Here is a 141,824-nt window from a genome sequence, read left to right as displayed (position 1 = left end):
ATCTTTCTTTCTCCCCCTTTGTACCTGGCCATGGGGGCAACAGGTCTCATCTGACATGCACTCTTACGTGATGGTCTGTGCTATCATAGGCTTAAAGCAAGGGAGTCAGTTGGTGATGGATTGAAATCTCCAAAACTATGAGCTAAAATAAACCTCTCTCTTCACCATAACTTTTTAAACCAGACAACTCTCTGTTGAGAAGGTGTGATTACGGCAGGACAAAGGCTATGCAGCCTTAGTGGATTTTCCTTCTGTATGACATTTTACTTTAAAATGTCATCTCCCCCCACCCCCAGGATTATGATAACTTACCACCAGAATGAACCAATGGACAAATCACTAGAGAGGGGTCTTTGGCTAGGTATGAAGGCTCCAAGAGGGCTGGGCGTGGTGGCACACGCCTTTAATTCCAGCACTTGGGAGGCAGAGGCAGGTGGATCGCTGTGAGTTCGAAGCCAGCCTGGTCTACAAAATGAGTCCAGGACAGCCAAGGCTACACAAAGAAAGCCTGTCTCAAAAAACAAAACAAAACAAAAAAAGAAGAAAGAAAGAAAAGAAAGAAAGAAAGAAAGAAAAAGAAAAGAAATGAAAATGAAAAAATAAATCATTTCTCACGAGGTCCCTAAAACACCCACTATGTTCTGGCTTTGTTCTGTTCAGTACTCAGTTGAGACTGCACAAACCTAGAAAGCATTTGTGTTTTCATGATGGTGAGAATCCAGCCCATCTCTGAAAGCATCCAAGAATGGCAAAGCACTGTGTTCTTCCTGGGTCCCCTTATCTGTCCCTGCAGACTAGTAGGGTCTTTGTTGGAGATTCCCCCACCAAGAAGCAGTCCAGGTACATGACATAACTGTATGGGGTCCTTGTCAACATCTTTCTCCGTGATCATCTGTCATTGCCACTAGCCTGGTCCCTACTCTTGGAGGCGTCCAGCATGGAGTTGAGGAGCTAAAAGGCTGAGTCCTCCAGCCTGTCTGAGTTTGCAGAAGGGCCCGGCACAGGGTTCTTGTCTTGGCATGGAGAGGTTTCGTGGGGTAGTTTCAAACCTCCAAAGAGTACATACAGCCAGAGGCCCAGACATCTCTTCAAGTTGAAAATAGGATCATTGAGAAAAGCCTGGGGGACAAAAATAAAACTGTGTAGGAGGGACAGAACTGCTGTCAGGGATAAATCTAGCATACCAAAGGCCAAGATTTCATAACCTCCTCCACTGGGAGGGGGCTGTAGCCAGTTGTCCTGGCTAAGGTGGCATTCCATACTGCACATTATAGCCCCGTGAGGCCCCCTTCTGCTACTCACAAACACTTCCATTTAGCTTTGTAAATAGCAGTCACATGAGATGAACTCAAAGCATCCAGAAAGTCGCCGATACCCAAAGGGCACCTGACTCCTCACAAATCCTCCTTGAAAGATCCGCTTGGGTCAAAACAGGATGTGTAAAGCTGGCAGTTTTGCCACGTGCCTGTCGTCGGCTAAGACAGGCGTGCTTAGGCCAGCGTGCGCAATATAAGGAAACGATGTCTCAGGAAAAAACAGGCAAGAAGATTGGAAAGAAATGTGGTAGGTGAATCTACGCCAGGCGTGGTGCTGCACATCTTTAATCCCAGCACTTGGAAGGCAGAGGCAGCCAGATCTCTGTGAGTTCGAGGCTAGCCTGCTCTACATGGCAAGGTCCTGGACATCCAGGGCTAAACAGAGACCCTGTCTCAAAAAAGGAACAAACAAAACAAGAAATTAAACAGCAACAAAACAAACAAACAAAAGATGCGGTGATTCCAACGTTGTAGACTGGATGTCCACAGTCCTCCCCTTTAGAACAGGGACATTTCCATTTGAAATAGAAGAAAATGAGAACAGTGTGGGCACTGTGATGCTGTAGGAGCCACCGAGGCAGTTAAAGGAGACCCTAACCTTGGACCATGGGCTCCAACTTCCTGTATCACCTTCTAAGGCAGGCATTCTGCCTGTCTTCTGATTTGCGCCCAGCACACGGAGCAGAAGTGCACACTTTGAGAAAACCCACACCGGGAAGAAGAGTCCAAGCTCTAATGTCTTCTTCACTGTTGCTAAACATCAGCCTCTTGCAAAGGCTGGAAAGATTTTAGAAGGTGCAGACGTTGGCATGAGCTCTCCTGGGCTGTTTGTGTGAATGCTGCTTCTTTGGCCCTTGGATTGGGTTGGGAGGGGAAGTGCGGGTGAAGTGTCAAGAAGGAAAGCCGCCCAGCCAGGGAGCAGCCGGTGAGTAAAGAGCTTGCTTGGCAGGCATGAGCACTTTGGGCTCTAGAACCCACATAAAGAGGCTCTGGCATGGTGATGCATCTCCTCAGTCTCAGGACCAGAGGCAGAATAATAATATTCTTGAGGTTAGCTGGCCCAGCCAGACTAGCCCAACCAGGGAGTTCCAGGGCAATGCAAGCCCCTATCAGAGGAAGTGGGCAGCATTCCTGAGGAATAACACCTGAGGCTGTCCTCTGGCCTGCATACACCTGGGCACACATGTGCACGTGTGCCTGTGTATACACACGTGGGGGCAGGTAACGGGGAGTCGGGCAAGCCACTCACTGAGCTGGCCACTGAGTAAGTCTAGGGTCCTCTCAGTGTAGGCCCCGCCTCTTTTCTAAGGCTCCATGTAGACACTGGTTGTTTGTCTCTTTCTACAAAATCTTACTTTGAAAGAACCACCTTATAGTTTTGTCTATACTAACATGCAAATGACTGCTAGGGTGCTTTAATTTATAGCTCAGTTTTATAAGGAGACAAGTTCTCAAAAGGCATGTGAATGACTATGTGGGTATAGTAGGAGCAAAGGGACTTTCAAGTGGCTTCAAAACGCACTGCCGTGTTCTGTAGCCTGGCTATGTCACAGGGACCAGGCCATTTGGGTACAGCAGGTCAGACTGAACAACTTGGCTCTTTTTGAAACCGGGATCTATGTAGCCCTGGCTGTTCTGGAACTCACGCTATAGACCATGCCTGAGCAACTTCTAAACCCTCCCTCTTTTTCCTGGAAGCAGGGAAGTAGTCAGGAGTATGGTGAATGGCAGGGGTAGGGCAGAGGAGCTAGGCAGAGCCTTTTAGCTTTCTTGGACTACCTCCAAGCCTTCTGTAATCATGGGGCCTACCAGTTTATGGCCAGTACATCTGAGAACTGCTCATCTCAGACAGGGGTAGGCAGCCTGTATACTGTTGGGACTCCAAACCTACCTTTGGCCTGGGACTAAGCTAGGGAGCATTGGAATGGATTCTGGTTATTAGCGAGGGTCAAGGCTGACATCAGGGCCACACGGCCCTCCCTACCCAGCCATCTTGGCTCAGGAGGATGTGATGCAGATACTGTCGAACATGAAGGGTCCCAATGTCCAGTAGCCCTGGGAAAGGGGCCCCACAGTGGAACAGATGAGTCAAAGCCAGTCCAGGAACACAAACACCAGTATATTTTTATGTGCACAGTTATGAAAAGGAGGAGACGGACGAACGGAGACACAGCAGGCAATGGGCTCACAGATCAAGTCCACGTGCCTTTCTCAGGAGCTATCCAGTTGGAAGACAGCCCTAACCAATTCAAAGGCCCAGTGACGACACTGGGGCCAACAGGTAGCCTCCAAGTGGGAGGCACTCCCCGTGCCTTACTCATAGCCCAGGGCTGGGCCTCTCACCTGCCTCCTGCAGTGACACTTTGCGCAGCCCAGAGCTCCATAAATAGATTCTCACATGAACCGTCCCACTCCGCCGCCCCCTGGGAGAACCATGGAGAGTGAGGGACTGGGACGAAAGGAACTCACAGATGTTCCCTATATATATTATTGCTGTAAATAAGCACAGGTCACTGTGACTCTCTGGCATGAGGAGGGGGACAGGGCAGTGGAAGCCTAGCAGACACTCAAAGCAACTCAACCATGCAGGGCAGCGTACTTACTATCTGTGACTCAGAGATAGCTGCCTTGGGCTCAGAGCATCGGAGGCTCCATGAACAGCTAGCAGACTCCCCAGGAAGGGTTTGATTGCCCCCCCAACCTTCATGCCCACGGTCCTAAGGAATTGGAGGCCTGAAGATAGCCGATAAAGCAAGAGCCAGTCGAAGTCTGGGCTATATTTGGTGGGATCTGAGCCTGCAGGTCTGTGGGCTGGCCTTCCGTTGTGGCCTCCTCTGGCTGGGAGTTTTGTGCCAATGAGGGGGTCCTAGGAGCAATAGGGGACCTAGGTAAGCAGACCGCAATGCCAAGTATCGCCAGGCATGCAGATTCACTCTGGGAACCCCTCCTGACATGGGATTAGTAGGGCATTGAGGGGGGAAAAACGGACCCAGGGAATGCCTATGAGACAACATCTGGAGAACTGAGACTGGAAGCTTTCTCTGGTGGAGAACTGGAGTCCTAAAGCTGGGCCAGCTCAGCCAGCCACAGGAGTCTGTTGTGGAGATAGGTGTGAGGTGGCCTGGAGAGGCATGAGATAACATGGGCTTGGAGGAAAGGGGAAATCCTCTCCACTTGTACAAGGAAAGCAACCACTCCCATTGGAAGCCTGAATACCTGTGACACCACCCCCCCAAGCCCTGGAATTAGGGCTACAGCAAGTCCTCCTCTCAACAGAATGGTGTTTCCTGATTTCAGAAGCCTTCCTAGGGAAACACTTTGCATCCTAACCTGGACAGAGACAACTCTGGGGGAAAGATGCCAGATGTCTCCACGTCTTTCTCTCAGCCCAGGACAGCCCTGTTGCTGGCTTCGTGGGCTAGAGACTCTCCACAGTTGGCACTGCCACTTTTTAACTGATCTAAAGAAACGAAAGGCTGATTTCTACCTCCGAGTCCCAGGGTGACCTCATGGGATGGTACACTCTTTGATGCTCCCATCCTCTCAAAAAGTGGAGGACCAAATCAGAAGGGGCCAGGAGTACGGATTTCACCCGTCCACTGCCAGCAATGGACCCACCATGGGAGAAAGTTCAGACAACCAAGATGACAATGCCTTTGAAGGTGACAGGGTTAATACTGTTTGAGGAACAAGCTCAAAGGGTCAGGCTGGCCAGGAAAAGTGGTAGGGGGGAGCAGCCCTGAGGGTTGGCTACAGAGCCGAGGCTACAGTAGAATTCATCTTTTCCAAAGAGCCTTCTACAGTCTTCTGCATCTGTCTTGTTCTCCATGGACCTCCAACAGGATACCCTGGAGTTCTTCTATCTCACAAGGAGCCATATTGACTAATTGGCTTATAAACGAATCAATATAGGCAAGTAGGATCTAGAATTCCGTCCTCCCCCCACCCACCTACCCCACTGAGGATCCACCACACACACACACACACACACACACACACACACACACACACACACATACACACACACACACATACACCTCTGGGCCTAGATGTATATTGGGGGGAATATTATGCTTTTTCAGTAGGACCTCTGCAGGGATGGGACACCAGACCACCATGCCTGGGCCAGGGAGACAGGCCACCCCCAGTCACCAGATGAAGATGGAGGGAATGCTGCAGGAAGGCAGGCAGGGCCCCTTTTCAGAGCTGTGCCTCTGGCCACTGCTGTGTTCTGTAGGGAGCTGGGAGAAGGGGACGGTACAGTGACTGACACAGAGGAGAGGGCTGCCCGCCAGTGGCAAATGTCTCGAACATAAGAGAAAGGGGAAACGCCACCCAACACACGGGGATTGAGACCTCCAAAAGCCCAAGGTTGGTGGGAATCCAGCACCACAGGGGCCCCCAGCAGGCCAAGGGAGCAGCAGTGGGGCCCTGGGGAAAGGAGAGGAGCCAAAGGAAGTTTTCTCAGCCTTTGCACAACAGCAGTGCCACCCAACAGCCAACAGGCTGCTGGGTCTCTCTCAGGCTGCAGCTCAGAGGCCCCTGGGGAGGTATTGGTTGCAAGCAAGCACCTGAATATTGCCTAATGGAACCAGCCAAAGCCCAGCTGAAGCCAGGGGGCAGGTGGGGCAAGTGGCCCCAACAGCAGCCAAGGCCTCCTCAGACCTTGCCTCCCACCTGTAGCCCCAGAGTTCATGTCCCTTAGCCAAGACAGGCCTGCTGTTTCCAAAGTCATCCGTGACGTCAAACTGTTCAATGTCCAGCCTCCCAACCCCCAGCATGGGTTGAGAGCCACGGATGAGTCCCATTGTCCTTCTGTTGTCTAGACACTCAACTCCCCAACATCATCCTGCTGCCCCCCCCCCATGTGGTTGTGTTTGCCCTACTGGGCTAAGACCCAGTTGGGAGCAGGGCTTGTGCTGAACCAAGAGGTAACCCCACCAGCTTGGTCTCTCTGTCCATGGGTTCCTAGGAGAGGCCTCACGTTCTTACATGTGATCTTCTGACTCAGTCGGTCTTGACGTGGCCATTGGCCAGGGCTGGCAGACTGGCCGGCTCCCCGGGCTCTGCGTCTTTGTCAAAGCGCAGGCGGAGGGTGTTGCGGATGATAAACTGCTCCATGATGAGAGCCCCGCAGAACCAGGGTACCGCGTACTCCAGGGTGATGAGGCCCATGAAATCAAAGTCGAACTGGGAGTAGTCCCAGGGACAGGCGTTGAACTGGCGTAGGATGAAGCCGGTGGTGAACTCCCACAGGTAGGTCCAGAGCGTGTAGATGAGGCAGCGCACCAGAAGAGGACAGCGGCCTCGCAAGCGCAGGTACATGCGCTCCACGATCAGGATGGAGGTGCCATAGATGAAGAGGGCCCACACGCTCGTGACCCCCGGGAACTTCCAGTTAAAATTCACCACAAACTCCCAGGCCGCCGTGAACATCACCTCGCAGAAGTAGCCGTGGATGGCATATAAGTACCAGCGGGACAGCGCTGTCAGGGGCTCGGCAGAAGCCATGGCACCAACTGGGGCCTCCTGCTGGGGATACAGGGAAACAGATGAGGGCGCCTCCCTGAGCCTTTCCCTGCCTCCTGCTCCCCACCTCTGTGGTCACCAGGCTGGAGAGGAATTCAAACCTGCTTCTACCTTTTCTCCATCCTCATTGGTACTAACCATAGTCTGAACTTTCCACCCTGTTGCATCACCTCAGTTCTGTAATCTCTTAGCCAGGAGGGCCTGGGAAAAGACAGAAAGAAAGTCTAACCCATTGGCTTCCTCTAAGAAACTCTTGTCACATACTATGTGAAAATGTCCACTGAACGCCATAACATTTATGGTTATCTGAGATCAGTTGAAGAGGCAGCTGCCATGACCCATAGGTCTTTCTTTCTTTCTTACCAGGCCCACTGGGGCCCTTGTCTGTCTTCCAACTTCTTCCCTAACCATTTCAAGTCACTCGTATTTCTGAGATCTACACTCTCCCCGCCCCTCTCACGCATACATAATACAATTTTTGAGTCTCCTCATGTATATCGTATCATATCAATATATCGCCATTTTTATAGTTTTAAGTCTACAATTCAGTAGCATTGAGGACATTCACAATGTTGCCCAATCATTGCTACCTTGGTCCCCAGAACTTTCCCATTATCCCAAATAGAATCTCTGCAGGAGAGAGAGAGCTGGGATGTTGCTCAGTTGGCAGATCTTGCCTAAACCCATGCAAACTGGCTGTGGTGGTATGCACTTGTGACCCCACAGTGGTAGAAGTAGAAGGAGTAGGTCATCTTCAGCTACATTGGGAATTCAAGGGCCAGCCTGGGCTACCCTGGGCCTTTGTCTCAAAAAAGAAAACTAGGGGGCTGGAGAGATGACTCAGAGGTTGAGAGCACTGACTGCTCTTCCAGAGGTCCCGAGTTCAATTCCCAGCAATCACATGGTGGCTCATAACCATCTATAATGTGGTATGATGCCCTCTTTTGGTCTGCAGGTATACATGCAGGCAGAGCACTGTATAAATAAATAAATAAATGTTTTAAAAAAGCAAATAAGATTATTTTATTAAGTGCCACTCTCCCCCTCTTGCCCCAGCTCCTGACAGCCATAGTTTCAGTCTCTGTAAATTTTTCTCTTACGGCTGATTTATTAGACTTGGTGTAACATCCTCAAGGTTTATTCAGGCTGGTCTGTATCTAAACAGATCCCCTTCCTTTGAAAGATCAAAGGAATTCCACTGGATAGAACATTCTGTTTCTTTGCTGTCCATAGGCACGGGGCTGGCCTTCACTTTTGAACAGTGCTGTCACACATGGGTGAACACATGTCTAGTCAAGGCCCGCTTCCAGCTCTTTCAGGCCTATACCTGGAAGCGGAATCATTAAACTACAAGGTAATTTTGTGGCTGCCTTTCTGAAGAACTGCAGTACTGGGTTGGAGAGATGTCTTCCAGAGGACCCAGGTTCAATTCCCAGCACCCACATGGCAGCTGTGAATTATCTGTAGCTCCAGGTCTAGAGGATCTGACACTCTTCCAACCACCAGGGACACCAGGTACACATGAGGTGCACATACGTACTTGCATGCAAAAAACACCAATACACATAGAAAAGCAAAAAACAAAAACTCTCAAGAACTGTACTGTTTCACACATTTTTATATCCTCAGCAGAACATGCACAAATCCCAGCTTCTTTGGGTCCTTGTCAACGTTTGTTCTTTGTTTTCTCCATAACAGCCATCCTAAGCGAGATACCTAAACATGGTGTCATTGCGGTTACACTTTATTTTCAACTGCTACAGCAGATGGGGTTTGGCTCGCCTTCCCCCTCTCCTCCTCTCTCACACCCCACAACCAGTGTTTAAGGCCTGGCTCACCTACCAGGATGCTTCCCTAAAGCCTTGTCTGGCTCTCAGGCCTCTGCCTTTCTTCTAGCCCTTTGTCACAGGGAGTCTGGACCACTCATGTGGCCCATTATCAGAAGCCAGTGTATTTACTTTTTTTGATGCTGGGGCCCTTGTGATTCAGCCAGCTCCCTAGCTTGCTGAGTGAACTTTTTGAGAGTGTGACTGCTTTATGGTCCTGTCATCATGTGATTGCCCCAAGCCTCTCCTCTGTACGAGTCTAAACAATCTTGTTTATGCAGAGGGCAGTGTGGGAGAGCTCGCAGTTTATCAAGAATGAGAAGTTTTGTCAGGTACCAGGAGGCATCTGGCTTGACATCTACCAATCCTCTCTCTCAGGTAGGACAAGGGACAGAGGTTACCAAGGTGGCATCTGTAGTTTGCCCACCTGACTGAAAATCTTAATACCATCTTTTAGCCACACAGGCTTCATTGCAACAATACTCATCCACCTTTGTGCCTTAATCACATCTTTAATTTTTTTTTTAAATTAATTTATTTTATGTACATAAGTGTTCTATCTGCATGTACACTTACATGCCAGAAGAGGGCAGCAGATCACATTATAGATAGATGGTTATGAGCCACCATGTGGTTGCTAGAAATTGAACTCAGGACCTCTGGAAGAGCAGCTAGCACTCTTAACCACTGAGCCATCTCTCCAATCCCCCTTAATCACATTTTTAAAAACTGATGCTTAATTAAAACTCATACAAAGCCAGGTGTGGTGGTGTGTGCCTGTAGTCTTAGCACTTGGAAGGCCGAGACAGGGAGACTACAAGTTCCAGACATGGCAGACCCTGTGTCAAATCAATAAAAAGGTGGTAGGGGTGGGGTGTTCAGTTTGCCTCCCATGCAGAGGCCCTGCCGTTAATCCCCAGCCCTGTGCAAACCAGGCAGGGCAGTACATGGCCATAATCCCAACACTTGGGAGTTGAAGGTTAGAGGCAGGGGGATCAGAAGAAGTTCAAGGTTATCCTTAGCTATGTAGTGAGTTCCTGTCCAGCCTGAGCTACAAGAGATATAAAAGAGGGTGTGTAGAGGGCATGGGAGAGGAGGAAAGGGAGAAAGGGAAGAGGGTAAGGGAGGAAGGGAAGGAGGAAGGAGGAAGGAGGGGGTGGAGGGGAGAGGGAAGGAGAGAAGAAAGGAGGGAGTTTTGCTTCTATTTTATATGAGTCTGGGAGGGAACATCATCTGCCCCACGTTCCAGGGTCTGTAAACAGAGGCGCTCAGACCAGAACCTGCTCTTGATTCCTGCTCCAGACTCAGACTCCAGACTCAGACTCACAGACCAGCGCGTGCCTCCTCTCACTTCCTCACTCAGAAACACACAAGGGCTCCCCCCTTGGCCTGCTATTCAAGGCCCCAAATATACCTCTCCTACCTTATTCCACCGTCCACGTCCCCCTGTCGGGATCGTGTTTACTCTGTAGGGTAAGCCTTCTGACTCTCCCTCCAGCACGACCCCAGCGTCCAGGTGAGCACCAGAGCAAGTGCCTCCCCTTCTCCTGGGGGGGGGGGGATGGGGAATCTCCACAGCACCCCACTGCTCTGGTGCCAATTATTTTGTCAAGTTCCATTTTCAGCCCCAAGCCAGACCTTATCCACTTGGTCGTCACAGCCTAGACCTCTTCCTTCCGTAATAAAGCTAGATTCCTTCTCCTCCTTGGACGCCTCCTGCTCCTGACAGCCTGTGGGCACTTTGAGCTCTTTCCTAAATCAAACTCGGTATCTTTCCCCAAAACCAGTTTCTCCCCTTTGCCCCCTCCTGTTAGACGGCACAACCAAGTAACCAGTTACATCGAGAGGCCCAAGTTTCTGAGCGTCAGGTTCCTTGTCACACCCCAGTGAGTATGCATTTGGCACAGGGATGATGGTGGTTCTCAATCATTAGCAAATGCCACCAAGTATACCATCCCCAAACCATATCCTAAGGCATCCGTCATTTCCCACTGTCGCCAGGCATCTGTGGGTCAGAGGTCTCAGCTGGCCTAAATCATGAGGCTGTGAGTTATCTGAGGCTCTGTGCTCTGTGCTCAGCTGGGGAGGTTAAACTGGGGTGACTGTGCCCATCGGCTTCTCATCTCCCTCTTGGGCCCAGGAGACCATGGTAAATTGATAAGTCATCAGCCCACGAGCGAGCCGGCCCAACCACATCAGTGGTTTTCACCCTGGCAGAGAGAGAGAGAGAGAGAGAGAGAGAGAGAAGGGAGGGAGGTCCAAGGGTGCAGTTGAAGAAAAAGAACAACTTCTAATATTTTGGGGGTACACTTGGTTAGCTATGGTTGACTGCAATTCATTGTGTATCTCAAAATAGAGAGTTGGGAGGACTTTTTGTGTTCTTAAAAAAAAAGTTCATTGTCAGCCAGGCACGGTGGTGCACGCCTTTAGTCCCAGCACTGGGGAGGCAGGTGGGTGGATCTCTGTGAGTTCAAGGCCAGCCTGGTCTACAAACTGAGTCCAGGACAGCCAAGGGTACACAGAGAAAACCTGTCTCAAAAAAAAAAAAAAAAGATTCAGATCTCAGGTGATAGCGTAAATCATTCTGATGTGATTATACATTGTGCACATGCACGGAAATGTCACACTATACCGCATAAATATGAACAATTACTGGAGGTCCATTAAAGAGTTTGTGTGCCGCAGGGTCTGAGGTACCCCAGTCTAGTTCTTGAATTCACTTTGTAGCCAAAGATTACCTTCTGATCCTCTTGCCTCTACCTACCAAGTGCTGGGATCACAGACATGCATCCCTGCCCAGTGCACACTTATGCAATGGGACTCGAATCCATGGCTTCCCGTGTGCTGGGTAAGCGCTCAGTCAGCTGCATCTCTAGCCCCCTTTTCAAGATATTTTTACTATTAAAATAATTTAACTTCTTTTCAAAAAAGAAAAAGGCAGTCCATATTTTTTTTAAAAAAAGCCCTGTTTAAGGCATGTCTGTGAACATCTCATTGGTCACTGTAAGTCACACGGCAAAGCTACCAACCCCTGGACGGTGCCCCTTTTAAATCCCTTGGGAATCCATCTCCTAACTGCTGCTGTTCAGATTCACTCGCATCTCACCAGGCAGCTCTAAAAATCTCTCAGCCTCGCCTTGCCTACTTACAGTTCAAACCCATAACACAAGTGTAGCGAGAGGGTGATCTTTCTAAAATGCCAGTCTGCTGCTTCTCCCCATTAAAAGCCCATTAGTGGATCTTCAACATCCGCATCCCTCAGAGATAGCTGGCAACGTCCTCCTGGGCCCAGCTCCGCCTCTGGGCTCCAGCCAGCTCTGTGCTTTTGGATCCCAGCTTCGCTGTCTCTGCTGGGATGCCCTTCCTACTCGCTGCCTTTGTAACCCCCCCCCCCTTACCCCTATGCCTATCTGCCATAGTCCACGGCTCTGCCATCCTATAATATTCACGAGCTGTCTGCTGCCCTGTGTGCCACCTCCACACACCTTGTCCATCAGTACAACAGGCAACCCTCACTTTGCTCTGATTCGTCCGCAAGGTCAAATACCAGAAACCATCTGAGAAACATTTCACACAGTGTGCAGAGAAAATGTCAGGACTAGAAGCCGGGTAATTAACATTAGATCTTGCAGAGCTGCATACCCATGCAAATATGCAAAACACTGGGCCACAACTTGTCTCTGGTTGAGATTGTGATTCTTCGTTATATTTTCCTTTACATTCCAAAGCTGACAAATAAATGGACCGCAGGAAAGCCGAAATCATGTAAAACTGAGTTCTTCCTTCCTGCGCCACCCTCAGTACAGCTCACAACTCAGATGTAAAGAGTGCGTAGTGCCTGACCTCAGGGACCCTAGGTCCCGTTTGGGCCAGAGTCCTGCCTGTAAGATCCTTAGCAAGCTACCTAATTGCACCCGGCCTCAGTTTCCCTTCAAGTAACGTGGGGGTAATATGAGTGACTCTCGCAGTTGTGGCAAGGAATTACCTAGCTACTGCTAAATACTGCAAATAAGGGCTGGAGAACTGACTCAGGTTCAGCTCGTTTGTTGTTCTTGCAGAGGACTAGGGCTCAGTACCCAGCACCGATGATGGCTCATAACTGATTGTGATTCAGATCCCAGGGGGTCAAATCGTCCTCTTCCGGCCCCTGCAGTAGTACCTTCATGCACATGGTAGACTTACATGCATCCAGGCAAACACTTATATAAGTAAAATAAAAGTAAAATATTTTTTTAGAAGCACACAAATATTTCTGCAAAGATCCTGTCCTCTCTGGCATGGCTTCTGCTGCTATACTAGGGACACCTCCCACTTCAGGCAAGGTCACTGTGTCCTTGCCCTAGCCAGCCTGCTGGCAGCTTTCCCTGCTAAGCTGGCTTACAAGACGTCATGCCACTGAACCAGGAAGCCCTGTGAAACAATAGTTCCACACATATAGCCTGGGAAAGCAAATGGGAGCTCCCTGCTTCTCTGTGGCTGCCCACAGATGAATTAAGAGGAAAGACCAGCCCTGAGGGTCAGGCTTGAAAACGGGAGAGTATAAAAACAGTAAGCATTTCCAAACACAGCCTTGTAAAGCTCCACTGTTGTGTAAATTTTCTTCACAGACCAAGAGAGTACAGACTTGGGCCACATGATATGCAGGAGGGGAGGGGCTCATAGGTTTAAGGCAGGTGGCCCAGGCACTGAGTTCTAAGACTACTGGGCCTCCCTCTGAACTCAGGTCTGCCCACTTGTCCTGCATGCAAGCCCTTCACTCCTCCCTAGGCAGGGCATCGGGGAAAGGGACTTTCCCGCTCAGAGGTCTCCCTTGCAGCAGCTTGACAGAACTATCCAGTTCTCCTCATAAGCCAACCTCCGTGTGCACACACATATGCACGCTTGGGAGAGTGTGTGCACATTTGGACATGTGCATGCATGTGTGTATGCACGAGAGCCTGCTCATGTGAGAGCTGAGCTAGGGCTGGAACCCAGGACCTTGTACATGCTAAGCGATTCCCTTCTACTGAGTTTCCTCCCTACTCGCTCCTCCCCTTCTTCACAGTGACTTTAAATCCCGCTCTACTTGTCTCTGATCTCATCTTCCTGGAAATCACTCCAGTTTCCCCAGGCGACTGAGAAGAGTTGGACCACAAAACTTTATCAGCAGAAGCAAGATGGAAGGGGTACCTGTCCAAGGGAGAGAGGAACCTGGGACAAAAGGGGGGCCAGCTCAGAAAAAATAAAAATAAAAAGATGGAGGGGGGAGGACAGAACGGGGAACAGAGGGAGCTCCAGGCACGGTGCCAGTTCTAGTCAGCAGGAATCACTTGGGCAGATGGAAGGGAAGCGTACCTAGACAAGGTCAGACCTTGATCAAGGGGTCGTGGCAGGAGAACACAGCTGGTCCACGCAGGATGCGTGTGGGTAACTGAAAGGCCTGCCTCAGGGTGGAAGGCAGGGGTGAAGGCAGGGGTGAGTCTCGTTGGCTGGGAGGCCCTCAGATGTAGGTAGAATGCTGACCTGAGAACATTTCAGCACGTTACCCTCAACTCCCATTTCTAGTAACGGTGGGTGCTGTGCCTACATTTATATGTAGGATGGGCTCATCCCTCCCCCTCCCTGCCCCCACCATTGGGTCCAACAGGCCCACTCCTTGTTCTGCCCATCCCCTCCCCTCCACCTGGTCTCCTTACCCTTATGCCCCTTTCAATAACTCCTTGCTCAGCTCTGGAATCAGCCCTGGGGAAGGCTACAGCAGAAGCCAGCGGCTCTGTGGATGGTGGCCTCATTCTGGTGATAAGCCCAATCACCCTAAGGACCGTGACATAAAGATGGGACAGCCCAAGCAAAGGTACTTGGGGTGGCACAGAGGAGAGTGTGGATGGTTTGACCCTGTCCACATGTGTTGGTGAAAGACCACAGCGTCCCCGAGAAGGATCAAAACTCAAGTGATTTGTCAGTGTGAGGTAACAGGTGGGGGGGGGGGAGACAAAGGGAGCTGGCTTCTTGCATCTGGTCCCTAGGGATATCTCACCTGCAGCTCTCAGAGTGCGCTGAGCTCTATCACAGGGTAGCATCACACAGAACGGGCAGTGGAGACAGGTGAAGTCAGCCTTAAGAGACCAGGATAAGCCTGGAGGTAGTAGCACATGCCTTAAATCCCAGCACTCAGGAGGCAAGGGAAGATGAATCTCTGTGAGTTTGAGGCTATCCTGGTCTATAGACTGAGTTGAAGGATAGCCAAGGCTACACAATGAAACCTGGGCTGAATTAACCCTGGGCTTCCCTTGTCATCAAGGTAGAAAAAGGAAAACAGACATGCTTCAGGGCCAGACCAGACCAAGGGCGGGATAGTTCCTGTGGCCAGTGGCTGGCTCAGGGGCCGCCAGGTTCCGCCCTTCCTTCTCTTCACAGGTCCCTGGTATCATGCAGAAGGCGCTGATGAGGTAGTCCCCTTACCTCTCAAAGGGCAACTGAGAACCAGGTGTTCTTCTCAGCACTCCCCATGTTTTAACTTCAGAAAATTCTGAAGCCCATTTTACAGAGGGAAACATGAGGCAGAAAGAGGCTGCATAATTAGCTTCTGTTCTTATAGCTCCAGATGGCTGGGAGCTATAAGTTATAGTTATCAAACCCTCCTCGTAAGTCTGACTCCAGAGTCTTCACCCCCACAGTCAGCACCCTGTGCTGCTCCAGAGACTGCTACAAGCCCCTCTGAGGTACTACAACTTGCGAGGTGCTGTCTCCAGACACTGACAGGGCATCTGGAGTAACAAGAAGACCCATGGAAATAGATGTGTGCTTCGTCCCTGGACCATCTACGGAGCTCAGAACTAAGTGTTAGACATAACACAGACTCCTAAATTATTTCTCAGACCACACAGTCTGGCAGGAGGCACGCATAAGTACTCCAAGGTCAAAGCTGAGCCGCGAAGGACTACGGCAGCAGCCACGCTTCAGGGCCTCAAGTCATGAGCCATTTAAAGATCCTTTGCCAGGGCACACAATACCTACTACCTTCCTAGCTGCCAATCCACCCGGGTATGGAAATCTGAGATAGCTCAGCCCTGATCTGGAAATGCCAGCCAAGAGCAGTGGCCTGTGTACAGGATGTCCAGAGGGGCCATCTGCCCAGAGCAGCAACAGCCAGGGTGTCAGAAACAACCATTCTCCATAGACACTGAGCGCATCCCAGATAGGAAGGGATGAAGGAGGTGGCACTGGGGAACATGAGAGGGTCTGGGGAACAGTCTGTCCTGGCCCAGAGAATCACTGGGGTTGGGAGGCAATTGGCAACTTGCACGTGAGGGCCACAGGCTGAGCACTCTGTCCGCTGACCAGAATGTTCTTCTAGGACCTCCGTGTGGCTGTCTCTCTGTTGTCACTCAGGTCTCCACTCAGCTGTCACCCCTCTGAGACCTGATCCTCAATCAAACACGGACTTCTTGTTACTCAAGTCATCCCATCTTATTTTCTTTGTAACACTGTCTAATAGTTTGCTACTGTCTGTGGCCTTTCTCCAAAGGCAATGAAAACTCAATAAGGGGCGGGGCTTCACTGATGCCTGGAAATAATGCCTAATAATATCTCCAGAAGAAGAGTGAGTCCGTGGGTGGGTAGGCAGATAGACAGGTAGATGGGCCCAAACAGACCCGAGGCCTTAAACAAGACGAAAATGGTTCAAAAGAGCCGGATGACTCAGCCTTCCTCCTCTCCCCTCTGGGAAATACAGCCTTTTAAGAGGCCTTAATGCTAATATTTAAAAATATCCTCCCTCCCCCCCCCCCAATGACTAAAGTAACAGGTGCTCACAGCTAAAAGTTAAATGTTGGAGGAAGGAATGACTTAGCAGACAAAAGGGCCCCTCCCATCTCTTAGAGAAAGTCGCTATTAATGGTGCCTTCTGCAGCCACCCCGATGAAACCACTCTAGGAGGAGCCAAGCCTGGCACCATAGAGGGGAAGAACATTCATAACGAAACTTAGGTCACAGAGCCAGCACCTCTTCCTCTTTGCACTGTAAGTCACCGTCACGTACCCTCTATTACTCACCGTTTCCCCTTAGTTCATGACTGTCTTTTCCAAGTTCTACAGCCTATGTGCTCATCCTTACAATAGCTATATAATAGCCCACCAACCAGGAAACTATAATTTACTTGACTAAGATGTTCAACAAAGGTAATAATTGTTTTCCATTTCTCCTATTACAGAGAACAGCACAGAAATATCTTCCGTGCCTATAACAAAAGACATTTTAGCCATTTTCTTCTTTGAGACTATTTCATTATTTCATAATAAAAGATCCATCTATCCCTCCCGTCCCCCTCCTCCCTTCCCCTCCACTTCCCTCCCCTCTCTTCCCTCCTGCCCTCCCTCCCTTTCTTCCTTCCTTCCACCATTTTTATTTGTTTGAGACCGAGTCCCACTGATCCTAAGGCTGGCCTCAAACTACTGATCCTCCTGCCTCGAAATCAAAGACAAGTACCTCCACATTCAGCTAGCATGCTTGTTTTCTTTCTTTTCTTTCTTCCTGTCTTCTCTTCCCGTCCCCATCCCAAATTGGGAAAGCCCAGATTTACCTCCATCCACATATCTGCCTGTCTCTGCCCTCCAAGTGGTGTGTGTGTGTGTGTGTGTGTGTGTGTGTGTGTGTGTGTGTGTGTGTGTGTTACAGGCATGTATTCCCAGGCCCAGCTCGAAAGATCTCTTCACAGATAATTCCTACTGGACCAAAGGTGTGACAGTCTCAGACTAATGCTGTATTACTATGGGACCCTCCGTCATGTGGTGAGTAGGTCTCACATCTGGGTCACTACATCCTCACAGTGACCTCCATGAACATCTTCCTCCTCGCAGTCCCCCTCAAATTCAGGCTCACTTATCCAACTGTGGCTGAAATCAACCCAAGACCACCGCCTAAAGACACCTGTTAGTAACACGTGGGTTTGCAAGGTCTATCCACAGCTGAGAAGTTACCCAGTTCCCGCTCTCTGCATACAGCCTGTGGAATCAACTCTGGGCTCCAAGGCACCAGCCAGGCAGATCCTTAGAAGCTATCCAATCAAGATGGTCATCTTGGTGTCAAGACAGCCTACCCTGACTCACTGGCGCTTCCTTCTTTCTGGTCCCTGATCCCACCATTGTATTGTCTGCTCTGCACTGATCTAATGGTTGCTGGGCCTCAGGGACTAGGGAAAGCATCTAATTGTTATTCTTTAAAGGATCAAGGAAAAAGCCAGAGACACAGACTGGGATAGAGGCCAGATTGAGAACAGGCACGCTCTGCAGTGAAGGCCTTTCACCCTGTGCAGTTTGTTTGGATTTGGGAGCTGAGCTGTTGCTGAAAGTGAGAGGACTTGTCCTGCTGAGTCCCTGTCACTTTTACGGTATCTAAGCATGGATGTTCTACCCAGCTCCTCTGGGGCTAGTACAATGACTGCCCATAGTGTGCGGGCCGAATTCAGATTCCGGGTAAGGCACAGCCCCCACAGCGTGGATGGGAAGTACCCAGGAGCCTCTTGAAGAAAAAGAACATAGAAAGACATCATCTCCCAGTGTCTGGTTTTATCCTGTTCAGCCAATCTGGGTCTGGCCCAGTTTTAGAGTCCATAAGATGACTCCAACACTGACATAGCCTGAAACTGCTTAGCACAGCCCTCCCATTCCAGAACTGTGGCCTTGTGACAAGCCCTTGGACAGGGAGCAGGCTGGGAACTTGAACCCCTTAGACCTGTACCCATGCTGCTGAGGAGCCAACAGGAGGGCAGATGGGGCCAGTGATTCCCCCCGCGCCCATGTGTGGGGCATACTCACTTGTCACAACCTTGACTGTGTCACTGGGAACAGACATCAGGATCGCTGTGCAGCTGTGTCTCAGTTTAACCTTGTCTTGGTACCGGACTGGGCCTTGACGCCATTCTCAGCAATGTGGACAAGCATTCACTCTGGGGCTCAGCTAATTCTTGGCTGACTAGAGGGTGGCTTTCATGTGTCTCTGGGGGAAAAAAAAAAAAAAGAGGAGGCCATCATTAGCTTAACCCAAGGCTAGTTCTGAGCCACCAGGCCAACCAAACGATAGATCTCAGGCCAAGTATGATAGAGCAATAGGCCACCAAGGTCCCTTCCCTAGAACCTGTCACCCTCATCTCTACCACCCTCTCTGCTCGGGCCAGGTCAATCTAAACATCAGAGGCTCGGATGGTTCCCAGGTGATCATCGTGAAGGGTTAGTTAAGACTTGGGGGGGCTTTTGCACCATGCATGAATAAATACATACTCTGAACCCTAAAAGGAGATATATTGTTAGACTCCAGCTCCATTCTCAGCTGCAAAGTGTACTTCGCTAAGTGGTGGAGGTCTCTGTTTGCAAGGCTGGACAAGAGCCTCATGGAACGCAGTCAACACAGGGTATTCAGAGCAGTGGTTCTCAACCTTCCTAACGCAGCTTAATATGGTTCCTCATGTTGTGGTGACCCCTGAACAAAAAATGATTTCACAGCCATTCCATAACTGTAATTCTGCTACTGTTAGGAATCAAAGCAAAAATATCTGTAGCTTCTGATGATCTTTTGGGGGTTTGCAACCCACAGTTTGAGAACCGCTGATTTAGAAAATTAAATATGCCACACAGGTAAACACAAGAAAGCAGAGGGCTGGGCTGTGGTGATGCACGCCTTTAATCCCAGTACTTGGGAGGCAGAGGCAGAGGCAGAGGCAGGTGGATCTCTGTGAGTTCGAGGCCAGCCTGGTCTACAAAGTGAGTCCAGGACAGCCAAGGCTATTGTAGAGAAAACCAAAAAAAAAAAAAAAAAAAAAAAAAAAAAGAAAGAAAGAAAGAAAGAAAAGCAGAAAGTATGCTAAGCCCTCTGAACTTGAACTGAGCGTAGTGGTGTAGACCTTTAATGCCAGCACTCAGGAGATTTAGGCAGAAGAAATTCCCCCCAATTCTACGCAGCCAGCGCTACATAGAAAAACAATGTCCAACAGATAAACAAACAGACAAAAACACAACAACAACAAAACCCCAAACCAGGCCCGGTGTGGGGGTACACGCCTTTAATCCCAGCAAACAAACAAAAAAAAACCCCAAACCTTACCTGCAACCCACTATTGTAAAACTTATCCTATTAATACCAAGACTACTGGTGAGGTCCTTTAATGGCAAAGTTGACAAATCTTACATTTTAAGGCCTTTTGCTGCATACATTCTCTCAATAATATCCCCCAAGATATTTTTTTTCTTTTTACAATACTTGGGATTGTACCTAGGACTTGGCATACACTAGGCAAGGGCTTAACCACTGAGCTATAGCCCAGATCTTTAAAAATTGCTTAAAAATGGTGGATCTCGCTTAAGATCCACACAACTGTCCTGCCTCACTGTGAATAGAACTACAGGTCTGGCTATCAAAACGAGCAAGACTTGAGCACTTACTCCATGAAAAATGAAATAAGATAAAGGTCCCAGACCTTCCTTTATAGTCCCCTTGACATAGTGCCATCTGCACAGAGCCCCAGTACTGTCCCCCCTCCCCCTCCACCCCCCCCCCTGCCAGACTGATACCCAGGCACCATCGCTCACCTCTGCCTGCCCCCACCCCCAGGCTCTGAGTGTGGGCAAACCCTCACCCACTGTCTCCTAAACTGACAACATGAAAGGCAGCCGAGAGCTGACAAGAGAAAGTTTGAGGGTAGGGGCCTGAAACATACCCTGCCAAGATTGCTTTAGGGGCACACCTGTCCCCATGTCCTCCAGGTCATGGTCCCCTGGGGCACCCTGGTCCCTGGTCCCTCAGGCCTCTGCACAGAGAAAAGTGAAGATCTGTGCTGTGCCTGTACGGGCTGCTGAGCTCAGCTTTGCCCATCTCTCCCCAGTTCCTCCATAAACAGGAGCCTCAGCCCTCTCTCACCAGCTCATCTTCCTGTCTCCTAGTATGCCAGTAGTGGGGCAGAGGTCACCTTGGCACCTACCTATTCCCTCCAGGAAAGAGTCTTAATGAGACTTGTTCCATATTCTCCACCATTACCACTACCCTGACATGTGGCCTGGAGAGTTCAATCCCACCCATGGGCACTTCCTTTTTTCTGGGGCCTAGGCAAGCCACAGCAACAGCACAAGTCAAAACAGAAACAGAAACTAAAAAACCACATCCTGCTGCTTGTTTAGCCTGCTTGCTGCAGCACTCAGCGGCATGCCGGCCAGCTGCTGTGGGCTAAGGTCCTGTCCTAGGCGATGACACTACAGTGGGGTGGTCAGAACAGCGCTCTCTGCGGACCAACCTCTGGCTGGCTGGATGCCTCTCACTTCTTGGTCGGCTGGCTCTTTCTCAGGATGGATGAGCTGCTACGGTCACAGAGTCCCACCTTTTCCTACAAGTGCACCAGCTCTCCCCAAGATCCCTCTTACACTCTAGCAGGATCCAAGACCTGCAGTGGTAGTGCAGGCCTTTAATCACTGCACTTGGGAGGCAGAGGCAGGCAGATCTCCGAGCTCGAGGCCAGCCTGGTCTACAGAGTCAGTTCCGGGACAGCCAGGGCTACACAGAGAAACCCCTGTCTCAAAAAAACCCAACAAACAAAAAGAGCAGGATCCTGGGGACAGAAACTATGAGGCTCCTTTGTGGCTCACACACCTGAGTCAGAAGCCTGGGTGACCTGTGAATGTGTCAGTGAATGCCTCAAGGCAGCTAACACACGGGCAGAGATGGGCCTACTCCAGCGGATCAACTCTCATGATTCTCTTTGGACACTGTGGGGCAGGGAGGGCTGAGGTGACCATCTATTCTGAGGAGGTGGCAATGGTGACAGCAACTAAGGCTTAGGAGATTAAGAGATCTGGTCAAATCTATGCACCCGATTCAAGCCCCAGGCCCTGGATACCTCGCTCCTTTGAAAGCCTGTACATAGTGCCTTTAAGCTGCCTCCCTTCTGCACCTCATCCTCGAGGCCCGTGTCTGCCCGCTGGAGTCTACTCAGTCGGCCCTATGGCTGGCCAGTTACTATGTGCACATACAGCCGCGTTTCCGTACAGTTCCTCCATCAGCACTCCCGAGGCGTTCCTCGGTGATGGAAGGACTAGGGACTGCTACTCAGTCTCAGCTCTTGTCTCCTGCAGCCTACCTACCCCGGCTCTTCCTCCTGCACTGCTTTGGGAGGCCGCCACAGCCTCTGGGTCATCCTGTCACTCCCACTCCCACGAGACTCTAACCATGTTTCCACAAAACATGTCATCCCACCTGTAAATGACCCCACTTGTATTTAGTCCCCACAAGATGAGCTCCTGGAGACTAAAGGTCTTCTACTGGACAGCTGGACAAGCAGAGTGGAGAAGGATCCAGATAAATTCCTGGGTGATGGGCCATCAAGCTTGGCATTACCCAAAGCTAGCAATGCCCAGAGTTTGCCTCGAATAGCTAGGATACCTTCACGGAAAGGGAGCTCTCCCAGCAAGCACCATCAAGAGTGGTCTACAAGGCTGTCTCTGCAGATGAGGGAAACAAGGCGCTGTTCTTCTCCTTTCTTCCATTTCTAAAGCATCCTCCCAGACGGGGAGTGGATGGTATGGGCCTGGACAATACAGAAGACATGTCTGGAAGCACACCGGGAGAGTGAGGCTGGGAACAAAGTGCCCCCAGGCAGGCATGCCTAGGGACACTGCAGGCTCCTGCACAGGCAGAGGTCCGGGGGGTTCAGGTCAGAGAACAACAAAACTCATTTTGCTATTTCTCCAGTGTGCACGGGCAGCCAGTTCTCATGAGGAGGATTCATTTCCTAAAGAGGTTTAACGAGCAGCTGCTGGCAGGAAAGTCCCCCTTGCATTACACACACACTCTCTCTCTCTCTCTCTCTCTCTCTCTCTCTCTCTCTCTCTCTCTCTCTCTCTCTCTCCTCTACAACTATTTAGGGTAAGCTGGGCTTGCAGGAGTTAGTCTGCTTCTCTGACTGGAATCCAAATCCTCTCACCCTACCCCATCTCCATGGCCCCGGACCTAAGAAGGGAGCAGGAAAGGGTATGTAGCACCATCCATTTGTTCCCAGGGCCTCTTTTCCCTCAGAAGTTTCCAATTCTCTCAGCAAATGGTAAAGATGAAATAACCAAACTGGGCTTGGCATTTGCCTGGGACACCTAGCACTCAAGAGGCAGAGGCAGGAAGATTAGGAGTTCAAGACCAGCTTCAGCTACTTAGCAGCTATATAAGACCTAGTCTAAAACCAACAATAATAACCAGTGAGAACAAGCCCACTAACAAAACAAAAACCAAACCAAACAAATCACACTCTCAAAGATCAGCTCAAACACCAGTCGTGTAGCCCAACAGTTTACTTTAACTCTGACATTTTACTCCAAGACAGTGCCAGCGGATGCCACAAATTGGAGGGCTCCCTCTCACATGACTGCCCTACTCAGATGCCAATCACAGTCAGGTTTTGACCCACCGACTGCAGGCCATTATTTCCAGTCCCCCTGCTTCTTCTGCCTGACTCATTTGCTAGGATGTCTCATAGAACTCACAGAAACGCCCAGCTTGACTGGGGCAGCTGGACGAAAAGATAAATAGAGCAAGGTAGAGGTCATGGGGTTTGCACCCCAGCACCTGCTCAGCAACATGGGGCACAAGCACGTGTTCACGGGACTGTCACGAGTTTTATACTCTGAGAGGTCAATGGCTAGGCCTAGACGGTCCACCCCTCTCATCTCTTTATCATGAGGTGTGTGGGTGATTGTCTCCATCCTGAGTCCGGCTTAGGCTCCGCCCTAAGTGCTTCATTAGCGAAAACTCAAGTGTAACCAAAAAAAGCTCATTCAACTGTGTTAGCTTATTCTATAGTGAGACCAGCCCAAAACACTGTGGATTTGGCAGGTTCCCAAACCACGGAGTGACCACCCAAAGCTACGAACACAATTGGTGTCCAAGTACCCCAAGGGGCAGACAGTATCCGATCACCCTCTGAAAAGTGAATAGGAGGCACGGGCACATGCATGGAGAGGGCAGCCGGCCCCCCACTGCACTTGCCCAAGGGGCCTTCCACTTCCCTTGCTCTGAGCTTGGAGTCTAGATGTCCCTGCCTGCTCCTCATCTCGCCCCCACCCCACCCCCCCACTCACCCCACCCCACCCCACCCCACTCACCCCACCCCCCCACCCACTCACCCCACCCCCCACCCACTCACCCCACCCCACCCCCACCCACTCACCCCACCCCCCACCCACTCACCCCACCCCCACCCACTCACCCCACCCCCCCACCCACTCACCCCACCCCACGTCTTCTCTTTCACTTAGGACTCCGTGTCCTGTCACCCTCCTGTCCGATCTTATACCTCTTCACCTAGTTCAATCTACCTTAGCAAGCCCCTTCTAATCTCCCCTACTCAGGAAAACACTGATTGCCCAAACCAGTACACCTGGGAATGTGGTCCCTGACGAGCTCTCCCCACCCCCACCCCCATGCACCACAACAGCTTTCCTCCCCCCACCCCCACCCCCTCACTGGCACCTGGTAGCTCCTCCTTGCTGCCTGAAAAGCTGGACAGCTGCTGAGCTCTCTAATTAGGCTCCTGGCTGCTGTCCCTGAGCCTGTGTTACAGTGAAACATCTCCTTACCTCTCCTTTATCCACAATGCCATCCGGTCACAGCCAGGGACTCTAGAAGCCCCATCCTATGACACTAGCAAGCCTCCTCCTGTCAAAGACAAAATAGTGACCTCAAAGCCCCACCCGAGTGACCCAGGAATTTGTCTGGGGCCCTTCCCATCACTATGTCTTAGAGTGTGCCTCAGGTCTTCGGGAGCAACAGAGACCCCCTCAGAAAGAAGACTGGAGGTCAGTTTGTTTGTTCTTAATGCAGCTATACTGGCCCAGCAGTGTGGCGCCCAGTGCTTCTCGTCCATAACTAAGCCACCCCAGAGACTGCCAAACAACCAGCAACCAAGCTGAGTTCCCTCCAGGCCAGGCACTGTGTGAGTGTGACTACAACAATGCTCTTGTCCCACTCCCCCACGGACAATTCCCACCCCTTTGTTGCAAGGTACCCAGTGTGCCCTTCAGTGCTGGCTCAGCCAAGCAAAACCCCTGCCTGTTGAGCAGAGATCCACCAGCTGGAAACGGCCCTTGCAGGCAGGCACTGGCTCCTGGTCTGCCACAGTTTAACAACAGGTTTAAGAAATGAAGACAAATTGAAACTCTTTGACTAATGCTCTAACCTTTCTTCCATTGGCCTGTGATCAAAAAAATTAATGTAGTTTTATCAAGCTCCATAATGCTATATTTAACCTAATATTTTATTTTAACAACAATAACAAAAAAAATGGCCAGGCTGTGGCACACCTTTAATTCCAGCACTCGAGAAGCAGAGACAGGCAGATCTTTGCTGAGTTCAAGGCCAGCCTGGTCTACAGAACAAGTTCCAGGAAAGCTAGGGCTACACAAAGAAACTTTGTCTTGGAAAAACAACAACAACAACAAATAGAAATAACAAAAAAGAGGCCGGGCACGGTGGCACACACCTTTAATTCCAGGACTTGGGAGGCAGAGACAGCCAGATTGCTGTGAGTTCAAGGCCAGCCTAATCTACAAAGTGAGTCCAGGACAACCAAGGCTACAAGGCTACACAGAGAAACCCTGTCTAGAGAAACACCAGAAGAAGAGGAGGAGGAGGGGGGGGGAGGAAGAAGAAGAAGAAGAAGAAGAAGAAGAAGAAGAAGAAGAAGAAGAAGAAGAAGAAGAAGAAGAAGAAGAAACAACAAAAAGGTGAGTATTCTTTTGTTGTTTTGGTTTGGTTTTTTGGTTTTTTGAGACAGGGTCTTTCTGTGTAGCCCTGGCTGTCCTGGAACACACGCTGTAGACACAAACTCAGAGATCCACTTGCCTTTGCTTCCTGAGTGCTGGGATTAAAGGTGTGTGCCACTGTGCACAGCTATTAAATACTCCTTTTTAAAATCCAGTTTTTATCACTGTCAATCAAAAAATAAATCCTAAAACAGGCATGAGGATCACACATCCACAGGTCCACCTATCCTGCCCTGACAGTGATGGCTCTGATCCTTGAAGACAAAAAGAGAAATATGGCAAACGGGAGAGAGGTCAGACCTCAAACATGCTGAGTCAGGTTGAGAAGGAAGGCTATTCCAAATCTCTCTTCTGGTCATTATCTGGACCTTGTTGGTATAGAGGAAGATTTACCTTCCCTTTGCAGCATCATGAGGACCAAAGACAAAACACAAGCAAAAACATGTAGTGCACAAATTCATTTTTTTTCTAAAAATTCCAAAAATACACCATTCAATTGGATAGCCACTACACACATGAGATTATTTAAGGGTTAATAAGTAAACGTGAATGAAACTGGACACTTAAACTCTCAGATGAACTAATCACATTGCAAGTACTCAAAGCTAAGTATGGCCCTTGTCTGCCATATTGGACAGCAGCTATGAGATATTCGTCAGACAATTCAAGGGAACACCATTGGACAGCCCTGTTCTACATTTGCTAAGACTGACTTCCATTCCCTTGCTCCCAGGGATCTTGGCATTCTGAACAGGTATCTGAGTTCTCTCACCAAATCAGAAATTGTGTATGTGTGTGTGTGTGTGTGTGTGTGTGTGTGTGTGTGTGTGTGTGTGTGACCAGGGCTACCATTTGGAATGAAGGGAAGGCTGCCCTTTCATGGAAGTCACTATCTACTGTCTACAGAACGGCCAGAGGACAGTCACGGCTGCTGCTGAATAAGGTCAGCAGCCCTTGGGTCTCTGGCTATAGCTCAGACTACAGGTACCGCTTCGAGTGTTGAGAATCACTTACTGATTTCTTCTGTGCCAGACAGCGTCCAATAGACCAACCCACCTGGCTGTACGCAAGTCTATGAGACGCACATAGACCCCCAACTGACTTAAGAGGATGAAGCTCAGTGATGTTAAGAGACTTACTTAAGTGCACAGCTAAAATTGGAGGGCTGAGGTCTCCACTAGCACGCACGCGCGCGCGCGCGCACACACACACCACCACCACCACCACCACCACCACCACCACCACCACCAATGAAAGATAGAGATATAAGGGGGAGGACAGGCAGAACAACAACAACAAAAATAATAATAAGGTGGAGGGCCTAGGAGGAATTGATTTGCCTATAGCAATGGACCACTGACAGTTGACAATTTCTCATTGAAGATAATCTCATATGAGCTACTGGAGATCACCTAGTGGCCCAGGAGAGCCACCTCCCAAGGGTCTGCCAAGCAAGGCTTGAAAGACACCGTACCATAACCACTGGAAGATACATCTGTGACGGTGGTGGAGGCCAGAAGGCAAGCACGCGGCATTTCTCCTGTGTAAAGAGGGAAGGGATGCAATGCAAATTTATTTGAGGAAGCTTCCTGGAGCACGGCTCCTTATCTTTGCACGCCCATGCTCTAGTCAGCCTGGAGGACAGGCAGGGTGCGTGTCCTCCGAGAACGAGGAGCCTGAAGGGCAGGTAGACTGGGGTGAGGGGTAGAGCCCAAAGAATGATGGCTCCTCTGAGGAACTGTGCAGGCTGCTGTCCTCTCTCTACCTGATTCCATCTGGCCACTTTCCTTTAAGTGCCGGCGCACAGGCAAGGTTGCCAGGCACTTGGCAAAGCCGGCTGCAGCCACCTCAGGCACCTCCATCAGGAGCCATGAGCTCAGCAATCCCGGCCCCTCCCTCAGCCTCTTGGCGGACAGCTCCATCTACTGAGCAAGCACCCAGCCTTGCAACACGCTCAAATGATGGCTCCAAACAGCAGTTAGGCAAGAGTAATTAAAGGCAATGTTATCTCAGTCAGTCTCTCATTAGCCACATAATTAGACTGCTGAAAATAATTAACATTCCTTTTGACAAAGGAAACAGAGGACCTATTACATTCATTAAGGCAGCCTCAAGCCGGCTGAGGAAGCTGAGTGCTCAACACCTCCGAGTCCTGCCCATGGGACAGCAGCATTGGTGACTCAAGACCAGTGGCAAGTCCTGCCCTGGGCCAGGCTGCTGGGAGAGCTGATGTATACCTCCGTGTGACTATTACAGATAATAACACACATGCGCACAGGGAGAAAACAACCAGGAGCGGGCTGGTTGTGTCAGGGCGTGTCAGGTACTGGAGACCAAGGGGATGCGTCTACCTCCTCCCGGCCCCGAGAACGACAGAAAAGGCATTTTCTAGGAATAGTTACGCTGAGACAGCACCAGAAAACAAGAAGGAATCACAAGGACTTCCTGAAGACAGAAGGTGGCTGGGAATACGTTGAGGAGACCAGCGCCCCCCACCCCCCAAGTAAAACAATGAAACATCAATACTGACAGCTGTCTCCCATAGCACATGTGATGGGACACCATTCCAAGGATTTGCCATAAATTATCTCACTTGCAAAAATCGTGTGAGTTAGAGATTATCCTCTATATACATGAGCCCCAAGGTAGTTATAGGAAACTTCTCCAGATCACGGTGCCAAGGCTAGCTCTGCAACACAAGTAGAACGGCCGCAAACTCTCTGCTCCTCCACTAGAGGGGGCATTTTTCAGGGCCCATAGTTAGAGCAGATCTGGGACACTCGGGTCGGGGAGCAGAGATGGTGCTTATGCCCTGGACATTGGGATCGAGAGGCCAGGAGACACCTAGACCCCATCGCTGCCCAGCAGGCATATGCCATCCTGCTGCCAGTAACACTGTACAAATGGTGCCTGGAGCCAGTGCTCAGAACAGACGTTCCCAGAGGGGTGACCAGAAAAAACGTGAAGATGGAAGGAAAGGAGCATACAGTGTTCGTGCAAAACTGGACCAACAAAGACAACAGGGTGAGATGATTTAAAATATGATAAATGTTTTCTCTGTTCTCTCCCCCGCCCCGGGTGGCTCACTGGTATTAAACTCAGGTCACCAGGCTTGGTAACAAGTGCCTTTACCTACTGAGCCACTCCACTGGCTCCAGAAGGTACTTTTAAAGATGCCTAGCGTGATACAAGTACTCAATTAAGATTTTGTTGAACAAAGCAAAAGGAAGTAGGCCTTGTCTCTTACATCAACCCAGGCCTTACCAGGCTGCCTGTGTGTGTGTGTGTGTGTGTGTGTGTGTGTGTGTGTGTGTGTGTGTCTGCTCAGAATCCCCAACTCCCACTCCATCTGGAATGCCACTGTCTCCCAACTTTGTTTACCTACCTGCCCTTCAGTGTTCTTTTAAAGAAAAAGATATAAAATCACTCTCCCTGGAAAGAGTCCACCACAATCCTTCTGCCCACCCCCCACCCCCACCCCCCAATTCTTAAAAGGCATCTAATTCTCCAAGGTCCCAGACAGCACTGGTTGAACTGTCCTGTGAGGTCACAATATTGACAGTTCATAGGCCTCTTACCTTTTAGCAGGTTCAAGTCTCATCTTGGCAGGCTAAACAGAGGGCCCAGGCCTCCTTTAATCCCCACCATGTGCAATAAAGCTGAGTAATATCAGCAGTCACCTTCTACGTCATCTGCATGAACAGCAAATCAGAGGCTCCTAATGGGAGAAGGATGAGGAAGACAGGTGTGGAGAAGCCATGACTCAGTGGGTCCAGCGCAGACTGGTTCTTCCACGTGGGCTATGCCCTTGCAACGGCCCACCTGGCCCTAGAGACATTTGAACGCCTATCCATTGGGCTAATCAGAATCAGCTAATCAGCAAACCCTGAGTGGATGGCTGGGGATCTGAGCAGAACAGACATGAGCACAAACCAGGAAGAAGGAAGAGGAAGAGATGGCCTTTCCAGGCGCAAGAACTCCACCCTGGGATTTCTATCAGCTGCCAAAGTGTCCCCGATAGCACAGTCTCTCTCTCCCTCGCCTTGCTTCTCAGTCATTTTATTCCTTTCACTTCTCAGGATCATGCGGTCTGTATTCTAAGGGCAGAAGACGAAGTTAAACTTTCAGGAGCATTAGCCCCTAAAAGAGAAGCCAGGCTACTGGCTAAAACCAGAGCTTTTGAGGTTTCAAAACCTTGCTGGTCTCACTCACACTTCAGCCTCCACGCCATGTTTCTCCCTCTTGAGATCTCACTTGGGCTTTCTAGAGCACATGCTCCATTTCCAACATGCTCTGCCGTTCCCCCTGCAGGCAAATTCTAAAATAAGCCCCAAGAAACATACCCTAGGCACTGTCCCCTCCCCAGGCCTAGCTCCGTGAGGTCACTTTTTAAAGAAATGTTATTTTTACTTAATTAATTTATTCAGATTACAACTCAATTGTTATCCCATCACTTGTATCCTCCTGTTCCTCCCTCCCTCCCACTTTCACCCTGTTCCCCTCCCCTAGGTCTAAGACCGAGGGGGACCTCCTCCCCCACTATATGGTCATAGGCTATGAAGTCTCATCTTGGTAGCCTGTTTATTCTTTCTTTGAGTGCCACCAGGCCTCCCCACCTAGGGGAGGTGGTCAAATCAAGGTCACTTTAAATAACACACAGCCAGATAGCAGAGTCTTTAAAGAGGCTCACTGAGGGCAACAGGGCATGGGGCACACTACCCATGGCACAGACGCAAACATTCTTATATGCATCTTGCATGTGCAGATCACTGAAAGCTAAACAGGTTGTCTCTGAGTGCCAAGGCACAACAGGGAGCTGGATGCTTCTAAAAGGTTACTTCTTGGAGGGCTGAGGATGCAATTTCAAACCGCGGAAAACCAGTAACGTTTTCCCTTATTACAGTGCTTTTCATTGTAAAAATGGGATCTTCTAAGTTCATCTTACTCAGGCATTCGCTGGCATGTCCACTAAACAATCACTCAGTGCCTATTTATTCTACCAGGGATTGTACACGCAAAGATCATGGAATTAGAGGCCCTGGCCCAGGCCAAGCATCTTGACACTTCATCGGGCACACACACACACATGTATAGGACACCAGTGAAAAATATTTCAAGAGTGGGATTGAGGTGGGCTCAGGGGCAGAAAACTGTCCAGCATATTTGAAGGCCAGGTTTTCACCCCCAGCATAAGAGGTGATCAAGAGAGAGACCCCGATATCCATCCATCCTGAAGTTCTCCAAAAATCTTAATCCAGCCTAATAGTAAACTAGAAAACGTGATCCTAAATACTAATGAGGATTGAGCAACCGACATAATTAGCTAAGACTATTAAGAAACCCCACCCATGTTGGTGCAGAGCCATCATGAAAGGATGACTGGTGGGACTCATGACAGATTGACTCAGGGGAGGAGTTGAAGATGGCACCCAGAGTTCTGCCCCTGCCCCCTTTCCAGAAAGAAGAGGATCCAGGAAGAGGTGTGGGTCTGGGGAGCCACAGTAGCTCTATTTCAGCTGTTCTTTGTGGCCAATAGCATAGCCAGCTCAAGGCTGGACATGGCCTTGGGACCAGTACAGGATGGGACACAGAAGAGGAGGAGCAAACCGGGGAGGGGGTGACATCTGAGGCTCGCAGAGGATGAGGCCCTTTGAAGGAGCACACTCAGGAAAAGACACTGGGACCCCTGAGAGGTGGGAGGGAGGAGAACGCCCAGAGCTCAGGGCCAACTGAAGAGGAAAGAGGATGAAGAAACTTGGCCACAGAAAGGACTGGTGACTATTTAGAAAGGTGTGGCTAGGAGCTGGAGAGATGGTTCTTCCAGAGGTCCTGAGCGGCTCACAACCATCTACAATGAGATCTGGTGCACTCGTCTGGCATGCAGGCACACATGTGTGCAGAATACTGTATAAGTAAGAAATCAACTAATTAAACAACAACAACAACAACAAACCTTTAAAAGCCAGGTGGTGGCGGCGAATGCCTTGAATCCTAGCACTTGGGAGGCAGAGGTAGGAGGATCTCTGTGAGCTTGAGGCCAGCCTGTTCAAAGCGAGTCCAGGACAGCCAAGGCTATCGCAGAGAAACCCTGTCTGGAAAAAAGAAAACAAACAAACAAACACCTTTTAAAAAGGGGGGTGGGTGGAGAGATGGCTCAGTGGCTAAGAGCTCTGCCTGCTCTTCCAAAGGTCCTGAGTTCAATTCCCAGTAACCACATGGTGGCTCACAGCCATCTATAATGTGATCTGATGTCCTCTTCTGGCCTGTAGGTGTACATGCAGGCAGAACACTATGTACATAATAATAAATAAATAAATCTTAAGGAAGAAAGAAAGAAAGAAAGAAAGAAAGAAAGAAAGAAAGAAAGAAAAGAAAAGAGAGCCGGGCTTGTTGGCGCAAGCCTTTAATCCCAGTACTTGGGAGGCAGAGGCTTGTGGATCACTGTGAGTTCGAGGCCAGCCTGGTCTATAAAGCAAGTCCAGGACAGCCAAGGCTACACAGAGAAGCCCTGTCTTGAAAAACAAAACAAAACAAAAAAGAATGAAAGAAAAGAAAGAAAAACCTTGTCTCAAAAAACAAAACAAAAAAAAAAAAACAACAAAAAAAAAAAAAGAAAAACAAAACAAAACAAAAGGAATAGAAAAGAAAGGTGTGGCTGCAAAAATGGACGCTGAGCTGGGCCAGGGGTGGGCTGAGGAGTTGAGAAATCAGCTTGTGAAGGGGAAAGAAAAGCTGCTGAAGTAGACAAGACAAAGGTGTTGTCTTCCTTCTATCCCTCCCCTTTATCCTTCTCCTTCCTTTTCTTCACCTTTCTCTTTCTCCCTTTGAAGATAAAAGAAATCCAAGAGGGTCTGAGTATTAGCTCACCGCGAGGGAGAGTCTGTGAATGGGGTATACCTTGTGGAACCCACACAGATGTCCTGGACTGGCCTGATGGTCTAGAAAGGAACATAGGTAAGCTCCACTTCCACAGTAGGCCGGACACGTGTGCCACTTTGGTTTTTAATCTTAATTTATTATTATATTATTAGTGGTGGTGGTGGATGGTAATAGTGATGTAGGACTGGAGGTAAAACCCAGGCCTTCTAAGCAAGTCCTTACCACTGTATCCTCAGCATGTGCATATTGCTTGACTCTTCTTGACAGAGAAGACACCCAGACATACAGAGTTAAGTGTAACCTATGTAAGGTCATACAAATACTGTGATACTGTAAGCCAGACCTAGAGACCAAGCAGCCAGTACCTGGTCCTTGGCTCTTCCTTACCACGAGGGAGGCTTGGAAGGCAGCTATCAACAGCATAGTAGGTGCTGCAGATTCTCCCTGGTTCCCATTTGCCCAAACTCTGCAATTTCTACATGACTTTAGAGTGTTCTAAGGAAAAGAACATTCTAAATTATAATTATAATTATGAATGTGTGTGTGTGTGTGTGTGTGTGTGTGTGTGTGTGTGTGTGTGTGTGTGTGTAGTGGTTTTTCAAGACAGGGTTTCTCTGTGTACACCTGACTATCCTGGAACTTGCTCTGTAGACTAGGATGGCCTCAAACTTGGAAATCCCCCTGCCTCTGCCTCCCAAGTGCTGGGATTAAAGGTGTGTGCCATCACCACCATTGAAGGCTTTGGTTTTGTTTTGAGGTGCTGGGAATTGAACCCAGGCCTTATCATGCTAGGCAAACACATGGGCACTGAGATAGACCCCAGTCCCTTTCATGCGGGTTTTCAGTATTGTTGCTGTTTTGGTTCGGTTTGGTTGAGACTGAGTCTTGCTATGTATCCCAGGCTGGCCTCCACAGCCTATTAAGTGCTGGGGCCTCCACAGCCTATTAAGTCCTGGGATCCCAGGTGTTGGCCACCACACCCAGCATTAGCATGGCTTTACTGGATGCTATATGAGCCAGGAATGCCATTAACATGTAAATCGAAATGTGCATCATTTTGGAGAGTGACAACACTCCTCAGTAGCACCTTCCTGGTATTGTTGAGTCACCTACCATATACACCTGTATCTCATTTCCGGTCATCCCATTCTCAGAGGTTACTGTGCAAAGGAAGCAGCCTCTGACTTCCAGGTGGGTTATGACAAACCAATTACATATGGAATATATGACACTGAGTGATAATTAATGTCTTCCTTTATTTCTATTTTAGATTAGAGTTAACCCTTTAAACTGACTTTAAAAATTAATGTAATGTATGTCTGCATCTGCCTGCAGTCTCAGCATTTAGGAGGGAGGCAAAGGCTGGAGAAGTGAGAGGGTCTGAGGTCGGCCAGGGGAATGGAGTAAGTTCAAGGCTAGCCAGAGCTAACCAAAACCCAGACAAAACAAACCTCCAAAAGGCTTGGTGTGGTGGCCCACACCTGTAAGCCCAGCTACTTGGGAGGCTGTGGAAGGAAAAATGAGACTTTGCTGGGCTACAAAGTGAGTGTTAGGCAAGCCTGGGCAATGTAGTGAGACCCTGCTTTAAAATAAAAATACAAAGGGCCTGGCCAGTGGTGGTGCACGCCTTTAATCCCAACACTCGGGAGGCAGAGGCAGGCAGATCTCTGAGTTCAAGGCCAGCCTGGTCCTCAGAGCAAGCTCCAGGACAGCCAGGGCTAGACACACACACACACACACACACACACACACACACACACACACACTGTCTCAAAACACAAACAAAAATACCATCAAACATATAATTCAGTGGTAAAGTATGGGGACCAAGTTCCATTACTACACACACACACACACACATACACACACACAGATCAAGAGAGCAAGAAAATGGGAAAGAGGTAAGGGGAAAAAACAAACACAAGTAAATAGCACCAACAATAACAAACAAGGGCTGGGAACACTAGCTTTTCATGTACAGCCCTGAGTCTGATCTCCAGCACTGAGAAAATGGACAAAAGTTTATATATTATATAAATTATATATTTATATACTATATTTAATACATACTAATATAAATAGGATATTATATATTATATTATAATTAATATATGATATTTATAGATTATATAAACATATATATGTAGGTCCCAGTGTCTGAATTTTATTCAGAGTAATTAGACCCTACAAATATGCTGACTAGAATAAGGCATCATTGTAGGCTGTGCCTTTAAAAGCAAAGGGAACTGCATTGCAAGAGGAACAAAAATTAGGGTAGATTCTAGTGATCTGTCCCACAGACTAAAGACAGCGTCTTTCCCTGACATTGACAGGAGCTCCCAATTGATTATTATATAGATGATATGGCCAATCTCCAATTGAGAACCTTTGGGAAATGCCATTTGCCTAACTAATTTAAGTGATACTCTATCTCAGCACTTTTCCCCCAGCACAATATAACAACAGAAAGATCAGAAGTCATCTGCAGGGGACGAGGAGATGATAAAAGACCCAGTGTCTGGAGGCAGAGATGTGCTTAAAGGAAGTCAAAGAAACAGGTGCCAGGCTAGGTCTGTGGAGTATCTTCCTTAATGGATATAAGATGAGTAAACAGTAAGGAAGAGGACGCTTAGGGATATTTATGGAAAATGCCATGTCGTGAGGAATCATGGACAGAAACAGGGACACAGAAGGGAGTGGCAGAGCTAGAGGTGTTTACAGCTCAGCCTCCTGAGAGGGGCTGACTAATTACTAGTCAGGGACGTGCCTAACCTTCCACAGGCCTGGCCGTTATTTCTCAGTACAAAGTAGAAGGGTGTGTGCCTGTGAATGAGAGAGGGTAGATAGTTGGTCTGTCACAAATAAATGGGGGATATGTAGGGGCCAAGTGGAAAGGAAAGGGAAGAACCTGCTTTATGAAAGGTCCAAATCCGGCTGGGGTGCTGGTACACGCCTTTAATCCCAGCACTCGGGAGGCAGAGGCAGGCGGATAGGCGTGAGTTCAAGGCCAGCCTGGTCTACAAAGTGAGCCCGGGACAACCAGGGCTACACAGAGAAACCCTGTCTCAAAAAAACAAAAAAAAAAACAAAACAAAAAAAACAAAACAAAACAAAAGAAAGAAAGAAAGGTCCAAAACCAGGGTAAACATGCAAACAGGAGGAAGAAGAGAGCACAGTAATAAAGTCTATTCTATCACTTTGCATTTCTGTGTAGTTTTTTGTTTGTTTGTTTGTCTGTATGGTTTTTGCATGTCCCATAAGAACTTTAAAAAGGCCGGGTGTGGTGGTACACACTTTTAATCCCAGCACTTGGGAGGCAGAGGCAGGTGGACTGCTGTGAGTTCAAGGCCAGCCTGGCCTACACAGCGAGTCCTGGACAGCCAAGGCTAAACAGAGAAACCTTGTCTTGAGGGGGAAAAAAAAAAAAACTTAATAAAATTTCCAGATATGTGAGCAAGCAGTTGTGGCTTATGCTTGTAGTTCCTAGTACTTGGGAAGATGAGGCAGGAAGGCTGTCACAGGACCCTGGGCTTTAGGCCAGCCTAGACTACCCACTAAGGCCTCATCGCAAATAGCCAATCTAAATAAATGAATAAATAAATGCCCAGTCAACACAGTTTTAGGGATTAAAAAAACAAACTGATGAGCAACAAATAAGTTGCATCACTTCCCAGACGAACTAGAAGAAACGAGGTCTTGGGACTCCAAAGGAACACCCGAGTACAGGAAACGCCCCCAGGAACCATCAAGCTTACTCGTGTGAGCTGAGTACACCAAGGAGGAAGCAGGGTATATAGCCTCTAGCAGCTGTGCCCCAGTTCATCTCAGAGCCACAGCCTTAGTGGTGCAAGAGTCTCTCTGGGGATGAACTGTAGGCTGGGACCAGGTGAGGCAACTGAACACTGTCGTACTGGACGGTAACCACAGCACTGAGCTCGAGGCAGGAAGGTTTCAAGTTCACGGCTAGCTGGGGCTACATAGCAAAAACCTCAGGTCAAAAACTAACAAAGACCATTTGCTTGAAGTTCAAAATGTAAAGCAACTTAGGAATGTGTGTTTGTGTGTGTGTGTGTCTGTCTGTCTGTCTGTCTATGTATAATAAGACACATAAGTTATGTGTACATGTATGTGTTCTGGAAGCTGGAAGAGAACATGGGATCCTCTAAAGCTGGAGGGACAGGTCAAGGTGAGCCGCCTGACATGTGTGCTAGGATCTGAATTCTGGTCTTCCATAAGAGCAGCAAGTAAGCTTAGCCATTGCGCCATCTCTCTAGCCACCGTAAATGATATTTTAAAGCAACATTTTCAAAACTCAGTAAACCACGGCCAACGGCAGCAGCTGTTCGTGGGAAACAACGGTTGGGATTCAGGAGAAGTCAGTGAAATAGAGATCCTTCTGAAGTTCTGTGACATTCAGAAAGTTCAAAAGACCTAGCCAGGTGCAGTGGCGCATGCCCGTAATCCCAACACTCAGAGAAGCAGAGGCAGGTGGATCGCTGTGAGTTCAAGGCCAGCCTGGTTTACAAAGTGAATCCAGGACAGCCAAGGCTACAACAGAGAAACTTTGTCTCAAAAAAATAGAAGAAAATAAATGAAAATTAATTAATTAATTAATTAAAATAAAACGTTCAAAGGACCATCAGATCCAACAGCGGCTCTGCTGAGAAACGTAATATAGAGCCTCAAACACTTATCCCAACACCCTTGGAATTAAAAATGTTTTAGATTTCTGAAAAAGTAATTCTGAGCACATATAGTAAATGACACAATTTCCACAGCAGAGGTTCGGGAGGGAATCATCCCTTAGATAAACATACTAATGCCACTGCAGTGACATCGTTGAGCACTCACAGCCTGCCGTCAACGACTTCCTTAGTCCAGGTTAGGTCCTAGTATCATTAGTGGCATCTCAGTTTAAGAATGTTATATTTTATTGTCACTGAAGAGATCTGTGGCGTAATGAGGATTAATTAGTCTCTGAAAGGGGACAGGCAGCAGACTAGAACCTGGAGTGTTTGGGTTTTTTTAATGTATTTTATTAATTTATTCATATTGCATCACAATTGTTATCCCATCCCTTGTATCCTCCCATTTCTCCCTCCCTCCTATTTTCCCCTTACTCCTCTCCCCTGAGGAGGAGTGACTGAGGGGGACCTTCTCCCCCTGTATATGCTCATAGGGTATCAAGTCTCTTCTTGGTAGCCTGGTATCCTTCCTCTGAGTGCCACCAAACCTCCCCATCCAGGGGACATGGTCAAATATGGGGCACCAGAGTTCATGTGAAAGTCAGACCCCACTCTCCACTCAACTGTGGAGAATGTCCTGTCCATTGGCTAGATCTGGGTAGGGGTTCGAAGTGGACAAATGGATTGAACTAGAAATGATCATAATGAATGAGTTAACCCAGAAGCAGAAAGAGTCAAATGGTATATACTCACTTATATCTGCATACTAGCCCAAGGGATATGTCCCATGAAAGTCTTCACTTACCAGGAAAGTGGGACAGAAGGGAGGACATCCTATTGGGACTCTAGATGAGAGAAGCATGGGAGAATGGGGAAATAGAAGGATCCAGAGGATCCTAGAAACCTACAAGAAGAACATTATGATGGGCAGATCTGGGCCCAGGGTTCCTGCTCAAACTATGGCACCAGCCAAGGACAATACGTGGAGTGTTTGTTTCAAACTCACTCCAAAAAGAGTAAAACTGCGGAGCCTCAGTGGCCATCGCCCAGAGTGTGATTCCTAAGAGTTGGTCAAGTCTAGAATAGGCACGTCATGAAATATGTCCCCAACTAGTATTACACACATCTTCTGTACGTTAACCTTGACAAATGCTGGCAAAAGACCCAGGTGGAAGGCCGGGCATGGTGGCGCATGCTTTTAATCCCAGCACTCGGGAGTCAGAGGCAGGTGGATTGCTGTGAGTTCGAGGCCAGCCTGGTCTACAAAGTGAGTCCAAGACAGCCAAGAGTCCAAGACAGCCAAAGCTACACAGAGAAACCCTGTCTCAAAAGAAAGCAGAAGAAGAAAGAAGAAAGAAGGAAGGAGGAGGATGAAGAGGAAGAGGAAGGAGAAGAAGAAGAAGAAGAAGAAGAAGAAGAAGAAGAAGAAGAAGAAGAAGAAGAAGAAGAAGAAGAAGAAGAAGAAGATGGAGTTGTTGGAGTGGGGATGTGGGGAGAGCAAAAGACAATGCCGGGAGCGCTCCAACCCCAGAGCGAGGAACCAAAAGTGTATCTGAAGTCCTGAGCCCACGGGATCCTAAGAGTTAGTAGAAAACAAAATGGTAAACAAGATGTAATGGCCCCCAACGACCTGTAATGTAACTCCGCCTCCAGAGGCTCCAGCACTCCTTCTGACCGCTTCGGTCTCCTGCATCTATGCACTGCACATACATACAGTCAGGCAGACACAAACACACATAATTATTTTAAGGTAAGTGCAATCATAGACTATTGCAAGCTGAAGGGACCTAATCCACACCCACATCTTAACGATGATGAAACAAAGATTTAGAGAAGCCAGTAAGTTAGCAATAGGCAATTACGGGCTACGATTGCCAACTTCAGGTTCACAGCCCTTGGCATAAAAGCATGCAATAATAGCAAATTAGTGATGAAATGACAAGAGGAGTTGAAAGATACCAGCAGAAGTGGCTTGGGCCAAATATACCTCTGTGGCTAAGATGAGCTCTAATGCCCACGGACAGGCAGCTGAGGACCCGACAGCTAGCGCGTCCAAGGGAAGCAGTGAGGGCACACGCATACAGGTCACCTAGGCAGGTGGGTTAGACTCCAGTAAAAGACTCCGATGGAGATGTTGGAGTGGGGGTGTAGGGAGAGGAAAAGACAATGCCCCAATGCCAGAGTGAGGAACCAAAAGTACACCCCAAACCAGCATTTGTCTAGCATGTTCCTGTAGTCTTCATGACCCCTCCCTTGTGGGAATCAGCCTGGCACTGTGGTTTAAAAGTGCACTCTCTGGAGTCAGATTTCCTCTATTCAGATCCCAACACTAATGCAGACCTTAGACAAATCGCTTTAACCTCCCTTTGCCTCAGTTTATTCACTGGTACAATTGAGACAGCGGAAGCACCTCCCTCGTGGGGATTGAGAGTGTGTTCACTGGGCTAAAAATAGCACTTTGCTCTACCGTCACCTCTTAAGTGTCCCAAGTGGACCGTTCTAGGAAGCCCCCACAGATACCCAAGTCTGCAGAAATGCAAGTCCCCTACACAAAGCGCACATGATCCGGGCACATCCTCCACATGTTTTTAATCATCTCTGGATTGCTTGTCATACATAATAAATACTATATGAACAGTAGCTATGTGGTATTGTGTAGAAAATAATGGCAAGAAAGGTCTATACATGTTCAGTACAAACACTAATTTTTTTTTCTGAACTGTTTTCTCAGGAATTGGTTGACTCCACAGAGGCATAACCTTTGGATACAGAGGATGGCTATGTAAGACCTCAGTGTTAATTGTTCTCTTTAACTTGTTCAGATCAAGTGTGTGTGTGTGTGTGTGTGTGTGTGTGTGTGTGTGTGTGTGTGTGTTCATATTCTTGTGTATGGGTAAAGAAGCATCTGTGTAGAGGCCACAGGTTGGCATGGAGTCTTCCTTAACCACACTCCACCTTATTTTTGACACAGAATCTCTTACTGAGCTTGGCACTCATTGATTCAGCGAGGCTGGCTGGCCAGCAAGCTTCAGGGATCCACGCTCTCTGCCTTCCTAGTGCTAGGATTATAATGTGTGCCCTGGTGCCTCCACAGGTTCTGGGGATCCAAGCCGACACCTTCATGGTTGCATGGCAGGCACTCTACCACTGGACTCATCGCCCCAGCCTCAAGTTCAGGACCCTTTTCTCTGGCTTCAGCTCCCCCGAGTGTTGAGCAGGTACCACTACAGCTAACTCGACAGTTGCGTTTGTATGTATATATGTGCCTGTGGGTGGGTATATGGAAACAACAGTGCTGGTGGAGGCCAGAGGCTTTGGATCCCTGGAGCTGGAGTTGTATAGTTATTGGGAACAGAACTAGGGTTCTCTGCCTCTCTAGGTCTGGGATTAAGGGCATCTGCCACCACCGCACAGGAGCAGTATGCTTTCTTAACTGCTGAGCCATCTCCCCAGCCCTGATATTTATGGTTTTAATGAAATGTGTATAAAAAGATGTTAAGTCCGAAATCTTAGCTAAGACACCAAGATACAAAAGGCATAGTGTTTGCCAGTGTGACACACACACACACACACACACACACACACACACACACACACACACACACTGGTGTGCAAGCTCCTTCCCCACACTGAGGGGACAAATGCTCAGGACAGGCAGACACTACAGAGCACCTCCGCAGAGGAATCTGGAGAACGCTGTTCCTGGGCTACGGCCTCACCCTACGGCCACAGAGAATTTGCTCTGAGGGCTGGGTGGTGAGCAGAGCTGCCCCAGGACCCCCTCAGGAAACCTGATGTCTGTTTCCTGCAAGAGAGAAAATGTCATAGGGATAAACACATGCTGAACCACAGACTGGCCATCAGCTACTGGAAGAGCAAGGGAGACCCAATGAGCTGGCTGTAAGCTGGTACCCCAGGTTCACCGCTCCAAAGGATACAGGACTGGTTTGTAAAACTAACATGAGAGACGATCTCATCCAATGAGCCTATGTGGACACACTAAAGGGACTTAGTGGGGAAAGCCTGGGAGTAAATAACTGGCACTGAGAACTCTAAGGCTGGAACAGTAATGTGCAACGAATGGTAATTTGCTCTTTCTTATGTGTTTGTGTGTGTGTGTGTGTGTGTGTGTGTGTGTGTTGTTTTGAGACAAGGTATCACTTTATAGCCCAGGCTATCCTGGAACTCACTGTACAGCTCTCACTGGCATTGAACTTGTGGTGAGCCTCTTGCTTTAGCCTCCTGATGCTGGCACTGTAAGCACAAGTCACCATGTCCAGTGATAAATGTCCCATTGTGACTATCTCAGAAGCTGGGAAAAGAGCAGTCCTTGAGAAACCCACGAGCGTGGGCATGAGAGAAACAATTGGCCTTCCATGTAATCACAGCCCAGGACACTGCCAGCCACTGAACACTTTCCTGTCCCCAGTTCAGTGACAAAGACCTGGAAGTATGAAGTACTGAATTGAGGCCATGTTTGACTTAGCATGACCACAGGACCCTCTACTGCCTATGAATAACCAGAAATCTTAGAATGCCTGCCTGCCTGTTCGTACTCGAGCAGGGAAAGGAGTAAACTCGTTGAGTAAACACAAAGGCATCCTGGGGCGCAGAACTGTTGGTGAAAAACTATTAAAATGAAATGTTTCCCCTTCTAGTTAACGTGGCCTCCCATGGGGCTGGAAGGGAGGCAGCAGTGCTTACACTGGCTGTTCTTCTGGAAGACCCAGGAACCCCAGGGCAGGTTATAACCTCCTTAACCCTAGAGGGACTCCAGTGCCCCCTTCTGGCCTTCATGGGTACTGAATACTTGTGGCGCAGAGACACAGGCAAGAAAAACAGCAATATACGTAATTTTTTTTTAATCCAAAAGGCTAAGCCTCTCATACCCTCAGAGGTATGATGATCAATATCAGAGATGACTGGCAAAGAGGGGAAAACAGGGTAGGCAGGGGCAGAAGTGATTGGGTTGGTGGAACTCACTTGCTCCTCTACCCCGAATATTTAAAAAAAAAAAAAAGCCAGAGGATGGATACAGATGAATGAAAGAGTGGGTAGATCCTTAGATAATCGTCCCTGTTCAAACGAGCCTCGGACGGTCCAGTTCCATGAGCAAAGAGACCCATGACCTGGAGCACTCCGGCTGAGTTCACGGTTTGGTCTTGTTCCTTCAGGCAGCGGCAGGCAGGGCAGCAGAAGAGGCGAGGCCTCACAAGCGCTGTGCTACCCAGGAGGGTTCAAGCAAAGGCCGGAAGACCTAGGAAACAGCAGGGGAGGAGGACAGAGGAGTCTGCCAAACCCAAGTGCAGAATGTGAGACAGCCACAAAAGCCATGCTGCAGCTGTCCCTAGAGGCGGCCCTGGGACCACGAGAGGATGAAGTGGGGTGGGGGTTAAGGCTTAAGAGGAGGCAAAGGGGGTTCTCACTGTGCTTCGGGGAGCAAGAAGAAAGGCAAACCCCCACCCCCACCCCCCGCCTCCTCTCTGCTGCCTCGGTAGGACAAAGGAGGACCGCCAATCCTATTACTAGAAAGTTCTTCTTGCAGCTCTTGCTTTACCCCTTGGCTTCCAGCACGGCTCCATAGCCCCCCACTCCACCCTGGCTTCCCAGCTCTGACTCCAGTCAGTTCCAGATAAACTGAGTTCTCCCCGAGAAAGGCCAGAATCACCACCACCCCCCCCAGCCCCACCGGATCCTCCAGCACGCTCCCTAGAAAAACGGTTACCGACAGTCTCATCTGGCGATTCCTATTTCATACACAGGGAAACCAAAAGCCAAAGAAATCACACCCCGTGTACAGAGTCACCAAGCTGAGTCCACAGCTTGTGTCCTTGTCCCTGCTGTACAGTCCTATCAAATGGCTTCTTGACAACTCTTCTACGGTCAGGCCACCTCTCCCCGGCCTCCTCTCACACCTTTCCATAAACACCCCCAAATGATATGAGACACAAAGTCGAATTGTCTAGGACTGAGGACAGTTACCACTGAAGTCGCTGGATATCTCTAACTGGGGTAACTGGTGACCATAAATCCTTTCTCAGAATGGGGTAGCCTGGTGGATATATGGTAATCTGATGAATATAAGGTAAACTTTTTTTTTTTTCAACGCTGGGGATTGATCCCAGGTGCTTGTGTATGCTTAGGCAAACTCTATACCACTGATTTATGGTCCGAGCCCTGGTGTTATGTTTTCAGTACTTTGCAAAGTATAATCTGGGACTCAAGTCATTATCAAGCCCCCTGACGTATAGGATGGACAAGGGGAGAACTTGGAGGACAAAGACTAGAGACAATAATTTGCTGAGATGAGCTGCTCTGATAGGCAGGAGGGTAACAGAAAGGAAAATGCTGCCCAAGGGCCTGATCAACAAGAGGAAAATGTTAGCATCCGAGAGACGGAGTTTATAAGCTACATTGCTATGCCGAGCAGAACGCCTGTTCCCTTTATAATAACTTCCAGGCCATCTGGTCTACTTCCCCGCTGCAGGGTACCGACTTCATCTTCTTTCCTGAACACTCACGAGGATGCTAGTTTCCAAGAATCTGTACTTGTCCCTTCCTTTAGCTGGCCACATTTAATTCACATCAACTCTCCTTACACGCTCACACCTCCTCCACTTTCAGTCACTCACCAATGTCGATGTTTGTTCTATCACTCAACCATCAATTCAACACTCATAATCTGCAGCTTAATCAGACCTCAGTTCAAGTCCCAGGCCGGATACTTCTGGCTGTATGAGATGTACAACGAGTCTTACACAGACTCACTCAGCCTTTCCAGCCATAAAACAGGAGTAATCAATAGTAGCTTTCTCACTTATGCGAGAGGAGAACATACGAATAGTACTTAGCCAGTTGCTGGCATATACTAAGTATCCAATACATGGTGACTGTTCACTGCTAGTGCTCTGACCGCTGAAGCCAATTGAGACCCCATTTGTAGAATTAAATCTCAGAGCACTGAAACGGGTCACACAAGGTCAATCAAGAGGGAGTATTGCCAGATTTCCTGATTTTGGAGAAGTTTCCTTAAAACAATTTCACTGTCCAGTGACCTAGAAGTCTAGATATCTGATGACATCCAACTATCACAGCTGGTGATTTAGTAAGTACTTTCACATGCCAGAAACTGTGCAGGCATAAAAGTTTGAAGGCACCTATATTAGGCCAGTATAAGAAGGTCACCTCATTGCTTTGGGCAAGCAAAAAAGGAGAGAGAGAAAGAGAGAGAGAGAGAGAGAGAGAGAGAGAGAGAGAGAGAGAGAGAGAGAAAGAGAGAGAAAGCCAGGCATGGTGGCACACGCCTTTAATCTACCACTTGGGAGGCAGAGGCAGGCGGATCACTGTGAGTTCAAGGCCAGCCTGGTCTACAAAGTCTACACAGAGAAACACTGTCTTGGAAAAAAAAAAAAAGCCCTGTACAGTAAATATCAGAGAAAACTCCAGATCTGCTGCTTATGTGGCTCAATAATAGCAATATTTATTGTCCATATCTGAATTATGATGTAGATAATAGTGTGACCAATGTTGTCCAGATTCCTTATTCATGGCTGTGTGTGTGTGTGTGTGTGTGTGTGTGTGTGTGTGTGCACACGCGCGCACGCACGCACGCGTATGTGTGTTTTAAATGGGAAAAAGAGAGGGAGATCCAAAGCCTAGGAAATAAGATGGAGCCTAGTTAGGGCCACCCCTGGACAGACAATGAGGGCTGTACATGCGTTAAACACGGATCCAGGCTCCTCCCTGAGATCCAACTCCCATAGTACTGGAAGGCGCTATGCAAGCTGCTAAGGGAGAAAAGCAAGCAACAGCCCTGCCCAGCCGTCAAGCCCGGGAACCACAACCCTGACTGGCCTGCCAAGTTATCGCCAATGGTGCAACAGTTGCACTCTTATCTTGGGCGTAACCCACAGCTATCTAGCTGGACCTGAGGACTGCTCAAGAGGAAGGAAGTCATGCTAGGTGCTGCAAACTAGCCAACTAAGCATGGCTGGAGAAGGAACAGACCCTAGGACAGAAGCTACTACTGCCAGTTTCCTAAGCCAGTGTAAGCTTTAACAGTAACCCAAATGCTTCTCCTTACACGCACAGGTAAGTGTAGCTCTCGCCCTTTATCAACAGCTGGGGACCATTACAGAGATGTACAACTGTCGGATGTAGAGAACAAATGACTGGAGTAGCCGTGGTAGCACGACACTAATCCCAGCACTCGGGAAGCAGAGGCAGGTGGATTACGATGAGCTCCAGGCCAGCCTGGTCTACAAATCCAGTTCAGGCAACACAGAGAAATCCTGTCTCGAAAAAACAAAACGACAACAACAAAAAAGACTGTGGTTGTCCCCACCTACAACTGATGCATCGACAATGTGAACCCTAGACCTAAGGGTCAGAGAAAATCCTGGAACAGGCTGTTAAAAGGTTTAAGGTGCCGGGAGTACCAGGATGCCTACTACTAGTTAACATCTTCCAGACACGACAGGGAAGCGGCACCCATGGAATCTCAACAACATGGCTGCCTACACAAGACCTGCATCATGGCAACATCAGTTGCCATACCAACAATAGATGGAGGGAGGGAATTTCACAAGATCCCAAGGCAATCATTGGCTGCTGAGAGAGGGAGAATCAGGTTTCTTCAGGGATGAATCTCTTGATTTGCCCAAACCTAAGTGGTTAGCCCTAAACACATCTACAACGAGCAACATTACATAGACGCAGTAGGTTATATATGTAACAGTAATAGTTAAAGAAGTCATGAGAGAGAGCTGGGAGGAGTTGGACAAGAAAAGGAAAGGAAGGAAATGATGTAAATACAGTAAACATGTATAAAACTCTCAAAACTTTTTAAAATGAAAACAGATCCCCGCAATGGTCCCTAGGATGGCAGTCATTATCTGTTATCATCTACAAGTCCGGCTTCTTGCTGCTCTGACTGAAGTCCTGTTATACATTTATCTCCGAGCATGAATGGCTTCCTTAGAAGTTCAGAGGAGAACGCTGTCTCTGTGGCCCTTCGATCTCTTGGCTGGCATCTCAAGACTTGGGGTTGGTCTCCAAGCCCTACTGAAACCTCTCTTGTGAAGACGGACCAGTCCAGAAGCTCGTGTGGTATAGGTGCCTCTTAAAAAGCGGAAACAGTGAGTGAATGGACCTCCTAGAAGTCATCTATCATCTGACTCCGCCTGAGAAAGTGGTCAGAAGGGGGTGATCCAATAGGTCCCCAATGTGGGGCCTCTGGAGAGAAGGACTGTGACAGAAAAGCTCCCACTCATCAATTCCTTTATCAACTAGATATCCCAATACTATGTGGCCAGTGAAATTGTGTACTTCGCCAAGATTCCAGAGGAAAGAGTGAATTCAAGACCCAAGCCCTTGCCGGGAGGTGGTGGCACACGCCTTTAATCCCAGCACTTGGGAGGCAAAAGCAGGTGGATCGCTGTGAGTTCGAGGCCAGCTTGGTCTACAAAGTGAGTCTAGGACAGCCAAGGCTACACAGGGAAACCCTATCTCCAAAAACAAAAAACAAACAAACAAAAAAGACCCAAGCCCTGCCCTGCCCACATAGATTGTTAGCCACAATATCAGTGTTTCTGACTCTTTTACAGCACCAGCCATGACAGAGACCGGGAGGTCTCCAAGTCCCTGGGAGCCACCAGAGAAAATGAAGACGGTGGGGTCTAGAAGTTCAGGTGTGCACATGGCGAAGGCTGTGTTGTCCCTTTACAGATTGATAGACTTGACCATATATTGACCATATATCCAACCCCATCACAGAACTGTCAGCAGTAGAAGGAGAGAGACGGCTTCCTGTGAGTGCCATTCTCTGAAGGAGCAGCCAGGCAACATCGCCCTACAGTTTCAACCCCACTAAATGTATGGGTAAGGGGAACTGCTGCCGGAAGGAGCGTCAAGCAGAACCTTTGTGTGGAGGCGTGAAGGAGCCCACTCCTAGAGCCTAACATGCGTGAGCAAAGAGAAGGAAGCAGGTTTTCCGTGTTAGCCTGAGAGTGAGCAGGGTCTCACTCACTCATCCTCCACTTTATGATGGATATGTGGAGGATATATGATGGATGGATATATATGATGGATATATATGTAATTTCCAGCCAAGGTATCACTATATACCTCTTGTTGGTCTGGAACTCTCTATGTAGACCAGGCTGGCCTCAGATCCCTCCTGCCTTTACCTCCCAAGAGCTGGGATTACAGGCATACGCCATCATGACAGCCCAAATGACCTGGGCCAAACCTACAACACCAAGATGCTCTTCAGGCATCTTGGAAACGTAAAAGGCAAGACTCACAAAACAACTTATTCTAAACCTTCTCGAATCCCTGGAGAAGAGCGTCAACACACAACAGCCAGTATACCGAGTGTGACTTGAGGACCATCACCAGAAATGCCAGCTCCTGTCCCTTTCCCCTCAAAACACCTTACATTTTACTTTTCAAAACAAAACAAACATTCTGGTTTCTGAAAAGGCGTGGAGGGAAGAAGCCGAAAAATATGGGCTAGTTTCAGATGATCTTATTCTCTTCCCATAGTCTCTCCTTGGCCAAGGATGAACAAAAAGGAGCTGAGAATGTGCCAGGACAGAAATGATTCACACTTTAAAAGGAATGCTCCTAAATTGAACAAAACAAACAAACAAACAAAATCATTAAAACCCAAACCACCCTGTCTGTAATTAGAGGGTAGAAAGAGTGGGGAGGAGGCGGGTAAAGGGACACAAATTTGAGAGCAGTGAGCGGTGGAAGGGTTAGCTATCCTTTTTCTCCCTCAAGGACAGCCAGATCTGATACGGCAGGCTGCCTCACTTTACTGCCCTTGGCCAGCTCTCTCCCTGTGGTACCAGAGCCCCTACACCATCAAAGACTCTTTTCAGAGCCTTAACTGTGACTCTTACTAATGTCCTAGCTTGTCATCTCCTTCAGAAAGCTCTAAGACGTCCCATGAGCAGAGGCAGACAGAAAAACCATCCACCGCTCTGTGTACCAGAGCAACTTTTCTGATAAAAAAAACGATACTTTTAAAACTAACACCGACCTTACCCTATCGCAAAAGCTGTAATTCAGCCCTTCCCTGTAAAGTGACACTTTTCCCTTTAGAAATAATCAGGGGTCAACTGAAATAAACGTAGCATAAGGACTCACTAACTCTTCTAATACCTTTCACTCAAGAACTCCAGGCTTTTAAATCAATTTATAAATGTAGGAAATCAAGCCCCATCCCTCTCAAAGGAGGTAATCAAGGGAGCTCCGTGTTCTTACCTCAGAGCCTGTGTGTCTGAAGAACAGTCAGTCCATAGAAAAGCCTTCTTGCACCCTTTCTGCTGGGGAGGTTAGGCCACTAGCTGTGCCACTATCCTCAACTGTGAATCAACAGCCTGGGACAAACCCAACCTGGACAGTGATAATCCACCCTGCCTAGCTAGCTGGAGGGAGGAGCTTCGCAGAAGTGGGGCTGCCTGTGAGTTAGCCACCCGACTTAACCTTAGCTATTTTAGTTCTGGGACCATGGATGGAACACTCAGGGTCCTTCCTTTTCTCTCCTGGCCTCTGACAAATCCAGGAATATCCCTTGATCCCATCCTGAAGCGGCCAAAATCAACACTAGTTCAACTGATCATTTCTCTCCAAAGACCAGTGGTCCATAGCCCCCGCTGCCTGTCTCTCCTCCTAAATACAACATCTCAGAAAGGGCAAAGAAGCGTCATCTCAGCCCACCCCTCATGTCTCTAAGCCTAGCTGTCCTTGCAGACCCGCCCTTGGTCCAACCATGAGTGGCATCAGCTCCCTCACAGAGATTCAGGAGCATCACCCAGAGACTGCCTACTATGTCCTCTGTCTTCTTCGGTCGGACCATAGACAGAAGCAGATGTAGCTATGCCTTCAAACCTGACAAATGACCCGAGCTCCTGGATGGTTGTGTTGCCATAGGACAAGAGTCAATGGTCACATGCAAACCAGCTACAAGCTGGAGGAATTTGGTTTCTGGAGATGCAGGTTGGGGGACTGAGGTCTTGGAACCTGATTCATTTGTCTTCTAGAAAGTCCCTATACCATTCTTACTACAGATCCACCAGCTGGCTCTTTGACCCCTCTTCCTGGTAAAACAAAACAAAACAAAAACAAAAACAAACAAACAAACAAAAAACCCCAGCAACAACTTAGGTTTCCTTAGGACTCCAGTCTAAAGATCTTTGTTATTGGGATGCACAGAACACTCAACAGTGGGTGAGCAGAGCCCCAAGGTTACACTGGTACACAGCTTCCAAGGGTCCCCCGGTGAGTCTAACCAGCTTGAGGACAAACTCTGTGTCTGAAACGACCATACATCCACCTCCTAAGAAACCCCGGGAAGAAAGGAGAAATGCTGAAGGAAAGAAGGGAAACGGGTCAATTTCTTGACTGGTCATAGAAAGAGAGAAAAGAAGACACCCGGGAAAGACGCCAATACCTCTCTGGCCTTGCCAGAAACAGGGCTGCCTATATGGCTCTCCATCCCAGCCCTCCATTTCCCACCAGGAAACAGAGATGGTGAATGCAGACTGGCAGCCAGTGGCTGGGCACTGACCTAGGCACCCACCTGAAAAAGAATGTCAAAGCGTGTGCGGCCCACCCTCACCCAGTTCCTTCAGGCGCAAGAAGAGAAGGCAGCAGGGTCATTTGGACAGGATTCCTTCCCCAACCAGCAAAGTCAGGAGTGTCTGTGGTTCCCACTCCCAAAACCTGGCTCTTCAGTTTCCACCCAGTCCACCCTTTCCAGAGGGCCTCAGGGTGCACCCCACTGGATTAGGGGGTAGGTGTCAACCTTCAGAGGTCTGAGATCCTCAGCTGAATCTTTCACCCTCAGCCGAACCCGCACCCCTTTGTTTCAGGCGGGGAAAGTTGCCAGTGAGCACCCCTTTCGCCAACACGCCCCCCTGTGCGCCCATCCCCCGCAGGGAATCCAAGCTCAGACACACCATCTAATCTGCAGTGTGCTCTCCAGCCCCAGCAGCCGCTTCGAAACCGAAAGCAAAGAGGAAGTAGGATCCAGTAGTGGCCCTGCACAGGGTCGCCGGCTCTTCCCCATCACCACCCCATCACCCGCGCCCCCGCGCTCGGCGCTGCCCGCCCCGCGCAGACACCTCTCTCCGCGGCAGAAAGGCCTCTCAGCGGGTATAGCGGGCACCTACCGGTGCCCGGCCGGGGACAAGGGTAGGGCAAGGCAGGGCCGGGCCGGGTGGTCGTCCGTCCGACGCAGGTGCGGCCAGGAGCACTGTCTCTCCAGCTGGCTCCCGCTCCTCCTCCCGCGCCGGGACTCGGGGCGCTCTCCTGCGCCGCCAGCTCCCCGCCCCCACGCCCGGCGCTCGGGCTCCCCCCCCCCCCCGCGCCGAGTGACCGGACGAGCCTCCCCCACGCCGCCCGCCCGCGACTATTCCCGCATCGAGTGTCCGCGGCCGCCAGGGCGGCGCGGGGCCCGAGGAGCTGCAGCCACTGCTGTCCTACGGAACCCAGCCCCAGGCGGCGACGGCGGTGGCGGCGGCACTCACCCATAGTACGGATGCGGTGCAAACTGCACATGCTCGCGTCTGACAGGCGCTCTGCCCCCCCCCCCCCCGGCCCTGTTTAACTCTTTCAGCGCCCTCCTGTCCGCTGGGCCCGCTGTCCCCCCACCCCACCCCCGACCGCCGCCGACCCAACCGCCGACCGCCTCTCACCCTCAGCCTGTAGTCTGCCCTGCCAGGATTCCACCTGCAGCCCCTGTAGTTCAGGAGGCTGATGTAAAGATTCCTTGGCCCTCCCTGCCCAAGCTACATCTGCAGTCCAGGTGTGGGATGAGGGTCACCTCCCGATTTGTAGGAGTTGTAGGGAACCTCTTTGCCCAACATTCACTTTCGGGTATCACGAAGGTTCAGGTTACCAGAAGTCCACATTTCACATGGTGTTGCATACCCACTGTGTGCCCACATTGTGTTCCATGGACGTTTATCACTGAAGCAGCCAGACCAGGTCGGTTTGTTTTTTCACCTCATTGTTATTTTTCTCATTTCTACGATGGAGAAACTGAAGCCTATGAAAAACTAGAATTTGCCTCAATCAAGACCTGGACCTCCAAGGTCCACGATTTGGTTCATAAAGATGAAATGGAATATGTTCTTTCTGAGGTCTTCTTAGGAGGTACAAAATAATGGATGTCACGGGGGTGGAGGGGAACCTTGGCGATTCGGATTACAGAATGTGGGAAATCAGCTCAGTGAAGCCAAGTTCAGGAATAGGCCTCTCAGCTAGTCATGAGTCCTGCAGGACACCGGAATGAAAATTTCCCATTCGGACAGCCACCCGAGCCCTGGAGTTGGGTACTTCAGCCAAGAGGAACTGGCCACCTTGAGAGTCCATAATGCCACCGGGGAGGTTTTGTTTTCTTCTTTGTGAGCCAGGTCTGGTCTTGAACTTCCCATCCTCCTGTGCCCACCTGCCCAAAGCTGGGGTTACAGGAAGGCCCCAACAGATCTGGCATGGAAGTGGGAGGATGTCAATTTCTCTCACCCTACAAGTGCCTGATCTGAGGGGTCTGACCATTGTCTCACTCTCTAGGCTGAGAGTGTAGCTCAGTAGACGATCAAGTGTTTAGCCTTGCGGAGGCCTAGGGCTCAACTCCCAGTGGGCAGCCATACGTTTGTGTACCTGTGTGGGGCTTGCGCTGCCCCGCTCAATCCCTCCAGCAAATCAGTGGGGAAGGGAGAGGGGAGTTTTAAGGAGAAGGATGACTGTGTTAGTCAGAGTTCTCTAGTGGAACAGAACCGATAGAAAACCATGTGTGGGATTTACTGGAGTGGACTGCGGGCTGTGGTACCGCTAGTCCCAAAATGGCTGTCTCCCAACGGAAGGCCCAAGAATCCAGTAGTTGTTCAGTTCATGAGGCTGGGTGTCTCGTTTGGGCTTCATCAGCCTACCTCAGAATCCTATAGGAGTGGGCACTAATGCTAGCAAGGAGTGTTCCAGCAGCCGGATAGAAGAGTTGTCAGTGAGAATGAGGGCAAGCTTCCTTCTTCTGAGTCCTTTATGGAGCTGCCAGGAAAAGGTGTGGCCCAGAGTTAGGAGGGTCTTCCAACCTCAGGTGTGCCCAGCCGCTGGGGTTTTTTGTTTTGTTTTTTGAGACAGGGTTTCTCTGTGTAACAGACTCTTGAGTGTCCTGAACTCAGTCTGTAGACCAGGCTGGCCTGGAACTCACAGAGATCTGCCTGCCTCTGCCTCCCAAGTGCTGGGATTAAAGGCGTGCGCCACCACTGCCTGGCTGTTGCTTGGGTTTTTAGTTAATTCTGTATGCTGTCAAGTTGATAACCAAGGCTGTTCATCACAGTGGCCAAAGAAATTGCACCACTTACTTCCTTTTTTAAAAAATGTGCTTGAGTTTTTGCCTGTATGTGTGTGCACTACTTTCATGCCTCATGCCCTTAGAGGCCAGAAAAGAGCATTGGTACTGAGTTACAGATTGTTGTGAGCTGCCTTGTGGGTGCTGGGAACCTAACCTGCATCCTCTGCCAGAGCAGCCAATGTTTGTAATCACTCCAACTCTATTTGCCCATTGTGCCAGGTGGACAAAGACGGCTCAGAAGACCAAGGCAACACACGTCTAAGAAAAGAAACACAAAGCTCATTCAACCAGTCTCACCTGACCCAAGAAGCCAGGCTGCTTTTCCACTTCCTGAACCTAATCGGATCCTATGTCTTCCCTTGGTTGCCTGATGAAACCACAGGTCAGTCTTATGTCCCTTGCCAGGGCAATCAAAGATCACAATGATACACCCTAAATTAAAGTGGGCAGTGTGGACCAGGGCCTTTGAGACCATCCCTATACATACTATGTCCTTGGCCTGGGCAATCTAGTCTGTAAGAGACCAGAGTGGGGCTGGGGATGTAGCTCTGTAGTAGAGCTCTTGCCTCGTATGCACAGGAGGCTGGATTCCACCTAATACCATGGGGGAAGCACTGGAGTTCAAGTAGTAATGATAGCCATTACCTCAGGCTCCTCAGACAAGCAGGGGAAGTACATGAGATGCCATTGATAAGAACTTTTAGCCAGGCGTGGTGGCGCACACCTTTAATTCCAGCACTGGGAGGCAGAGGAGGTGGATCGCTGTGAGTTCGAGGCCAGCCTGGTCTACATAAAGCAACTCCAGAATAGCCAGGGTTACAGGGAGAAACTTGGTCCTCGGAAAAAACAAACAAACTAACTAACTAAAAAACAAAACAAAATAACAACAACAAAAAACTTTTTAGCTTCACTTTCCTCTGTGTAGTAGAGATACTATCATCTATCTTATGAACGTGATGTCATGATCCAATGACATAATACATGTGAAGTCCTTAGCACACAGTAGGCTTTCAAAAACATGAATTGCTTTCTGTTGGAGGTAAAGCAGGGAGGACTACAAGCACTCATATGGGCTATACCCTGAACCTTGTCAGGAAGACACAACAGACATATTTGGCCGGAAGTGACTTCATTAGACCTAGCAGCAAGGTTGGGCTGATGAGGGAGCATCCTCTGCAACCTTTACCATGCCACAAAGGCCCCCTGGTCCTCTCTGGTTTGGCAGCGGCTTGCCTCTCTGCTGGGCATTGGGAGGCAGCACTCTGCAGAGGATGGTGTTAGGAGCTGCAGGCCGCCAGCTCTGAATTCCCGGCAACTGAGGTATGATGTCCAGGAGGCACAGTACCTTAGTGCCAGCAATATTTTTAGGGGACCCCCAAAATACATTTGTGGTTTTTTTTTTGTTGTTGTTGTTGTTGTTTTTAGTGGATACAAAAGATAAACTTTGAGGTCAAAGAAAATGTTTTCATGTAATATTAATCTCCTCCTCCTTAGTCTGGAACAAGCTGCCGGTGGCAGAATACAAAGGGTGAGACTACAGCAGTGAGACTCAGGCTCAGCACCACGTGATCTCCTTCGCTCACCTCTCCCACGGCCTTAATGACAGGATCAGGATTTTCCTCCCGTATTTAAAAGGGATCATTTCCTCATAGCAACAGCTTACACAGCGGACCTCTCTTTGAAGAGGGAAGCTATTTCTATCTCACATTACATACATGAGGAAATCAAATCTGAGAGAGGGTGAGCAGTTTCGCCAAGGTTATGCTGCTAGTGAAAGTAGACTATAACTCAAACTCAGATCTTTCAGAACCCCAACCAAGATCTTGCCCACCTCAGCCGAGATGAGAAATAAAGCCAGCCGTACACAGGATGGAGCAGACTGCTGCAGCAGAGAACCTAAAAATAGCATCCGTGGCAATGAGTGGGTCCCCAGGCTTTCTACCCAAAGAACGTTGAGACCTGCCTGCGTGCAGTGCTGTGAGGAGGACTGGGAAAGTGGCCCCAGCTGCAGGCAAGCACCAGAAAAGCACAGCTGGACTGACTCAGGCAGGCACTATAAAGGGAGAGGGGCCTGAGAAAACCAAGACCCAGTACCCACACACAGAGAATGCCAACCCCTCTTTCCTTCTTGTCTTACATAGCCAATGGAGCAGTGTGGTGGGCTACACAGGTATATATCTTGTGCATGCACCCACGCGAACGTGCACACACACCCACACCCACACTCCTGGGTCCACACACACAGCCTGAGGACCAGAGTGTGGATCCCCAGACATTCACATAAGCACTGGATGGGCATAGGAACCTGCCTGTGATTTCAGCCCAAGAAGTCAAAAGCAGGATCTTCAGAAAAAGCCAGCTGGCCAGACTAACCGTGTCAGTGACCTCTGGGTTTGATTGAGAGGCCTTGCCTCAATGAATGAAGTGGAAGAGAATGATTCCTGAAATCAACCTGCGACATCCACATGCATAAGCACATAGGTTCACTCACAAACATGCAAAAAACACACATACATACATACATACATACATGTATGTAACACATACACACCATACACACACACACACACACACACACACACACACACACACACACAAAAGGGGGGATACTTCAATTGGGATTTTTTTTTCCAGCACTCTGGACCTGGATTTAAATTCAAACTCCACATCCTAGGTGGATGGATATATTAAGGATGGATATCTCAGCCTATTTCCTCATCAACAAAGGGGACATGGCACCAGTACCCACCCTAGGATGTCGTATGAATAAGATGACATGAAAAGGTGCTACGAGTGATGCCGGCACAACGTGCCTAATAGATAGCACCAATGACATTGTCATGGAAAGTCCCTGCCACAGCCAAGAGTTATCGTTACGCTTTTTTTTTCTACCACCATGATGCAAATTAAAGGTCTTAAGTATCTATGTAGCCTCTAAAATGTCTTGCATATATTAAGTCCTTGGGCATATTTTCTGAAGGACATGGAATCTCTGCGTTTTCTATAAAGCCAACCATTCATAAAGGGCTTGCTCTTGTCTCCAGCATAAGGACTGTTCTTGGTGACTTTTGAAGGGAATCAGAAAGATTACTTCATGCTTGTTGGAGAGGACTAGTTCCCTGCTGTTGCTGTCTGACCGTGAGCCAGGGGTGACGTGGCTTCAGAGAGTGGAGACTGGCCTGCAGCCAGACGAGAAAGGGTCTGAGCACAGAAGCTAGAGACCAAGAAGCAGGAGCACACACAGGGAGAAGAGAGGCAGAGACAGAAAGAACGTCATATCTGGATGGGCTTTATGGGGAGACAAGTTAGCTGAGAGAGGTGAGGAAAGGGTTATATGGCTCTTGCTGGGAGGAGGTCAAACTAACATGCTGGCAGTTGAACATGGGAGTCTGTGCAACACCCCACCTCTGAGGAACAAAACAAAACTCTGAGACAGAGTCTCAAACTCACGGCTATCCTCCTGCCTCAACCTCCCACAAACTGAAATTATAGGCATGAGCCACTACTTCATTCTAACAAACTTGCCTTCAAATAGGAAAGAAGTGTCCCTAAAAAGGCTAAGGAATATGAATCTGTATCACGCAGGATTCTCTGACTGGGGTCTCACATAGCCCACGCTGGCCTAGAACTTGCTCTGTACCTGAAAGTGACCTTAAAATTCTAATCCTCTTACCTCCACTTCTTGAGTGTTAGGATTGCAGATGTATGCCACCATGAGGAGTTTACAGATATCTTAACTTTGATGGAAAGGTCAGGACAGGGTTTCTCTGTGTAACAGTCCTGGCTGTCCTAGAACTCCCAGAGATCTACCTGCCTCTGCCTCCCGAGTGCTGGGGTTAGAGGCATACGTTACCACTGCCCAGCCATTGGTCATCTTAAATTAAAAAAAAGAATATGTTGGGGGTGGAAAGATGGCTCAGAGGTTAACAGCACTGGCTGTTCTTCCAAAGGTCCTGAGTTTAATTCCCAGTAACCACCTAGTGGCTCATAACCATCTATAATGGAGATCTGGTGCCCTCTTCTGGCCTGCTGAGAATACTATATAAACAATAAATAAATGATAATAAAAAAAAAAAGAACATATTGGATGATACATCTTCTGTGATCAGGAGGTACACAGATAGAAGGGATTGTTTCAAAAACAGATAAGCCAAAAACTTACCAAAAGAAGCTGATGAGCAGGTAAAGGCATTCCGTGAAAACCTGAGGGGGGCTGGAGAGATGGCTCAGAGGTTAAGAGCACTTGACTGCTCTTCCAGAGGTCCTGAGTTCAATTCCCAGCAACCATACAGTGGCTTACAACCATCTATCATGTGATCTGGTGCCCTCTTCTGGCCTGCAGGTACAACACTGAATACATAATAAATAAATCTTTTTTTTTTTTTTTAATTTAAAAGAAAGAAAGCCTGAGGGCCTGAGTTTGATCCCTGGAACCCATTAAAGGTAAAAGAAGGAAACTGACCCCACAAAGTTGTCCTTTAACCTCTACATGACTGCCATGGCACACATGCCCACACGCACACATACTTTTTTAAAGTTTTTATTTGTTTGAAGCTGGGTCTCACTATATAGCACTGGCTGGTCTGGAACTCATTATGTAGACCTGGCTAGCCTAAGATTCCCCAAGATCTGCTTGCCTCTGCTTCTCAAGTTCTAGGATTAACAATGTATGCCTCCATGTCTAGTTTTATGGCTTGGTTTTGTTTCTAACGTTTAAAAAAAAAGTGTGCAATAATTCTGAGGAGGAGCGGGAGAGACTGTTCACTTGGTAAAGTGACTGCCTTGCAAACATGAAGACCTGAGTTTGAGCCCTCACAATCCACACTAAACATAATGCTGGGCACGATGTCACGAGCTTAAAATCTCAGTGCTGGGAAAACAGAGCCAGGTAGATGCCCAGGAACCTCTAGCTAGGAAGCTCAGGCCACTTGACCGACTCCCAGTCAACGAAAGACATTATCTTTAAAAAGAAAAAAGTGGATGCCACCTATGTGTGTGTCACTGAGGTCAGTTTAGTTTAGGAAGTGAAAGTCTTGAGAAGTAACCTAGAGTGTCTTCAAGGCTATCTGCCACCAGAAATACTAGATTCCAACTTGTTATTGTTTCTGTTCGCATGCAGACAGAAAGTCCTTTTTTCCTGTGTTGAGTCAGGCGTCATTTTACCTCCTGGCCACGGAAAGGCCCAGCAGGATCCTCTGGAGTAAGAGAGACAGCCCAAAGCCTTTGTGGGTGAGAGGTAAAAGGTTAAGTGGAAATCAGAGACTGTTCCAACATGAAGGGGAAGGCAGAGGTAGCTAGCTGCTAAACAGATTCCAGACGGCAAATGTCCTGAGAAGGCAAGCAAGCAACTTTAGTTACACGGTGACTTGGTGGCCTCCGAGTTAGCGCTGTCTTATTCCCTGCCTCCACTTCCTCTTTCTCGTCTATCCCCAGTCTTCTCTTGCTCCTTGCCTTCTTTCTTTATTTTATATCTCTTTCCTGCCTTTCTCCCCTCTCCCTTCCTTTCTTCATGTCTACCTTATCTCTATTTTATTTTGTAATTTAATTAATTACATAGTTTAATGTATATTAGTAGCAAAGTTACAGGGATAGCACAGAAGGCCGACAATAAAGAAAATGAAGCAGGGCGTGGTGGCTCACGCCTGTAATCCCAGCACTCAGGAGGCAGAGGCAGGTGGATCTCTGTGAGTTCGAGGCCAGCCTGGTCTACAGAGCAAGTCTAGGACAGCCAAGGCTACACAGAGAAACCTTGTCTCAAAACAAAAACAAAAAAATGAGCTGGGCATAGTGGTGCACGCTTTTATTCCTGGTACTCGGGAGGCAGAGGCAGGTGGATCACTGTGAGTTTGAGGTCAGCCTGGTCTACAAAGAGAGCCAGCCAAGGCTCTGTGTAACAAAACTTTGTCTCAAAAAAACAAAGGGAAAAAAATGTACCTGAAGGCCGAAGAGATGGCTCAGTGCACAAAGGCATTTGCTACCAAACCTGATAACCTTAGTTTGATCCCTGAGACCCACATAGAAGGAGAAAAAAAGACTCCTATTAGTGGTCCTCCAACTTCTATTGTCCTCAGAGGTAGGAGTACCCGCCCCCCCCCCCAGCACATATACACATACAACTGAGAAAAGCACGTATCCGCATGTAGGACAACTCAGACAAGGCTGGTGGATCAGGCAGAGTCTACTACAAATACCATTTAGTTGCTATCAGTAAGAAATTTGCTCCTCTCCCCCCCCCCCCTTTACAAATCCAAGTGTTGGCATTGTCTAGAAAGTGTTACCATGTTTATTTATGACTGTGGAACCTTGTTCAAAGAAGCATCGATTTGCATCAACGTTTTTCCATTCTGCATTTGTATTAAACAATCACACACACATACACACACACACACACACACACACACACACACACACACACACACACACAAACTGAAAGGAAAACTATCAGTATGTGATTTCTGCCACCTATATTTTTCCATTTCTGTTCATGTACTTCAGTACCTTTCTGGGTTTTGTTTGTTTCTTTGGTTGGTTGGTTTGCTTTTTGAGACGGGGATTCTCGGTTGTAGCCCTGGCCTTCCTGGAACGTGTTCTGTAGACCAGGCTGGGCCCACCTGCCTCTGCCTCCTAAGTGCGCCACAGTGCCTGAAGGGGACATAAACCTGTTTCTGTTTTGATCCCAAGAGTGGGAAGGAGGAGAGGGCAGGATGTTTACCACTTAGATGTGAGAGAGCAGGATGTTTTTCCACATAGAAGTCGAACTACTTGGTGGAGGAGCTTGGTGAAAAACATCATTGAACAGACTGAGAGGAGATATGTATATATATGAGCCCAAAACAGGAGAGGCTTTTGGTTGGATCTTGGTTTTTGCCTGTTCATCCCTGGACTTCAAGAGGCTCCTAAAGAGAACTGCTCCACGGAAAGCTTCAAGGTTTTGGTCTCCAGCTGAGGCTTGAGGTTCCAGCTGCTGCTTCCGGTTTCAGCAGCAACTTTGGTGGAATTGCTGGTCTGCCGAAATCCTGCTGACTACGCCAGGAGAATCACTCCTCGGAACTGATATCCTTAAAGGTTACATTATAGTGTTCTTTAACATTCCTTTCAGATTGTTTGGGTTAGTCGAGTTGTTAGGGAGGTAGGCTCGTTTAATAAGTTCATAATAAAATATAATTGATAAAATTGGGCCTATAGTCGCCCAGCTACTTAGGTACCTTTTTTTTTTTTTTTTTTTTTTTTTTTTGGTTTTTGGAGACAGAATTTCTCTGTGTAGCCTTGACTGTCCTGAACTCACTTTGTAGACCAGGCTGGTCTCGAACTCACAGGGATCCACCTGTCTCTGCCTCCCAAGTGCTGGGATTAAAGGCGTGCGCCAACACCGCCTGGCCCTTTAGGTACCTTTTTATCTCAAGTTTAAAAGGAAAATCTAACTTTCAGAACTACCAATAACAGGAGGAAAAGGGAAAACTTGTTTTCAGGATGAAATGTTTCCCCTCACGGTGGACTCGGCCTTTGGGTGGAATATCTTCTGGCAGTTGGTTGGCATGGATAGCACACAGGTTGGTGTCTTCAAAAAGTCAAGCCAGAGAGGCCCCTCTTGCCTTCTGCAAAGCATGGAGAGCTATGCTCTGGAACCACAGATCAATTTTGACCATCAGAGGAAATCTTCACACCAGGCAGTGAAGGAAGAGTCTGCAAATCTGTGGAGTCCTGGTAACCCTAATTTCACCCAGCGCCACCATACCAGGCCTGTCATGATGACAGCCTCTGGTGAGGATGCACTTTTTGTTTGTTTGTTTGTTTTATTTTTCGAGACAGGGTTTCTCTGTGTAGCCTTGGCTGTCTTGGACTCGCTTTGTAGACCAGGCTGTCCTTGAACTCACAGAGATCCACTTGCCTCAGCCTCCCTGAGTGCTGGGATTACAGGCATGTGCCACAGCGCCACCTTTATGTGTGGTTTTTGCTTTGCTGCCAGTTTGCTTTGCATGAACCAAGGTGTAAGGGACCCCCTAATTTGCCCACTTTCTCCTTTGGCTGCAGCTCAGAGAGCTAAAGGTAGCACTGGCATGGTGGTTAGGAGCACAATTCAATTTTTATCCTTGTTTGGTTTTAGGTGATAAGAGTCTCAATGCATAGCCTGGCTTCACACTCCTAGGCTCAAGGAATCCTTCTGCCTTAGAACCTTGAGTACCTAGGATTACAGGAGTGCTGAGGATCGAACCCAGGGCCTCATAGTGCTACACAAGCACTATGCCATTGATCTATATGCCTAGGCTTAAAGCTTATGTTTGGGAGCATTTTCTGGTTTACAGCAAAACAGAGCAGACCGTTTAGAGGATTTTCTCTATATCCCAAGACAAGACAAGCTTTACCACCACCCATATCAACACCCTTCCACCAGGGCGGTACAATTATCAATTGTCAAAATCTACCTGTGCTGGTTTGAACAAGAGCGGCCTCCAGAGGGTCATATATTTGAATGTTGGGTTCCCAGTTGGTGGACTGCTTAGGAAGGATTTAGGAGGTGTGGCCTTGTTGGAGGAGGTGTGTCATTGGGCTTGGCTTTGGTTTTCAAAAGCCTCTCTCTGTCTCCTGCCAGTAGAATAGGATGCAGACTCTAAAGTTAAGGCTTTAGCGCTTGCTTTGGGTGAATACCAAGGATCATAAGTGCTAGAAAGCTCGGTGAAGATAGGTGTGGTCTAAGAAGTCTCCAAACTGCTTTCTGAAATGGCCGTGCCATTCTGTATTCCTACCAACAATGAATGAAAACTCCTCCACGCTTGCACTAGCATTAGAAGTTTTTTGTTTGTTTGTTTGTTTTTTATGTATACAATGTTCTGCCTGCATGTGTGCCTGCCTACCAGAAGAGGGCACCACACCCCATTATAGATAATTGTGAGCCACCATGTGGTTGTTGGGAATTGAACTCAGGACCTTTGGAAGAACAGCCAGTGCTCTTAACCTCTGAGCTATCTCACCAGCACTGTATTAGGAGTTTTGACAGGGTTTCTCTTGTAGTCCTACTCACTTTGGAGACCAGGCTGGCCTTGAACTCACAGAGATCTGCCTGCCTCTGCCTCCTGAATGCTGGGATTAAAGGTGTGTGCCACCAACACCTGGCTGCTTGAGTTGGGCCTTTCTATCAGGCGTGTAGTGGCATCTCATCCCTACTCTTCATGTGGTTCTCAGTTATGAGAGAGGGGAGGAACAGCTAAGTCTCAAGATGGCAGCAGGGGGCTCTAAAGTAGTTGTTAAACAATATTGCTTATCTTACGGAAGTTGGAATAGAGCTGATACACAAAACAAGAACAAGAAAACATACAAACAAAAAAGCATTAGATTCTGGAGACATGATCAAGGTGACTGTAAGGACAAGATGTTCACTTTCACAGAGCTCACAAATAATTTATTTTTCTACTTTAGGGGTATATTCCTCCTCCAACCCTTGGACAACGTCTCACTATGTATCCCAGACTGGCCTCCCCCGCCTCAGGGATAGCTTAAAGGTAGACCGTCACCCTTGGCTACTTTGGACAGTTAGAAGTCATGTCTTCTTTCTTTCCTTCTTCCTTCCTTTCTTTCCTTCTTTCTTTTTTAGCTCCTTCCTTCCTTCCTTCCTTCCTTCCTTCCTTTCATCAGAAAGAAAAGACAGTGGATAATGATTGTATACCCTAAGCCTGAAAATAAGGAACTCACAATTCTGTGCTAATATGAATTATCTGTACAGCATTCTGATATTAATTACAACCCTGCAAATTAGTGCAGACTCAAAAGGCTCGCAGTAAATTAAGAAAGTACAAGGTCCTTGAGAGGTGGATCTCTGTGAGTTTGAGGCCAGCCTGGTCCACAAAGCGAGTCCAGGACAGCCAGTGCTACACAGAGAAACGCTGTCTCGAAAACAAAACAGAACAAACGAAAGGAAGAAAAAAAGGAAAGAAAGAAGAAGATGAGGGCCTTGAGGTGTCGCTCAGCTTATGGATGGCTTGCCTAACATGCCCCAAGCCCTGCGTTTGGTCTCCAGCATCATATAAACTGAGAGTGGTGGCTCATGCCTGTGACCTCAGCCTGTGAAATCCCAGTACTCTGGGAAGTGGAAGCAAGAGGAAAAGTACAAGGTCATCCTTGGCTACAAAGCAAAGTCAAAGCCAGCCTCAAATAAAACCTGGTCGCAAATAATAATAGAATATGACATAAAAGGGGGAAATGTAAAACGAGAACATGAGCACACATTGAAACCGCATCACTTCAGACTTCTGAGTGTGGGTTTAACTGGGAAATCTGTAAATCTCTGGGAGGAGAGGGTTGACCGGAACACATAAGAATCATGGGAGATCTCTCCCCCCCCCCCTCTCTCTCTCTCACACACACACACACACACACACACACACATACTTTCATCCCAACTCTGTTGTCCCACTTCTAACCCAGCAGTCAATCCAGAGGCTGGGCAGGCGTAGTGAACAGAATTTCTGCCCTAGAGATTAAAAACCGGAGTCTTAAGCTGGTCACCTCCCCTCTGTGCCTCCCTTTGCCAGGATACAGGGAGCTCAGTCGTCTGAGGCGGGACAAAGGAGTATTGTTAAAGGGGAGCCTGGGTATGAGAGGGGCCTTGCAACTAAAAGCGTCCATGCTGCTGTCTAAGCCATTCCCCCCCCCCCAGGGGACAATGTGTGCCTGTCCCAACTTTACCATATCAGTTCAAAGGGAAATTTCAGCCAGACATAGCGATTACAGAAAGGTATCTTGGGACTTGGCAACACTAACAGGCTAAGAATTTCTATCACGACATCTCATCTGAGCCCAAATCACCAGCTCTACTAGGTCCTGGAGTGAGACAGAATAGGGGGAAAATTATTATTATTTTTAGAACTGAGTTAAGAGATTCTTCCCCTAAGAGCTGACTGGGAGCAGACTGGCATGGGGCGGCAAGATATGTGGATTGCGTCACAGAAAGTAGGGTAAAACCCAGCCCTACTCTTGTTGTGCTTCTTGTCCTGGCCCTTCTAGAACTCAGTAGCCTTAAGGAAAAGCTGCGTGATTCTGGGAGGCTCATGATTCCATGGAGTCGATCTTGTCTGGGAAGTGAGTTCAGCTGGGCCATCCTATCAGCTTCAGGTGCTAGTTGATTTATAAATTACGCATTTACTGTCTGTCCTCTCTTGCTTAAGACTGTTGTTTTAAGCCGGGCGTGGTGGCGCACGCCTTTATTCCCAGGACTCGGGAGGCAGAGGCAGGCGGATCTCTGAGCTCGAGGCCAGCCTGGTCTACAGAGAGTTCTAGGACAGGCAAGGCTACACAGAGAAACCGAAAAACAACAACAAAAGGACTGTGCTGTTTTGAGGACTGGGTTCTAGGAGCTTCTATTCAACATCCATTAATACACTACACATTTTGAGAAAGACTTAGAGTCCTCAGGAAACAAAGATTTACACCTGTGCCTGGAATGGGGCGAGCAACAACACAAGACGGTTTGTAACTTAACCAGCTCCAAGAGACCGCTTCTCATTGGACTTCTGTGCCGTGTGTGAGCAGCCTGTGGGTCTTGTGGCCTCTCACAGGCTGACGCCACAGTCAGGCCTTATCTTCACTATACTTTATTTGCAAAGTAAATGCTCTGGTTCAAGCTCACAGCTGACCAGCATATACACATCAACACACTCTCCCTCCCTCAGACCTCTACTGCTCCTCTTTCTAGCTCATATCTTAGGTTAAGGTCAGATACAGTCTCCACAAAACACAGGTGTGGGAAAGGGACAGTAGCATCTTTGGCAAGCTTTTTTTCCCCCTCCTCCTCTATAGGCCTGAGCAGTGATGCCACATATACAGATCTGTGACTTCCCCCTTGGAAGAGTAGGGGGAGGTGTGGGATTAGGGAGGGGGAAACTTGGGGTTTCCGGTGACTCAGAGGAAAAGCACCAGTGGAGACGGCCTTTTGTAATGAACATGTGTTTGGAGGATAGCTTAAAAAGGGAACTGTTGCCCAGTGTGGTTCCCTCCTGTAACCCCAGCATTTGGGAAGTCAGGCAAGATGATCATTTTTGGTTTGAGGCCATCCTTGTCTGCAGGGTGATGTCTCTTAAAACAGAAAATGTGGTGATGACTACTTGCAATCCTAGCACTTGGGAGGCAGAGGCAGGATGGTGAGGGTTTCAAGGCCAGAAGTAGGCAAATAGTTCAGTGGAGGGAAAGGAAAAAATTAAAAAGCACTCCAAAGAAACCGAAATCCAGCTAGGCGGTGGTTGTGCACGCCTTTAATCCCAGCACTCGGGAGGCAGAGGCAGGCAGATCGATGTGAGTTCGAGGCCAGCCTGGTCTACAAAGCAAGCCCAGGACAGGCAAGGTTACACAGAGAAACCCTGTCTGGAAAAACCAAAAAAAGAAAGAAAAAAAGAAAGAAAGAAAAGCCCAACTTAACTCTGTCCTCAGACTTGTGTCTGCTTCTTTAATACCTGGACAACTGCCAGACCACAAGAACATAGTGTATTATGGGAACCCCATAATGCTGTTGTGGTCACAGTTTAATTGCTTTGAAGAGATAATAGGGGGCCCACACAATCTCAGAGCCACGTGAGTTCCCTCTGACCCACAATTGATTCCTAACTGTGCCGGTCCCTCTTGCCATAGTCCTCTCCGGTGTCGTATCCAGCCGGAGCCAGGACCTGAAGGGCTGGCGCTGAACCCGAAGGACGGGCCACAGCTGCTCCTGGAAGCTGGAGCTTTATTGAGTTGGTTGTCAACTTCCCTGAATCTCTGCTTTCTCCCTCACTCATAAGATCGATACTTTTTAAACATTTCAGTAGCTTTTATTAGAAAAGTGATTCATGGTTCTTGTAAGATGTTTATAAAATAATATAGGAAAGAACAAAAACAGAAACTAAAAACAAATCTTATTGAATTTCTTTACCCAAAGAAAAGTCATTGCTAACATTGGGTGTCAGGGGGTGGGTAATCTTCTATGTATGTTTGTAAATCAGACTTACATACTTTTACCATTCCATCAGAAACAAGGAAAAATTTTAAATTACATACTTTTATTCATTTTTAAATGTTTTTATTTAATTCTTTGGAGATTTCATACAATGCATTTGAGCATATTCGCTCCCTTCTCCTAGCTCCTCCCAGACCCTCTCTCACCTTTCTACCCATCCAACTTCATGGTCTCTCTCTTAAAACTATTTTTTGCTGGGCGTGGTGGCGCACACCTTAATCCCAGCACTTGGGAGGCAGAGGCAGGTGGATCACTGTGAGTTCAAGGCCAGCCTGGTCTACAAGGTGAGTCCAGGACAGCCAAGGCTACACAGAGAGACCCTGTCTCAAAAAACCAAAACAAAAACAAAAAACAAACTATTTTTTTAACATTTATTTACTTTATGTGTCTGAATGGTTTTTTTTCCTGCAGTATGTCTATATACCACATGCATACCTAGTACCCTGGGAGGTGAGAAAAAGATGCTGGATTCCCTGGAACTGGAATTATGATGTTTGCTATCACCCTATGGGTGCTGGGAATTGAACTCAGGTCCTCTATCAGAGCAATAGGCACTACAAAGCCATTCTTTCAGATCCTTTCTCTTTCTTTTGTTTATATAAATTTTTTTTGTTTGTTTGTTTTGAGACAGGGTTTCTCTGTGTAGCTCTGGCTGTCCTAGAGCTCACTTTGTAGACCAGGCTTGCATTGAACTCAGAGATCTGTCTGCCTCTGCCTCCCAAGTGGTGGGATTAATGGCATGAGCCACTATACCTGGCTAGTAGTTTATATACTTTTAAAGAAAATTGTTTTACATGGCATCAAGTAATACATCTTTTGATATCAATAAATATAATCCTTTACCTTAAAATTTAATACTATATGGTGTTTACTTTCTAGTTGAGTCACCATAATAATATTTATTCACTAGGCCACAATTGAAAGTTTGCATCTTTCCTCCTCCCTTTATTTTGTTCTTATCACTGTTATAAATTGCGCTTTTAACGTGATGTGGTGGTTTGAACGAAAATGGTCCCCGTAGGCTCATATGTTTGAATATTTGGTCTCCAGTAGATAGAACTGTTTGGGAAGGATGAGGTGTGTCACACTGGTAATGGACTTGGAGTTTTCTTTCTTCCTTTTTGTTTTTGTTTTTTGAGACAGGGTTTCTCAGAATAGCCTTGGCTGCTCTGGGACTCACTCTGTAGACCAGGCTGGTCCCAAATTTCACAGAGACCTGCCTGCCTCTGCCTTCCTGAGTGCACCACTGTGCCTGGCTCAGACTTTGAGTTTTCAAAAGACTCATGCCATTCTTGGTGTGCTCTCTGCCTCCTGGTTGCAGTTTTGAGATGTGCGCTCTCAGCTGTCCCTAATGCCAGGCCTTCTCTCTGCCATCACAGACTCTAACCCTCGGAAGCTGTAAGCCCAACCAAACGCTTTCTTTTATAAGTTGTCTTGGTTCATGATGTTTTATCACAGCAATAGAAAAGTAACTAAACCCATGAAGTCCCCAAACTAGTCAATAGATCTAGCTCAAGAAAGGGCACAGAGATCACAAAAGCAGAGGTTTGAGGTAAAGACCCTAGAAAAATATTGTTATCTTCCTTTTATAGCGTTTCTGCTCTTACATACATGACTACACACATCCATTACTCTTTGATCGGCATGAGTAGCTCATATTTAGGGCATCTTATTTTCAGCATCACTGCGAGTTTATTTCAACACTGGAAATGTTGGCGGGAGTGTCTTTTATTCTGGAGATCCTGGGCCCATAAACGTATGAACTCTATGCCAGGAAAACCTGTGTTTTCAGGATCAGAACATTCCAGAAGCCACCTGAGTGTCTTCCCAGTGGAACACGGAGCAGCATAGGAGTGCTTGGAAGCAGCGGCTGACTTGGGACACCCCAAGAGCACGGCCACCTCAGGGAACTGTCTCTTCTGTTCCACCCATAGCCTCCCTGTGTAGTCTGATGTCTCTGTCTGCCACCTACCCAATTTCTCTGGCTGGGCAGCCTGGAAAGGGAAGCAGTGACTTCCCTGCTGGAACTGAACTGAGAAATTCAAAGCCTAGACATCTGGAAATTCCATGTTTAGATTTGGAAACGTCTTAAAAGATTTATTTTCAAGTATTTGTAAATGTGCTTGTGTGGGTGTGGGCACGTGTGTCCAGGTGCCTGTGCAGGCTAGAGGCATCAGATGCCTCCGGAGCTGGAGCCACGGGTGGCTGTGAGCCACCCAGTGTGGGTGCTGGGAACTGATGTGAGAAGAGTCTGCACTCTCAACAACTTAACCAAAAAAAAAATTTAAAGGGTGTATTGTCCATGTCCTTCCTGGAAACTACAAAAAGCTTGTTTCTGCCCAAGCAAAGCCTCCAGTGAAATATGAAACTGAGTACTCCCATCCAGCTCCATGTCCCGTCACTTTATTGCTGGGTGCGCAAAGGTGATGCTTAAACGAGCAGCTGAGGAGGGCAGAGACGGTCCTCTCCATTTCTTCGTAGTCTCTCCCCGGCAGCCAGTGCTGGAGTTTGAACCCCATTCCTGACATACGCTAGGCAAGAGCTCTGCCACTAACCTACACTCCAGCCTCACTCTTAGTGTTTTCCTGCCTCCCTATGATTATATAAAATTGGGTACGAGGAGCTGGGTCTTGCCCAGAATAGATGTTGTAGGCTGCTTGTTTAATCCCCAGATCTACAGAAAAACAAAGGAGGTGCAGAGGATCACAGTATAGAGAGTCTAAAGTCTTCAGGTTAAGGATGTGGCTCGGTTGGTAAAGTGCTTTCCCAGCACGCACCAAGCCCTGGATTCAGTCTCTAGTAGCACGTTACTGAGGTAGCACTCAGGAGGTGTATGCAGGAAAATCAAAAGTTCAGAGTCACCCTCTGCTACATAGTGGGTTGGAGCCCAACCTGGGCTACATGAAGCCCTTTCTCCATTTTAAGCATAGCTTAAAACTCCACTATCGGGTCCTTTGCCTCCCGAGTGCTGAGAGACCCTGACACATCAATAATTGGGACTTCTGGTGTGTCAGTAATAAATTTTACCTATACCTCTCAAAAAACAAACAAACAAAAAACTCCACTATCGTTTATGTTTGGAGAAGATCAAAGAACACAGTGGTCAAATCAAACAGGAACTGATCTGGCCCTTGGCACATCTGGGGGTCAGAATGCTGAAGCTCTGGGTCCTTTGGGAAATCAAACAGGCCACCATGGCCACTAGATGGCACCGGGAGATAGCCTCTTATTTCCTTCTGGGTCATGCCCAGAAGAGGGAGGACACGTTCAATGTGAGCTGGTCTCTGGGAGTGGCAGCAGTGTCCAGGAAGGTATGAGGCTGGTGAGCAGAGAAATGTGACAGCTTCACGTTGATCTGATAAAGGAGACAGGCGCCCTGTTGTTTTCTAACTAAGCCAGTGTGGCCAGACCTATCAATCCCTGAGGTAGGCCCTAAACAGTGACTGAAGGAATGTTCTTTGGGATGGTCAGGCAGAACAGGGCTTGAGGCCTGGTTTGACTGCATATCTGCTGCCTTAGTCCACTTTACTCATAAAATGGAGATTAAAAACAGCCTCAGGCCCAGAGACTCCTGCAAACTAAGATGACTCCTTAGAATAAAGTTTTTCTTTATTTTTCTTCCTAATGTTCTTATTCAAATGCTTTACAAAATGCTTAACAGATACCTGAAGGAACACGCTCACCCTTCAATGAGCATTGGCGTTAAATATATGCTTCTCAATGAGAAAAATCAGAGCCAGTCACACCGGTTCTCTGCCCTGAAACGGCTGGTTGTGTCCCGAGTAAGATTAGTGGTGTTCCTTTTATTCCCATTTGTGAATTCTCCCATCAGCCAACAGTGGGCTTTGTGATCCTCCCAGGTCCTGGCCCTCCTGAAGTGTCCATCACCTGTCAGTGAGGATGGGAGCCATAGAAGCCTTGCTTTGGCTTCACAGATTAGCGGAGGCCCGAGGACTTGGAGAGACCGTCCTCGGATCACAGCAAAGAGGCTGAGAAGACCGAGTACACACAGCCCTATGTGTTGTGCAGGTTTCCTCTAGATCACAGGCTTCTTCCTGTTGGAGAGGTAGGGGCTCAGAGGAGGGCTGGCCAGAGAGGATGGTGACTGCGACTGGGCTTCTGCTCCACAGTTTCCTCTTCCTGCCCACAGTGGATGTGTAGCAAACACGACTGGAATCGGTGAACTCGGAACCCTGGCTCCCCAGATCTCTGGCATCGTTATCTCTAGCCCAGAGCTTACAAGCTACGGAAGCGGACGTGGAGCCAGGTTGGGGGAGACAGGGATGAGACTTCTTCAGCTGTGCCTGCCATGGGCCGGACAGACCACAGCATCAGCATCTGATGAGCACTTCTCAAGTGCCGAGAACTAAGCTAAGTGCTGGAGCAGCGGCCTGAAAACTCCCGTATCTGACGCTGCCATGTATTCACTACAGAAATGGGGCACACGGCCACGGCTAGCTCTGTAACTGACCTGAGTTTTTTTCTTGGCTTCCTAGAACCCCAGGGTCTCTTCTCTGCTGGAGAACCTGCGTGCCCGCCCACTTAGAACGTGCCCCACCCCCGCCCCAGCTCATCCCTCCCTGACTTGATACAAACAGTTGTTGTTTTCATCACTGATGAAAGCTGGTAGAAAAGCAGACCACATAAAACCGGGATGCAAGCTCTACAATGACCTAGAACTGTTTAGATTTCCCTGGTCCTCATTTCCTGAGTACTACAATCCACAGCTCAGCTTCCTTCACCCTTTCTTCTGTTTTCATCACACTGAGCTGCCCCTGCCTGGCTCCTTCTCGCCCACAGCTGCACCGGGCAGATCATTTCGCATTGACATAACGTTGTAATTATATCCGTTCTACCCTGTGTTTCCCTCTGGGGCAGCTATTCTCTGAGACGATCCCAGCAATGTCAGAATATGATGTCTGGTCTACTAGTCAATACAGACACACTGGGCGAGTCCTAAGAAAGAGAAAACACAGCATCCTCCACACCCCCCAGGGCCTGCTGACTCAAAGGGTCAGGGGTGAGACCTGGAATCTGTGGTTTTAGTCAGTGCTCTCGGGACCTTAAAATGTGAAGTCAGATTGGGAATCTGTATCCACTCATCAGGGTCTTCCTTGACCACGTTCTCTTTCCATCCCGTTCTTTCTCGTTACTTTAGGCACCATGGTAGTAGCCCTTTCTGCCTTTATTCCTTCAGGGTTGTTTTTCACTTAATAACAATTCCTACATGCTTACAGTACGCCAGCAACTAGGGCAGGCCTTTGATCTCCACCTTTTAAATACCATTTTAGGAAATAACTGATTCCTGCTCGACAGAGGAAAAGCCCTGGCTTCCCCATCCTCTGTCTGGCTCCCTCTGCCTCCACAGGTCATATAGCTGTATGTGGTCGCTGAATCAGGTCCATCCTGTGTACCCCTCTGGGAATAGCCAAGAGTCTAGGGTAGGCGTTGAGAGCTCTGCAGTCTATCTTCTTGGCATAATGCTTAGAAAACAGCAAGCGCTTAGGACGTACGCAATGCTGAGGAGCGGAACGAGCAGGTGGAAGAGCCGGGATACGGAAGATGGGACACCTTTTGCTCATTGGCTTCCTACTCCCCAGCACTCGCTACCTCCTCTCCTCCAGGCCTTGCGTCAGACACTTCTCTGCACACCCAATCACTGTCCTTTTAGGCCACTTTAGGATGGTGTCCCCAATCTCGGCTCAACCCGTAACTGCCAAAGGCTCAGCAGTAAATGTCCTCTTGGCTTCCCTAAGGGCTACCAGACTCTAACCATGGCTGTAAGGCAGAGGTTAAACTGTTCCTACTTCCCCGTTCCCAGAAGTCTGGGTTCCCCTCCCCTTTCTCCTCGGCTGGCCCCCCTCTATTCCTCTTCTATAAGAAGCAGGCAGAAGGAAGGCTGCCTTGACTTGAGAGGGTTTTTATTGGCGTGAGGGGGGCCAGAAACAGCTCTGAAAAAAACCAGGCAGGTTCATGAGAACATGACTTGCTAGTCATGTTGTTGTAATTCTAGAGTTCTTCTGTTTTTCCACCTAGGAGAGACAGGAACTGCAGCCCTGTAACAAAAGGGCTCTTTAGGGGCACATAGTAGGCCTTGACCATCTTTACGTCCTCCTACCCAAACATTCGACTTCCAGAAAATATTTATTCAAAGGCTGGATAACAAAAGCTACCATACAGAGGTCACCTGATAAATGTCAGCTACCATATTACCTCATTCACCGGGTGTGGGGGCACACCTTTAATCCCAGCATTTGGGGAGGCAGAGGCAGGCAGATTGCTGTGAGGGTGAGGCCAGCCTGGTAGTCCAGGACAGCCAGAGTTACACTGAGAAACCCTGTCTTAAAAAACAAAACAAACAAAAACAAACAAACAAACAAAAACAACCCCCCCAAAACATATTATCTCATTCAGTTCTTTCAGATTTGATTTATTTTTGATTTTCATTCAGGAACATGTATGCTTATGTGTGCGTGTGTATGCCATATGTATGTAAGGAGATCAGAAAATGGACCCCCTGAAGCTGGACTTCCAGGCAGCTGTGAGCCACCAGAGGATGTGGGTGATGGAAACTGAACTCAGGTCCTCTGGAAGAATTGCAAGTGCTCTTGACCTCAGAGCCATCTCTCCAGCTCCTCAACTAATCCTTCCTAAAGAATGTATTACTAGCAACACTTTACAAAAGAGTTAACACAGAAAATCCAGCAACTTCTGGAAAGTCCCATGACCACCAAAATGACAAAGAAGGGATTTGAACTGAAGTCTCTCCGGTTCCCAGGTTCCCCTTCTTTCCTGAAGTGCTGTCCAGGAAAGTGGGCTCAGACTAAGAAACTATTAATCTGACTCTTCAGATTTAGTCATCTGCCAGCCTCAGCCTGCTAGTGCGTGCAAACAGCCTCCTCTACCCCCACAAGTGGGGTTAGCATCTGAAGTGCTCTCTACTCATGACTCTGCACTCCAGAGCCTGGCTACATAAGCACTTCAAAGGCCATCCAAATCTATACCCAAGGCCTTAATGTGCTTGAGAGATACTAGAAATAATCTTTGCTTGGTGAAGTGGGTTGTTTTCGCAACACAGAATCAGCCAGAAGAATATATGGGCCCTGCTGCCTTTGAATGAACCAGATCAGGTCTCCTGTCAACCTGCCTGCCTTGAAGTAGGGTAGGCGACTGTTCTGTGCCTGCTTGCTGATACATAAACATTCTGATGAGTTAGCCTCAGACGTTCTTTAAAACAATTTTTTGTTTTTGTTTTTCGAGACAGGGTTTCTCGAGACAGTGTTTCTCTGTGTAGCCTTGGCTGTCCTGGACTCGCTTTGTAGACCGGGCTGGTCTCGAACTCACAGTGATCCACCTGCCTCTGCCTCTCTGAGTGCTGGGATTAAAGGCGTGCGCCACCACACTCAGGCACCTCAGACATTCTTAATGTCTCACCTGTAGGCATGTATGAGAGGACAAATGGCCTCTGCCCCTGTTCCATCGCTGCTAGTGTGAGAACTCTTACCACTGCCAAGGGGCCATATTGTTTCAGACCAGATTACATCCTCACCTCCCAAGCATGTCCTAAGGAGTCCAGGAAGCCAAGGCACACGGTGACGCTCTTCCCTCCGTCAGTGCTCCATCCTTCAGTGTCTGGTCACTTGTAACAACAAGCCAACAATCTAAGGTTTGAATCTTTGTTATTACAAATGTAAGTACACTAATACATCACACTTAACGCCAACAAATGATAATGTCAGGGATAAAAAGCAAGCCTGGGGTGGTGGCAGAGGCTGAAAGCCTCCATGAGTTCAAGGCCAGGCTGGTGTACAAGGTGAGTTACAGACTAGCCAGGGCTACATAGTGTCATCCTGTCTCAAAAGAGAGGAGCGAAGGCTGGGGGGTGGGGGTGGGGGGCGTGGAGTTAAAAAGAAAGGCTGTTTAATCAGTGTTAAAAGATGATTGTAAATATACATGGACATAGATAAATGCAGATGAATACATGATTAAGTATATGAATATGTATATACATGATTTATAATATACATAATGACAATAGTTGTATTTGGGTAGGGGTGATCTGCCAGAAAAGGGACATCTAGATGGGTGAGAGACTTCAGTTTCCACTGTTAGCGCACTATATTTGAAATCCACATTATGCTCATGATTGCCCATCCAAAGTAACCGGATATAGCCCCCTACCACAAACCCCAGAGGTCTTGCCTATAAAGGCACTTGGAGTTCCACCCACCCAATTTAACTGCTTTCCTTAGTGCCTGAGCTTTCAACATTGTGCCAGAGGCGGTTTGCTCCAAGGGAAATTCCTCCCCCTCCCACCCCCCAGATTCAGATTTAAACCTAGGGCGGGGCTGGGGTTTTTCTCTGTCAGTGCTTGTAGTGAATATTCCAGCACCAGCTTGGAGAAACAGGCTCCGTTGGTGTTTTGTTTCTGTTCAGTCTATAGAACTAGGAAAGGCAGTGCTCTGTCTTTGTTGTTTGTTTTTCGAGACAGGGTTTCTCTGTGTATCCTTGCCCGCCCTTGACTCACTTTGTAGACCAGTGCTGGCCTCGAACTTACAAAGATCCACCTGCCTCTGCCTCTCTAGTGCCACCACCACTCGGCTGTTTGTTTGTTTGTTTGTTTGTTTTGTTGCTAGGGATGAAACTCTGGCCTCCTTCTGAGTTCTGCCCAGCCAAAAAAGAAGCAGTATTCCAAAGCGGCTCCTTCTGGGCTACAGTTCACATTTGCATCTTTCTCATCCGCATCCCCTAGCCAAGTGTACCATCCCTTCTGGATGTGTAATTATTGTTGTGTAGTTAAGAGTTAGGTAGCCAGGCGTGGTGGTGCACGCCTTTAATCCCAGCACTCGGGAGGCAGAGGCAGGCGGATCGCTGTGAGTTCGAGGCCAGCCTGGTCTACAAAGCGAGTCCAGGACAGCCAAGGCTATACAGAGAAACCCTTTCTCGAAAAACAAACAAACAAACAAAAAATAGAGTTAGGTATTGCAAACAAGGCTCCTTGCCCTTCTGACTCCCTGGCGTTGGCCTTTAAAATAAGTAAGACAGTGAATTTGGGGCCAGCCTGGTCTACAAAGAGAGTCCAGGACAGTCAAGGCTACACGGAGAAACCCTGTCTCGGAAGAAACAAAAAACAAAAAACCCAAACAAACAAACAAACAAAAAAAAGTAGGATATACACAAGCAAACAAGTTCTCCTGAGGAGCTGTGACACGCTCCCTTCTTTCTTCTCCAAACTACAAATCAGCTACAGCTCCCAATCACCAGGTGGTACTTTCTTACAGGTGGCTAGACACTCGCTGGAACCTCCCTCAGGGGGAAGGTGCCATCTCTTGGGCATCCCGCCGGGGTCCTACTCTGTCCTGGGAGGGTCGCAGCGGACTGCCCAGTCGGCGGCCCCGGCCGCGCCCCGCGGTGGGAGGCTGCGGCTGCTGAGGTCATTTCCTGTGCCTGGCCGCGAGCTGCCCGCCGAGCGCGGTGCGGACACAGCGGGCGCGGCGCTACACCGGCGCCGGGCGGGCTTTGTGCGGAGCTCCGGAGACCTTGCAGGCTCCGACCTCGGCTCGCCACGCCCACCGCGACCCCTGCTGCGGGCCAGCGGAGATCCGGCGGCCTCTCGGGACTGGGCGAGAGCCAGTGCGGGGCAGAGGCGTGCGTGGCGGCCGGGGTCGAGGCGGGGACTCCCGGCAGCTCACTCAGGTGAGCGGCCCCGTGGGCCGGGGCGGGCCCGGAGGGTTGGGGGTGTGCCGCCGGGAGAAGGCGTTCGGTGGGGCTGGACGGGGTTGCCTCCTCCCGGCACGGAGGGTGGCTTCGGAGCAGGTGCCTCCCTACCTGGGAGCCGCGGGACAGGCACCGGCAACCCGGAGCTCCTGGACGCTGGCACTGCGAGGCGGTGACTAGCCTTCCCGCGGTGGGTGCTGCGGTTTGGGACCGGCTTGATCCAGTTGTTGCTGGGAAGGGCTCTCGGGATGGAAGTGCAGGCTTCCTTCCACCTCTGTGCTCTGTGCTCGCTGCTCTCAACCCTTCCGCTCCCCTCAGCACGTCGTCGCCCTAGGTTGTTCCTTCTGTGATTTCTCCATGTCTCTCCTGGGAGTCAGGCTGGACTCTTAGTGACACGTCGGCCAAGCAGAAAAGAACACAGGTTGGGCGCTGTGTGACATCGGGGGCGTGGAGGGGGGGGGCTTTGTGTCCTAGAAGTCTTATGAATAGGTCTCCCACGAAGGGGTGGTGGTGGCAGCGGAGACCCTCTTGTGGAAATAGAATGTTTTCCCTGTTGCTCCTTCAGCATACTTCCTCCCTGTCAGTACCTTAATCAGCTTCTACTGTGAATCCACCTCAAAACTTACTGACACGGACAGTTTTCTGGGTTCCAGGAGAATGCTCGAAAGAGCGTATTTGAAATAGCTCGCCCCCCCCCGCCCCCCCCCCCCCGGTCCCCATGGAATAGCTATCAATTTCTCAGCCCCAGACTTTCTGGACGGTCTCCTGTGTCAGACACTGTGTGATGCGTTAGGCGCCACTTGGTTCATCAGTCTACTCACCTTTCTCTGTAAAGGAGGAAACAAGGACTCAGAAAAGTTGTGTCTTGCCCAAGGTTAGAGTGAAAGACTGTAAAGGTCACGTAGAGACAGGACTCAAACCTAAGCCTTCTAGATTCCAAAGGTGATAACTGTCCATTGTCCTCCCCTGGCTGCCTAAGGGACCTGACGTGGAGCTGGGATGGGACAGTGTTCACCCTAGGGCACTGTTCAAACTCAGAGAAATTAACCATTGGCCTAAAATAATGTGCTGCTCTTCGGGCTGAAAACGGCACCAGCCCTAGCAGAGAAGAGTGCTCCTCTCAATCCACTCTTAATGGTGTGCTTTTTCTCCTCTCTCCCCTTTCTGTTTCTTTATCTCTGTCTCTTTCTCCTTCCCTCTTCTTTCTTTTCGGAGTCTCACAACAGCCCTCCTGCCTCAGCCCTTTTTCTAGTGCTCGCATTATAGACAGACACGTCAACACACCCAACTCATCCTCTTAATTATTCTCCTTATCTCTACAAGGCTGTGCATAAGTACTGAACTCTGCGCTCCTTAGAGACTGAAGAATGGTTTATGAATGGTGATGTTTAGGAACAGGGATTCCCTCCCTCACTGGTACTGAGGTCTCTGAATGGACCAATAAGCTGTCTAACCCTGTCTTACCCTCTACCAACATCTGGTTCCAGACTGACATTGTAGCCTAGCATGCTGGCCCACCCTTAACAATAGTTAGGAGGGTAAGGAAGGGGCTCGAGGCGGGACTCCCAGCAGTTCACTCAAGAGACCAGCCCGCCGGGCCGGGAAGGCTGACTCAGAGTAAGTCTGCCTTGTAGCATGTTCCAGGCCAGCCGAGGCTGCATAATAAGACCCCAAGAGAAACCCAAAACCTAGTCTGAGTTGGAGAACAGGCACTTAACTGTTGGCTGAGGTATGAATTAGGAGCTCCTCAGGGGAGAGCACGGTACATTACTTAATCCTGTGATCCCAATTCTACGACTGTCCCGTATCCTGATACGTATAAGAGGAGGCATATTCATTGAATATTCACTGTAGTATTGTTTATTTTAGCACAAGTTGGAAACAACTCAAATGTCCATCAACAAGGGATTCTTAAATAAGATCATGGAATAGCCTCACAATAGAACACATTAAAGTTCTTAAAAAGCCTGTGGGGGGAGTGTGTGTGCACAGTAAGGATGTACGCTGAGAGGAAGCACTCTGCGTGGTTAAGTACAGTAAACATAGTGCATCGAGCTGTACGGATGGCTCAGCAGTTAAGAAGGCCTGCCCTCCTGCAGCGGATCTAAGTTTGGTTCCCAGCATCTACATCCATGGTTATTCCAACTCCATTCCGTCTGACACCCCCCTCTTGGCTTTTGTGGACTCCATCACACACATGTGCTTATACACACACACACACACACACTATACACACACACAAGTATTCTTTTTTCTCTCTTTTTGAGACAGAGTTTCTCTGAATAACAGCCCTGGCTGAGCTATAGATATGCATACATATATGTTACACACACACACACACACACACATATACGTATATGTGATATATGATATATCTATCACATACATGATGAATTCACACACACACACACATATATGTATATGTATATATCTTCATATGTCCAGGGAACTGTTGCTTTGCCTTTTTGTTTGTTGGTAGTAACATTAGTTGACACTTTCTGAGTGCTAACAGGGTCAGACTTGACGCTCTTAAAATTTCAAGGAAGTTCTGTGCAACGTCTCTCCCAGCCCTCCCTCCCTCCCTTTTCATTGTACAGGTGTGGAACCCTGGCCCTCAGTACACACAGCCCTGGGATTGCTGCTCCCCACCGTGCTCTCCCTGCGTAGTCTGTGTTATCCTAAAACTAGTCCCCTCCTGCCTCCAGCTCTCAGGTACTGAGATTACAGGACACCCCACCCAGATGAAACTGCCTTTGTTTGTTTGAGACGAAGTCTCCATAGCACAGGCCGTCCTGGGTTTTGAGGCTGTTTCTCTGCCTCAGCCTCCGGAGTGCTGGGGTTGCAGTTCTGAACTACCGTGTCCCCCTTGGAATTGCTGGTTTGACGATCAAAAATAGAGTTAAACGTTGACAGCTTCATAAGTCTTAAATGATATTGCTGCTCTCAATTTAAAGTATTGCCGTCATCTCAGGGTGGAGCTGAGGACGAGAGGAGTTAAGCAAATGGATTCTTTAGCGTCCCAGCTGGTGTTCAGACCCAGGTTGTTTGGCCTCAGCTTGGGATTGATCTTCAGTGCTGCGCTCTGCCTCTCCTTCTGATACTTAGGTTCGCAAGGGCAAGCCAGGGCATGCTTGGGCGGCTCTCCTTTATCTCCTCTGATGCCTTCTGAAGGGCGGGGCGATGCTCACCTTCTCTTCCCAGATGCGTCAGGAGGCACGGAGTTCTCCTTTACCATTTTGGTCTTCAAGAGCAGCAGCACACAGCTTAAGTGATACCCATCCTTAGAAACAGGACTCACATGGGGTCCACACATCCTCACATTCGGGAAGTGATGCTCTCTTCCTCCTCCTCCTCCTCCCTCCTCCTCTCCCCTCCTTTTCTTTTTAGGAATTTCTTTCTTTCAAAGGTTTATTTATTATGTACGCAGTGTTCTGCCTGCATGTACAGCTGCAAAGCCAGAAGAGGGCACCAGATCTCATTATAGATGATTATGAGCCACCATGTGGTTGCTGGGAATTGAACTAAGGACCTCTGGAAGAACAGCCAGTGCTCTTAACCTCTGAGCCATCTCTCCAGCCCCTTTTTAGGAATCTTCACTAGTGATGCCTCTGCCTCAGCTTCTAGAGTGCTGGCATTACAGAGGTGCGCCACTGTGCCTGGCCCCTCTTACCTTCTGGTAACGTTATTGGAAGCATTGTGCTGTCCTGGGTGTGCAGTGACCAGACTTGAAGGCTTGAAAGATAGAAGATCATTTTTGTGTGTGTGGGGGGGGGGCAGGGCGGGAGGTTCGAGACAGGGTTTCTCTGTGTGTAGCCTTGGCTGTCCTGGAATAACAGTGTACACTAGGCTGGCCTCAAACTCACAGAGATCCTCCTGCCTCTGTGTCACAAGTGCTGGGATTAAAGGCGTGTGCCACCATGCCCGGCAATAGAAGATCTTTTAACAGCCTTACTGCTTGAACTTTGCACATACGAGTCACCAAAAGTTGGCCAAGTTAAGTTAAATCTCAGCGTTTTGGGTATTTCTGGATAAATCCCCAAGTTTGCCCCAGAGATCCCAGAGCAGCTGTGTGTTTTCTCTAATACAGGCTGAGTCCAAAGTCACCAAACTGGTCTTGTGTCTTTTCCCCACAGCCTTTCCTCCCTGCAGCCCTTGCCTCTAGCGTGCCCCTGTAGGCTTCTATGGCACTAAATCCAGCGTGCTGGGAATGTAGAGCTTCAGAACAGCAGGTAGGGCCCTGGTGCTCACCTGGCCTATCTGTCAGGCAGGCAGCCTTCTGGGCCCTAGTGAGAGCAAGAGAGCAGGTTTCAGAAGAATGACCGAGGGGTGATGACATTGTGGCTGAGTTGGGGGCATGGGAGTTTATTGTGCTAGCTCTCATTTCTTGTGTGTGTTAGAGTCCTCCTAACAGAAATGTGGAGGAGGAGAAAAACAAACAAACAAACCAAAACCAAAATCCGATTGAGCTAGGTTTTGTTTTCAGCTTATTAAGTTACATCCTCAGCCTGTCTCATTAATCTCATTGGCTATATGATGTGTCTATGCTAGGTGAGCTGGGTACCACTGATGGCTGCCATCACTACTGAAGAAGCATCCTCATGGGAAGAGGACTGTTGTAGATGTTGGGAGAACGCCATTCTTGGCTCAGTTCTGCTCTCCTCCTGTTGTTGCTAAACTGATCACAGGTTCAAGTTAACCTCTTGTGTTCACTGTGAATAGCCGCACTTGCTCTCCGTCTCAGGGATCATTAGCAGGCACATGCTGTGATGCTTTGGAAAGTTGAGAGCTGGGATCTGGGTTGGGTAAACACCTGCCGTGTAAGCATGAGGCCCTGGATTCGATCTCCAGCATTCATAGAAAAAGGCAGGGTGTGCTGGCACACCTGAAATCCCAGCTCTGAGGAGGCAGAGACGAGAGAATCCCACTGGAACCTCTGGCCAGTGAGCTCCATGTTTGAAGAAAAACCTGGTCTCAAAAAGCAGAAACCAGCTCATAAATAAATAAGATGGAGAGCAATTGAGGAAGACGCTTGATGCTGATCTCTGGCCTTCACATGCATAGGCACACACACAGGACATTTCTTAAATGCCAGGTATTCCCTTTTGTTTGTTCTTGAACATCTTTTTGGGTGGTACAAGTGCAAGGGCACTTGGAAGGCAAAGCTCAAGTTTATTAGCATCTTCCTTAACATCCTTTGTTTTATAGCTGTAGGTCCTACCACCTGCTTTTAGCCTGATGAGCCGCCAGGCCTTTGACTTGGCAGTAGATAACCTTACTCCAGATCTGATTCCAACCCTTTAAATCCCCTCACATGCCAAGGCAAGCCCAGCACGAGCCCCAGCCTCCTTAGGACTTGTCAGCATTCCCGAGGCGGGGAGGAGATTAACCAGATCACTTGGTAGCCCAGAACTACGAAGTCATGAAAATGCTCCTGCAAAGCACTCCCTGGAGTCTGAGTGTAATCTCACATCAGGGCTGGCCAGAGACTAGAGACTTCTCACTTCTCCAAATTCTAGGAGACTGATAATCTGGCATTTTCTGGTCCTCACAGAATCTCTGCAGCAGCTTGGACAATCAAAAGAAGGACTTAACTATTTAAATCAAAGTCAAGTCAACAAATTTCTGATGTCCTGTCCCCTGAGCCCCAGGGCTTTTCTTAGGTGCTTTAATAATAGTAGTAGCAGTAGCAGTCTCAGTATCAGTAGCAATTTGTTCTTGTTGTTCTCCTCCTCCTCCTCCTCCTCCTCCTCCTCCTCTTCCTCCTTTAGATTTACATACGCATGTATTAAGTATATGGTGCTCTGCCTGCATATACACCTGCAGGCCGGAAGGGGGCGCCAGATCACATTATAGATGGTTGTGAGCCACCCTGTGGTTGCTGGGAATTGAACTCAGGACCTCTGGAAGAGCAGTCATCTCTCCAGCCTGGTGCTTTAGTTCTTAGCCGTGGACTGGAGAACGAGGATCCCCCAAGTCCTAGTTTTAGGTCTGCCCCTTTTCCTGTTTATAGGATGAAGCCCACAACTTCCCGGAAGGACAAGGAGACTCAAACATGAAGCCTCGCAGCCTTCTCCCAGCCCTCTGAGGCTGTTTGTCTTTACGGCAGTGATCTTAGCTCAGATAAGGTCATGTTTTGTTTTTGTCTTTTGTCTTCCTGCTTGTTCCAGTCGGTCCCAGTCTTTTGAAGTGGGCCTGGCTGGGAGGGCACAATGTTCCTATTGTCTAGGATGACACTCTGGGCTTAGGTCATGTGTCCAGTGTTCACAGGATCCCCCGAGCCAAAAGAATCAGACACTAGACCTGTCAGTGGCTTAATTGTTTCATGGCAAATATCTGCATGCTTGGGAGGTTTGTGGTGCAGAATATCTGAGCCCTAGATGCCTTGGAAAATCTGGGTTCACTTTCATGTTAAGGCATCTGAAAGATACTTGAAAATGCAACCATTTCTCTTACACTTTGTGGAATCAGGAGTAGAATGCCCGCCACCCCCACCCTGCCATTGCCCCACTCAAACCCACTGCCTCAAGTGTGCTAGGTAAACAGGTGTGCTGCTATCGACCTGTACCACCAGGTGCCCCCCTCCCCCTTTTTGGATGGTGAATGGGATTTGGAACCAGAGCCCCAGTCCCAGCTGCTGACTAGCTATGGAACTGAGTGTAGAAGTTACTCAGGCTCTGTTCCTCAGTGACCTTCTGTGCAGGGACAGTAGTGCCTTCCTGCGGTTTCTAGGTGGACCTAAGGAGAAGAGACTGTGCCTGCTCAGTGGTAGCTATTTGTAAAGCCTAACAGGAGAGCCTACCACAGTGGCGCACACCTTAATCACAGCACGCCGCAGGAGGCAGAGGCAGTCAGATCTCTGAGTTCGAGGCCAGCCTGTTCTACATAGCAAGTTCCAGGACAGCCAGGGCTACACAGTGAGACCCTGTCTCAAAAACAAAACAACAAACTGGGAGAAATCTACTAATCAAAGCCAAGTGTGAGGGGAGAAACAGTAGTGATGATTAACCCTGAAGGAGGCCCACTATTGCTCCCAGGTAGTGTTACTGTCTGGCAACAGCAAAGAAAGTGACTGGATTTTCAGAGGCTACAGGCTCCTGAACAATGAGAGAAAAGGATCAAAGCACAGCACATTTTATTATAGAAATTTCCAAGCATTCAAATACATAGACCAGTATAACAAACTTCCATAGACCTACTACCCAGCTAGCTGGGGCTAAGGTGTAGCTAAGAGGCTTCGAGGGCACTTACCTAGCATGTGTTTGAGTCCCAGCAACACCCACAAACACACACTTGGTACTTTTTTGCTTTTCAGGACAAGGTTTCTCTGTGTAGCCCCGGCTGTCCTAGAACTTGCTCTGTAGACCAGGCTGGCCTCAGACTCAGAAATCTGCCTGCTTCTATCTCCTGAGTGCTGCCATTAAAGATGTGTGCTACCACGGCCCAGTGAAATGTGTATTTCTCTCTACATAGAAATACAATCATCTCGGTCCGTATAGTACTTGTATGTATATGTTTTCGGGGCTGAGCGTTTGGTATTGGATAGCCAATTAGTGTGTTCTTCACTGGGGAAAACGTTCTCCAGCTCTCAGCATGTCTAGGGCTGAGGCCTCATGATCTTTTCCTTTCTGTGTTAGCCTGTCTGTTGCTGTCATCTTTGTTCAGGTCACAAATGTCACTATTTTTCTTAACTTTTTATTTTATATATGTGGGTATGTTACCTTCATGTGTGTCGGCACCACATTCATGGCCACCGTCCTGCTCACCCTGTGCCTCTGTCTCTAAGCTCTGTGTCAGCAGAGGCCAGAAGAAGAAGTCGGATCCTCTGGAACTGGAGTTACACATTGTTAGGAGTCACCATGTGGGTGCTGGGAATTAAATCCAGGTCCTCTGGAAGAGCAGCCAGTGTTCACAACTGCTGAGCCATCTCTCCAGCCCCAAATTCTCAGGTTTTTTGTTTGTTTGTTTGTTTGCTTGCTTGCTTTTTTTTTTCCCAGACAGGACTTCTCTGTGTAGCCTTGGCTGTCCTGGAACTCACTCTGTAGACCAGGCTGGCCTCAAACTCACAGAGATCTGCCTGCCTCTGCCTTCCGAGTGCTGGGATTAAAGGCATGCGCCACAGAAACAGTCATTTCTTGAAGTGATTTAGTATTCAGGTGAGCAGTTATTGCTGTCTGGCCCAGGCCTCATTTATGCTCACTGCTCAGAGTGCCAACAGTGGCTTGGGAGATTCAGTCCTGACGCTGTGGCAGCTTCCAGCTTTCCTTTCCTTTCCTCTTCTGTCTCAAGCTCAGGCGTGCACCTGCCTGCTGCTTTCTCATCCTTGACCCAGTTTTTCTCTTCTAAACTACAGGTAGGGGACATCTGGAAACAATCCTCTGGCTGGGTCGTGAAAGGTGGCTTTCACCAAAGGCTGGAACAAAACATCCACAAGTCTTCTGGCTTGCATCTTACAACCTGAAGGGGATGAGCAAACGAGAGTTTGTTCCCAGTCTGATGACAATTGGCAAGGTCCCAGCTAAACAGAAAAGTGTCAAGGAAACCTAAAGCTTATTTCCTGACCACTCTCAGCCCATTTAACATCCACAGAGATACAGGATCAGGACTGATCGGCTCTGCCTCCAATTAGCTGTGTGACCTTAGATGAATCTGTTTTTCACTTCAAGGTTTTCTTAAAACACCTAGGCCTGTACCCCCTACACTCGCCTCTTTCCCTGTTCTGTTTGTTCACATTTGTGCATATGTTACGATGGAAAACTAAAAGGCAAAGACGTCTACTTGACTGCAGAGCCTAGAATTTTATCTGACAGTATGGCAGTTGAGTAGGTAATTAAATGAAAAACATATGCCTTACTTCTTACCTAGCTACCATCAAGAAAGCAGGGGACAGCAAATGCTGGTGAGGATGGGAGCAAAGAGGGACCATTAGTCACTGCTGATAGGAGTGTAAATGTAACCTGTGCAATATAGTTGTCACCATGGAAGCCTCTCAGTAAATGACAAACAGTGAAGGAGTTCGTGAACCTCCAGCCCTAACTGAGGAGCTGTGGACCGTTGATAGCTTCTGGAGCAAGAGTCAGTTTTCTTTAAGGGTGTGGCCTGGCAGGTGCCTCATGCTCCAGTGGGTAAATGAACACCATGAATTGCAGTCAGGCTATTTTTTTTTAATGTAATAAAAAACTAAAAGAACTTCCAAACGACCCAGCTATACTATTCCTGGGCGTATTCCCAGAGGACTACCACAGACGTACCTGCTCATCTATGTTTCTCATTGTCCTGCTCATCATACAAGAGGAAATGGAACCAGCCTGCATGTTCAGATGAGTGGATAATGAAAACATGGCATATGCCAAATGGAGTTTTGTTCAGCTGTAAATAAAATTGCAATTGTGAAATCTGTAGGAAAACTGATAGATCTGGACATTATTATATTAAGCAAGGTGACCTAGACTCAGAAAGACTCATCTTCTGTCTCACATCTGGATCACAGCTTTCAATTGTGTGTGTAGGATTTTAAACAAGTGTAGAGCGCTATCGTCCACTTCTAATAGCCATTGCTTCATCACAGCAGCTGTGGCTATTCGCAAGTGACTCTCCTCCCCTAAGATGGGACTTGTTGACTGTTGAAGTTCCCACACAGAAGGAGGGCTGGGGAGGGTCATTGGACCCTCCTTCCCCTAAGGTTCCTGAAGCTCCCTTCTCACCTCCTGGCCAGATATAAGCAAACAACTGGCTTCATTTCACATGGCCTTGAGGGGTTAAAGTATATAGACCAGGGTTTTCACTGGACTGAGGAGATGCCATCTATGCAGCTATGGGGAAGCTGTCATCCATGGGGGTGTGTGTGTGTGTGAAATTGCTTTGTGGTCCCCTACATTCCTGTAGGTAGCCCTTTATCCATGCTCTGCGAGTAAGCCTGGTAAAGTCATTGGTTTCCCAAGTTGGACTTCAGTAGAATTATCTTTGGTTTGTTGTTGGTGCCCTGTAAGGAGGGAGTTGGTGTTTGTTTACATCTCCCTGAGGAGAAAGTTCCAGCAACAGTTGCAAAACTAGAAAGGGAACAAGAGAGAGAAGAAAGGTGTTGAGGAAGGTGAGGTAGGCAACAGAATGCTCTTGACATCAAAGCGAAGACAGTGCCTGTGGGTCCAAGTGGGGCAGTAGGTTGGAGGAGGAGAACTGACAAATACAATTTTTATTTGAAAAATCATAAACAAAAAAACCAAACCACAATAAAACCTAATGCTTTATATGCTAACTAAGAGAAATTAAAGCCTGAAGCTCCTCATATGGATTACTTAGTAAAATATATTAAAACAACCAACAGAAAGAGAGAAAGAAACCAGATTCTTCTTAGGAAGTCTTGGGTTTTGTCCTGAAGTTGCTCAGCACCTGGTCTGGGACCTGGATGCGCTGGGCTGAAAGAGCACAATTGGGGGCATTGGAACCACCTCATCTCTCTTCCCCACCCTGTTTTCTCTGCCCTTTGGTCTCCTCCTTATGCTCTCTTATCTTTCCCATTCCCAGTGAGCTGGATCTTGGAGCTCCCAGGAGCATTTGCAAATTGATTCCATCATGGCAGAAGTCAAGGTGGAGGTGGCCAGCATAGACTGGCAGAAGCGCTGCCTCTCTCTGGAAACACAGCTCGTCCGCTTCCGCCTTCAGGCCAGCAAAATAAGAGAACTGCTGGCTGACAAGGTGAGTCTTTGGAGAACGGGAATTTCCCTCACTTCAGGGCAGGGGCCAGCAGCCATTGACAGGGTCAGACTTGAGAGAATGAGTTGAGGAAAGTGAGGCACTCTCTCTGTCTCTGTCTCTGTCTGCCTGTCTGTCTCTGTCTCTGTGTGTGTGTGTGTGTGTGTGTGTGTGTGTGTGTGTGTGTGTGTTTCTCCTCCCCCTCTCTCTAAGAATTTGCTATATTTTTTCATGAAAAATGAAACTCATATCTCCTGGCTCTGCTACCTCAAGTGCCACACACTGAAGAACAATGCAGTCAGCAGTCTGGCTGTGGTGAAACACAGCTTTAATACCAACACTCATGAGTTCAATGCCACTTCCATCTTCTAAGGATCTGAGGCTAGCCTGGGCTACAAAGTGATCTGTCTGAAACAAATAATTAAAAAATTTAAAATTAATACAGTCATCTCAGTCCTCTGTCAGTTTCACTCCCTCATGGCGTATCATCTTCATCACTCTTTTACCGTTCCCACTGCTAGTAAGACTTCATCCTCATTTGGGGCTAGATGACTCTTTGGGAGAGCAATGGGAGTCCCCACCACCCCTTATGAACAGGCGAGTCTCGGAAAGTGCCTGATTTTCTGGGGACAGCAAACAAGCTTGGGACTCAGACCTGCCTGGCTCTGTGAACTTTAGCCTCTCAAGCCAGGGAATGATCATACCTCTCACCATCGTTTTGAGACTTGTGTCTGATAACTTACGTAAGAGTGTGGACATAAAACACGTAACGTGAACAGGTGTGCTATCTTTATAGGCTTAGGTAGGCTGCTCTACAAAACTGACCACTCTTGTCACGTTTCTCTGGGAGGGTGCATTCAAGTGGCCGGCTTTCAGAGGTGTAACCTGTTTAGAGAGTGGAGACTTGCAGTTAAAATGTATTTGTGTGGGTACATAACAGGTGAGTGAGTCACCTAACTGTTCTCTTGATGGTTCTGATTACAGTATCAGTGTGCTTAGCTAACCCTTTCTAGTACAAAGGTAAAGCTCACCGTTTTTAAGTAAGGTCCCAGCCCTGATTAGCACAGCTGGAGAGACTGGAACAAAGGACTTGCCCTTCTGATAATCCTGCAACCTGGAGTTTGGGAAGGCAAGTAGGTGGTGTCACTTTGGCATTCCCATGGCTGGGGCGTGGCCTGGGACTAGATTGGACTTGAACTCTTGAACCTTGGGTCTGTTGGCATTGCTTTAGTTCAGACAGTGGGTGCCAGTGGATACTGCCAGTGGAATGGTGAGACTTCAGCCCCCTCAGGGAAAGGGTGGTGGGGCTCAGGATGGTGTGCTCAGAACTGCTTTGCCAGAATCACATGGTGGGCTGCTTGTTAGAGTGTCCGCTCCTGGGTCACTCAGTCATCTTGTTTTAAGTCTTGGGGTGCTGTTAATGTCTGGTTAGCAGGCTCCTAGAACATGGTTTTGTTGATATAAAGTTTGAGGACCTGGTCTTAGGCTGTGGTGTTGGGGGAAGGGATAGGGAAAGAAAAGATAAGGAAAAGATAAGGGGAGCTGCTCAGCTAACTGGACTGAAACATCTCGGGGGCAAGACTTCTGAAAATAGCACAAACAGCTAAAACAAAAGATAAAACAAAAAGGAGAACACTGTGAATGGAGCATGAGGAAGCATTATTTGAAATGTGAGATGAGCACTGAAAAAAATCAAGAGGCCTCCCCAAAGAGTGAAATAAAGAAGGACAGAACAGGAGTGCTCACGTCTTAGCACCTCAGTGAGATGGTTAATTGGCCAGCCTTCTCTTAGTCACGTATGGTTTCAATTTGGAGTTTTTTGTTTGTTTGTTTGTTTGAATATCTGTGGAGTCAGTTGAGGTTCGGCTGCTTGGAGCTAAAATGGAGTCCCCTGTATAATCTAGACTATGAGTGAAAGGGTGGCTGAAGATAAGGTCACCGCCAGCGCTGAGAGATGGCCGAAGCTTCTCAGACCAAAGGCTCAGGGAAGAACAGCGCACTACTGTTGGCTTATCCAACAGTTCAGAACCTGAGTTCTGAGCCAGGGGTGACACAGGAGAAACTTGTAGGAACAGACGCGGTCTCTCTGGAGAAACAAGACTTCAATCCAGGTCACACCGGAGCCCTCCAGAGTCAGAGTGAGCCTTAGCGAAGGTGAATGCGAAACCAAAAAAGACGAGTGCCCTTTGGCTGTCTGTGGTTAGTAGGAACTCAAATGCACAAGAAATGATTGGACTTCTAGTGATAGAACCATGGACAAGAGTCTACAAATTAATTCATTAAAAACTACTGAAAACAGAGTTTTAAAAATTGAAAACTTGAGATAAGAAGAACACAGTATCCGACGACCAGGCCGACTTGAAAGCCAGATGGATCATTGAGGACGTCTTCTCTATTGAAATGGGTTTTTCAGTGGCTAGACTAAATATCAGGCTGGGCGCCGCAAGAGACTGTGTGCCTAGTCCCAGGGTTCAAGCCTAGGGCCTTGTGCATGGAAGGCAGGTACTCTTCCCAGAAGATACGAACAGGCAGAGGAAATCACCAAGACGACAACGCAAATGCTAGGATGGTGTGAGCCTGTGAATTCCAAATCATCTCTGTAGTGGCCATGGAGAAGAGCACAGAGGAGAGGGATTGTTTGAAAAGATAATGCCGAAGAACATTCCAGACTCGATAAGGGAGGTGAAGCCTCAGATTCGGAAAGCAGAGGAATGAGAACAGGCTAAGAAGGGTAAACATCTTTGTCTCCTGTTTTAGACACTTGATAGTGTGGCTGCTGTAAGAAAGAACCAAAACAGTGGCCCAGGCCGCACAGATGCTTGTGCCTGTCATGTGTAACGTCCCAGACAGAAGCAATCCAGCTCTGAGTTGGAAGATGGTTCACCCTAGTGCCCACGGTCACAGTCTGTCCTTCTGAGTGTATGATCCAGAGGTTGCTTGTGTTCTTGCTGCCCAGATGCCCCTGGCCATATCTCAGCACACGGTTATACTCAGCATCAAAGAAGGCTGTCTTTATTCTCAATAACCATGTAATCAGCTAAAAGTTGGGTATATTAGCTGGGCGCAGCCACGCCTATAATCCCAGCACTTGAGAGGCAGAGGCAGGTGGATTGCTGTGAGTTTGAGGCCAGTCTGGTCTACAAAGCGAGTCCAGGACAGCCAAGGCTACACAGAAACCCTGTCTTGAAAACCAAAGTAAGTAAGTAAGTAAGTTGGGTCTATTATTTTCTAGAGGAGAGAACCCATCACACAACAACCAGCTGGTTCTCTCCTCCCTCCCCCACCCGGGCTAGGGATAGAACCCCGACCTCATACATGCTAGGCAAGCACTCTACCACCAAGTTACCTTTTCAGTGATCAGCTGTCTTTGAGTCTAGAATAATAAATGCGAGTGGGGCTAGAGAGATGGCTCAGAGGTCAAGAGCACTATCTGCTCTTCCAGAAGTCCTGAGTTCAAATCCCAGCAACCACATGGTGGCTGACAACCATCTGTAATGTGATCTGATGCCCTCTTCTGGCATGCAGGTATATATGCAGATAAAGCACTCATATACTTTAAATAAACAAACAAACAAATAAATAAATCTTTTAGAATAATAAGGGTGATAAGGAGTAAAAATTACTTACACATGAACTTTCAAATGAACTTTCAGATCACTATAGTGAGCAAATGGGATAAAGAAGTCTACTGAATACAGACAGAAAATAAGAAAGGAAGTATAAAAAAAAGGGACTATAAACCAGGAATGGCAGTACATGCCTGTAATCCCAGCACTCAGGAAGTAGATGCAGAAGGATCATATCAAGGTCAGGGTGGGCTACATGCGATGTGTCTAAAAAACAACACCAAAACAAATAAAAAACAACCCAAACAAACAAAAGGAGAGAGGACCTACAGAAGGGAGAAAAATGCAATGAGAGAAGTAAATCTAACAGTCAAAAGTGACATAAGAAATATTTGTTTTAAAAAAGAAATATTTATTGTAGTACTATAAAAAATAGGAACTATTCCAGTCAGGTGCTAGCATCCACCTGTAATTACGACACCCGGGAAATTGACGCAGTATTCCACAGCCACACTGAGGACATCAGTGAGGCTCAAAACCTCACTTTTACCTGTCCTGTTTTGTCCAGCATGTAAAAGGTACTAGTAAGAATACGGGACACCCACTTCTTGGGCTTTGTACATGGTAAGCGATGTGACACCCACAGCTTTTGTGGTTGTTTTGAGACTGTCTCACAAAGCCCAGGACGTCTTTAAAATTCTAAATAGCCAAGGATAACCTTCAACTCTTGCTTCTTCTGCCTCCATTCCCAAGTGCTGGGACACCTAGCTTGAGACTCTTTTTCAGAGGGACAGCTGAGACCCAGGAGGACTTGGTTCTGAGCTCAGGTAGACCCCTTGGCATGGCAGTCCTGGGTGTAGGAGAGTGCCTGCTGCTCCTGCTGCTGCGAGGCTGGTATTTCCCAGGGCTGCCACGTGTGCTAAGGTGCTGTGGACGTTGGGGAGCTGAATACCAGCTCGGTGCCAAGGACTTTTCATCAGGTCGCTGCAGCCGAGTTCTAGGGAGCTTATGAGTCTTAACTGCAGCTGGTGAAAGTGGATCCTTGACAGCTGCGTAAACCTGACACCTCCTTGGCTGGCACAGCATGACAGACCCACACGCTAAGGGGATAGCTGAGGACATGGTCTTAGGGAACCCTCTGAGAGGAAGAACCGAACCCAAAGAAGCGCTGGGCTGCCCATAGAGCCCAGGGGTGCCCCATGAAGGAGGTGTAGGGAAGGCACGTCTGCTGCTGCTGCTGCTCATGGGAGAAGTATTCAGTGAGAAGGGGAGTCCAGACTTAAACCTGTGAGCACTCCAACAGCAATGGAGAAAATCTGTTTTCATAAAAACAGAAACATTTAAAAGTTCTTTTCACTCAAGGCCAGTATTGGTAATTGCTGAGCACAAGAGAAGATACATAGATAGGCATCATGCATTTTTCCTTTGAAATGCTTCTCAGTGTAGTTGGCGTACTGCCTTTCATCTCAGCACTCAGGAGGCTGAGGCAGGAGGATCATGAGTTTGAGGACAACCTGGCTACATAGGTAGACTCCCTGTCTCACAAAACAAAAGTTCTCAATTTATTTTACCTCACTTTTATGTGTATGAGTGTTTTGCCAGCAGGCATGTATGTGCCTGCAGAGGTTAGAAGAGGGAACTCGGTGCCTTGGATATGGAGTTACAGACAGTTGTAAGCCACCATGTAGGCGCAGAGACTCAAACCCAGGTGCTCTGCAAGAGCAGCAAATGCGCTTAACTGCTGAGCCATGTCTTCAGCCCCTCAAAAGTTCTGTTTAAAAAGGGGGTGGGTGGGGGGCTGGAGAGATGCCTCAGAGGTTAAAGGCCCTGGCTGCGCTTCCAGAAGGCCTGAGTTCAATAACCACCACATATAATGAGATCTGGTGCCCTCTTCTGGAGAGCAGGCCTACGTGCAGGCAGAACACTGTATACATAATACATTAATCTTAATAAATAAATAAATAAATAAATAAATAAGCCAATGGGGCAGCGGGGCTGGAGAGATGGTTCCAGGGTTAAGAGAGCTTGCTACTCTTGCAGAGGAGCTGAACTCAGCTCTTAGTATACATTTCTGCAACTGTAACTCCAGATCCTGGGATCTGACAGCCTCTTCTGGCTTCCACAGGCAGCAGGCACTTGTGTGGTGCGCATGCATATGTTTAGGCAATCGTACACACACAAAATATACTTCTTTAAGCTGGGCATGGTGGCGCACACCTTTAATCCCAGCACTTGGGAGGCAGAGGCAGGCAGATTGCTGTGAGTTTGAGGTCAGCCTGTCTACAAAGCCAGGGCTACACAGAGAAACCCTGTCTCTAAAACAAAACAAAACAATACATCTTTAAAGAGAAGGGAAAAAAACCCCCCAGAACTTCTATATATTTAAAATGTTTCAATGTTTTGAAACTAGGTTTAGGACCTCCTCCTCCTCCCCCAAAAGAAGGCGTAGAAGCAAAAGCCAAGTTCTCTGGAGTGCCAGGTGCCTTGAAAAGCTGATCACAGCAAAGGACCATCAGCAGCTGTGGGGCACAGCTGCTCGTCAGTGGCTGACAGGAAGCAACCGGCTACGGATGGCCTTACAGAGATCCCACTGCCTCTGCCTCCTTAGAGCTGTGATTAAAGGCGTGTGCTACCACGGCCCAGTTAAGACATGTTTTTCCACGGGACAAAATTAGGAAATGTCAGGCAGTTGTTGTGGAAGGTCTTCAGTGAGTTATTTCCTGTGAAAAGCCTATGGCTTCTGAGCCGCACGGCAGACATTAGAACTACAGTCTAACTGTTGGCCAAGGCCTTCCCATTCAATAGCTCACTGTGTTCTTAAAACACTCGGTCTTTGCATTAGAACCTTTTAGTAAGGCAAAACTCTCAATATTGGTTAGCCAAAGCAAATAGGAACTCTGTTAGAAGAACCAGGGCAGCAGGAAGCTCTTCATTTCTGCCCAACAGCCATGACATGGTCTGTTTTTATAGACCTTATACATGCATGCATATGTGTGTGTGTACATACATAAAACATGTGTATATATACATATGCATATATGTGTGTACATACATAAAATATACATATGTGTATATACACATTACATATATACATACGTGTGTATATATATATATATATATACATAAAACACGTGTGTATATATACATATACGTGTGTGTGTGTGTGTGTGTGTGTGTGTGTGTGTGTGTGTGTAGTCTCTTGGCTCCAGGTTTCAGAATCTCAGAGATGTAACCTTCCCAGTCTGAGTTGATTAGCACCACTATCATCCAGCCTTCCCCTCCAGGACTGGCCTAGGACCATGTGGTTTGGGACGGCTCATCAGGTCCTAAATGATAGATACATGCCTGAGTCTGCCACAACCGGCCCTCCCTCCTGGCTTTATTGAGAGGTTTGGTCGAGATGACTCAGTTCAGTGGAGGGTGAAAGGAGGAGGAAGTGAACGCACCCTTGGTCCTTCCCACCTGTTGGGAGACCTGTGGGCTGGAACTTGGAGTTTTCCTTGGGCCTTTGGAAGAAAATCCCTCAGCTGCTGCTCAGATGTGGTGGATTCTCTAGGTAGCTATGTCTTTTTTGTTGTTGTTGTTGTTGTTGTTGTTGTTGTTGTTGTTGTTGTTGTTTGTAGAGACAGGGTCTCTCTGTGTAGCCTTGGCTGTCCTGGACTCACTTTGTAGACCAGGCTGGCCTCGAACTCACAGCGATCCGCCTGCCTCTGCCTCCCAAGTGCTAGGATTAAAGGCATGCGCCACCACGCCCGGCGGTAGCTATGTCTTGATCCTAGAAAAGGTGAGGAAATAGACCAGGGAAGGACAGCTTCAGAAGGGAGCTCCTCAAACACCCCCTGCGGCTCTGGTGTGAGTCTCCCTGTCTTCCTCTTCCCTCCCTGTCTTTGCTCAGGGAAAGCAGAGCTGTAGCTGAGGTGTGCCTGTGAGAAAACACTGTCTGGTAAACATCAAGCCGGGGTCTAGGCCAGAGGAGAGAAGGCTGAATCTGGAGAAGTCAGGTCCTCAGTGATCAGTGGGGTGAGGGCTGGAGCTGGGCAAGGGAAGGGCTCTGAGTCCACCCAACCACAAAGAGCCAGGAGGGGAGGCGTGCTTCACGGGAAGGAACAATGGATGTATGTTGCCCTGGGGCAAGAGGGAGGGGAAGCAGCTGGCACCGGTTCAGGGGGGGGGCCAGGACCTTTGACACAAGAGTCATAGGAAGTTGTTCTCTGTGCAGTGGTAAGTGGTTTACGCAGCACATAGAGGTGTGCGGCTGAGGGGAACTACTTGCTAAGCTGTGAGCTTGTGGGGCTGCAACGGGACGCTCTGTAGGCCATGACCTGTTCCTCAGGCTGCGGCTTTTATATCCGATCCCTGATGAGCCCCTGCATAAGATGCCAGGATGAGCCTCCAGAACTCAGGAGGCAGAGGCAGCCAGGTCTCTGTATAAATTCTAGGCCAGCCTAGTCTACAAAGAGTTCAGGACTGCAGGGTTATATAGAAAGATCCTGTCTCAAAAGAAAACAACAACAGCAACAACAAAACAAAAAACACAAACCCAAAATTCTTGAGTCCCTGAGACCTAAACAGTATGCCTCTCCTGGCGGGAAGATAGATTCCCCCTGACTCCTGTCTTTACTGCTCTGGGAATGTGTGCTTCCAGGGCTTTGCACAAGCTATGCAAGTGCTTTACCGCTCACTATTCCTTCAGGCCGCAAAGTAGGTGTGTAGGTGGTTTTGTTTTGATTTTTGGTTTTTTGAGACAAGGTTTCTCTGTGTAGCCTTGGCTGTCCTGGAACTCATTCTGTAGACCAGGCTGGCGGCATGGTTTTGTTTTGTTTTAAGTGTGTTTGTACTTAAGTGTTTTAAGTACATGATGTTTGTGTAGGTGCACATGTCATGGCCTATGTGGAGGATAGAGGAAAACTTTGTGGAGCCAACTTTCTCCTTCTGATTTTATGTGGGTTCCAAGATTGAACTAGATCACCAGGCTAGCATAATGAGCTCCTTGATCTGCTGAGCATCTGGCTGGCCCAGCATATATTTTGTTATTGTTTGGGTTTTTGTTTTGTTTTTTGTTTTGTTTTTCGAGGCAGGGTTTCTCTGTGTAGTCCTGGCTGTCCTGAACTCGCTTTGTAGACCAGGTTGGCCTCAAACTCGCAGATATCCTCTTGCCTCTGCCTCCAGAATGCTGGGATTAAAGGTGTATGCCACCACGCCCGGCTACAAGGTATAATTTTAAAATACATTTTATTTGTGTGTGTGTGTGTGTGTGTGTGTGTGTGTGTGTTGCACATATATGGTGGTCAGGGGACAGCTTTCAGGATTTGTTTCTTGCCCTGCACTAGCTGGCTCATTCCTGGCCAGTTTTGCCTCTGCCTCCCATTGGACCCCATCTCATGGTAGAAGTGCTGAAGTTACAGATGTGAGCCGCCACATCTGTTTCCAGAGATGGAATTCACGTCGCCAGCAAATGCTTACCCACGTCAGAAAATGCTTTTACCGACTTTGCCAGAATTCTTTTTAAGAATAGGAGCTGGTGGATCCTCATGACCCTAGCTTTCATGTGATCCCCAGCACATACATAAACATACAAATACTGGAGTATTTTTTTTTTTCTGTTTCCTACCCTCATTTCCCCAGGGTCTTACTGTATTAGTCCTGGCTGGTCTGAACTTGATATCTAAACCAGACTGGCTATAAACTCACAGAAATGCACCTGCCTCTGCCTCCTGAATGCTTGGACTAAAGGCACATGCCACGATGCCTAGCTTTTTTCTACTTTGTTAAAAATCAATGAAATCAAGTAAGAGGATACTCATAAGTGCCATTACGCTAGCTGATAAGATACTTGGGGTGGAGGGAGCGTTCCCTTACCAGTGACAGAAGTGGATGTGGATGGACCGTGGTCTATGCTGGGCACGTGGGCAGACAGCGTCATGGCCTCCCCATCACCCAGTGCAGAGAGGAAAGAGGCACCAGAGAGAAGAGACCAAGGCAGGATTAGGGCAGTGACCTACTGTCCTACACGAGGGGCTTTTTGTCCTGCAGTGATGACAGCAGCAGTGATGCTTCATCTGCTCTGTAAGCTTGGGATCAGGGAGCTGAAAATCTCCATGAAAAATCGTTACCCTGATATCCTGGAGCCATTTAGACAGACAGTGGAAGTGTGGCCTAAGTATGGTGTCTGTGCATTGAGCGTCCTGATGCCAGTTTCACTGTCAGGACCAATATCTCTCCTTCCCGCCCCCCCTCTCTCTGTCTGTCTGTCTGTCTCTCTCTCTCTCTCTCTCCCTCTCTCTCTCTCTCTGCCTGAGCAGATGCAGGAGCTGGAACAGAGGCTGTTGGAGGCGGAGCAGAGAGCTGAGAATGCAGAGACTCAGGTACCTGGGAAGAGGGGATGGTGGGAGAGTGCTGGGTAAACCGTCTTCCCGTCCTATGGGCACATGGGCGCACTCTTAAGAAGAACCTGCAGTTGTAGAGGGGCTCAAACGCTTTCTGTGCTAATGAAGGGGTCTTTGGGTGGCTCTGTGTAATGAATTGTGTGTATCAGTCCAAATGGGCTACACTGTGCTACAGGAACAAATTGAATCTGCAGTTTGTGTTTATTGTGTTTAGTCTCCAGGACTGGTACACATCGACTGGGATTAGCCATAGGGCCAGCTTCCACTGTCATTCAGGGGTCCAGGCTGAAAGAGGGTTACCAATTTTATGATTAAGATAAGATAAGTGGGACACGGTTGCGCTGCACCCCTTTAGTCCCAGCACTCGGGAGGCAGAGGCCCGTGAATCTCTGTGAGTTTGAGGTCAACCTGGTCTACAAAGTGAGTCCAGGACAGCCAAGGCTACACAGAGAAATCCTGGCAGGGGAGAAAAAGATGATAAGATAGTAAGACAATAGATGTCAGATATTATATGAGGTTTAGTAAATAAGCATGGGGGAGAAGGAAAAGGGGAAGGGGCACCCCAGAGAGAGACAGAGACAGAGGAAGAGAGCGGGTAAAAAGGTAAGAGAGGGAGGGGCGAGTTAGGTCTGTCCTTTTATATACTGGGCAGGGCCACACCCCAATGACAGGTAGACAGTGACATCACAGGTAGGCAGACTGAAGCAGAATTCTAAATGTCTTTTAGCTGGGTCTTCCACAGCCGTGTACAACCTATGGGGTGGGGTCCTCATGCATCCCAGGATAGCACAACACATTTGTAGGTGACACTGTCATGTTAGAATGTCAGTGGAGGGCTGGACACGTCTTCCTGAAACACACTGCCCTCTGGGTTGCCATCAGAGAGAATTTGCTGGGTATCCATGTACCAGGTTTTAAATACTTCAGACCAATAACAGCTAGTTCAAGTCATTCAGGGCAGGGCCATGTCCCAAAACACAAATCTGTAAATCCTTTAGCCCAGAAATGATCTTTGTCTCTACCTTCAGCCCTTTGGTTAGATGAATGCCATGGCCCTGTCGGGAAGCACATGGTTGCCTAGTGGGGTGGGAGCGGATGTCCTCCTGGACCCAGCTGCTCTAGTCCTTCCTAACAGCACTGCCCTCCCCATCCCGCGTCCCGCGAAGACAGATGTAGCCGGTCACTTCAGAGTAGCCAAAGGAGTTTCTCTGTTGCAGTTCCTTCTTTTGCCCAGATAGGGCGTCAGAGGTCACTTTGTTAATTGGCCCAGCTCGCCCTGGGTAAGGGCTCTGGCTAGGAGGCATACTCTGAAGCATCAAGGCGTTAGCCCATTCCGTATTGACTTAGCCACCGCACACACTACATGAGCGATCTGGGACTTGATGAGGACTTGCTGGTACTTTCCAGGTGGGTGTGATGGAAGAGAAGATAAAACTGTCCAATCTGAAGAACGTGGACTCCACAGGTAGCTTGCACCGAAGGTACCAAGAATTGCTGAAAACCATGCAAGGCAAAGATGAGCTCATCAGCCAGCTGCAGGCACAGCTGGAGAAGCAGGTAGGGGTTCATGTGAGGCAGAGCCTACTTCCCTTGTCAGCGTCTGCATCAGTACCTCGGCGTCCCTAGTCCCGCTGTGCTTGAGTCCTGGAGTGATGGGAAACTCATTCTTTCATGAGATGTTCCTTTATATGTCTATCATTAGTATCTTCTTCACATCTGTTCATTTGAAGCTAGAGGGGAAAGCCAGGAACGGTGGCACACGCCTGTAATCCCAGCACTTGGGAGGCTGAGGCAGGCACAGCTCTGTGAGTTCGAGGCCAGCCTGGTCTACAGAGTGAGTGCAGGACAGCCAGGGCTACACAGAGAAACCCTGTCTAGAAAATCCAAGAAGCAGCAGCTGGAGGAGTATAGAGGAAGCGGGCCCTGGAGGGGAGTGCCAGCCCTGCTGCTTGCTGCTGACCCTGGAGGGGAGTGCCAGCCCTGCTGCTTGCTGCTGACCCTGGAGGGGAGTGCCAGCCCTGCTGCTTGCTGCTGACCCTGGAGGGGAGTGCCAGCCCTGCTGCTTGCTGCTGACCCTGGAGGGGAGTGCCAGCCCCACTGCTTGCTACTGACCCTGGAGGGGAGTGCCAGCCCCGCTGCTTGCTACTGACCCTGGAGGGGAGTGCCAGCCCCACTGCTTGCTACTGACCCTGGAGGGGAGTGCCAGCCCTGCTGCTTGCTACTGACCCTGGAGGGGAGTGCCAGCCCCGCTGCTTGCTGCTGACCCTGGAGGGGAGTGCCAGCCCTGCTGCTTGCTGCTGACCCTGGAGGGGAGTGCTAGCCCCGCTGCTTGCTGCTGACCCTGGAGGGGAGTGCCAGCCCTGCTGCTTGCTGCTCTCCGGAGAAATTGCCTCACTCACTCATTCTCATTTTACATCTTATACAATGGAGGGTTTGAAACCTCTGAGGTTTGGAGGATAATTACCTCTAGGTATCTGTGTATAATATCTGACACGTGCTTGGGGCTTGGTATGGAGATCCGTTTTTCCTCTGTGGTGGCCTTGTGCTGCTTGATACTTGGCTGTAGTGTGACTGAAGTGGCATAGGCCCGGATGGTCAGCAGTTGGTTGGCCAAAGTGTCTCAATGAACCTGAACAGGCAGAGGACAGAGCTTCCACTGAAATGGAGACTTCTCCTGAGGACATGGGAGCACAGCTGACCACTGTCCAGTACGGCAGCAGTTAGCACCCTTGCTCCTAGGGACTTCCGGAACCCCTTTGGCCCCTCTGCTGCTTCCTGTGCCCAGACGTCTCCCCTTCATGGCCTTAATTACCATCATGTAGCCATCTGGTTCTGAACTTCTGATCTTCCAAGTGCTGGGATTATGGACATGTGCTACCATGTCTTCTCTATCCCAGTTCCGTCTCCTTTGCCACCGGCTTCCTCTGCCCAGCTTTCCCCTGGTGCCATCTTACCATCCACTCCCAATAACCAGCCCAGTGGTGGAGTCGGGAGACACTTGTGTATTTGCCGTAAGGTCCCAGCGGGTCTAAGCAATTCTTTCCAGTCATTGTGACTGAGGTGTAATTCTCAGCACTCACTGAACATTTCTTTACTGAATGTGTCCTTTATGCATGGATTTTAGAGACTTTTTTTCCTTTGAGTGGCTCAGAGTTAGAAGAAGTGGCAGCATTTCGATGGTCGTGGCGCAGAGTGACTGGCTTCCGGGTTAGGAAAAAGGGATTTACGATTATAATCAGTAGGTGAAGGGCAGATTGCACTGAGTGGATTTTACAGAGCAGGAGTCCACTGCCTTTGTGTACAGAGCCAAGCAAGTTAATTGCTCTTTGCATTTGCATACCATATAGTTAGTGTTGCAACTGCCCAGTTCTGCTGTTATGGTGTGAAATCAGCATTGATGATCTTTGAATGAGTGGCTGTGGCTGTGTTCCAATAAAGCTTTATTTATTAAAAATATGTGGGAGTCAAATAGTGGGAAACTTAAATTTGGCCTCAGGGCTGTTGTTTCCTAACCTTGAACTAGGTTACCTTTAAGGTCTTTCTAGGTCTTCCCATCCCCAGCTCCTTTCCACAGCCTTCTGGTTCCGAGGCTGTATCTGTCATCTGGGAATTGTCGGGCAGTTTCCCCTAGAAATTTAACAAGAGTCATTTTTTGCTCAGCTCTGAACAACTCAGGGGTCACCACTTGCTCCACGCTGTTTAGGCAGAAGTAGTGTTCATCGTAAGCTGGCTGATGCCTGTGCTATAAGCATTGAACTCTGTGCTCTAATTTCACCCTCAGACTGGCCCTGTAAGAGGGATATCTTCTCTCCTTTAGAGGCACAGATTCAAACCCAGAGAATTGGTTTTAGTGCCCAATGTTTTACAGCAAGAAAGTCATGTAGAATCAAAACTCACATTTCATTTTATTCTAGGCTTTTTTTTTCCACCCCAGCACTGATACTCAAACTCACACTTTTTTGTTTTTTGTTTTTTTGTTTTTTGAGACAGGGTTTCTCTGTGTAGCCTTGGCTGTCCTCGACTCACTTTGTAGACCAGGCTGGCCTTGAACTCAGAGATCTGCCTGCCTCTGCCTCCCGAGTGCTGGGATTAAAGGCATGTGCCACCACGCCCGGCTCTCAAACTCACACTCTTCTGTATGGTGCATGATAAGCAACTGCTCTACCCCCGAGGCACATCCTCAGCTTTCACTGCCTGTATATGCAAACCTTTATTTCTTGAGACGAAAGCTTACTATATGGCGATGGCTGGGAACTAGACCCAGGCTGGCCTCAAGTTCAGAAGTCCGACTGCCTTTCCCTCCCCGACTTAAAGGCCTGGCTAGATGAACACCTTTTCAGTAATCAGTTATTTTGAGAAATACTACTTCTGTGCTCAATTAGCTCTTTTTTTTTTTTTTAACTGTAAGCATAATGTATGCTACAATAAAAAAAACAACACAGCATCTAGAAGGGTCTAAGATGGTGGCATTCCCCTAACTCCCCAGTGCTTCAATCCCACTTCTCTCTGGTCTCTGTGTATCGAAGCTCAGAAGTGACTCATTTTGTGGCTTTACTTAAGCAACTTGTTGGTGGGCACCCAGGCTAGCTGGGGTTTGGCTACCTGTGACTTGTTGGTGGGCACCCAGGCTAGCTGGGGTTTGGCTACCTGTGACTTGTTGGTGGGCACCCAGGCTAGCTGGGGTTTGGCATCCTGTGACTTGTTGGTGGGCACCCAGGCTAGCAGGGGTTTGGCTTCCTGTGACTTGTTGGTGGGCACCCAGGCTAGCAGGGGTTTGGCATCCTGTGACTTGTTGGTGGGCACCCAGGCTAGCAGGGGTTTGGCTTCCTGTGACTTGTTGGTGGGCACCCAGGCCAGCAGGGGTTTGGCATCCTGTGACTTGTTGGTGGGCACCCAGGCTAGCAGGGGTTTGGCATCCTGTGACTTGTTGGTGGGTACCCAGGCTAGCTGGGGTTTGGCATCCTGTGTTGTGTAGCTGTCTCATAGTATAGCTGCAAGCGATTCCTATGCAGCGGATCAAGGGTATGTATGTATTAAATGTTGGCAGATAGACCTTGCAAGTTTGTGTGAATGTTGCTCGCAGTACTGTTGACATTTGAGGGTAATATCAAGTTACTATGCTAGAGGGAGATGATGCTGTATAGCTGGATACTTAAATTCTGATTGGGCTTCACAACCTTTCCTGATTTCTTTTGTTGTTGACTTTTTGTTGCTGTCCTTTGCATGTTTAACATGTTTATTTGATTGTTCGTGGTAAGTACCTCTTTCTATGTGTGTTGTTTTTGTTACAAATCCTTCTCCAGTTGGTCTTTCGCTTTGTTTTGAAAATGGGCCTCTATCTGCCCGGGCTGGTCTTGAACCTGTGCTTAGCTACTCTTCCCGCCTCAGCCTCGTGCACAGCTGAGTGAGCACATGCACCGTGGCTGCCCTCACCCTCCACTGGTGTTTTAGTTTGTTTAGCTGCTTTTCTTTTGTCACACGGTAATTTATAGTGATGCTATATGGATTTATTATTTAGTTTTTCCTCCATAAGTTTTTGGAATTTGTGTTATGCGTAGGAAGAAGCCTTTCCCACTTTGATCAGGCATTTGTTGTGCACTCCAGGCTAATTTGGGGTCCCCCTGCCCTGTCCCTAAGCGCTGAGCTTGTCAATGTTTAGCACCATGCCCAAGAATATGTTTAAGAGCCATAATGGGATTACTTTTCTCAGCTGCCTTGCCCCATCCAGTGCCGGGGTTCCTCCTCCCTTGCTGACTGCTGTGATTAACTAAAGGCTCCCTCTCTCTCTCTCTCTCTCTCTCTCCTTGCAGAAGCAGACTAGAGCTGAAGAAGCCAAAATTGTTCAAGAAAAAGCTGCAAAGATCAAGGAATGGGTGACAGTAAAGTTAGCAGAGGTAAACCTCAGCCTGAGGGCCCAGCCAGTGCCCTGCCTCTGCCCAGCCTTCATTCTGTTACCCACGGGTCCTGCAGGCTCAAGTCCAGACACACCAGCTTCACGGTGCCTTTCTCCACTCTGTGTCCTCCTAATATTCCCCTTTCCTACTGTCTTGATCAGCCTCCTTCTAGCCTACTGGGTTTTAGGTTGGGAGAAAAGTTAGTTAGTTAGTAGCTGGATGTTTCCCAGAATCCTCTCAGCTTCCTTTTAGTGAGCACGCTCAAAATGCTGTTTCTTTTTTTTAAATTTTTATTTATTACTTTTTTATGTTGATTGGTATTTTGTCTGCATGTATGTATGTGTGAGGGCGCCAATCCCCTGGAACTGGAGTCACAGACAGTCACAGCTGCCATGTGGGTGCGAGGAATTGAACCCAGGTCCTCGGGAAGAACAGCCAGTGCTCTTAGCCGTGGAGCCATCTCTCCAGCCCCTCACAATGCCATTTCATATTACTCCTTTCTCTTTTTAAAATACTGTAAAGTATGGGCTGGAGGAATGGCCCAGTGGTTAAAAGTATGCGCTGCTCTTGCACAGGGCCTGAGTTCGCTTCCCAGTGCCTAAGTTGAGCAGCTCACAACTGTTTGTACCTCCGGCTCCAGGGGCTCCCACTCCCTGGCCTCCACAAACACTCACAGACACACATGCACACCCACACAAACTAAAAAGAAATATTCTTTAAAAGAATTGTGGTCAGTCTTGATGTGGTGGCACATACCTTTAATCCCAGCACTTGGGAGGCAGAGCTTGGGCTACACAGTGAAACCCTGTGTCAAAAAAGTTGTAGTGAGGTATACACGAACTTTGCCATTTTCGCAGTCTATTAAGCACCCAGTGCCGAGGTACTGAGCACACGCAGTATAGTGTTCTGTGTGCTCATCGCCACCACTTATTTCCAAAGCTGCTTCTCACCCTACACACAGCTTTTGCTCACGCCAAGCACCTCTGCTTCTCTCTCCGTGCAGGTTGTAGTTCATCACTGGCTACGGTTAGTTTTAAGAAGCTGGGACCAGACACTGCAGCAGTACTAGCAAGCAAACAGGGCTCTCTCTAAACAAACAACAAGGTGGCCATAGGAGTAGCAGCTTCAGATTCATTTAAGCAGCTCACTGAAGTGAGATACAGTTTTCTCCGTGTATGTTATATTTCACAATTAAAAGAAAAAGAAAATTAACAGTTCCAGCACGGGCTACATAGAGAGACTCTAAAAAAAAGAAGATTAACTGCAATAAAGTGTCCAAGTCTCGGTGTGTACACATGTACACACACACACACACACACACACACACACACACGGAGGGAGATGAGACAGAGAACTAGAAAAGAATGTGCAGGAACTGTAAATGGTGCCATGTGCTAGTTTTCAAAGCTTTGGGTTTTTAGGCCTTTCGGGATGGTATGTATGAAGCAGCAGGGACTGCACATTCTAAGCTCTGTTTCCTTACTGCTAGGGCACTAAGCCCAGGGCCCCGGCATGCTGGGCATGTGCTCCACTGAGCGCCATGGCCCTCTAAGCCTTCCTTTTCTTTTTGCCCAGCTCGAAATGGAGAACCAGCACCTGAAGACCTGCAACCAGCAGCTGGTGGAGCAGGTGGAAGCCCTGCAGGACGCGCTTGAGGGTAGGTCGGCCAGGTGTTAGCAGGCACAGCAGGTGTGGGACCGAAGGGAAGATGTCCTCAATAGGTGTGCCTGGTTTTGCCTCATCCACAGATCTCCGGATGACACCTTCCGAGAAGCTGCTAGTGGTCCCTCAGGGAACCCCAGAGCAGGATCCTGTCCCTTCAGGGCCTGGGGCCCAGCCTGTGGAGCAGGACAGTAATCGCCATACTCAAATTCTGAAGATGGCTGTGCCTGCACCTTCTCTGAGTACCCTGCAGAGCAAGGACTCTGTGTCAGAAGCCAGAAGTCTTGAGGATTTGAGCTTCAGCATGGGCCACCCTGGGGAAACAGCTGGGGCCAAGACCCTTAAGTCTCATCTTGAGAGAGAGGGCTCTCCCAGCCAGTTATTCATGAAACCTGGCAGCTCCAAACGCGGGTCAGCCTCTCACAGGGGGGATCTGGTCACTGCCCAGGGAGGGACACTCCCTGGGACCAAGATCTCTGCCAGGGAAGGTGGCCCTGGTAGTAGCCTGACCCTTCCAAAGGTGCGGGCTCCCAGTGTCCCCCAGGACAGCTTCCAAGTGGCCAAAAGGCACCACAGTCAGCCCCAGGTGGGCCCTGGGCATTTTGACCGTGTGCTGAGCGTTGAGATTGGGGCTCTGTCAGCCCTCCACACATCTGGCTGCCCCAAGTCTAAAGTCAGAACTAAGGCTGTGGAAGAAGCAGAGAAGATGGAGATGGAGGAGCTGCCTCCAACAGGGAAGCAGGAAGAAAGGGAGAGCCTGAAGCCCCCTAGAGCTGACCTGGAGGAAGTGGAAGCGGAGAACAAGCCGCCCACACCCCCACTGCACCGGTTTCCATCCTGGGTAAGTGACGTCAGCAGGCTTGGGCAGTGAGCGGAGCCAACCAAGGCGTGGTCTCCACTGAGGCTGTCCAGGGCTGATCATGTGATAGGCTTGTCCTCACAGCTGGGTGCTTCACGTGGTTTCTGAGGCAACATATGTGGAAGTGAAGAGCTGTGCCACCTGTGAACCGGGGCGGGTTACTTAAGGCTGTGGACCAAATTTCCTGTCTCCAAAAAGGAGGTGGTAGGGTTTATTTATTTACATTTAATTTGAGGGCCAGGTCCCATGTGAAGGAGTCTGGTCTCTCCTTCCACCCTGCAGATGCTGGGAATCGAGCTCAGGCTTGGTGGCAGGTGCCTTTGCCCACTTAGCTGTCTTGCTGATCCTACTAACAGGGTTTCTAGGAGGATTAAATGTATATTTCGGGGCTGGAGAGATGGCTGAGCTCTTCCAAAAGGCCCAGGTTTGAGTCCCAGCACCCACACGGTTCCAGCTCACAGCTGTCTGCAACTATAGCTTCAAACGACCTCTTGTAGCCTCCTCAGGCACCAGGTTCACAAGTGGTTCTCAGACATACACGCAGACAAACCTCTCTGCATATTAAATAGCTAATTACAATATGTATATGTGCTTGTAAGGGTTAGTGGTCTCTGAGCCTTAGCTTCCTTATAGGTAACATTCTATACCATGATACGATGTCTAGGCTGGGGAGGTGGGATCCAGCTGAAACAAGACTGAATGGGCTGGAGAGATGGCTCAGTGCTTAAGAAAACTGTCTGCTCCAAAGGTCCTGAGATCAATTCCCAGCAACCACATGGTGCCTCATAGCCATCTATAATGTCATCTGGTGCCCTCTTCTGGTGTGCAGGTGCACATGCAGGCAGAACATGTATTATATACATAATAAATAAATCTTTGGGAAAAAGGCGGGGAAAAGTAGCTCAGGAGTGTAGGCCAGTCTGGCAACACAACAAGGCCTCCACTGATGCCTCGAGAGGCTGGGTGATGGGGACAGGAGGTCACTCTTTCTGCTGTTCTACTTCTCTGTCTGACATCTGTGATAAAAGGTTAAAATAAAAACAGGGAGGGTAGAATGTTACTGGTTCACAGTCTCTGCTGGTGGGGGTGACACAAAGGCCTGGCGCAGAGCTTGGCATTCTAGAGGATGTCCTCATCTGTGCATGATCACTACAGGCAGAGATATCTGTGCCCAGCTACTCCTCACCCTTGGTGTATCTACCCTGCCTGGCCATCTATGCCCAGCTACTCCTCACCCTTGGTGTATCTACCTTGCCTGACTGTCTATGCCCAGCAACTCCTCACCCTTGGTGTATTTACCTGGCCTGACCATCTATGCCCAGCTACTCCTCACCCTTGGTGTATCTACCCTGCCTGACCATCTGTGCCCAGCTACTCCTCACCCTTGGTCTATCTACCCTGCCTGATCGTCTATGCCCAGCTACTCCTCACCCTTGGTGTATCTACCCTGCCTGATCATCTATGCCCAGCTACTCCTCACCCTTGGTCTATCTACCCTGCCTGACCATAGGCATCCTGTCCTGGCACTGCCCTGCCTCAGTGTCCCTATGCTCTTCTCCACTTGTCTTGCCATAGCTCTGGGTACCTCAGCATTTCATTCCACATCACCCCCAGCTGCCCCCTCTGCAGCCACACCCCAGTATTCATTCCAGTCCCTTCCTTAGTTGCTCCTCTGGTCCAGCTTGGCTGACTTTCCTGGTCAGGCCCTGTGACTCACCAGTCACCTGAAGGGCTTTGCATTCCCTGTAGTGGAGCAAACAGCTCTGGGGTAGCCAGGGAAGGCCCTTCCAGGATGTTGGGAGCAAAACTCTCTTGCTCTGAGTCAGCTTCAGACCCAGAGGCATGCATAGGTAGTGTCAGAATTTTCTGTAGAAGTATTTTACCTTAGGGGTCTGGAGCCCTGTTGGGCTACAGTAGCTTTGTGGTTGGAAGGCTAACACATGCAATTGCTGCTGTAGGAAGCTAATGTACCCCAAACAGCTGAATTACAAAGGTGTACCTATCTCCCTGTGGCTCTCCCTTATTCACAGTCAACACTCAGCCTCTGGGGTGAGTGAGACCCAGGACTCAGCGATCTTTAAAGCAGGCAAGAATCCAAGGAACAGAGAGACGAGTTAAGTTCTCTTTGAACCTCCTTTGCATCAAGGGGAAGTGTGGAGGCCAGAGGGAGTGAATTGTCTGTTGGGCACAGATTATGCTCCAGATATGAAATGTTTATATTATACATTTATTTGTATTTACACATTACATTTTACATTAATTACTTCACTTGATTCCACTGCGCTGACTCTTAAGAGGTCAGTAGTATTTTAGAGTTGAGAAAATGAGGCTTAGAAATGAAGAGATTTGTTTATAATTCCTCAGCCCAGTAACCAGCTTTCCCTGAGTGTTAAACCCAGGTCTGCCTACCCCCAAGTCATGTTTTCCCTCCACTGTCTTGGAGGGGCTGAGGTGAGCTTCGTCCCTGACCATCTGGGACTTTAATTTCAGGAGAGCAGGATCTATGCGATGGCCACGTCAGGCATGCAGCTGTCAGATGTGTCGTTCCGAAGTAATGCCGCCTGCTGCGGTGAGTTGGGTGTGAGGGGCCTAAAACTGTCCTTGGTGGGCCTGGCTCCCATTCCCTGGGGTGCGGCAGGCAGTGGGGGCTCCCTGGAACCAAAAAGGGGTTGGATACAATCAGTTTATCACCCAGCAAGGAGGGATCTCCAAGTCCTGCCTCACACCGCTTAGTGCTTCCCTCCCGCAGGGCTGAACTGGGAAGAGCGCTGATTCCGATGGGCACTCCCCACGGGCTCAGGAGTCACTGAGCACCCGTAGCACCTCAGTGACCGCACATATCCGTGACTCACTTCAGCAGGAGTGGGAAGGGGCGCAGGATTCCAGAGAGGAAACGGTTCAGGGGTTGGGGTCTGTAGTGATGGGGATCGTGATCCTCAGGGAAGTCAGGGGAGCAAAAAGTAGGGAGAGAAGATGAGTGACGCTTTGTCCCGCTGCCTCCCCAAGCCTCTGGCGGAGTTGTGCCTCCTGGTTCATCTCCTTCCTCTTGCCCCCTCAGCTTCAGGCCCTCCTGCCCTTGCGTTCCCTGGGGCTTTCTCTGGCCTTGTCTACAAGAATGTCACTGTGCCTGTCTACACAGCGCTGAAGGGGGTAAGAAACTGTCATGAGCAGAGGGGCTGTGCGCTCAGGAGAAGCCTCCAGTCCCAGGGCAGTGCTTGCTTTGGGGCTGGAGGTCAGGCGCCTTCACAGTGACTGTAGTCAGGGAGCTCAGCCCACCCATCATTTTGTCATCATTTGTAATTGATTATAGAAAGTCTTCATGTAACTGCAGCAGGATATTTTCATCTTTTTGTACCTCACTGTTTTTTGTTAGTTTCTGCAGTGCTTGAGTTAGAACACAGGGCCTCCTCTTGCTAGACAGGTAGAATACCACTGAGCTACACTCCCAGCCCTTGTTACTCATTTTTAAATCATATTATTGATCCTTGATAAGTTTTTTTCTTAGAGGAATAAGAACACCAAACTAAAAGTAAAAGTTTCTCTCAATTCCTAAATCTCCCTAATTCCTAACCTCAGAGTTGGCTATCATTAATGCGCTGTGTTTTATGTTATGTAGTTATGTAAACACATCTACCATTAATGTTTTTACTCTGTGAGGCCTCAAATGCAATTTGATAAGCATGTGTGGCCTGTCCATACCCTCTCCTTCCTTCCATTTCTCTCCCACTTTAACTCTCATCCTGTCATACATGCAAGCACACACACGCACACAAAGGGATCACATACACATTAGCCTATGTCTTGGCAGCTCACCTAGGCCTGTGTCACCTGTCCTTCCATATTTTCTGTGCATTATCCCTGGTGTAGACACCGCTGTAACTACCTTAGGTCTCCCTCCACCGATTCACAGTAGGTTGTATGTCTGTCTTGTTGCAGCGAGCACTATTGTGCACTTAAGAGTTTCTGTTGGACACAGTTCTAGAGAGAGATTTGCTAGGCAGGTCTAGGGATGCTTTAGATTCTGATAGGTTCTGCCAAATTACTTTCTAAACATGCTCAGTGGGCGGGAGATCTGCATCTTCCTGTGATAACACACTTGCCTAGAAAGAGTGAGGCTCTGTGTGCTATCTTCAGGACTTAGTGCTGCACCCTCTCCCCCCCACCCCCCCACCCCCACCAAAAGGAGAAAAGAAAAAAAATGATCAAACAAACAAAAGCTTCAAATGCTTTGTCACAATAGAGGTTTTTTGTTTGTTGTTTGGAGACGGGGTCTCACCGTGTATTCCCAGCTGTTCTGGGACTCACTATATAGACCAGGCTGGCCTCAAACTCTTCAGAGCTTTGCCAGCCTCTGCCTCCTGGGTGCTGGATTAAAGCCGTGTATCACACACTCAGTCCCAGTGTATCTTTCGGCTATGTTCTTGCTACACTCTCATAGCATCCAAAGGGTTGGCCTAAGTGTTTGGAATGTCACCCTCCCAATCTCAGGGTCCTGTCTCACACTTGGCCTGTGGCCTGGCTTTCTAGCCCCCTAGTGGAAGAAACTGGAATTCTCTAGGGAACCACAGAAGTTGGGGTAGGGGAGTGGGGGGCCCAAAGAGCAGCATGGAGGTAGGACCACCAGAGCAAGGTCCGAAAGAGACTTGACATCTCTTGGGACCACCATCTAGTCTTCCGTGCCTTATGTTAGCCCCAGCCAGGCTGTGCGGTTGTAGCAAACAGGTACAGCTGTTGTGTGGCAGGGGTCTTGTTTTGAAGCCTGAACTGTAGTTAGGAGGCGCCTGTCTTGCAGAAAGCCACACAGATCAGCAGTGTGCCTTTTGTGGATGAGTCCTCTGGATCTGATGACGACTGCGGCTCTCAAGCGAGTTTCCGGATGTCAGTCCCCTGCTCTGAGTATAGGAAGACCAGTGGACTAGGCAGCCCCCGGGCCATCAAGAGAGGTACGGAGAAGGAGAGGGGACTCTCAGTCTTCTCCTGCTTGATCTCTGCCTGGGGTCCCTATCAGTTTTACCCTCTGCCCCAGACTTAGGGGAATTCCTGGGGGTAATGAAAGCCAAAGATGCATCTCTGGCCATACGGGTATTGGAAGGGCTGTGGGACCCCGGCCGTGATTCCTCCTTGTGTGGCCAGGCGTCTCCATGTCCTCACTGAGCTCCGAGGGTGACTATGCCATCCCTCCTGATGCCTGCTCACTGGACAGTGACTACTCAGAGCCCGAGCACAAACTCCAGCGTACTTCATCCTACTCCACTGATGGGGTGAGCAGAGCATGTGTGTGAATGGGGAAGGGGTGCTGGGTAGGAACGAACCTGGACAGAGGCTGCCTTGGCATCAGCACCCATACAGGAAGCAGTGAGAGGGGGAGGAAAGATCCAGAGATGATAGAGGGAAAGAGGAGCTGCACGGGTTACAGAGACAGCTGCGCACAGGCCCCAAGATTAAGAAAGACAGAGTTCAAGTCTGGGAACTCCTCAGACCCCATAAGGGTTCATACCTGTTACCTTGTGTAATCCCTCACCCTAGCAAGAGCTGACTGCTAAGCTTTAGCGTGCCAGGGGCTGCCTCATGCTTGCCTTGCGCTTTGAGTCTCATTAGTCTCATGGCCCTCCTTATGACCCTCCTCATGGCCTTCCTCATAGCCCTCATGGCCCTTCTCATAGCCCTCATGGCCCTTCTCATAGCCCTCATGGCCCTCCTCATAGCCCTCATGGCCCTCCTCATGGCCCTCCTCATGACCTTCCTCATAGTCCTCATGGCCCTCCTCATAGCCCTCATGGCCTTCCTCATAGCCCTCCTCATGGCCCTCCTCATGGGCCTCCTCATGATCCTCCTCATGGCCCTCCTCTTGGCCCCACTCATGATCCCCTCATGGCTCCCCTCATGACCCTCCTCATGGCCCCCCTCATGACCCTCCTCATGACCCTCCTCATGGCCCTCCTCATGACCCTCATGACCCTCCTCATGGCCCTCCTCATGACACTCCTCTTGGCCCCCCTCATGACCCTCCTCATGCCCCCATCATGGCCCCCCTCATGGCCTTGGCCCCCCCTCATGGCCCCCGTCATGGTCCCCCTTATGGGTCTCCTCTTGGCCCTCCTCATCGCCCTCCTCTTGGCCCTCCTCATGATCCCCCTCATAGCCCTCTTCATGACCCTCTTCATGACCCTCTTCATGGCCCTCCTCATGGCCCTCCTCATGGCCCTCCTCATGGCCTTCCTCATGGCCCTCCTCATGACCCTCCTCATGGCCCTCCTCATGGCCCTCCTCATGGCCCTCCTCATGGCCCTCCTCATGGCTCTCCTCATGGCCCTCCTCATGGCTCTCCTCATGGCCCTCCTCATGGCCCTCCTCATGGCCCTCCTCATGGCCTTCCTCATGGCTCTCCTCATGGCCCTCCTCATGGCCCTCCTCATGACCCTCCTCATGGCCCTCCTCATGGCCCTCCTCATGGCCCTCCTCATGGCCCTCCTCATGGCCCTCCTCATGGCCCTCCTCATGGCCCTCCTCATGGCTCTCCTCATGGCCCTCCTCATGGCCCTCCTCATGGCTCTCCTCATGGCCCTCCTCATGGCCCTCCTCATGGCCCTCCTCATGGCCCTCCTCATGGCCCTCCTCATGGCCCTCCTCATGGCCCTCCTCATGGCCTTCCTCATGGCCCTCCTCATGGCCCTCCTCATGGCCCTCCTCATGGCCCTCCTCATGGCCCTCCTCATGGCTCTCCTCATGGCTCTCCTCATGGCCCTCCTCATGGCCCTCCTCATGGCCCTCCTCATGGCCTTCCTCATGGCTCTCCTCATGGCCCTCCTCATGGCTCTCCTCATGGCCCTCCTCATGGCCCTCCTCATGGCCTTCCTCATGGCCCTCCTCATGGCTCTCCTCATGGCCTTCCTCATGGCCCTCCTCATGGCTCTCCTCATGGCCCTCCTCATGGCTCTCCTCATGGCCCTCCTCATGGCTCTCCTCATGGCCCTCCTCATGGCTCTCCTCATGGCCTTCCTCATGGCCCTCCTCATGGCCCTCCTCATGGCCCTCCTCATGGCCTTCCTCATGGCCCTCCTCATGGCCTTCCTCATGGCCCTCCTCATGGCTCTCCTCATGGCCTTCCTCATGGCCCTCCTCATGGCCTTCCTCATGGCTCTCCTCATGGCCCTCCTCATGGCCCTCCTCATGGCCTTCCTCATGGCCCTCCTCATGGCCCTCCTCATGGCCTTCCTCATGGCCCTCCTCATGGCCTTCCTCATGGCCCTCCTCATGGCTCTCCTCATGGCCCTCCTCATGACCCTCCTCATGGCCCTCCTCATTGCCCTCATGGCCCTCAAGGTTCTTGCTGTGTTCTATGGATGAGCTCATGGCTCAGAGACCTGCCTGTTTTCTCCAGCCTGTGATGCATTGAATGGTCTTCCTCCTCTCCACTGGCTTTTCCCTTAGAGCAGCAGTTCTCAACTTGTGGGTCTCAATTCCTCTGTGGGTCCAATGACCCTTTTCAGGGGTTGCATATGAGATATCCTGCATATCTGATATTTACATTATGATTCATAACAGTAGCAAAATTACAGTTATGAAGTGTCAACAAAAATAACTATGGTTGGGGTCACCACAACATGAGGAACCATGTTAAAGGGTCACAGAGTTAGGAAGGTTGAGAACACTGCTCTAGAGGATAGTTTAGATGCCACTCTTTTTCTTTTTCTATTTTTGGTTTTTCAAGACAGGGTTTGTCTGTGTAATAGCCCTGGCTGCCCTTTCTTTTTGGTTTTGTTTTTTGGGGTTTGTTTGTTTGTTTTGTTTTTGTTTTCTTTTTTGGCTTTTTGAGACAGAGTTTGTCGTGTAGTCTTTGCTGCTCTGGAACTCTCTTTGTAGACCAGGCTGGCCTCAAACTCACAGAGATCTGCCTCTGCCTCCGCCTCCGCCTCTGCCTCGATTAAAGGCGTGCGCCACCATGCCCGGCTACCACCTGGCTTTAGATGCCACTCTTTTCTGAAGCCTTCCCTGGCCAGCTTCTGTCCACTTGTAGCCCCTGATCTGCCACATTCTCATGGTAGGCTAGGTGTTCCTTCCCGAGTCATCACTGGGACCCCTTCCATGGTAGGACTGGCACAGTTTTCTCTGGATCTCATCAGTGTAGAGAGCCTGGAAATAAACACTCATAACCGGTGGTCAGTAATTTTTTTTTTTAACAAAAAGTGACACTGGTGGCCTAGACCTTTTTGTCCTGAGTGGTGTCGAGTAGTGTCACGTGACTTCTTTACCCCTTTCTCTTCCTGCCTTCCACCCCTCAGGACCCTCATGTGACTCTCCCCTTTTGTCCCCTCCTTGCTTTCTACCTCAGGAGGCGCTGGAGAAGTCGGGCTACCTGCTAAAAATGGGGAGCCGCGTGAAGACATGGAAGAGGCGCTGGTTTGTCCTGAGACAGGGACAAATTCTGTACTACAAGTCTCCGGTGAGACCCTCCCCAGGACCACAGCCACATAACCACAGCCCAGACACAGAGCTGCGTAAGGGGCTTGAGGCCTCGAGGCCTTGGCAACCTGACTGGCCACACAGGAGACTCTAAGGTGGTCACCTAGACTCAAAACAAGCTTGGGCACTGTCAAGGCAGTCTGAGGCCAATCGGTGGGCAGTGTCTTCTTCAGAACCGATTTCCTCTTATGCCTGGCCTTGTAAAAGGGTGTTCCCAGGCTGCTCTTCCTTTTCTGGATTGTTATAACAGCAAGTCCATTGCTTCCTCCAGTGCCCGGTATTGAGGCGCCTTGAATGTTGAGAACCAGGTTGGCAGAGCCAATCGTAATGTTTTTAACAAGAGGACAAAAAGGATGTGTCTCTTGTGAAACTGTTGGCTTGGTAGGAGCTGTCTCCAGCTCCATGTTAGGGATTCTGGGCCTGTAGTCTTCAATGAGAAACATGTCCCTATCAGTTAGTCACGTGGTGGCCTGCTGAGTGGCTGGGGCCTTAGGCACACAGCACCACAATACCTCAGTCCAAGGACTAGGAGGCCTCTATAGACGGCCTCTCAGAGGCTTACTCTCCTTTTGGACATCTTTTAAGGCCTGGTTTAGAGGCTCTCATATTCTAATTATGGTTTTATTTTCCTAGCATAAGAATCTAGAACAAGCCATTCATTGTACCATAGCCAGGGAGGCTAGGGGATCACGTTTACTTTGTGCCTGTGACCTGGAGTAAGACATTGTGATCTGAGAAGTCTCCAAACTCCAATGCTCCCCGCCTTACTCCTCCCTTTTACAGGGTGATGTCATCCGGAAACCTCAAGGTCAGGTGGATCTGAACTCTCACTGCCAGATTGTCCGAGGGGAAGGAGCACAGACATTTCAGGTGAGCCTGCTCACAGCAGCCAGATTTTAGACATACTGCCTGCATGGAATTGGGCTTAGATGTGACTGTGATTGAAGAAAGGATGAGGCAAAGTTAAACGTGAATGACAGGAGAAGGCTATAACCTTAGGTTGTGAGCTTGAGAAAGAAGACACAGAGTGAGAGATGAAGGGAAGAGAGTCAGAGAAGAAAAGAAGGGAGCAGACAGGCGGCAAGCGGGAGGCCAGCAAGTTGAAGGGCGTGTGCTGTCAGGCTGGCTTTTTGATCCCTGGCTCTAACCCCTGCTCCCCACAGCTCATCTCAGAAAACAAAACCTACTACCTAACAGCAGAGTCCCCCAGCCTCCTGGAAGAGTGGATCCGTGTCCTACAGAGCCTGCTGAAGGTGCAGGTCACTGGCCCTCCAGCCCTGCATCAGGGAGGCAGCAAGCCTACCGTGAAGGGCTGGCTGACCAAGGTACAAGGTGGAGCTGCTAGGGAAGTAATGGGACCCAAGCATGGGAGTACCCAGTGATGGTGGGCGCCTTTCTTCAAGAACTACATCCCAGTGCTCGGCTGGTTGGCCCTTCAACATGGCCGGAGCATAATGATGGAGGTGATTCTAGAAACAGAAATGGAGCCTGTTAGAACAACGGCTCTCAAGGCAAAAGGAAGAGAAATGTTTTTAATGTCTAAGACATTAGGCCTTGCCCCACACAGTGTAACTCGCTGTGTCAGGATTAACAGTACAGAGAAAAGACCTGGGTAAGCCACTGTGGCCACCATTGGAGACCAGTATCCCAGGTTTGTGTAAAGGCAATTTAATCAGGCTCTTTCTGGAAGCAAAGAACCTAGTTTTAAGCCCAATGAGGGGAAGCTAACTAGGAAGCACATGAACAGGGCTGAAGGCTGTCAGGAACAGCTGCTGTGCTCAGCAAGCCCGGTGCTCACAGGCTCTTCCTTCTGAGCCTCTGCTTGTCTGTTGCTCTTCTCCGTTGCTGGGTCCTGGTGAGTAACGGTACCTTTCCTAGGGCTTCAGACTGCCGGGGCCTTTATTTACCTTGCAGCATCCTTAAACTCTTGCCTGTGCCAGCTCGCAGGCTCTTTCCATGCTCGTCTTCTGATTTCCTGGATAATCTTTTCACTGGAGGGTCGTAGGTCCCCAAGTGGCACAACTGTGCCTGGGTTACCTCCTGCAGCTGGGTTAATTTTAGTGCCCTTGTTCTAGTGAAGGCATTTTACTTACAGGTGAAGCATGGCCACTCCAAGCTGGTCTGGTGTGCCCTTGTTGGGAAAACCTTCTACTATTACCGGAGCCACGAGGACAAGGTATTTCATCTGCTTCCTAATAAAGCCACGTCCAGACTGTATAGCTGCATGCCACCCACTGATGGCTGTGCCCAGCTTACCTTGAACCACACCACACCCTACAACAAATGCAAAGGTCAGTTGTCCAGCTCCCTCCAGAGCACGTGACTGACATCATGGCCAGTGTAGTCAGTTGGCACTTTCCAAAGAACAGTATTCTGGCTTTCGTCTGGCTGTAATGCTGCCGCTTCCATCTCCTTATCCTGCCCTTCGTCCACATCTGTGATCTCCAGCCCCACACAGCCTAAGCATTCGGCAAATGGAGACTCAGGGCTGGAGAGATGGCTCAGACAGAGGTTAAGAGCACTGGCTTCTCTTCCAAAGGTCCTGAGTTCAATTCCCAGCAACCACATGGTGGCTCATGGCCATCTATTATGTGATGGCATGGGGGCGTACATGCAGACAGAACACTGTATATATAATGAAGAAATAAATCTTTAAAAAAGAAAAAAGAAAGAAAAAGAAGACTCTCTTGTCCACCTGTTCTCCTATTCATGGAAGGCTCATGTCCACAGAGACCCCTGGGCTGCCTGCCTATGCAGGATGCTCACATAGAGGAAGTAGATCGATCCTGTGACTCGGATGAAGACTACGAGGCTGGAGGAACTGGGCGGCTGCTTTCCTCCCACTGCACCCTGGTGGTCCACCCCCCAGAGCAGAGCCCCACCTACCTCCTCATAGGCACCAAGCACGAAAAGGTAAGGGAGGGGCTTAGCCTTTGTGGCCAAGCTTGGGCCTGTATTGCTTCCCTTCTCTCTGCTCTCCTGGGCTTTCCGAGTTCACATTTATTTCCTCTTGGACACTGAATGGAAATGTTACTTTTGATTATCTGTTGAATTCATTCATTCCAAGTAACCAGCATTTCTTCATCATGGGCCATAACACAGAGCCACAAACCTAGGAATTTGGGTTTATATCCAACTGATCCTGTCTTTTCTCTTTGGAGTGGTGATCTTGACTCCTAGTGAAAGCCCACTTTCCTACCCCAAGCCAGGGTCGCACATCACCCAGGCTGAATGCCCTTGAGACCTCTCTGTCTCAGCCTCCCGAGTCCTGGTATAGCATTATCACAGGTGTGTACCTCCATTCCCATCTTAAGGTTATAGGCTGCATTTTTGTAGAGGAGAGTCATGGGGATCAAACGCAGAGCCTCACACACATGAGACAGGTGCTCCTGTCGCTGAGCTATATCTCCTGCTCCAAATCCAACTCCCGCTCCACTCTTCCTACCACATTAGCGCCTGATTATCTTCTGTCCTTTCCCAGGATACATGGCTTTACCACCTCACAGTGGCTGCGGGTGGCAGCAGTGCCAAGGTGGGCACTGTCTACGAGCAGCTCATTGGGAAACTGATGGATGGTGAGGGAGACCCAGGTAAGGCAAGAGTGGCCATCAGTGCCTGAGCTGTAGGGAAATGGCAGAGTGCTGACCGGACCACAAGCGAAGAGAACACTACTACACCTAAGCTGTGTTGAGCATGCCTGGGGCAGTCCCATCCCATGCTCCAGTGTCTGGCCAAAACCCCGAGGTAACCACTATATGTGAGGGAGTCTGTCTGGGAAACAGACTTTCCAGAAACCTGGGTCAATGTTTTACTCTGTTTAATCTTAGCCTGGCCAGCTATGCAGAAGACCTGGGTTAGGGGGGTAGGGTGGAGGAGGCAGCTGGTTAATCAGTTTGTTAATGAATGAAGCCTCAGTTTGGATCAGACTAAGCTAAGCCTGGGATGTTTGGGGAGTGGTGGGAATGAGCTTACTTTGCTACTAATTCTCAGGCCCTCGTGGACCAACCAGAGGTGCACACCACACATGTCTCTACCACTGCTCTGGGGGTCGCTCTGTTTCAGGTTGATGCAGCTGCTCCTCCAAACTGAAACTGGAAGGAAAGCTGTCCCTGAGACTTGTGCTCAGAAGCACTCAAACTTTGTTCACTTAGCCCAACCACAGCTCCTCAGCAAAGCCGTGTGTGGGAATGTGCAGCTTGCAGTGCACACCTACAAGGCCTTCAGTCTGTAGATGATCAACCCAGTAAAACCCATGTTTCCCATAGAGTTAAGCACTGTCTTCCTTGCAAGTCGAACTTGAGGTTGGTGAATAGGAGGTGAGTTCTCTCTGCAGTAATCGCACTGCTGTGGTCTGTGCTTTGTGCAGACTCCCCGCTCTGGAGGCACCCCATGCTGTGCTACAGCCGAGATGGGCTATGTACCTCCCTTACCACCCTGCCCTCCGAGGCTCTGCAGACGGAGGCCCTCAAGCTCTTCAAGGTAATGTGGGAGTGGAGCCTAGGCCTGTTGGATATTGGTGCCCATATAGGCCCAGGCTTAGCCTGGTACAGCTTGAGCCAATCACAGCACAGGAGACCTATGTGGTTACAGGTGGTACAAGGGTTGTGGAGAGGATGAGAAAGCCCTTTGTGGCTTCCTTTATGTTCCTTTATGTTCTGGGGCTGTGGGAAATGCCAGCAAAAACACTCCCTTGAGGAGCTGCTGTCACTCTCAAGTAACCATTTAAAAAAAAAAAAAAGGCCTGGCTTGCACTACTTCTGGACAGCAGAGATTCTGACCTAGTTTACAGTCTTTGTGCCCATCTGCATTTTCTGGCCTTTAAAAAAAAAAAAAAGGAATTTGCTAAGGGGCTAGTGTGGTGCTAAATGATCTTGATCGCAGCACAAGGGGCAGAGGCAGGAGTTGGACTCAGACACCAGTCTGAGCCAGTGTACTGTCTTGGAAGAATGTTTTCTGGTTTTATGGGCAAGTACCTAAGGGAAACGTTGAAAGAAGGAGCAGCGCTCCCCTGAAGCAGCCCCTTTCAGCCCCACAACAGACCAGTGTGCCCCGTCTAGCACGCACTGTCTGCCAGTGAACTTGAGTCTTTGCTGAGACTCTGCAGTAGCAGTGATGTCACAAGACAAACCTAGAGGCCTGTGCTCACTGTCGTCCTCCTTCCAGTCCTGCCAGCTCTTCATCAATGTGCCTGTGGAGGCTGCCTCGGTGGACTACCATGTGTCCCTGGCGCAGACAGCACTGCAGGTCTGCCTCGTCCACCCTGAGCTCCAGAGCGAGATCTACTGCCAGCTCATGAAGCAGATCAGTTGCCGCCCACCTCAGAAGTACTCGCTCATGCAGGTGGGCAAACACTGGAGATGTAACATCTGGCTGGAAGAAGGTGCCCAGGCAGGTGGCAGGCAGCTTCCATGCTCTCAGTTGCTTAAGCGTGGCTGCCTGGTCTGTACATGGTCAGAATGTGATTGCTACCCTGGGCAGTGCCTGGCCATGGCAGCCATCCCAGTACCTGGAAAGGGAGGTGAGGTTCGGGTGCTGGGAGGGAATAGTGTAAAGTCTATAGCTCAAGCTGCAAGAGCAGGGTCCCCGCACTCACCCCACACTGCCTGTGTTCCGTGGCAGTGCTGGCAGCTCCTGGCTCTGTGTGCCCCACTCTTCCTGCCTCAGCATCACTTCCTCTGGTATGTCAAACAGCAGCTTCAGCGCCACGCAGACCCCAGGTAAGAGAAAGCATCCTTTTCCTGTCACTCCTACACTGTTGACTGCATCTCCCCTCAGATGTGCTTGGGGTTGAGAGACTTCAACCATCCATGTACACCTGAGCAGGTAGAGATCTGGGCAGGCTTTAGCATCCTTGGAGACCAATCCATGTGTGCTTGGGTATTTGGGGGGCACTCTTATGGGAAGCCATGCTACCCCAAATTATTTATACCAAATGTTTATTCCATGTTCTGGCATTTGCAAGAAAATATCCATGCAGGGATGGGGCTAAAGCCCAACAAGGACATACCTAAGGCCCTGGGTTAGATCCCTGGTACTGGCTTTTATAAGGGAAGAGAGAGATGGGGGAGGGGGGAAGAGGAGGAGGAGGGAGAGGGGGATGGATGGATGGATGGATGGATGGATGGATGGATAGATGGATCAGTCCATGGCAGGCATGAGCTGCAGATAGCTCAGTGACACATTGTATCTGGTGAGATGGCAAGGTGCTTGCCGCCAAGGCTGACAACCTGAGATCAATTCCCAGTACCCGCATGGGAGGAGAACCAACTCCCACAAGTTGTCCTCTGACCTCAAGTGTGCTCCCTCCCTAGATAAAAACGTAGTGACATCTTAATACTAGTTTTCAGGTCTCCACAACTAATCCAGTTAAGTTTTTTATCCTGGCTCAGCCTGGGTGTGCACCCCAGGGTGCCAAGAGGAAGGAGTTCATAGTATTCCCGGCTCTGTTTTTAGAAGTGAAACTGGCCAGTATGCCACATACTGCCAGCGAGCGGTGGAGCGGACCCTGCAGACTGGAGAACGGGAGGCCCGGCCATCACGTATGGAAGTTGTGTCCATCTTGCTACGAAACCCCTTCCACCACTCCTTACCCTTCAGCATCCCTGTGCACTTTGCCAATGGGACTTACCAGGTGAGGAAGTTAGACATGCTCCCTGCCCAGGTCTTCCTGTATCACTATGAGAGAACACTTCTGAGTGCTGCCGAGCCTGTAGGCTCTCAGACTAATAGGCACATCAACAAAAGAGATGGGCCTAGACTTGAGGTGAGGGTGGCATAAGCAGTGTGTGTAGGGAAAGGAGTGTGAATCCCAAAGTGCTGTAGTACGTGGTGCTGTGTAGTTAGGTTTTCTGAACCCTCTGGTGAATGGGGAAGTTGAGACACTGGGCCAGAGAAGCACGAGATAAACCTCCCAGAATATTGACTGTAAAGGAATGACTAGGCCTCTGCCCAGCTCCAGGTTACAGTGGCAGGCTCAGGTTCCTCTGCGTGTCAATGTGGAAACCAGCTGGGTTTGGCCTCTTGCCTTGACCCTTGTGCCTGTCCATCGCTCTGTTCGGACCCTTCCATGATCCCCAGTGACAGTTCGGCAGGAAGTCTGCTGATTCAGGGGCCTCTTCCCATCCCCAGGTGGTTGGGTTTGATGGCTCCTCCACGGTTGATGAGTTCCTCCAGCGGCTGAACCAGGAGACAGGCATGAGGAAGCCATCCCAGTCCGGCTTTGCCCTCTTCACGGACGATCCTTCGGGCAGGGACGTGGAGCACTGTCTTCAAGGGCGTGTCAAGGTAAACACCTCAGAGATACAGGTGGTGGGGACAGAGCCTGTCCAGTGTGTGCCTAACTCTTCAGTAGCCTCTCTGGGGCCCAGACCAAGATGTTCTCTCCAGACCAGCATTTCTGTGCCGTCTTAAAATGTATCTGTGCAGGCACGGTGACTCTGGCGACAAGATCCTCACAGTCCTGTCTCCCTGAGGGACTGTGCAGTATCCAAGGGCTCCCTCCCTAGATAAAAACGTAGTGACATCTTAATACTAGCTTTCAGGTCTCCACAACTAATCCAGTTAAGTTTTTTATCCTGGCTCAGCCTGGGTGTGCACCCCAGGGTGCCGATGTAGCTCGGTGTAAGGATGAGGAGGCCCTGCCAACCCCCTCCAGTATCTGCCCACTTAGGTCCACAGCTATAACTGAGATCTAGTGGGTGCCATGTGCATTATTGTCACATAGCTTTTACTCTGCCTAGACTTACAGATTCAACCATAGTTTAGGGAGGTGGGTCCTCATGCTACCTCTGCAGGTGGAAAGCTTTTGAAAGACAGTTGGTCTAGGATTAGTTCCACAAGGGTGGGAATGTCCCACCACACTGGATGGGTCCATTTGGCTCCAGCGTGTTTTCTTTGCCCTCCTAGAACAATGGGCTAGTCTTTACCGGTGTATATATTAAAAAAAAAAAAGCCACATATCTTTCTAGTAAATGTATGGGCATCTGTAAGGCTTTGGTCATAGTAGGCATTTCAGTGTATTTATTGAAAGGAGAATGTGATAAGTGAAGTAAAAATGGAGCCACAATGCCATGGATTTTGACTGGGGCCTGCCTACTCTAGTCCCTCAAGAGGTCAGCCTGCATAAAGCCAGTGAGGCAACAATCCTTTCTTGGGTGCTCACTAACATCCACCTCCTCATCTGAAAGGGAACTGGTAGGCACTTCCCATCCTGGCAGCCTGAGGCCTCGCAGGACAGCCTTCTAATGGCAGAAGCCTTCCTTACTCAGCTTGGCCAGACACCCACTCTGTCTGGACCTCATTTTCCTTGCAAGGGGTCTTTCTGACTTTAACCTTTTGCCTCTTTAAGATCTGTGATGCCATCTCCAAGTGGGAACAAACACTGAAGGAGCTGCACCCCGGAAAGTCTGAGGGGGGCACGCGTGTCGTGAAGCTGATGTATAAGAACAGGTCCTGGGAGCTGCCTGAGGGTGGGGCGGGCATGAGGCTGCCACAGGGGGCTCCCAACATGACGGCTTGTCCCAACCAGGCAGACCTATAGTTAGCCTGAGTGGCAGTCATCAAGTAGATTGCAGGCTGGCCTCGCTCCTGATCCCTCATGAGACCCTGGTAGCTCAGGTGTTCTGTCACCATTCTCTGTACTGCCATTTGCACATGTGTATTCATACATGCCACAAAAGCATACCAATGCCACGAGGTGGCTGTACATTACCTTATGAGAGTACAGTTTTGTCTAAGTACCAGATAATTTAAGGCTAAAGAATAAAACTTTCCTGTGTGTCAATTTCAGGACATATACAAGTACTTTCTACCAATTTAAGTAAGAGAAAATCTATTCATTGTGTCTCCAGGCAAGTAAGTTCCATTAGTCTTTGGGGAGTCTTAACTCATCCAGACCCCTAATAAACTGTGATTCTAGGTCCCAGATTCCTCATGAAAATGTAGTAAGTCTAGTGGTGTGTTCAGAGCTAACCACCTGTTCCTGCGGGTGAGACCTGCATGCCCACATCTAGGCTAGTCTTGACTACAAGTTTCTTGGGTAATAGAAAAGAGGCTTACAAAAGGCATAAACATTTATCTTCACTTGAGGGATCAAGATAAAGATTCAAAGAAAGCCTTCTCATTCTTGTTTGGCGTGCCAGCTGAGGTCTGGCTTCTCCCTGTCTTTCCTGTAGGCTATACTTTCGAAGCCAAGTCAAAGGGGAGACAGAGAGAGAGCGGCTGCTACTTGCCTTCCAAACCAGTGGAGAAATAGTGGCAGGAAGATTTCCAGTCACCAAGGAACTGGCTCTTGAAATGGCTGCCTTGATTGCCCAGGTAGGCTTCTTCCTGTTGGAAGCATCGTGGCACCTGACAGGAGACTGCAGCTCCCGTGGCAGCAAGGAGAGGGGGCTGTGCTGTACAGAGAGCTGAGACCTTACTCACGGCACATGGAGGCTTGGGGGCAGAATGGGACGGGAATTGAAAAACTGAGCTAAACTCCCAGCCTTCCTCCAGTGTAAGAGCTTGGCCAAGTCATTTCTCATCACTTCATTTTCTGTTGTGTAGCTGAACACACACTTCCCTGCCTGCCTCCAGGGTATGTACTTGAGAGTGTGTGTCCCACAGTGCATGTGATATACTATGAGCCAGCCCACCTTCTACGTAGAAAGAGCACACATTCAGAATACTTCCCCTTTGTATTCCTTTAGGAGGCTCTCTGCTAGGAGAATCTGAGATACCGTCATGGTTCCTGTAAGCGTGGATTTAACCAGATGTGGTGGCAGACAGCTATAATCCCAACATTTGGAGAGCTGAGGCAGAACTGGTTCAAATTCAAGGCCAGTCTGGGTTCCAAGCCAGCCTGGGCTACACAGTGGTTTTTCATAACCATCAGTGTGAACACTCTGTAGCAGGCCACAAGCTAACATCTCAGGTGTACCTGCCTGTGTGCTTTTCATCCCCATGTAGACTGAGTTTAAATAACTTGAACAAAGACACAAAACTGCTAAGTCAGAACCAGTGCTTGAGCTGGGCGTCTGACACCAAGCCCTCTTCTGTCCTCTGCAGTCTGTAGCACCTCCCCTCTTCCAGCATTTAGCTGCAAATGAGAGCTGATTTAGACAATGTAGTATTGTTGGGCCCTAAGGATGCTTCTCTAATGTCTGTGAAACATGGGGTAAATTCTCATCGTTGATATGTGACCAACAGCAGTGATGTGGTAAGGGCGTGTTCACCTCTCCAGCAGCAGCCCCACCCACCACTCAGACTCATGGCTGCTCTCTCTACCTCAGGTGGAACATGGGGACTTGGAGAAGCCTGTGCTGCCAGCCCCCGGGGGTACACCTCCTGCCAAAGCTCAGCACCTCCTCCAGCAGGTCCTTGACAGGTTCTACCCAAGGCGCTATCGAAATGGAGCACCACCGGAGCAGCTGAGGTAGGCTGGAGCAGCTGAGGTAGGCCGAGGCGAGGCCTTCACAGGAAGCCTGTGGGGAACCCTAGGAGCTGTGAGTCATCCGTAGACGGCGCTTCACTAGCACCATTTCTTTCCACCTGCCCAAACCAGGCACATGGCAGATACGATGGCCACCAAGTGGGCAGCATTACAAGGCTGCTCCCCTTCTGAGTGCATCCGCATCTACCTGACTGTGGCTCGGAAATGGCCTCTCTTTGGTGCTAAGCTCTTTGCTGCTCAGGTAAGTGACAGGAAAAGGAATCTGTTTTTCCTGGAGCTTCCCTCCCCTCTCTGGTCATAAGCTGTCATTCCCGTCTGCAGCCCCCACCTCCTCCCTATCAAACACTAGGAGTTGCCCTTTCCCCATCCGTCTAGAACGCCAGGGTCCAGAGTAGTTGGAATTCATTCTTTATCTTCATATTTCCTTTATTGGTTTCTCAGTGCTTCTCCTGCAGAGACAAGCTCACCTCATTCACACATGAGCATTCAGACTTCAGAGTTTGAAAGACAAAACAATACATAACCTAAAGAAACTCATCTTGGCTGACTACCCAGAAGCCCAGAGGGGGAGAGAGAGGGGCCACCCAGGGGAAGCCGACTGTGCAGACAACAGTTACTTTGACCTCTTCATGAAGGCCGGGAGGCAAACAGTAATTCCTGTTGGAAGTTTCCCTCAGTAGGTGTCTGGGATGCATGAACATTATAGATAATCACAGACATTACCCTGTGACCAGACATTATAATCAGACATTGAGACTGGACCTACATCCTGTTCATTGGAGCTACAGGTCAGAAATGGCATTCAGTCTTCTAGCTAGCTTAGACAGATAGGCTGTTGAAAGCATATTTCTAGTTCTAGCTGTTTAAAGTTAAAACAAACAAACAAACAAACAAGGGCTGGGAAGATGGCTCAGCAGGTAAGAGCACTGCTGCTTTTCCATAGTACCCAGAACCTATATGGGGGTCCCAGCACCCCATGGTGGCCCCAAGTGTCTGTAATTCCAGTCTCAGGGGTCCGACACCCTCTTCTGGCCTCCTCGGATACAGGTACACATATAGCACACAGACAGACACACAGGCAGAACCACACACATTAAAAGTAAAATTTAAAAGATTTTTTTAAAAAATGAACAAATCAGCCCCTTGCCTCCAAGAGGCTTTCCAACTAGTGGAGCAGAACAGCGGGGGAGTTGTAGGCTGATACGAGTATTCTCCATACTCACTTCTCCTGTCTTTTCAATTTTTCTTAGCAATATTACTCTGTTTAATTTGGGGATAAGCTGGGAGACCAAACCAGGACTTAGCACATGCTAAGAGTGCTGTCTGCCCCTAAGCTATACCTCCAGCCTCTGTACAAGAGAGAGACAGAGACAGACAGAGAGACAAAAACACAGAGACACAGAGAGAGACAGAGACAGACAGAGAGACAAAAAGACAGAGACACACAGAGAGAAACAGAGAGACAGAGACAGCGAGTTCCGTGACGTAGAAGTACAGTGGTATTGTGATAAAATGCCATTGGCCTGGAAGGTTGGAAAAAGCTTCAAAAAGGGTTTCTCTATCACTCTTTCCCCTGGGCTCTTGGGTAGTAGAGATCTTCTGGAGCATCTCACTGTAGCCCTGAGAAAAACACCTAGGAAATGGCTGCCATAATCACAAACCCACTGAAAGGACCTAAAGCCCATTGCATTCTTTTTTTTTTTTTTTTTTTGCCCATTGCATTCTTGTTTTCCTATTTCTCTTATAGTCCCTAGGAAATTGGTTAAAGCAAGATATATTTTGCTTGTGAGAGATTGGGTGCAGGAGAAGACACCTACCAAGCTAGCTACACACAGCCTTTAGGTTGGCCTACGTTCTGCTGCTCAGAGCTCTCGATCCTGTGTTCTAGCAGCTGTGATTCCCTCACCTTTTGGATGTTGGGTGGTGGAGCTCCAGGCCTGAATGCCTCCTGCCACAGCGATCCTGATGCTGTACAAATGCTACTTTCTGTGTCTTCCAGGATGACGTAGTAGCCCATCAGAGTCTCTGGATGGACCTTCTTCCCCAGAGAGTACTTACGTTCAGAATCTCTAACTGTGGCTGTGTCTGATCGGCCTTCTCTCTTTCTGCAGCCTGTCCAGCTGTCTTCTAAGGAGAATGCTCTGGTGTGGATTGCTGTGAACGAGGATGGTGTTAGCATCCTGGACCACCGCACTATGGTAGGAGAGGAAAAGGCTGGTTCCGACCCTTCTTAAACACCTGTCTTATCTTCTCTGCTCTGGACTCAGAGGCCTCAACTAAGTAGCCCTGGTTCCCTTCTCTCTAACCTCTGCCTTAGTACTATCCAATGTCTAGACACAACTTACACATATCAAGATTTGGCCCTCCAAATTATCATTACCTGGGGCTCTCACTTCCTGATTAAGGCTCCCTGAACTCAAATGGCTCCTTTCCACACACAGCAAGTGCACATCACTTATCCCTACTCTTCAGTGGCAACGTTTGGTGGCTGCAGGGATGACTTCATGCTTGTGATTAGATCCACTCCAGACCAGAGCTCTGGAAAAAGCCACATTGACAAGCTGATCTTCCGAATGCCTGCTCCCAAGGTGGGTCTGACAGCTACTATACCAGCTCACTCTTGTCTGGTGTGAAGTGGTAAGCCTGGTGCTTAGAGAGAAAACTCTGGACAGGGTCTGCCCCAAATAAAATCGTTGGCCTTAGTGTATGATCAGCATCCCAAAGAGTTTGGGTGGAATAGTGTGTCCATCTCTCTACTGAGCTGGTACTTGGTGGGAACTACCTGATCCAGCCACTGCCGTTCCTCCTTGCCTGAGGGGCGGGGTGGGGGTTGGGGGGGGAGGTACTATGCATCTCAGAGACTCTCCAGGCCAACAGAGGTACATTTTGCTGGGCCTCTAAACACCACAGTCGTCTCTTTGGGGCTTTTCTTCTGAGTGAGAGAGCTGCTAAAACCCAGGAACTCTGTGTACCCAACACTATAGACAGCACTCAAGACAAGGCTAGTTCAATTCCTTTATTTCCCTGACCTCCTCAGATTACAGAAGCTACCTTCATGATGGCCAGCTACATGAACCACTCTTCTGCAACTGTGAACCTATCTGCCAAGCTGCCTGCGACCCGCCAGCCCCGAGACCTGGATGGACAGTTCTTTGCTTCTGTTTCCTGCACTAAGGGGCCAGCTTTGCTGTGAACGGTTCTCCTCCCCATATTCCTGCCACCACTGGTGTCTCTGGGCTTAGATTTATATCCTGGAGCACACTACTACTGTGATGGGTCTGATGGCCCCCTCAAACTGTTCTGTGAAATGTGTGTTGCAGGGTCTCTGAAACCTGTGGACCGATAGGTGCCTTATCTTCCAAGGCCCAACGCTTTCAGATCCAGACCCAACATCAAAACCACTATTTCTTTTACAAGAATACTGACTCTGGATCCTACCTGATGCTAGACTGAAACAGGGATGGCCCACAGTTACCAGGGCAATGGTACTGTGTTTGGGGCTTCTGCACTGATACTCAGGGAAGCTCATCTTTTTATATTGTACGTGGTCTTTATGTGGGGACTGATACTTGAAGTTTTCTGAACATCCCTGAACAAAAAAGGACTAAAGTTCCTAATTCACCTAAACTCCAGCAGATGCCTACAAATCTCTAAAATTGGACTACTTTCTCAAATGAGAAAAACACCAGCAGAGCTGGAGAAAGAAATGACACGCTTCCCCACTATTGGTGAGGAGGCATTTGCCAGGCCCCTACTGGGGCAGCAGCTCTGATCTTTTCAGGACAGCACACTCTTCCTGTTAAGGTGAAAGCTTTTTCTCTCACACTGGACTAGCATAGGCAGGGCTGGATCTAGTCTGCACCCTGCCTGTGTCATGTGCTCCGTGAAGGCTGTGCTCACTACTGAAGGACAAGGTGGCCATCATCTCCATTGGTTGCTGCTCTGTGAGGCCACCGGAGACAACAGGTCAGGAACACTAACTAAAGAGCCCTCCATCCTGCATTGCTCACCAAGACTTGGTAGATAGATGCCTCCTGGAAATTAGTTGGAGGCAAAGAGCATGTATGATATCTGCCCTCGTGATATGTGAAGTAGTTTCTTTCAACCATTGCCTTCCCGAGAACATGTAATCTCTCTCAACTCATACCTTCTAACTGATTTTGATGAAGATGATCTTTATCTCCACCTTCCCCCACAAAATAATAATTGAAAGAAAGTTCATATTTTAGTTTTTCAACATATAGAAAACTAAGTTTTATTGTGCAGCTCTAAGGCTGGTTTTTTGTTTTGTTTTGTTTTGTTTTAATCATTTTTTCAGTTACATAGACTAGGGGATAGGAGGAACAGCCAGGTAATAAGTCTTTAACCAAACAATGTGTGTGTTACACAAGAAACTCAAAGGCCAAATATCAGTTTGCTGGAATGCCTCAGCTGCTGTAATACTTGTTCTCAGCCTTTGAGCCGACAGCATGCCTTTAGAAAGGCATGAGAGCCTTCTTTGAAACCAGCCTGACTTGCAAGGCAGGCAGTGTATAAGTTTCTGTTTCAACTCAACTCCCACCCCAGAATGTTCTAGTGGAGACAGGTCTACCTCAGTCACTTCACTATAGGCTCCTGAGCAGCTCCTTCAAGGCAGGTGCAAGGCAGGGAATGCTGTTCTACGGTTACATGCCAAATGGCCCTTAAAGCCAGTAAGGATGTGCTCTATGCTATAAACAGAGTTCCAGAGAATGGAACTGTTTGTATTAGATTTTTAGATTTGGAGATCAGATTAGTTGTCTTCTTGTCTCTGTCCTTTTTTTTTTTTTTTTTCCTTTTTTTAAGACAGGGTCTCACTGTGCAGCCCTGGCTGTCTTAGAACTCACTCTGTAGATCAGGCTGGCCTCGAACTCACGAGATCCGCCTGCCTCTGCTTCCTGAGTGCTGGGATTAAAGGCAAGTGCCACTGCACCCGCTCCTTTTCTCCTTTCTGATCTTTAGGAATCTAAGAAACTGCCTTAGAAACAAAGGCTTCTGTAAATTGGCCTCTTCATTCTTTAATATGACAGTCCCATGTCTGGGAACCAACATGAAACCACTCACTTTTTCCTTTCTATCTTTTTGGTTTTTCGAGACAGGGTTTCTCTTGTAGTCCTGGCTGTCTTGGACTGTCTTTGTACGAGGATGGCCTTGAACTCACAGAGATCCACCTGCCTTTGCCTCCCGAGTGCTGGGATTAAAGGTGTGCGCCACCATGTCCAGCTTACAGCTCACTTTTCATCTAAGCCCTCTTAGCCCAACAGCTTTTGAAGCAATAGAAAATATCAAGTAACAGAAAGGTACTAATGTGCTCGACACGCATAGCTAAAATGCTATGTATCGTGTTCATCAATAAAAACCTGTCAGTGAACCAGGTATTGGTGTGTTTTAAATATTTATTTTGGGGTTTGAGACAGTCAAACCTCCAACCTTCCTGCTGATACTGCCCGGCTGCTAGGATTAGTGGCATCCACACTGCCCCAGCTAAGTTGTAGATTGAGTCATCACCTACACAGATCATAGGAGCTAGGTGGACAGCATTTGTAAGGCATTTTATTCCTACTAATTCATGTATTTTTAAAAACCTGACTTATTTTCCCTAACTTTTAGACAAGAGACTATGCAGATGGATACATTTCTCTTATGAAATCTGGTGCCACTCTCAATACTCCACATATTTTAACACAAACATGAATGTGCTCAGAAACTTCAAAGTGTTCTTTGTGGACATTACTTTTGTTTGGGGGGGGTCCTCACTATGTAGCTCTGGATGACCTCGAACTCAAGACATCACCTGCCTCTGCCTCTTGAGTGCTGGGCTTAAAGGCAGGTGCCACTGTGCCTGGCTTGCTTTTGATATGTCAAAACCCTGAAGGTCTCCCTTGTAAGGGAGCATTATGATAAATCAAAACCCCCAGTCACGTTCCAGCCGCCGCCTCTGTGGCTCTGAGATCTGCCCATCCACTTTGAATCCCAGGACTGTGTCCCCTGATGGTTTCTACAAGTACAGAAACTAAGCCAGCCATGGTGGCTCAGGATCCGCTCCATGAAGGCTGAGACTCACGGCCTTGTCGACGCGGCTTTCTGGTGTGCCAGAATCTCCTGGCAGCTCCTGTATACTTCAATCAAGCAGTCCAGCCGGGGCTTGGCACTCTGAGTTTGAAAGGAGAAATGCAGTGTCAGGGAGAGTAGAAGAAGTATCTATGCAACCTCAACCCCTCACGTACACCATGGCAGCTAGGTACTAAATGGCAGCTAGGAGCTAAGAGACGCAAGCTCAAGCCTCGGAGCACCTTGCTAGGAGGGCTCCAAATCAGGCCTTTGTGTGGGGATGCGGGGGTCAGGGATGGGGTGGGGATAAAGACAGCTTTTTGTTTTGTTTCCAGGCTGGCCCTCTGTAGCCCTGACTACTAGAACTCACTCTAGACCAGGCTGGCCTTGGACTCAGAGATCTGCCTGCTTCTGCCTCCCGAATGCTAGGATTAAAGGCACATTAAAAAAACAGCTTTTAGCCTGACAAGATTATATGACAATGAGACAGTACATCTCAGAAACAAGTTGAGAAATAAGTCTCAGAGACAAGATGGGCATTTTAATATATACATTCTGAAAAGATTTTGCATTATAAAATGTAGCATAACTAAAAAGTCACAGAATAGGAAAATTATAGAAAGTAATGTTTATTATTCAAAATAACACAAAATTATTATAAATGCGTAACTGACCTCTATGTTTAAAATAAGGGGACTGCAGGCATGTGCCACCATAGTCAGTTTTTATTGTAAGATCAAAACAAGATAGTCTAGACATTATTTAAAACTTAGCAATAAAATAGCTAAATAAACTGACATTTCAATGTAATGGAATAAAGTATCATCATTTAAAATAAGTATAATGGCTGTGGTAGACAAGATACATATTTATATATGTCTTTATATTATATTTGTAAAAATCCTCAACCTCACTGATACCAGTGTAAAATTACAGACTGACGGACTTGAAGTACAAGAATGTGATTTGTAGGCAGAAGTAGTAATAAGATGGTAACTGTCCTCCTAAAATCTAAAATAGCCTTTTACTCAGATATTGCCAGTAATCTGACAGTAAGACTACTGAACACACAGAGAGGGTAAGTAGAGAGAGAGAAGGCAGGGTTTCCCAGGAGGAGGAGGAGCCCTGTGCTCACCTGGAAGACAGGAACCACTTGAGATATCTCGTGTGGCTCCCCTGGATCCTTCAGTAAAATGCAGAGGCAGTAAATGACCTTCTGCTGTAAGAAGAGACACCAGACAGACGCCTCAGTGACACTCATCTTGTTTCCTTTTTCTTCAAGAGAAGACTAAGAAATATTTTTCAGAAATTATCTCTAAGTGTGAAATATTTGACAATTTAGGAGAAAAGCATATTTTTGCCAGGTGGTAGCGGCACATGTCTTTAGTACCAGCACTAGGGAGGCAGAGGCACGCGGATCTTTGTGACAGCCAGGACTACACTGAAACCTTGTCTCAAAAAAACAAAACTATATTTGCATCCCTTATTTTCTATATATAAAAATCTTTTTCTTGAGACAGAGTCTCACTATGTAGCCCTGGCACTCGCTCTGTAGACCAGGCTGGCCTTGCTCACAGCGATCCATCTGCCTCGGCCTCCCAAGTGCTAGGATGAAAGGCGTGTGCCACCACACCTAGCAAAAGATCACTGTATTGTACTGCACTCACAGACAGAAACAACATAGCTGGATTAAGGTAGTCACTCAAACAAGCACTTGCCAAGTCTCAAACTGTACAATCAGAATGGCCACTCTGAAGCCACAGAACCTCACTTAGGGTTTGATTCTTTATCAATTACAGTTTAGTGCAACATATCCACCACAAAACAAGATAAAAACATGACAGAGTTGGAACTAGAATAATTAGCTTTTTATCTTTCTTCACAACTCCATGTGTCCCTTGCCTACATTTTGTCCTTTAAAAGGCCACCCCACAAAAAAAAAAAAGAATAAAACCAAACACACACACACACACACACACACACACACACACACACACACACACACACACCACACACAGAGCCAAGTTTGTTAGTATGAACCAAAAGTCCCACCAACCAGGAGACCAAGGTTAGATATTAGGTCTAGGCAACACAGTAAGACCTCATTCCTAGAGAAAGAAAGCAAACAAGTAGACAAAACAACAAAACAAAAATGCTTTTGTATCTGAGCCACAAGATGAAAGTTGGAATGCTGACTTTATCCACGACAACCTACTACCTCTCCGAAGCAGTCATGGTTTATGTGCTTGCTATGCTTTTGAATACTTGTAAAAAGGAAAAGCCTGTTAGCCAGGCATGGTGACACACGCCGTTAACCCCAGCACTCAGAAGGCAGAAGCAGATAGACTGCTGTGAGTTTGCAACCAGCATGGTTTACATAGTAAGTTCCAGGTCAGCCAGCGCTACAGTGAGACCTGTCTCAAAAACAAACAAACAAACAAGCAAGAGGCAGGGGCTGGAGAGATGGCTGGGCAGTTCAGAGTGCTGCTGCTCTTGCACAGGACTGCAATTCAGTTCCTAGCACCCATGTCCAGGAGCTGACAACCACTGTGACACCACCTCTAGGGAACCCGATGTCCTCTTCTGGCCTCAGCCGGATACATATACAGACACACACACATAACCAAAAATAAAAATTTATAAAATTATTAACAAGCAAAAAGAGAGAGAGGCAGCAGGATGGAAGTTCAAGGCCAGCATAAACAACACAATGAGACCCTAGTTGAGGGAAAAAAAAAAGTGAACTGTAAAGCAGTATGCAGTGTTTCACTTGGTGTCTTGTGTTTATTACACATCATCAATGGGATATCTGAATGACTAAACTAGCTTCTAAGTGTAAGTGGGCTGCAGTGCCTGTACAACCAGCAAACTTGTAACAGCACATTTCTTGGAATATACCCCATCACTGAAGAAAACATGACTATAAAGAAACTTTTGCTTTAATGAAAGTTTCTCTTCTATGGTTCACAGGCATGCCAGCCAAAAAATACCTACTTGTATTGGAACGGAGGCACCTTAAGTTTAATTCTGTGACAATGAATACTTTGCTAAGACTTGGTTTAGACCCCAGCACACACCATGGGCTGAGTGCTTCCTCTGGAGAGCCCAGAGATACCACCCAGACACTTACCATGTAAATAGCCTCATTAATGATAATATCCTTGACCTTGTCCATCTCTATGAAGGTGGTACATTCTTTGCCTGAAGCGTAGGATGACGTCATCTGAATGCCAAGTGAATCGATGATTAATAGAGTCTCCTGATCAATCTTCACAAAATGGAGATAACCAAGCAGGCCTATGATGGTGGTGAAGATGGCAGCAGAGAGGACCATGCTATTCTGAAGAGAGCCAGACACAGGCAGTGAGATCACTGAATGCTCCTCTGCATATACCTATGCTATCCAGTGAGTTAGCTGGACAGTGAGTGGCTATGCAGTGAGGTGAGCAGATGGGGCGTGCATGAGGGGAACTCACTTTCACTTGGCTCCTAAGGTATTTGAAAGGCACCTAGTAAAAGGGACCCAGACTACTAGTGTCTGGGAGGCTCCCAGCAAAACATCTGCCTTCACATCCATCAGAAAATTTTCTTCCCAAAATTACAACTTAATTTTTCCCGTTCAAACTCCCCATGCAAACTCCCCAGCACAAAATTACAGACAGAGCAACTGTGAAGTGCTGAGCACAGTAGCAGATACTGTTCCTTGACTGATGGTTCCTAAACAGCCACTTATCTTTTTCCTAATAGAATTTAGAACGAATTGTGATGCCTTCAGAAGTGGACACTCTCTGCAGTGAGACGTGATGGCTAGCAGTCTATAGAAGAGGCCAATTTATTATGTTTTTTAAAAGATGGGTAGAAAGAAGAATGGAGAAAGGAAAAGGGGAGACATACTAAGGTTAAAGCATACAGGAACAGCCTATAAAGCAGGACTTAATTGGTGCAGCGGTTACTAGAGGTTAGTGGTTTCTGATGGGTACACTCTCCCACAAAGACAGGCGGAGGACTAGGACACTGGATGGTGTTAGTGACAGGAGCCAGGGCCAAATAAGACTTTCACCTGGACTCTGGGATCTCTGGCCCTCACTTCTTACTGTGTTAATAAGGGCCCTTATCATTTTAATCTCCTTTGGTTCTGGGTTACAGCTGTGACTAAATGATAAAGAGGAAAAAATGGGGTCTGGAGAGATGGCTCAGTGGTTAAGGGCACCGACTGCTCTTCCAGAGGTCCTGAGTTCAATTCCCAGCAACCACATGGTGGCTCACAACCATCTATAATAAAATCTGGTGTCCCCTTCTGGCCTGTGGGTATACATGCAGGCAGAGTACTCTATTCATAATAATAAATAAATCTTAAAAAAAAAAAAAGGAGGCCGGGCATGGTGGCGCACGCCTTTAATCCCAGCACTCGGGAGGCAGAGGCAAGCGGATCACTGTGAGTTTGAGGCCAGCCTGGTCTACAAAGTGAGTCCAGGACAGTCAAGGCTACACAGAGAGACCCTGTCTCGAAAAAAAAAAAAAAGAAAAGAAAAGAAAAAAAGAAAAAATGGTAGGCAGGCTGGGGATGTAGCTTGGTGGTAGAACACACACTGCTGTGTACGCCCTTGTATCTGAGACTTTTTACACTTCTGAAGCTGAAATGTGGAACATACTGTTTTGTTGTTGTTTTCATTTGGTTTCACTTTCCTGACTCCCCAGAAGAAAGAGTAATAACTGATCTAGAGCCTTAGGGTTTTTACTGCTGTGATAGAACACCATGGCCAAAAGGACTTGGGAAGGAAAAGGTTCATTTCTGCTTACAGTTCTACATCACAGTACATCACCAGCACTGAGGGAAGTCAGGGCAGGTACTTGGAATCAAGAGTTGATGCAGAGGCCATGAGGGTGCTGCTGACTGGCTTGCTCCTCGTGGCTTGCTCAGCCTGATTTCTTCTACTGTCCAGCACTACCCAGCCAAGGCTGGCACTGCCCGCTCTGAGATGGGCCTACCCATATCAATCATCGATCAAGAAAATGTTCAGCAGGCTTCTTATTGCTGTTAATTTAATGGTATGACCTAAAAACGTTTATTATTAGGCTTATAATTATTTTTTAGGCTTATAATTATTATGGTGACATTATTTAGCCCGCTTTCATAAGCAGCAAAGACACAGACAACTGATATATTTTAGCATAGCCTCATCACCTGGGGCATGGCAGATATTAACTCCTAAGCTACCTTCCGTTATATCCCAGCCTCCACCCCATGCCACCTGCTTCTTATCAGTTCTGTTTGGGCTACTTCTCATCCACAGTCCCCAAATACTTGCTAAGGTTGTTCATCTGGGCCATTTCTTTCCATGTGAACTTCAGAGTTCCTCCTCTGGGTTCACGTGGCTCTTCCTCCCAAGATCCTTCTCTCCCCACGCCCCTGAGCCTTTGCCATGCCTACCTTCCTCTGGCCCTGCCCAGGTACTGGCTTTCTTTATTAGTCATACAGAGAGGCAAGGTTGAACAGCAATGTGTGGGGTATGTGACAGTCTGCAGTAAGGGGGGGGGGCAGCAATAGGCAGTTGACACATAAAAAGCAGCAGAACATGCTCCAACAGGCTTCCTGAGGAGCAATGGGGGGGCAGTGTGCTTTCTCAATTGAGATTTCCTTTTCCTAAGTGAGTCTAGTTTATGCTGTTGACATAAAAACTAACCAGTACCCCTAGAATGGATAAAATTCAGTAATTCTGGACCACATTCACTGAACCCAAGAGGTGCTTTGCTCTTTGTCCTGATCAGTCCTCCTTTAACCTGACTCTGACCAGACTCTTCTGAGCATATTATATCTTAGCATTGTCTTTACTGGACTTGGATTGCCGGGGCGGCCAGGAATTGTGCTGACTTAGCTTTAGAGAGGACACCACAGTCACCTTAGCAGACCACAGTGTCCTCTGAGGAAAAACCCCAATGACTAAACACCTCCCAAGGGTCCCATCCCTTAAGATTTCCACATTTTGTTTTGTTGTTGGTTTTAAGCCTTAGGAGGACATATCATATCTAAACTGTAGCATCTACCTTCTGTAATAATCTTAACGGGACAGGTGTGACGGCGCACGCCTTTAATACTTGTACTTTGAAGCCAAAGGCAGATGAATCTCTTTTTGTCTCAAAACAAACAAACAAACAAACAAAAATAGCCTTTAATCTTGCACTCAGGAGGCAGAAGAAGGCAGATATCTGAGTTTAAGGCCAGCCTGGTCTACAGAGGGACTCCAGGACAGCCAGGGCTACACAGAGAAACTCTATATCAAAAAAGCAAGTAGACAAAGCCAAAAACAAAAACCAAACACGAGTCTTAACAAGTGAGTTTAGTGGCACACCCACCCTGCCCTGGTTGTTCCTATGTCATTTCTCATCCACTCAGTCCCCACTCTGCTCCTTGGCTATAGATCCCCACACTTGCTGTATTTGGAATTGAGACCAGTTCAATACTGAAATCTTTTTCTTCTACTGTAGTTGCTCCTGAAAAAAAAAAATCTGTTTTTAACCACTTTCCTGGCTGGGTCTGGTTTCACAATACCTAACACACTGAGATCTGCAAACTGAGACCCTATAATCCCTTTCTGTCCCACCTACTTTGAACAAAGAATGATTTTTAATTTTTTAATGTGTTTTTTTTTCCTTTAACTTTCGAGACAGGGTTTCTCTATGTAGCCTTGGCTGTCCTTTGTAGACCAGGCTGGGCTGGGACTCACAGAGATCCTTCTGACTTTGACTCCCCTAGTGCTGGGATTACAGATGTGCACTACCGAGCCTGGCTAATTTTTTTTTTTTTTACAAGGTTGAAGGAAGAACAAAAAGAAGCAGGGTACAGTGGCTCACATCTTTAATCTGAGCACTCAGGAGGCAGCAGCAGGTGGGTCTGGACTACACACCAAGTTCCAAGTCAGACAAGGCTACAGGCTACACAGTGAAACCATCTCTAAAAAACAAACAAATGACAAAGAATAAAAATCAGGCTGGAGAAACAGCTCAGTGGTTGAGAGCACTGACCTGTCTTCCAGAGGATCTGGGTTCAATTTCTAGCACCTACTTGGAAGTTCACAACTGTCTCTAACTCCAGCTCCGGGGAACTGACGCTCTCTTCTTACCTCCTTTGGCAGCAGGCATGTATGTGACACACAGACAAACATATAGGCAAAACACTCATACACATAAAATAAAATTTAAATTATAAAAATGGACAAAAAGAATATGGGACAGAGACTTACAAAGCTAAAATATTAATTGGCCTTTTAAAGAAAAGGCTTGCTGACTTCTGTTCAGATAATTATTATTGCCTGATGAACAGGAGTCAGAGCTGAGCCTCTGATGACCCAGAAACACCGACTTTCAGCTCATTAATTTCAGGTGCAGGGCATCTGTAAACATCCACACATTACGGAAGCATTATAGAAGAAAGGCAAGATAAAACTCAGGTTTACTACACGCAAGAGTAAGACATAAAAAAGTGTAGAATGCTCCATTGCTGACTGTAAGTGTCAATGGAAGGGAGGAGAAAGGAAGAAAGGGAGGGAGAGGGAAGGATAAAAGGATGGAGAGAGAAAAGGAAGAGAGATAAAGCACGCAGGATTATTCCAAGAAGACTTCTAAGGACACAGGACCTAACTGTGCAGAAAAGGCAGTGCACACTGATGGGTACACTTGCCTGGAAGGGCGAGAGCACTGCAGATTGGAATAATGTTAACAGAGCCACGAATTCAAGAGCAGGGAGGAAGACAGGATGAAGAGCAGTCAATGCTTAGGGAATTTCACCCAGCAGCCTTCTCTATGTCTGTTGCCCTGGCTAAAGTTGTAACAGTGTAGACTATTCCTCTGAGTCGGAGCTGAGACACACATCTGAATTGCTCTCCTGGGGAGTCCTTTCTCTCTAGATAACCACTACCTTCATGAATAATTTTGAATAGGAGCAAAGATCTGTCATTTTGGCAGACAAAGCCCCGGGGAAGTGCTGGAGTAATGTAATGGAGCACACATTACTTCTGCAGTTGGGGGACATTAGGGTAGACATGCGAGAGAGAGAGAGAGAGAGAGAGAGAGAGAGAGAGAGAGAGAGAGAGAGAGATGAGGCCAGTACAGTAGGGAACTGCCATTACCAACTTAGTGCTGGGTGTGGCGTATACACCTGTAATTCCAGTACTCGACGGGGGCTGAGACAGGAGGATGCAGAGTTTGAGGACAGCCTAGGCTACCTAGCAAGACCCTGTATCTCTAAACAAACCAATAACACACACAGCTGCCCGAGATCTGCGAGACCAAAATACAGTGGAAAGGGATTTCAAAGTCAAGCAGCTCTGGTTCTGAAAAGCCTTTACCGCTGTCAAGACTTAAGTTACTATTCTTTCTCGACCTTGTTTTTTTCCCCCCTAAGGGTGAAGTAAGAAATTCGGCAAAACAGCCGACACGATGGGCATTTAATAAATATCTGTCCCTGCTTCAGATAACTGCCCAGGCATTCGGAACACAGACTGGTGTTAAAGCCCAGCTGGGCACGGTGAGGTACCCCTTCAGTCACAGCGCCGGGGAGGCAGAAGCCGGTGAAGCCCTGTGAATTCCAGGCCAGCCTGGTTTACACAATGTGTTCAAGAGCATTGATTTCTGAGACACTGTTTTGTGTAGCCTGGTTGTCCTGGAGCCTGTGGTGTGGACTGACGCTAGACTCCTGCCTCTGCCAGTGCTGGATTAAAGGTGTGCACTACCACACCCAGCCATGCTGTCTTTGTTTATTTATTGTGTGGCAGTCAGGGGACAATTTTTGGTTCTTTCCTTCCACCATGTGGGTCCTGGGGATTCAGCTTAGGTCAGCGAGTTTGGCAGTATGTGGCCTTACCTGCTGGGCCATTCCCCAGACCCTAAGTTAGGGGTCTTAATTTTATCTATTTTATGTAAATTATTATGCTCTAGCATATAACGGGACAGGTGTGATGGCACATTATGTTTGATCCCAGTACTAGGGAGACAGAGGCTGGCTCTACATAGCCTGGCCCGTACTATGCTGAGCCAGAGACAAGAGACAAGAGACACAGAGAAGAAAAAAGCTAATGAATGGTCTAATACAAGTAATATGCAAATTACACATAAACAGTTCTGATGCACTTAGCCCTAGTGAGACCACTCCTAGAAAGAATATATTCATTTCAGGGCGCTATTGAGGGACTTAAAACTAGAACTTATTTTGAACAGGGGCCAGCTGTATGATTCTTTTTGCTTGGGAACTGTCATTCCCAAACTCACAGCATTTGACCTCCACAATATTGTTAACATTAATTCCATCTTAGATACGTTAAAAAAAAAATGAAGCCCAGAAAAAAAGCAAACAAATTAGAAAGTCTGAAAACTGAGCACAGAAAGCACTCATGTCTTAAATCTGACAACTCTTTAGAAAGTGCACTTAAATTGGGGAAGGGTTGGGAAGGGGGAGGGAGTTTACGTGGCCTTGAGAAGCAGAGATTAGGGAGAGAAAGAGGGCTCCTTCTGTGTTCACGTGTGCACAGTCTAGGAGACAAAAGCACTTTTCTGGAATTCTGTTGTATGCTTGCTAACTGTTGGCAGTGGTACCCTGCCTGGGAGGAGTGATGGAGGGTGTACGCTCTGTAGGTGAGCAGGGCAGCGGTCCACTGTGGTAGAGCGTCCAGGAGCAAAACTTCTTGGGGAAGACAGTCCTGTCACTGGAAGGCGACGGTGTCCCGGATCCAGAAGTCCCCACCCGGGCCCACGGGTCAGCCCTAAGATCTTTCACAGCCCGCCGCCCGCGACAGGCGAGCACCAGCCTTTACCTCGCACAGGGTGAAGAGTCCGTAGGCCGCCAGCCACACGGCGCAGGTGACGGCGGTGAGCGAGCGCAGCGACAGCCGAGCCGAGCTGAGGCCGAACTCGCGGCAGTACGGTGAGTAGTAGCGGCGCCGCAGGGCCAGGCGGCCGCCGCAGATATCCGAGAAGCTCTTCTCGTCCTCCATGGCCGCCCGTGCCAAAGGAATCGCGGCGCTCTAGCCCACCCGGAAGACCCAAGTCTCCCCGGCTCCGGACCGTTCCGGAAGCTGCTCAGCCCCGCCCGCCACACGCTCCGCGCAGCCGCGGCCGCGCTCTGAGATCAGGGCTGGGACTCGGTGCTGGTTCTCCCGGTTGGTGTTAGCCCGAACTCGCCAGAATCGTGGCACCAACCTTGGGCAGATTAAGATATCTGTTCACTGGACTGGCTCATACTGCTACGCTACAGAGAGCTCCAAGGAATGGTCTGCAGGTGTATTCATTCATTTCACGCATTCATTTCCTTCCTTCCAAAGGAATCTTAGGTACCGTAGAACTCTGTCCACACGTAGCTTCTTTCTTAGTAGGAAAACACGATACGGACGTAGTATTAAGTAGTAGTGTTGGCAAAAATGTTCAGCGCAGTAGAGAACGAAGCAAAGCTCTCATTGAACCTACAAGGATGCGGATCGCTGTTCTGTGGGGTGCTGGGGAGGAAAATCTCCAGAAAGAAGGACCAGGGAAAAGCAAAGCTCGGAGGCTGGAACAGGCTAGGGTCACGGGAGTTAAACAAACTAGAGAGGATAGTATGCACGGCAAAGACTCAAGTTTGGGTGGAACAGATGGCTCAGCTGTGAAAGAGTGTGTTAATCCTAAAGATGGGAGGAGAAAGACCACCAACCCAAATTATTATCATGGCCAAATTAATTAAAGCAAGCATTTTTTTTTTAAATTCACAGAAAAGGGCTGCCTCTCCCTAAGGTGAGGTTCAAGAGGTCAGCATTAGATGGGAAGAATAAAAGGCTTTTTTTTTTTTTGCTTTTTTTTTTTTTAGTTTTTTTGAGACACGGTCTCTCTGTGTTAGCCTTGGCTGCCCTGGACTCGCTTTGTAGACCAGGCTGGCCTCGAACTCACAGCGATCCATCTGCCTCTGCCTCCCGCGAGTGCTGAGACAAGGCTTTTATACCTGGGGGTGGCGGGGTGTATGAGGCTTCCAAATAGGGAATTTGGCTGGCAAAACAGGCCGGGTTGGAGGAGTAGAACATAAGTGTAACAAGTTAGTTCCTCTTGGCATGGTTGCAAGGTAGGCATAACAAGCTAGTCCTAGGTGGTCACATAGCCTTTGAAGCGAAGGTAAGGTCGCAAAGGTTACAAACAACTTCTTGAAACAAAGACGAGATGGCCATTCCTGGACTAGGCAGTACAGAGCCATTTGTAGGTAAGGTTACAGGTGGGGCATAGCCCAGTCCTTGAAGAAAAAAAAAAAAAACAGGTTTAATTATAAACAGGAGTGAACCTACTTTGTCTTTACTATAAGATGGCTTTGAAGCCTAAAATGAGGACAGCCCGGTTCGTCAAGTGCTTATTCAGGCGCGAGGGGAAGATTGTTGGGCAAACCACTGCTCTACAGCCTTTGCCACACCTCCCAAAGTTTCGGTTATAAGAACCAGGCAATATATGGATGGAGCATCACTGTGGCAGTGCAGAGAAGTAAGCTTACTTCTGAAGATGGGCAATTATTTTTACTGTTGAATTTATTCTTGGAACTTGAGTCACTGTAAACATGAATAATGGAGAAGCAAATGTAATCAAATCATTCAACTGAGGCTCAGACTGGGCTCTTCAACTCTTTTTTTTTCCCCCCATGGAGCTCTTGTTTTAATATGTGCTTACACTTAGATTTAGTAGTTCTCAGAATACTGCGTTATGAGCCATCCAGGTAGGTAGGTGGCTCTGCAGGTAAAGGCACCTGCCTTCAATTCAAGGGACCCACGTGGTGGAAGGAGAGAACCAGTTTCCACAAGTTGTCCTCTGATTGCCACATGTTCCCTAGTCATGGTGTGCATGTGCCCACACAAATAAATAAATAAAATTACAAACAAATGCCACCTTACGGTATAGCTTCTATTCTATTTGATTTTGGGTGGGGTGGAAATTTTGAAGCAAGACTTCACTCTATAGCCAACCTGACCTCCAACTTGTGATCCTTCAGCCTCAGCCTTCTCTGAAATGCCGGGAGTATGTTAATAGCCCAAGTGAGAAAGTTGCAGGCTGCCAAGCATATGAGGCCTAATTAGAGTCCTTACGGGCCGGGAAGGAACATGAGCAGTCTTAGAGCCTCAGAAGAACTCTTGGCTCCAAAGCTTAGGGAATAGCATTTTTTAAAATAAATATTTGTTTATTTATTTTGTATACAGTGTTCTGCCTGCATGTACATCTGCATACCAGAAGAGGGCACCAGATCACATTATAGATGGCTGGGAGCCACCATGTGGTTGCTGGGAATTGAACTCAGGACCTCTGGAAGAGCAGCCAGTGCTCTTAACCTCCAAGCCATCTCTCCAGCCCCGGGAATAGCATTTTTAAAGGCAAACTCCACAATGACGTCAAGTGTGGGCCAGAGAACTGGTAACAGTTTTGTTTGGGCTCTAAATTCAACAGATACTAGTTTATTTATGCATTTGGACCATGGTCAGGATTACGGTAGGTCCCAAATGTGTTGCCAAGGCATCATGTCTGTTCATGGGTTTAGGGAGCAATCATAAAATAGAGTCAGCTTAAGACCGGGAGAAGATGGTTTTGCCTTAGTCACTTCAATTGAAGGCGATACACTACTATGCCTGACTTCCATTTAATTGTTTTATGCATCTTAAGATATATATCTGTGTGTATATATGTCTTGGTTACTTTTCTATTGTAGGTGGCAAAATACCATAGGCAAGGCAACTTATAAAAAAAAGTAC

The 141,824-nt window shown here is 48.5% G+C and overlaps 3 protein-coding genes and 1 long non-coding RNA gene across 16 annotated transcripts; 1 reads left to right on the top strand and 3 right to left on the bottom strand.

Moving 5' to 3' along the window:
• Nucleotides 1–3,414: 3,414 nt before the first annotated feature.
• TMEM229B (transmembrane protein 229B) lies at nucleotides 3,415–50,566 on the bottom strand. 12 transcript variants are annotated; one of them, XM_084792899.1, is made up of 5 exons: nucleotides 29,019–29,061; nucleotides 24,256–24,334; nucleotides 18,466–18,646; nucleotides 6,984–7,046; nucleotides 3,415–6,848 (listed from the first exon to the last, which is right to left on the bottom strand). In XM_084792899.1, exons 4-5 carry the CDS (start codon nucleotides 6,984–6,986, stop codon nucleotides 6,324–6,326), a joined length of 528 nt encoding a protein of 175 aa, XP_084649025.1. In that variant the 5' UTR covers nucleotides 6,987–7,046; nucleotides 18,466–18,646; nucleotides 24,256–24,334; nucleotides 29,019–29,061; the 3' UTR covers nucleotides 3,415–6,323. The 12 variants fall into 12 exon arrangements, with proteins under 12 accessions (XP_084649025.1, XP_084649028.1, XP_084649023.1 ...); XM_084792902.1 differs by lacking the exons at nucleotides 24,256–24,334; nucleotides 29,019–29,061 and adding an exon at nucleotides 50,543–50,566; XM_084792897.1 differs by lacking the exons at nucleotides 24,256–24,334; nucleotides 29,019–29,061 and adding an exon at nucleotides 50,186–50,351.
• A 20,718-nt stretch (nucleotides 50,567–71,284) lies between these two features.
• Nucleotides 71,285–74,765, bottom strand: LOC311603744. The gene is made up of 3 exons (XR_014781231.1): nucleotides 74,627–74,765; nucleotides 72,897–72,986; nucleotides 71,285–71,403 (listed from the first exon to the last, which is right to left on the bottom strand). It is a non-coding gene; the product is annotated as an uncharacterized lncRNA (long non-coding RNA).
• Nucleotides 74,766–74,805: 40 nt separating this feature from the next.
• Nucleotides 74,806–128,409, top strand: PLEKHH1 (pleckstrin homology, MyTH4 and FERM domain containing H1). Its single transcript, XM_084792837.1, has 29 exons — nucleotides 74,806–75,043; nucleotides 85,586–85,756; nucleotides 95,622–95,684; nucleotides 97,113–97,262; nucleotides 101,516–101,599; nucleotides 103,175–103,256; nucleotides 103,348–104,102; nucleotides 106,611–106,689; nucleotides 107,179–107,270; nucleotides 108,913–109,063; nucleotides 109,254–109,381; nucleotides 112,453–112,563; nucleotides 113,367–113,453; nucleotides 113,747–113,908; nucleotides 114,679–114,759; nucleotides 115,314–115,496; nucleotides 116,065–116,173; nucleotides 116,950–117,062; nucleotides 117,747–117,923; nucleotides 118,203–118,300; nucleotides 119,037–119,214; nucleotides 119,712–119,867; nucleotides 120,931–121,031; nucleotides 121,757–121,898; nucleotides 122,855–122,997; nucleotides 123,127–123,256; nucleotides 125,127–125,213; nucleotides 125,457–125,603; nucleotides 126,053–128,409. Exons 2-29 carry the CDS (start codon nucleotides 85,634–85,636, stop codon nucleotides 126,206–126,208), a joined length of 4,068 nt encoding a protein of 1,355 aa, XP_084648963.1. The 5' UTR covers nucleotides 74,806–75,043; nucleotides 85,586–85,633; the 3' UTR covers nucleotides 126,209–128,409.
• PIGH (phosphatidylinositol glycan anchor biosynthesis class H) lies at nucleotides 119,900–139,183 on the bottom strand. 2 transcript variants are annotated; one of them, XM_084792839.1, is made up of 6 exons: nucleotides 138,891–139,181; nucleotides 132,215–132,424; nucleotides 130,220–130,303; nucleotides 129,098–129,186; nucleotides 125,074–125,169; nucleotides 119,974–120,084 (listed from the first exon to the last, which is right to left on the bottom strand). In XM_084792839.1, exons 1-5 carry the CDS (start codon nucleotides 139,068–139,070, stop codon nucleotides 125,085–125,087), a joined length of 648 nt encoding a protein of 215 aa, XP_084648965.1. In that variant the 5' UTR covers nucleotides 139,071–139,181; the 3' UTR covers nucleotides 119,974–120,084; nucleotides 125,074–125,084. The 2 variants fall into 2 exon arrangements, with proteins under 2 accessions (XP_084648964.1, XP_084648965.1); XM_084792838.1 differs by lacking the exon at nucleotides 125,074–125,169 and having other exon boundaries at nucleotides 119,900–120,084; nucleotides 138,891–139,183.
• Nucleotides 139,184–141,824: the final 2,641 nt, after the last annotated feature.

The sequence above is a fragment of the Acomys minous genome (assembly GCF_964271855.1).
Source record: "Acomys minous genome assembly, chromosome: 8".
Taxonomy (NCBI): domain Eukaryota; kingdom Metazoa; phylum Chordata; class Mammalia; order Rodentia; family Muridae; genus Acomys; species Acomys minous.
The sequence above is the reverse complement of the archived record's forward strand: the minus strand, read 5'-3'. Positions and strand labels throughout refer to the sequence as shown.

Excerpts from the sequence above, each read along its gene's own strand:
- PLEKHH1 (XM_084792837.1), top strand. The coding sequence starts at position 85,634 with ATGGCAGAAGTCAAGGTGGAGGTGGCCAGCATAGACTGGCAGAAGCGC. Across the intron at positions 104,103-106,610 it reads TGCACCGGTTTCCATCCTGG|GAGAGCAGGATCTATGCGAT; the intron begins GTAAGTGACGTC and ends CTTTAATTTCAG. Across the intron at positions 119,868-120,930 it reads GTCTTCAAGGGCGTGTCAAG|ATCTGTGATGCCATCTCCAA; the intron begins GTAAACACCTCA and ends TGCCTCTTTAAG.
- PIGH (XM_084792838.1), bottom strand. The coding sequence starts at position 139,070 with ATGGAGGACGAGAAGAGCTTCTCGGATATCTGCGGCGGCCGCCTGGCC. Across the intron at positions 129,187-130,219 it reads AAGTGGTTCCTGTCTTCCAG|AGTGCCAAGCCCCGGCTGGA; the intron begins GTGAGCACAGGG and ends TTTCAAACTCAG. Across the intron at positions 120,085-129,097 it reads AAAGCCGCGTCGACAAGGCC|GGAGGGAGCCCTTGGATACT; the intron begins GTGAGTCTCAGC and ends GTTTTTATCTAG.